Source organism: Mauremys reevesii, linkage group 4 (assembly GCF_016161935.1).
Source record: "Mauremys reevesii isolate NIE-2019 linkage group 4, ASM1616193v1, whole genome shotgun sequence".
In the NCBI taxonomy this organism is placed as follows: domain Eukaryota; kingdom Metazoa; phylum Chordata; order Testudines; family Geoemydidae; genus Mauremys; species Mauremys reevesii.
In genome coordinates, this window is record NC_052626.1 from 127039828 (window position 1) to 127174769 (window position 134942).

The 134942-nt window shown below is 48.5% G+C and overlaps 5 protein-coding genes, 3 long non-coding RNA genes and 1 pseudogene across 14 annotated transcripts; 4 read left to right on the plus strand and 5 right to left on the minus strand.

The window, feature by feature from the left end:
* Nucleotides 1-390: 390 nt before the first annotated feature.
* Nucleotides 391-3784, minus strand: LOC120404762. The gene is made up of 3 exons (XR_005598162.1): nt 3358-3784; nt 1650-2699; nt 391-957 (listed from the first exon to the last, which is right to left on the minus strand). It is a non-coding gene; the product is annotated as an uncharacterized LOC120404762 (long non-coding RNA).
* Nucleotides 3785-11061: 7277 nt separating this feature from the next.
* On the plus strand, nt 11062-17020 carry PIM1 (Pim-1 proto-oncogene, serine/threonine kinase). Its single transcript, XM_039538587.1, has 6 exons — nt 11062-11359; nt 11740-11846; nt 12074-12124; nt 12277-12643; nt 14697-14873; nt 15599-17020. Exons 1-6 carry the CDS (start codon nt 11278-11280, stop codon nt 15754-15756), a joined length of 942 nt encoding a protein of 313 aa, XP_039394521.1. The 5' UTR covers nt 11062-11277; the 3' UTR covers nt 15757-17020.
* A 3061-nt stretch (nt 17021-20081) lies between these two features.
* On the minus strand, nt 20082-20832 carry LOC120405419 (transmembrane protein 217-like). Its single transcript, XM_039539057.1, has one exon. It carries the CDS (start codon nt 20830-20832, stop codon nt 20239-20241), a length of 594 nt encoding a protein of 197 aa, XP_039394991.1. The 3' UTR covers nt 20082-20238.
* A 19157-nt stretch (nt 20833-39989) lies between these two features.
* On the plus strand, nt 39990-119709 carry LOC120403696 (TBC1 domain family member 22B-like). 7 transcript variants are annotated; one of them, XM_039535197.1, is made up of 11 exons: nt 39990-40309; nt 49169-49225; nt 50315-50616; nt 53127-53303; nt 53682-53752; nt 56017-56113; nt 58214-58320; nt 59807-59882; nt 62114-62241; nt 71309-71485; nt 72213-73633. In XM_039535197.1, the coding sequence occupies exons 1-11, from the start codon at nt 40254-40256 to the stop codon at nt 72246-72248; spliced, it is 1284 nt and encodes a 427-aa protein (XP_039391131.1). In that variant the 5' UTR covers nt 39990-40253; the 3' UTR covers nt 72249-73633. The 7 variants fall into 7 exon arrangements, 5 of the variants coding, with proteins under 5 accessions (XP_039391131.1, XP_039391133.1, XP_039391134.1 ...); XR_005597674.1 differs by lacking the exon at nt 72213-73633 and having other exon boundaries at nt 62119-62241; nt 71309-71439; XR_005597675.1 differs by lacking the exons at nt 71309-71485; nt 72213-73633 and adding an exon at nt 64057-64186 and having other exon boundaries at nt 62119-62241.
* LOC120403698 (transmembrane protein 217-like) lies at nt 63285-64073 on the minus strand. Its single transcript, XM_039535203.1, has one exon. The coding sequence runs from the start codon at nt 64041-64043 to the stop codon at nt 63465-63467; it is 579 nt and encodes a 192-aa protein (XP_039391137.1). The 5' UTR covers nt 64044-64073; the 3' UTR covers nt 63285-63464.
* LOC120403700 lies at nt 84979-88205 on the plus strand. The gene is made up of 3 exons (XR_005597678.1): nt 84979-85163; nt 86288-86349; nt 88091-88205. It is a non-coding gene; the product is annotated as an uncharacterized LOC120403700 (long non-coding RNA).
* Nucleotides 118896-119682, minus strand: LOC120403697 (transmembrane protein 217-like). The gene has a single exon (XM_039535202.1). The coding sequence runs from the start codon at nt 119637-119639 to the stop codon at nt 119058-119060; it is 582 nt and encodes a 193-aa protein (XP_039391136.1). The 5' UTR covers nt 119640-119682; the 3' UTR covers nt 118896-119057.
* A 6371-nt stretch (nt 119710-126080) lies between the features above and the next one.
* On the plus strand, nt 126081-129422 carry LOC120403699. The gene is made up of 2 exons (XR_005597677.1): nt 126081-127271; nt 127997-129422. It is a non-coding gene; the product is annotated as an uncharacterized LOC120403699 (long non-coding RNA).
* Nucleotides 129423-132637: 3215 nt separating this feature from the next.
* On the minus strand, nt 132638-133242 carry LOC120402998 (annotated as a pseudogene).
* Nucleotides 133243-134942: the final 1700 nt, after the last annotated feature.

Genomic DNA, 134942 nt, shown 5'->3' on the forward strand with positions numbered 1-134942 from the left:
TTTCACTCCTGCAATATTTTTATACTCCTCCCTGGTCATCTGTCCAATCTTCCACTTCTTGTAAACTTCTTTTTTGTGTTTAAGACCAGCAAGGATTTCACCGTTAAGCCAAGCTGGTTGCCTGCCATATTTACTATTCTTTCTACACATCGGGATGGTTTGTTCCTGCAACCTCAACAAGGATTCTTTAAAATACAGCCAACTCTGCTGGACTCCTTTGCTGTAGTGTGCTCTGCCTGGCATTGGTTTTTTTGCACCCTCGGTATGAACCTTGTAACGAGTGCTCTGTGTGTGTTGTAACATAACATTGCAAATGCACCTATTGCTATTATCTGTGAATGATGTCAGCCCCCGCCAGCATATGTTGTGAATTAATAAAGATGAATTAAGTTTCCATAAATAGACTTTTATTCCAAACCCATGTGAACAGACATATTTGTAACTGAATGGAACTTTATAAATACAGGGGAAAGAACCTTGGAAGGGGAAAGAACAGTCATTCTCATTTCAAACACACGTACACCAACTGTGTCCCCCACAGGTCAGTGTATGTGCGGCTGTGATTTACTCTCCTCCGGGGTGGAGTGGTAGGGGTAGTGCAGCAGCCCTGGAAGCCAGGTGGAATGTGGGTGTGTGGGGGGGGGGGGTGTCCCAAAATGCAGTTTTCTATGGGCTGCAGAGGGAGTCCTGTTGAACTTGAAGGTCAACAAGAGTCTCCAACATGCTTGCATCTCCCACTGCACATCTCTCTCCTTTTCCTGTGCTTTTCTCCTCTGCGCTCGATCCCTGTCCATTCGGTCTGCGAGGATGATCCTCTAATCCCTGTGCTCGGTATCCGAAGCACCAGAGGATTGTAGGATCTCTTGGATCATGTCATGTTGTGTCCTTTTCCTTCTCCTTATCTGGCTGAGCTGCTCCACTGGTGTGAGTGGAGAGATCCTCAAGGCCACATTCCAGCTGCAAAAAATACGAGGCATAGAGGTACTATTGTGAGTGTAGTCACAAGACAAATGGGAACTTGATATACTGAACTCACTCCCCTTGATCCACACAAGTTACAAGTGCTACATTCTCTCTTCAACTTGGGATTCAGAGAGTGCGGCAGCAGTGCCAGCTAGGGTGAGTACGGCCTGGCAGGGAGAGGGCAAGTTGGGACAATAAGTGGGGCGGGGGGAGCTCACAAGCATGAGTATATGTGGCGAGGACGACTGAACTGAATACTAGCACTGTTTTCCACAGGCAATGGCGATTTTAGCTGATATCTCACTCCTGAGGGTAACCGAGGTTGAAAGAGAACAGGTCTTACGGGGTTCGTATGCTGCTAGCCTGTGTGCTGCAATGGTACCTGCTGAAGTATTTGCTGACTGGTATGGGAAAGTGTCCTATCACGGCAGAAAGAAGAAATAAGGCAGGCCTACCCAGAAACCTTTGGCAGAGGATTGCAGACTACCTTCAGGAAAGTTTCCTCAAGGTTTCTATGGAGGATTCATGGGACATCCCAATGCCCCCTCTGCATAACTGTACAGGGGAATGAGAAGCAGATAGCGACTCTACCTCTGTTGGTTATTTCGTTACCTCTTATAGCATGATTAATAAAAAGTAAATGAACAGCTGTGTCCCTGCAATATCAAAGCAAACTGCATATTTACCAGAGGTTCCTTCCCCTGCATCAGGCTCACCATGCTGGACTGTAGGGACTGGCTCGACTGCTCTGGAGTCAAAAACAGGTCCTGGCTTGCTGCATCACTGGATTCCCCAGTCACCTGTCCCCCATATTCCTCCTCCTTCTCCTCCAATACCTGCTCCTCACTGTTCACTCTGGGACCTGTGACTCCAGCTCCCCCAAAGTATCCAAGGGACCTATGGGGGTGAGGGTGGGGTCTCCACCAGATGGTATGCAGCCCTTTGTAAAAGCAGCGTGTCTGCGGCTCCACGCTATAGCGACTGTTAGCCTCCCTTGCCTACTGGTATGTCTGCCGCAGCTCCTTGGCTTTCACACGGCACTGCTGTGGGTCCCTCTTGTAGCCTTTCTCCCTCATGCCCCAAGTGATCTGCTCGTAGATATCAATGTTTCTACGGCTGGATTTGAGCCGTGCCCACACAGCCTCTTCTCTCCACAGACTCAGGAGATCCACCACCTCCTGTGTACGCCAGGCGGGAGTGAGTCTACAGTACAGAACTGGCGTGGTCAGCTGGGCAGTTGCTAGGTGAGCTCTTCATGCCAAGCAAACAGGACATGGAACTTCAAAAATTCACGGGGTTTTAAAAGGGGAGGGGTGTGTACCTGCATACCTGGCCGCTGGGCAGCAGAGTTCAAAACGGCGACCAGAGTGGTCACGGTAGGGCATTGTGGGACACCTCCTGGAGGCCACTAAAGCTGACGTAAGTAACGCAGTGTCAGCCTTAACTACGTCGCCCTAAGCGCTACGCCTCTCACGGAGGTGCAGTTATTAAGTCAGGGTAGTTGTAGTGGGCAACTTACATCGCCGGGAGCAACACTGCAGCATCGACCTAACTGTAGCATAGACCAGTCCTCAGTAGTGAGCCCAGCAATATTCCTTCTGGTGTCCAGAACATTGCATGGTGTGCAAGCCCCTGAGACAGCGGATTCCAGTTATTTGTGTGCAGTGAATTGAAACTAGAAAGCCCAGCTCTGCTACCAACCATTTTCACCTATTTGCTAATTATAATGACAAAATCTGGAGATTGAAGGATATAAAGAGCAGGGGGGGGAGGGAGAGCGGGAGAGAGAGGAAACAAAAATATAAACTGAGAAAGGGACACTGCAGCTCCAAAGGCCCATCACAACAATCAAGAGATAAAGCGGCAATTAGACCTGATTATCATGCAAGGCAGCCCTGGTTCGACTGGAATGCAGCTGAAGAGACTGCAAGCTGGAGGGATTGTTTGCAGGGCTGGGGACTGATCCTTTGATGTCTGCATGGTGCTTGGCTCAGCCAGTCACCAGACCACAAAATGAAAAACGTTGCAAATGCGCTGTGCAATCCTGTGCCGACAAACCATGCTGCAGACAGAATGGGGCGCGAGCTGACTGCCAGGTCCGGGGAAAGCCTGCCGACACGCCCAGCTCTCCTGCTTGCTTGGGTTTTTTTTTTTTCCCCAGACTGTCTAAGATTTACTCTCCCAGTCTGCTCTGCGAGAAATGTGAGCGCCTCTCAGACAGCGGGACCAAATTCAGCCCTGGTGTCGCTGCGTACAAACGCTGCCTTCTTCTCTGGAGCGACAGCCGCTTTCCCCAGGGCTGAATTTGGCCTAGAGATGGAGAGAGAGCCCGGAAGAACCAGACAGACACAAGCGGACCACCCTTAATTTAGGGCATTCCTGTTGGCTACCCACTGATTCGAAGCCCAGGGAAGACTCCTCCATCCGCTGCCATTGCAGGGCCTGCTTGAAATGAGCAGTAAATTGCCCTGGTTGAAGGCCTAGGTGTCCCGGAGAGGTGCTAAACTGCAAGAACAGATGCTGATGGTGTTGAGAGGCTGACATCCTCTGCAGCTTTTATCCTGATTGCAGATTGGGGGGCAGGAGGGGGCAGTTTGGAATCAATCAGAAAACTAGGTTACCCTACCAGCCAAGCACACACCAGACAGTGAGCCGGAGTGTTTGTTTGGTTGTTTATTTATTTATTCATTTATTTATTTCACATCTGACACGTCCTAATCGCCTCAAGCAGGGAAGCCGGGAAGCCTGGACTGGAATCAGGGCCAGGTTAAATACAAACATGCAAACCTTGGTTTTGGCGGAACGAGGCTTTTCACACACAATTTAGTCCATTTTGGGAGATGGATCTACTCCTTCATGGAACGCACTGATGAGAGAAAGATAGGCCTGAACCACCACCAACAAACTGACACCAAGTAATTGTATGCACCCCCATACTATCTCGGTCCAGCATGGCTAGCTTAGGCCATTGGTGATGGGAGATGGAGCCTTTCGCCTCTAGATCGCCAGTTTAAGTCCAGCACAAGTCAGTATGGATAGAAAGCTGCCACCATGTGAAATAAGTCAGTGTGGGACTCAGTCCACTTCCAAAGTCTTGTCTACACTGGGGAGGATCCCCCAGATTCAGTCACTGGGGGACCATTAGGGTAGCTGCAATGGGACAATCCCTTAGCATAGACAGGCAAAGCTGTTGTGAAACATCATTTACACCAGTGCATGGGCCAGACCCTCTATGCTGTAAATTGCTCTGGTTCCACTGACATCAGTAGAGCTAGACTGATTTAGACCATCTGAGGATTTGGCCCTAGGAGTCCATGTTACAAGAAACACTGCTGCATTTGGCCCTGATTAGCAGCGTCAACAGAGGGGCTTGCGTGTACATCCTCCTCCGCCTTTCTTTAGAGGAAGTCCCTGCAGGTGAGACTCAAGGCACCTTGGCAGGAAAGCTTGCCTAGTTGCTCCGTCCACTCTGTTTGTAAACAGAGAACCTCCATTTCCAGGGCCGTCGGTTTGGGACCTTTCGTTATCACTGTAAGGAATTCAGTAATTGGTTAGGGGCAGACTGTGAGCGCTTGCTCCCAGGAGTAGTCCCATTGCTTGGCGCAAGACCACTTGTGGGCGTGAGCAGTAAGAGACACAGGGCTCTGGGAGGGTTTTTTTGCAGCCTTGCATCACTCAAGAAAAAGCTGAACAGATTTTCCTCAAACTTTCCAGCAACAAATATTTCACCTTTGGCCAGAGACCAAGCCTAGAAAATTTCAGCTGCACAAGAGGATGTTTCAGAAAGTTCTGAGTAAGCCGAAAACAGAAAATTGAAACTCTTTTGCAGCCTTGAATGCTTGGCGAACAGTGCTTGGCGAACAGTATAAGGTGGGAAGCGTGTGTTTATCACGCTGCTCACTGTCATGCCTCTTAGCTTGATCCTGTCTGAGTATGTGCCACATCTTGTATTTATATCTTCCTGGAATAGGGGGGGTGTCTCCTTTGCTATGATGCCTACAAAAACTCCACAACGGTTAGCACTCAGAGATCATGGTCTGTCATGCTGACCAGTAATACCTCATTGTTTCCGTGGGTTCCCCTGTCTGTCTCCATCAGTCGTCACTTGTCTTCTACTTAGTTTGTAGACTTTGGGGGCAGGGATGGTCTTTTTGTTCTGGGTTTGTACAGCACCTAGCACGGTGGGGTTCTGGTCCCTGACTGGCACTATGACAACACAAATAATTATAATAATCTGCGCTGCAGCTACAGGTGTGGCCCTTTTGTTATGCCTATAATTGCTTGTTAGTCCACTTGTAGAAGTGGTATGAACATTTGTTTCCCTTTTGTATATGGTAACATACTTCTCTTGAAAGAAGAGATGCTCAGTGCTAGGAAGATATTTAATCTCAACTTTAAAATACTCTTAAAGCTGCTCTGCCACGTACTGTCTGTCTCTTAGGACAACGACAGGGTCTCAGACTGAAACTCTGTTTTCAACTATCGGAATCTGTGTACTTTTTAAAAATCAGTTGGGGAGTTTTGTTTTGACTCAGCGAGGAGCCTGAGCAGCTGTGTGTTTTTTTAAATAATAAAAGAAAACAAGGCTCACCAGAATTTCCAGTAAAACCCATTAGATTTAAGCAATTCATTCCTCAAGTATGTGTGGGTGCTGGGAGCTCCCTGGCCTTCTCAGGAAAAAGAGACCAGATGGGCTTCATCTGTAATAATTTAGCTCCCAGTGGCTGAAGCTCTTTGCTCTAAATGCTAATAGAGTGAGTAATCAGAACCCTACATCCAGTAAATTATTTATCTTATCTCTGGAACTCAGCAAAGCATCTCAGCCAGCGACTTCTGTGGAAAGAGGCTGATGATCAAGAACTCCCAGCTGGAATCTCCACTTTTACTAGAAAAGGGAAAAGTCTGTGTGTGGATCAGGAAGCAATGACGTAATTACAATAATACCCAAAGCCAATCAAAGCTGACTTCTTCAAGGCGGCAAAAGGGGTCTGGCTTGTGTTGATGATGCCAGCATTGACAGGCACTATGGGTGGGATCCATGAAGGGACTTGTGCATTGCAACACTGAGCATCATGGGGCCTAGAAAATGCAGGAATGCTGTGATCCACATAGCCGAGTTTGGTGTCTAGATTCCCTGTACAATGAATGGGGAGAGAGAGGTGCCTTAAGAATGCAGTGCACTAAAGCCAGCACACTAGGCGGGGACTTGCCTAAGGAAAATGGCCACAAGAGGCAGAACTGTACCCAGGGTCTCCCATGTGGGTGATGGAACCCCTGGGCTAGAGTTTTTTTCCTTGCTCTTCCCCACCTCCCCCAATTACTATTTTAGCATTTACCTGGGGAACTTTTATCCTGAAAAACGTAGGTACTAAGAGAGTTTAGGCACCTACAGCATTCGGGGGGAGTTTTATGAATCACAGTGGAGCCAAAACTGAGACTTAGGAACCTAAATCTGGGGTTTAGGCACCTAAATCCTTTCATGGATCCCACCCTATTACCAAATAGTCCTTCAGTACTGCAAGTGAAGTACTTTTGGATTTAGACCAGTAAGAGAGCCATTATATTCCCACAGAACCGGAGCAGCACCTGACGAAACTGCTCCCACTGTATTTCATCCCTTGCCTACAAAACCAGGGACTTATCTTTTAACTTCACTGTCATAATCTATCCATGGTACTTGTATCTCCCCCCCACCCCATTGCTGCAGTGGCTGAGTGCCTTCTAATCAGGTAAGTATTTATCCTCACAACAGCCTAGTGAGGGAGGGGAATGCCAGGATCCCTACTTTACAGATGGGGAAGCAAGGCCCAGCTCCTCAAAGGTATATCAGCACCTAACTCCCATTGAGGATCTAGGTGTACATAACTTGCTTAAGGTCACAGAGGAAGTCTACAGGAAAGCAGCAACTTGACCTAAGTGCAAGGCCGGTGCCCTAACTGCTGACCATCCTTCCTCTCTGTACGGGGAGGCACTATCCCTACCAGACACTGTCCTACAGCCACTGCACTGTTTGACACTCTCCCCTTGGAAAGCTTTGAAGAAAACACTGGTGTTGCTGGCTTCTTCCTCACCTGGTATCACTCCTCCTACCTCTTTATCCCTGGTGGCCGCTCTGCTGACAGTAGATTATTCCTCCGTGGAGATGCTCAAAGCTCTGTTCTCATTTCTATCTACCACCTGCGCTTGTTTCAGTCAATTCTTTTTATGGGGCTACCATCCCTGGCTCTAACACCTTTCAATTTTACAGTGACTCCTCTATCAACGTCCTCTCCATCCTGATTTCCTTCCACTGGAAATGGGGAAATTCTAAACGATGGGTCTCCAGGACAAATGTAACTTGAACTCCTTGCATTTATCTAGTATTTTTGAGCTCTGTATACAGTGGCCAAATTATGGTCGATGGGGCAGCTGTAGCATTTTGGAATTTCTTGAGTATTTTATGTAAAAACTTCAACCAACAGGTTGTATCATCATCTTTTTTGTTTAAAAAAAAATGAGAGAGAGAGAGAGACAACAGTAAGAGGATACTGAAGAATAAGAGGTTATCAAGTTAAATGCATTGTGTGAAATGGCTATGGTTTCAAATCAGCCAAACAGAATTCCCCAGGTGAAATTCACCATGCGACTGAGAAAAATGAGACATTTCAACCAAAAGCAAATTCTGTCATGAAGTCCTGTCCTTTGAGAGATGCTCTAACCCAATTTACACCTGGCTGCTTACCCCCCTACTAGGGCCATTCTAATGCTAAGAATAGCTGGACCAGAGGGTGCTTTCATAGATTCAGTGGCAATCTCAAAACAGGAGGTTTGTATCATTATCCCTGTTTTACAGCTGGGAAACTGAGGCACAGAGCGGGAATATGATTTGCCCAGTCACGTGGTAGAGTCAAGAATTGAACACTGGTCTCTTGAGGCTAGTTCAATACTCCGTTAGGCAACATTGATCCCCCTGGTTAAGCCACAGCTATACTTTTTGTTATACCAATAATATAAAAACTAGCCATCACTGCTGTGCCATCTGCAGGATGGACTATCATTTTAAACGTAAAAAAGTGATTAATTATCACTTCAAAGGTAAAAACAGCATAACAAAGCAAACTCTATGGATTTGAATAAGGTTGAATTCCTATAAAGACAAACTCTAAAAACTGAGAACTTTGAGTCTGGTTCTGCAATCACCTTCCAGGAGCATCAGATGTGCATCTGACAAGACTCGGCTCCATCCTCGTGCCCAGGCCACCTGACCAGTGGCTTGGCACGAGCAGCTCTAAGGCTGATAACAACCTTGCAGAACCTGTGTGTGTATAAATGTGTAAATAAATATGAAATTGAATGGAATGTTATAGTTTGCAACTGACTGCTTACTATGATTCTTTCTGTATTCACAATAAACCTGGCATTTTTTCTTATCCCCTTTAATAAGATCCTGCTAGTTTTTATTTTATTGGTATAACATTTTGGTGGAGAATTGTGAAAGAGGAAATATTGGCATATGTCTTGGTTATTGTAAATTGGTATAACATTTTCCCCTATCCACGTCTCTGGTACTAGGGTTCCAGGGGAAAGGGCAGGCAGGCACCGAGCCACTAGACTGGCCCATCCCATCCAAAGATTGTCTCTGCAAAAGAGAAATTCCCAGATAGCTGGTTAAGATGGCTTCCTAGCTGTTTCAGAGCAATACAGAGCTTGGGTTGCCAACCCTCCAGGATTGTTCTGGAGTCTCCAGGAAATAAAGATTATGTCATATGATGAAATCTCCAGAAATTCATCCAACCACAATTGGCGACCCTATACAGAGGAGCCAGAATAGTGGGTCAAAATCTGGACCATAATGCTTTGGGTGCTACTACTCTGAAATAATTATATTGTATAAGAACATAAGAATGGCCCTACTGGGTCAGACCAAAGGTCCATCTAGCCCAATATTGTGTCTTCCAACAGTGGCCAGTGCCAGGTGACCAAAAGGGAATGAACAGAATAGGTAATCATCAAGTGATCCATCCCCTGTCGCTCATTCCCAGCTTCTGGCAAACAGAGGCTAGGGACACCATCTCTACCCATCCTGGCTAATAGCCATTGATGGGCCTATCCTTCATGAATTTATCTAGTTCTTTTTTGAACCCTGTTATGGTCTTGGCCTTCACAACATCCTCTGGCAAGGAGTTCCACAGGTTGACTGTGCATTGTGTGAAGAAATACTTCCTTTTATTTGTTTTAAATCTGCTGCCTCTTAATTTCATTTGGTGACCCTAGTTCTTGTGTTATGAAACGTAGTAAACAACACTTCCTTATCTACTTTCTCTACACCAGTCATGATTTTATAGACCTCAATCATATCTCCCCTTGCCCATCTCTTTATAAGTTTAGAAGAATAGAAGAACTGAAAGTGTGGACAATAACTTAATACAAGGAGCCTGCATCTCCACTGCCTTGCTTATGCCGTCATTTAAACCTAAACACAATGAGCATACAGAAAGTGAATAGAGAATTCTGGTTTAATAGTGTTTTTACACCCACTTTGCACAGTTGTCAGTAACTACACAAAGTGTAAGGCAAGAAAACATGTTTAATGTCGTATTTATTTTTTACCATTTGTGCTTTGTTCACCTTTTTGCACTTATCTCACATGATGGAATTTAGTCAGTTTCACTTGTGTTTATAGTCAGTTTCACTTTCGGGTTGCTGCAGCCTTTGACATGCAAGCATTGCTGGGAAATGTTTGTTTGTTTTAAATATAGCTACTCCTACCTGAATTTGTCTAAAATACAAATATTGTGAAGAGATTTCTGTTGGTTTTAGGTTTTATAAAAGCTTGTTTATCCAAAATAAAAATGTTGGGGCCAAATTTGAATTGACAGTATTTAAAGGTTGTATTTGTATTGCTCTAGCTCAATATACACATAAAAGCACACAACACAACTCTCCTTCAGAGCTGCCTGAGACAGACAATTTAAGTGAAGGAGTGACATTTTTAAAAAAGCACGTTTATTGGAACATGCTGCAAAAATTCTTTACTTACAAGAGTGTGAGGTGTTATACACTGCCTTAAAGCAGTCAAAGGAACTGGGTGCCATGTTATTTACCACACACGGGTCCTATTTTTACATACACACACACAAGATAAAGGGTATGAGTCTGAGTTCATTTACGCCAGTGTAAATCAAGAGAGTAACTCCACTGAAATAATTAGAACCGTGCCAGCATCAAATTGGTGTGAGGGCAGAATCAGACCCCACAGAGTTAGTTTACAATCTACATCAGATGAGATCTGAAAATTCCAGTGGTTTTCTGGTCAGGGTGGACATTAAAGATCCCATAGCCCAAGTGATAGGAAAAGGGGCGTTACCAGAAATCCCCTCCTTTGTCTTTCCTGCGAATGCACCACCCTCCGCTCCAGAGTTGAGTGCATGGGTGTGGTTGGATTATGATGTGTATTATGGAAGTGTCTAGGGGGGGCATTGTGCTAGGAGCTGTACAGAAACCTACTGGAGGTCTCTGCCCTGATGATCTTACAATCTGAACAGAGAGACAGGCAGAGGGTGGGAGAGGAAACAAAGATCCAAGTGCTCTGGGTTCATCCAGGATGGAAGATGCTTGTAACCACACTGATCCCAGGGGGCCCAGTCGGGGGTGGGGGTGTTAGTTTATTTTGGCTTGTATTTTCTGCTGTTTTGTTTTTTTGGAGGGGGGTATTTAATCCCTCCCCCCTTCCCATTTACCCCTCCCAAACTTTCCACCTGACCCTGCCTCCCCCTGCTCCTTCCACCTGCTGTCTTCCCTCGCTTTTCCTCAGGCTTCTCCTCCTTCTTCCCCCCCCTCCATCCCCCTCAGTCTCTGCCCCTCCCCCCGCTCCTTTATTCTCCCCTTTCCCCCGACCCCTCCCCCCTCTTGGCGCCTTTTCCGTCCCGCCACGTCTTTAGTCTCCCCGTTCTCTTCTGACGGGAGGGGGAGGACGGGCCCCGCGGCTGATTGGCTGCGACCGCGATTGGGGGCGGGGCGACCCCGCGCCGAAGCCCCGCCCCCGGCTGTCCCCGGCCCGCCCCTGCCCCGGCTCCCTCCCTCCCCTTACTACTGGCGGCTGGAGCTAGGGGAGCCGGCGCCACACGGGAGCTCGGCACCGAGCGGAGCAGCCTCGTCGGCTCTGCTCCCATTCGCGCCCCCCCCTTTCCCCCGGCCTCCGCCCCTCCCGCACCAGCCCAGACCCCACCCCCTTGGTTCCGACCGGCGGGGCTGCGAGCCGAGCCACTGGCGCCCGGTTCGGTTCGGGCGGTGCCGGTCCCGGTCCCGGCCCTGGAGCAAGGGGACGGGGCGGGGATGCTGCTCTCCAAGATCAACTCGCTGGCCCACCTGTGCTCCGGGTCCGGCGGGGAGCTGCACCCGGCCAAGCTACAGCCAGGTGAGGTTCGGTTCGGCTCGGCTCGACAGCAGGGGGTGGTTCTGGAGTGGGTTGCCCCGGAGCGGTCCGGGTGCGGTTCGGGAGGAGCCCTGTCCTGCTGGGCAGTGGGGAGGTTCGGTTCGAGAGGGGTAGGTTCAGAGCGGAGTCTGATCCGGTTCGGGGAGGGATGTGGGTCCGGTCCGGTTTGGGGGGTTCGGTCTGAGGAGGGATGGGGGGGGGTCTGATCCAGTTTGGTCCGGGGAGGGATGCGAGTCTGGTCCAGTCCGGGGAGGGAGGTCGTTCTGAGGAAGGATGTGGGGCTGCTCCGGTTTGGAGGGTTGGCCGGGTCTTTTGAGGACACAGCTGGTCTGATCCCGGTGTTTGTGCCTCTCTGTCTGCAGGGAAGGACAAGGAGCCCCTGGAGAAGCTGTACCAGGTGGGCCCACTGCTGGGCAGTGGTGGCTTTGGTTCTGTCTACTCAGGCACCCGCCTGTCGGACGGCGCCCCGGTGAGTAGAGCCTGGACAGTGACCCCCCAACCCCTGCAGCCCGCTCCCCATGCACGCTGCTCTATAGATCTCCACCTTTGCGTCCCTTACCCAGTTACATCTCCTTTGCTTTGCCCTGGCATAACCACCATCTTGCATCCCTTTCATTGGTCCCTTGCTGGCCTCCCCTCTTTCTGGGGTTCCCTGACCTGATTCTGATTGCCTGTCTGGTTCTGTTTGTGTTCTAGGTAGCCATCAAGCACGTGGCCCGGGACCGGATTTCTGACTGGGGAGAGCTGGTAAGTGTCTAGGACAGGAATATCTGCTGTGGCTCTGCATTGCATGGTCATGGCTCTGTAGTTAAGGTTGCAGCCGGTGTCGCAGGTAGCTCTTGACTTTGCGGGTCGATTTGCCTGCCTCTGATGGAGATCTCCTTTCTCTCTCTGTGCAGCCTGGCGGGAGCAGAGTGCCCATGGAGATCCTGCTCCTGAAGAAAGTGGGCTCAGGCTTCCGGGGGATCATTCGGCTCTTGGACTGGTTTGAGAGACCAGACAGCTTCGTCTTGGTTTTGGAGCGACCGGATCCTGTGCAGGACCTGTTTGACTTCATCACAGAGCGGGGTGCTCTCCCTGAGGAGCTGGCCCGCAGCTTTTTCCGCCAGGTTCTGGAGGCGGTTCGGCACTGTCATAGCTGTGGGGTATTGCACCGGGATATCAAGGACGAGAACATCCTGATTGATCTGAACAGCGGGGAACTGAAACTGATAGATTTTGGGTCTGGGGCATTACTCAAGGACACAGTGTACACTGATTTTGATGGTGAGTGTCTATTTCCATCCCCTTCTATTTTATCTGCGTAGAGAGGGAAGCCAGGGAAATTCCTCTCTGAAATGGGTTGTTCCCTGCCTGTAAACGTTCAGTAACTTCCCAGCCAGGGAATGTTTTGTTCCCTCCTCCCCCTGCCATTGTCATTTGCTAAATATACCGTTGTGTGATCTGCAGCTTTGATACTTTTGGGGGTTTCCTCCCTGCCTTGTATCCAAAAAGCATTTTCACAAATGTGTTTGCCCTTTTGTTGGGTGTTAACCGCAGGCACTGGTGGTAGCTGCCCATGTCACACAGCGGGGGGGGGACATGGCAGAAATTGGGTGTGAACTCACAAGCATCAATCTTTGGAGTCCCTGTTACCAATGAGAGAAGAAAGTTGGACTCTGGTTCCAATGGGTTGGTTTTCTCTAGGTCCATCATATTTGTAGCATTTCAGCGGGGATCTGGCTGGTATTCCACCCTCCCGGGGTGGTGCAAACAGGATCTGCCTCACCTCATAGATGGGGAAAGATTGAGTTAAACCTGTCTGCAGCCATGGCTGCTTAGATGCTGGATCCTAACCTAATCTAGCAGCTAGAATGCAGGGGGAGGGGATGTTTCCCCCCCCACACATCAAGGATAAAGAAGAGGGCTCTTGTACAGTTTCTTTCTGTGAGGATGGTTGGACATCAGTGTGGGGAGTGGATCAAGAAGAGAAGCTGCTGTCTCCGCCATCTCGCTAAATTATTCATTTCATTGGAAAGTTGCGTTTTGTCACGGGATGAATGTTGTGAAATAGGATCTGCGGGAGATCTGCTTACAGCTGGCTCCCTTTCTCTGCTGTCCAAAGGCACCTGAGTCAAATCTTTGGGGAGGGGGAGCTCCAGACCCAGGGAGGAGGGTTTGACCTTGGAGCGGGGGTGCAGGGATCAGCGTGGGGGACAAATGACCAGAGCTGCCTTGTGCTTCTGGCGGCAGGCATTCTTTCTGACCGGGAAAGGCATATTCAGGGTAGGCCGTTGACTTTCAAAAAAAAAATCACTGTTTGTTGTTGAGGGTTTGTTTTGCTTCTGCCGGGCTGCATTTTTTGTTTTCAATTTAACGGCTGATGACAAGGGACGGATTTGCCCCTCCCAGCCACCTTCTCTTCTGCACAATTCCTCAAGCTAGTGGTGCCCCCTGGTGGACATCAAGTTTTTTTTTACAACCCAAAGTTTGTAAACAACAGTCACGTGGCCAGGAACCAGACTGAGCTCTGACCTCAGTCTCCTCTTCCTGCCAGAAGGGAAGAGATCAAATACAACAAAGGCAAAGGGCGTAAGCATCTGCAGAGGCCAGAAGCAAGGTGGAATCTGAGTTCCAAACATAATTATCACACGCACAATTGTACTAACTCCCTTGATGTTGTACAACAAACCTTTGTCCACAGCTTTGGAGTAGGCTGGCTTTATACCTGGCTGACTCAACAGTAGTCAGTGCCAAAAAAGGAATAAACTCGTCAAGGTATCTACCCTTCTTTGGGTTAAGCAAGGAAACCCTTTTATGTAGAAAGGATTATAAGGTTGTCAGGGCTCCTTGTAGTGCAGTAGACAAGGCCTCAGCCCCTCCCCAAATGCTCCGTCTGCACTGGGTCACCATGGACTGAAGCATCTGCAAGCTGCCTCTCTCTTTGCCTCAGTGAGAAATGGTTACATTGACAGAGAGAAAGTCAGGATAACAGTGGCCTTAAGAAACCTGTTATTTATTGTGGCTTGTATTGCAGCTGGAAAACATGTTTATTTGCACTCCATTTGGTTCTGCTTCACTTGTAGTCTGTGCCCTAGCGCAACACTGCAATTGCTAAAACTACTGGGGGTTTAAATCCCAATCAAACTGGGCTGAAAGTTCAACAATATTAAGATATTGCAACCTAAATTTTGGGCTGAAGTTCCTAACTTGGTCTCTTAAAAACCATCCTGATAACACCTGAAAAAAATAATTAATAACTGGTTGCTCTGATTTCCTCTGCTTAGAGTAAAAGATGAAATATTTCTTCTAACCAATGATCCTCTAATCTTCTCTACAGGGACCAGAGTGTACAGCCCCCCAGAATGGATCCGCTATCACCGGTATCACGGCAGGTCAGCAGCAGTCTGGTCTTTGGGGGTCCTGCTGTATGACATGGTCTGTGGGGATATCCCCTTTGAACATGATGAGGAGATTATTAGGGGCCAGGTCTACTTCCGACAGAGGGTCTCTCCAGGTGAGTACTCTACTTTGTTGTGTTAAAGTTGCTTAGCCTGAATGTCACACTGACAAAGTGATAATATGATGCCATAGAAGTGCATCACCATCATTTCATGCAACCAGTGAGACGTGCAAGGCATGATTCTGTGATCTAGTGGTCCCTTCTTGTCTTAAACTCAATGAGATGTTTAATGCTATTGAATCCCAGCAAAGTGCTGGGGACCCCGCTCTCTTCTCTGCCTTAGACAGCTGCTTCAGAGCTCACCGTGGTAGTTCACTTCAGCACTTCACTCTCCTGCCACTTGCTGGGGTCTTTAATGTGGCTACTGCAGCTGGCTGCTGAAGCAGTCTTACAGAAGGTGGAAATGACAAAATATATTGAACCAATCGAGTAGCTCTCAGGTTTAATCATCTCACTGGGGAAGGGAAAGTTGATTTTTGCTCTTAGCCTGGGTATGAGTGGCAGGGAAGGATGGGCTGCTCATGGACTTGCATTGCAAATTTGGTCCCTTGTGTATTTTCGGAGTCTCCTTCCAAAGATGGGAGCTGGTTCACCCACGTACTAGGGTGAGGGGAGTAACTAAGGAACCACACCTAGCCACAGCCATGGTAATCTGTCCTGTGAAGCAAGAAAGGCACATCCCAAAGCAGACTTGCAGATGCTAAAATAGGGAGGCTTGTAGGCTTCACAGACCTTACTCGGCAGCGCATTCTCACTAACTGCTTGTTTTCTCTCCCCAGAGTGCCAGCACCTTATTAAATGGTGTCTTGCCTTGAGGCCCTCCGACAGGCCATCCTTTGAAGATCTTCTAAATCATTCTTGGATGCAAGATGTCCTCTTGCCACAGAAAACAGCAGAGATCCACCTGCACAGTCTAATTCAGGAGTCGGGCAAATAGCAGCTCCTCTCATCCATTGGGTGTAAAAAGAAAACTCTCACCAGTGACTGTCTGCCTGTTACATGGGAACATTCATATCTCATTCCAGAGCTCAGCTAACTGGAGAATCTTCTGAGAGGCTGGAGGTTACCATCCATCCCAGGTGGACTGGTCTTGAACTCGTTCGGTCCTGCCTTACTTGATGTCTTGCCAGTAGACGTTTTTGATGTCTTATGGGCACATCTGTGAGTGTCCCTGACCTGCTGAGTCCTGGAATATGAACTGAGCGAGGACCAGAGAATTGGCAAGAACGTTTTGCTTGGGGAAACTGGCTGTGGAGGGGGAGGGAAGGTACTGATTTGAATAGCTGTCTTATTCACTGTGTCACCATGTTCTGAGTGCCTTCAGTTGCGATCTGGGCTGTGCTGGGGGAAATACTTGAATCTTCCTACACCTCTGCTTCTCCAAGATTCACGTGGGTTTATTTTATATTCCCCTTCTTAAGGAACAGGTCAGAAGCAGCCACGGGTGAAACCAATGCACCCTGGCTAGTTGTTTCCGAGGTATGCTGTTAGCGGGACCTTTCCTGCCTCAGCTCTTTGCTTTGAGCCTCAGGAGCCAGGGCGTCCTCACAGATGCACAAACAATGCAACCCAATAGAGCTGTAAATGTGTACAGAATTATACAGGAGCGAAGCTTGGTGTACAGAGGATTGTAGTTTATAATGGTAACGTTTTTACTCTTTTGTTTTAACTTATTTTCAGGGGTTTGGGTTATTATTTGTTTGTTTGTTAAGGAAAATGTCCTAACCTGTAGGATAACTTATTTATTTATTTATGAATCGTGGGTTCAGAGCCCATGCCTGGCTTCCATAGCTGCTGAGCTGGTTTCCAGTTGGGGTCCCCTCCCCCCCGACTGCACTCCCTTCTTAGAATGCTCTGTTAATGTCTCACCACTGTGTGGAGTGGCCGACTGCTTCCCAGCTGTCTGTAAATAGTTCCGGCTGCCGGTGTTCCTCTTCCATGCGTGTGTTCAGTTGTTTTAAAGGCATTTCCACGGGTATTTGTCTGGGCTGGGGAGGGACGTCACGTGCGCATGTGTATATAGCACTGGTTTTGCCGAGCTGTCGGGGAAGGTACCCTGGACTCCAACACTGTCAAGCCTGTATATGTAATCAGTGTGTAGTCTGCTGCTTTTGTTAATAGTTAATCTTGTACAGGGGAAGTCAGAAATCCTATTTTTTTTATACATGCAGTTTTAAATAAAAATGAATCACTTGACTTAACCTGAGACCTCTTCTCTTTCGGGTGGAGTAAAACTGCCAGTTTCACAGGGCAGAGAAGCGGCGCTGTCGAAACTCAGGACCCTTCCTAACGTGATCCAAACACCCAGAGCACCACTAACGCGCGCGGTTCTCAGAGCAGGAGATGAGTAAGCCACAGCCTGCACTACAGCTAGAGATAGCAGCCCAAACCACAAAGCTTGCATTCACATGTCCTCAAAGCTGTGTCACTCACATGCAGCGTTTTGGTTCAGCCCGTTAAAGGCGTCAGCTGTTAGTGCTGGAGCTGAACTTGTGCGCTGTCCATGTCCAGTGTCCTGGTCCTGGCCATCTCTGGCAGCCCTCTTCACTGAACTGTGAGATCAAAGGTGTATGGCCGAGGCACGAAATATCTACATACTGTTTCCATTCGTGCCTAGTGGTGTGTGAATAAAGCAGGTAAACATCAGCACTATATTGATGCAGTATGTTACCCATGCACGTGGTACATTGGATGCTGACCATCAGTGTCAGGGCACAGTGTGTTTCAGTAACACAGATCCTGTGTGGCGGGCTCTGGAGGCAGTAATGCTTCACATCCGTGAAGGGATTGTTAAAAGTTGCCTATTACGGATGTCTGATTTGTTAAGTACTATTACCATCAGCAGCCAGGCTGTGATTGGCCCAGAGCTATGGGGGCTGTTGGCGTCCAAGTTAGGAGAACTCGGTCGTTTTTCACACTTTTCAGCACAAACATGCTGGGCTTCCCCTCGTTAAACTAAAGCGCCCACATGTTGCATGCGACTGCTGTTCGATTCAGCACTGCACAAGTTACTGTTCATACCGAGAGGCAAACTTTTTAAAACTCTGCTTTACCCTGGTGGAGCCAGGATCTGTTTTTTAACTGTTATGTTTCAGGGTGTCTGCCTGCGGGATGAATGGAACAGCTTGCTCCACCTGGCTGTAATATTCATGGCGTTGTCTAAAACCTAGGCTGTTGGTTCAAGTGTGGGGCTGTGTAATGTTAAAAGATGGAGCAATGACTGCAAGCATTGTTTGCACAGTGCATTTCTTTTTAAAACCCTGTTGGTTGTAGCCTCCCGGGGAAATATTTTACTCTCTCGGTGCACTACCCATTTACTGCTGCTAATCTCCAGCAAGGTGCCTGCCACCAAGTGAGCACTGGAGTTGCCTAGAGATTTCTAGGGATGGGTCTGTAGTACTAGCATGAGCAGCAGGATATAGGAGTTCTATTCCTGCACCGCAACTTCCTTGCTGTGTACCCTGGGCCAAGTAATTTGCTGCTGTATGCCTCAGTTTCCCCATCTGTAAAGCGCCCCTCTGTACAGTCCTTGCAGGTCCCTTTGAGGAAAGGCGTTAGTGAGTTAATTTTCCTTTATACGTGGGCTGAACAAGAAAGCTCAGCTCCACGTCCCCAAAGGCTGGGGGCTACTTAGCTCTGTGGTTTTCATTCAACCGCAGGCTCTTGTGCTAGACCAAAACAAACTTTATAGCTCCTTATTTTGAGAAAGTCCATCGCACACGTTTATAGCAGCAAATGAGTCTCGCAGTGAGTGAAATTTAGCCGGGCGCAGTTACAGTATCACAGCAAAGTGCTCCCCACAGAGTGCAGGCTCTCCCTCCTTCCCGTAAACACTGCTCAACTGCTACTCCACTTCTTAGAAACCTCACCACAGAAAGGCCAAGTAAGATCAGAGTGTCAAGCCCCGCAGGGACCGATGCCGTGATAGTCACTATGCTTCCTGCTGCAGCTTATGTCTATTTCCCGGCCAGGCCAGCTCAGTAGGAGGGAAATGCTGTCAGGGAGACATAACATCCAAATGGCACAAAGTACCAAGGAGAGAACCGAGCCTAATTCGGCCCTTTGTCAGGTAGGCATAACTCTCACTGAGGTTGGGCGTTAAATCCATCTAAGAGCCTGGTTCAGAAAAACATTTAAACATGTGCTGAAGCCCTGGGAAGTCCATTGCACCTAAATGGGTATGTTTACACTGTAGCTGGGAGCACCCTAGAAAATAGCAGTGTGGACGTCTTGGTACTGGCGGAGGCTAGTGTTAGCCACACGATCTTAGACTCCGGGGGTAGAATGGGCTTGAGCTTAGGTGGATAGCTGGAGCCTCTGCCAGCACCAGGTAATAATTCCGAAGTCCTGCCCCAGCATGCACTGGGCTGGATTTTCTGGAAGCCAGTCTCTTCAGTTGTTCCAAAATCTTGGCAGCTAGGTGGGGAACGTCCCCAACACAGTGTCAAGAGCCCTGATGGGCAACAGAGATGCAACAAACCCTATTGGCACTATTCTCCCCTTTGGCAGCCCCAGAGGTTCCTGTGCTTTATTAGAGAGGCTATTCTGCAAAGCAAGGTGCACCCGCAGTCTGGGCTTGCACCTGTGTTCCCTAACCTCACTCTCCCTGGCTATTGCCCACAATGTGCAATTGCGCTGCTAAGCTCCAGTTCCTACACTGTCCCATAGGAGGTGCTGCTCAAAAGCGAGGGCTTCCTGGGAAGTGATGTAAATAGCTTTGTGGCAGCCTATGTCCTATATAGAGGAGCTGCTGTAGTTACGTCAGTAGGGTGGTGCTGTATTTGTTTACTCTTACATGGCAACCATGCAACTATTTAGTTAGGCTGGATGCCAAAGATCTGCGGCATGGTCTACTTGAATGCATCCTCTCAGCAGCATCTGCTACAGGGCTCTTACGATACCCTGATCATAACTTACAGCTGTCCCAAGCACCTAAATCCATTTTGAAAATGAGAGCTAGGCTCCTAAATCAGTTAGGTGTTGCAACGCTGAGCCCCACAATGCCTAAGTATCTTTCAAAATCTGGTCTTATGTCAGGCTTTTCATCCCTTGAGCTTCAAGGCCCTTACATATAGACTATACAGCAATATCTTTCTCTCCATTTTACAGATGAGAAAACTGAGGTAGGGAGAGATGACATGACTTGCTCAAGGTCATTTGGTGACTCGGTAGCAGAGCTGTGGATAGACCCAGTTCTGCTGACTCCCATGCCCTGTGGCTTCCTGATGCAAAATAAAAATCATGGGCTTTTGGGGTATTTATTCAGGACTTGAACTCACAGCCTGGAAAATGCAGCAACAGCAAGAGAAACACTGAATTACACAACAGAGGAAGGAGATTACATGGGTAATGGTCTTTCATCTCCATCAGTAGGAAATATATGAAAATGGGGCCCAACGTACTGCTCCGATACCTCCCCTCACACGCCTTGCCTAGCAGTGGAGCCCAACCTAAACCTGGGCGGTTCTGACACGTTCCTAGAGATCCGCCTCATCCTGAGCGACATCCTTCCTTGCCCTTTGCTTTCAATAATCATCAGGGCATACGTGACAACGAAGGTGAGCCAGAAGCAATCCATGGGGATCCTGGTGGCCAGCCCAAACCACTCCAGGGGGCTGAGAGAAAACAAGGCTTCTTTGGAGACCTGGTAAGCCACGGCCACGATGAGGCAGTTAGCCAGATCATAGAAGGTGAACCATGCGACATAGGCGAACATGCCCATGTAGAGCCGCTTGTGGACTGAGTAGATGAGGAAGACGCACACCGGGTAGGTCATGACGGCCAGCGTGATGGCTGTATAGTAGCAATACGGTAGCATCTTCCCCACTTTGGTCAAGTTGAAGGGCTTGATTTGTGCCATGTCCGTCATTGCTCGTTCCAAGTGGCCAACCTCGAAGATCAGATAGATGTTGGTCACTAATATCATGTAGACAGCAGCTACAGTGGCCCCAGCCTTGGGGGACATGCCACAGAACCGACCCCCCCCACCCCCCGGGCACAAGATGATCGTCATGTTTTCTCCACAGGCAACGTCGCAGGCCAAGGAAACCGAAGGAGTGTTGCAGAGTAGAAAGGCAAGCTAGGAGAGACGTCGGCGGGGCTTGTGTTAGGGATGAAGCGCAGCGAACTCAAGCCTGTGCTGGAAAAGAAAAGGATCAGGCTAAAACATCGTGTGCGGGGGACGTCGTCATGTGGAACACCTAAGGAGGAGAGTTGATCAGCGTGCGCACACACACACACACACACACTAACCCCCCCTCTCTCTCACACACACACACACACACACACACACACACACACACACACACACACACTAACCCGATCTCACACACACACTACCTGCATCCCACACTCACACACATACTCTATAACCCCATCTCACCAAGATTCCTACTAAACCAAAACTTGGTTATGTCCCCCATGATCCTATGTGCGCTTCACCATGTTCCACATCCCCCAACCCTCGAGTGCAGAGAAGGGCTCCCAGCCCCCTTAATCAATGACAGGCCATGCTCCAGAGCTCCTGAACTGAGAGACCTGCCAGCTTTAAAGGGAGGCCACTCTAGTCCCCTTTTAGAAACAGTGAAGGGGACAGGTGGTTGATTGCTTGAGTTCCTGTGGAACTGATTTTAATGGTGGTGAGATTAAATTTAATTGCGTTTACTGAATAATTAATGACATTAGGGTGCCTAAACCCTTGGATCGGCCTCCTCATTATTTTAATCTCAATAACATAGTCTAGCAGTCTCACAGCTGTTGGCGTCCTCAGTGCAACCTGGTGGATAGAGCACTTAGGAGATTTGGGTTCTATTCCCACCTCTACCACTGGCTTGCTGGGAGATCGTGGACAAGTCACATCCCTCTCTGTGCCTCAGTTTCCCCACATGTAAAATGGGGATAATGATACTGTGCTTTCTCAAGCGCTTTGAGAACTAAAGATGAAAAGTGCTAGATTACAGTGAGGTCTTTAGTATTATTTCATTAAAATCACCAAATATATGTTGAATCAAGTATTTGCTGCAATGTAACCACTCAGCTATAGATTGTAGGCCCCTTGAGCCAGCTCTATACTGGCCCAGAACTTTATTTTAAACAAAGCATTGCAAAATAAAATAAATTAAGAGAAAAGGTGCAATGCCAAGCCTGCAGGCTGACTCCTCAGGGTGGGTGAGTGCCCACAGCTCTCCTGGAAATCCGCAGACCACGTTTTCCAAAGAGCTCAGGGCCAGATTCACAAGAGCCCAACAGGACCTGCAATCTGGGCCAGGTTGACCAAATTAGCTCAGTGCTCAGCAGCTCCCATTGTGGTGCTCTGGCCAGATTTCTAGGCTATGGCTGCCAGCAATTCCCACTGAACTCAAAGGGTCAAAGCCTGGAGCAAACTCCCATCAGTGTCAAGAGACGTTTGTTTGAATGGCGACATCTGGAAGTAGCCCTTTATATTTCATCTCCATCTTTCATGCCCACCAACAGGAGGCATTTCCAGCCTCTCCTCAGTGAGCAGGTCAGGGCTAACTTACCTCCTTCTGACAGAGAAAAGGGAGGAGACCTGGTGGATGGATCGGCTGTGATAGCTTTGCACCGTCTGGAAGTGATGCCTACCTACAATGCCACTGACCTTAGCCGCTAATGGCTGAGAGACCATGTGCTGTTCCCATTGGGACCCTGCTTTGCTAAAGGAATAACTCCTCCAACTACTCAGCTCACCAGGAACCTATAAAGCAAAGAGAACATAGGAATTGCCAGATGGAATCAGAACCAAGATCCATCTAGTCCAGGAGCCTTTCTCCAACAGTGGCCGGTGCCAGATGCTTCAGAGGAAGATGCAACCAAACAAAAACCAGAAGGTAGCAGTGGGCTAATCTAACAGTTAGAAACTATGGCCAAACAGAAGGCACCTGGCCCAGATATTGGCAGAAACCAAACTATCCACCTGCTTAGAGCCAGCAAAAGGTGGCTGCTTCCCCCTGCTGGAGACCAGCACCCAGGACAAGGGCCTGGGAGAGAACTTGTGTCCATGGCTAAGAAATCAGTAGTGCTTCCTTGGCCTGTTGGGCAATGAAGAGATTTCTGACCCCACATGGGGCAGGGATGCATTACTGCCAGCCCTGGATCTTACACTTTAGGATGGGGTGTGACTCTGTTTGGCTTCCTCCCTTAAAAGAATCCAAAAAGAATTCAGGCCCCCATCACGCAAACTCTTAAACAGATGCAAAGTTATGTACCTGCTCAAGTATTTTCAAGATCAGGGCCTTAGATTGTAGGTTCACTAGGGCAAGAACGGCAGTATTGTCAACTCTCATTGTTTTATCGTGATACTTGTGATATTTGGTGTTTTTCTTAAAGCCCCAGCTCCTAGAGGCAAGTGATTTGGTGAGAATGTCAACTTCTGTTTTAAAATTTTTTTTTCTAGCCCTCATGGTTGTGGAGAAAATCGAGAAAACATTACCCAAGTGCCCTCTAAAGGCAAGACAAAGAACCCATGTTTATTAATTAAAAAAAACAAACTTGATTTTTAAGCCAATCTCATAATTGTTGGGGCCTGACCCCTGACTTTTGAACACTTGGGGCTGGGCATGCTAGAACTTTCTACGTGTTCTGTGCAGCACATCATACCATAATAAACAATCCATATTTAAAATAACCTGAAAGCATGTAAAAATTCAGATGCATTTTTTTAAAAATCGCAATTACTCTGTACCACTGCATATGTTTCCATCTGGGAGAGTGGAACTAGCCTTGTCAGTTTCACTTTCTGCCTCTGTGTCTTAAGGGGAAGCTGCAAGTTTTGGGTGGTCAAGCCTGCAGAGGAATTGTTAACAGCCACATACAAGTGGCTTTTATTGCAACTTTAAAAAAGAATTTCTATCAAAGTCGGGTTTGATCAATTCCCATCCCCCCCTCCTCTACACTTTAAAAAATAAATACATTTGGGGGCTATCCTAGGTTGGTGTATGTGGATTCCAAAGAGACCCAAATAAATAGAAATCTATTAATTAATTTATGTTATTGCAACCCTTCTGCCAAAGAGCGCCATCTCCTGTGATCTCCAGACCAGCGGGTACATTAATGAGAGTGCCTTCAGGCCCCAACTCAGATCAGGGTTGTGTGAGTCTGTTTGCGTGGACTCTATTATTATTATTTGTGTTGTGTATGTGGGGCTAGGTGCTGTACATATATATGCACAATAGACAATATCTCCCCCAGAGAGCTGACAATCTCAATAGATGGGGCAGCAAAGAGTGGGAAAGAGAAAAGGTCCAATTAGCCCCAGGTCACCTGTGAGGAACTGAGGCCCAGACAAACTTGCCCAAAGTCACTGTTTGACACCTCAGGGAGCCTTTTAGGGGGCTGCTATCACAGGAGAGATGAGCTCCTTGCAGCACCGACACCACTCCTGCACTGATCCAACATAAGACAGCCTGATAATGCTTTATTCTAGCCCAGTCAAAGGCTTCCTGGGGCATTCATGGACAATGTATGTACCAGTACATGTGAGAGTGTTGCGCTAGACAGCTTCCCAGCAGGGGGCGTCAGAGGATGCCAGTGTGGTGAGGTTAATATCTGGGAACTCTACTGGCAGGAAGTGCTTGATGAGGGAGACCAGTACATGTAGGGGGGATGAATAAAGCCTCAGTGTTACACAGTCTTGGCTCGCTCTCATTTTATGCTGGAGCCCTCAGCAGAAAACAGCCTTTGGAACTGTGTTTGTACAGCACCTAGCACAGGGGGCCCCTGCTTCCTGGGCACGTCCCCTACCACAGTACCAATAATAATTAATAATCACGAGCCGACGTGCGCTCACTCACACCCGCGCTCCCTTAGCTCCCGGACTGTGTCTCGTCAGCTTCGTCTCAGAAGCCTTCTCAATGCAAACCCTGGGCCAGCGTGTAACTCTTGACTTTGCTGGCGTCGCGCTGTGCCAGAGTCGTCTCGCCTTACACCACGTGTGGGCCAGAGCCCCTCTTCGCTTGGAGGTTTATACCGGCGCCACTGAAAGCACAGTCGGGTCTAGCATACCCGTCCGTGCCACACTGGGTGAACAGCACCCGTTCCCCTAAATACTCCCTACGTTGGCCCTTACAAACCCCACCCCCAGCTGTAAATACCTGACCCCAATGGGAGCTCCCTAACCGCTCACACGCTTTTTATTCTGTCCCATCACTCCCTACCATGGCTACCCCCAGAACCAGCGTTACCATAAACTTTGTAGTATTCCCTCCCCACTCTGTGCTTACTAGTGACGGACCTGGGCTGGAGACGAACGCCCTCATGGTTCTGTGAGGCTTTCAAGCTGAGGTCTGGAGCCATCTCTAGGACTTCTGGTTCTTTTAATGGGGGCTTCCTCCCGTCCCTCTTGCTCTGCTTCGGCCCGTGGCCAGCTTCCCCCCATCCTACTCTGTCAATGAGACTCAGCTGTGGAGGGCCTGAAGGGGGGGATTTAGTCTCAGTAGGGCCTTGCCTTCTCTGATGAGGCTGCTGACCAGGCGCCCTGAGTTGCTGCCAGTTGTGGTGCTTGTGTGAGGTGAATACCAGGCTGCTGGGAGTTGGGCTGAGCTCCACCAAACTCATGTCACACAGGAATGGGGAGCTGGGCTCAGAAAGCTGGATCCTGGCTCCCTTTGCTGATTGGTGCCTTTCCTCAGCTTGCTGACTATTTATTGAGTGAATACCCAGTCCCCGCAGGCAGCAGGTGGCATTTCATCCCCTTCCTCAGTCTGTGTATTGCCCTATATTTGTCCTGGTTGGCTCATGCCTTCCTCTATGTGCGTCATTGGCACATGCTAGCGGGACTCCATAGCTATCATTTTAGAGTGACATTCGCCCGAGGCCTTGGCACTACTTAAGTCCTCAAAATAGGCCTTAAGGGCAGGACTTTCCGACACGTTTGCACACTGGGGATTGGGCACTGCTGAAATCTGACCCTTACTTAGGTATCTGAATGAGCTCATTGGAAAACCATGTCCAAGCTGCAGGTGCTGAGTCCTTGACTATCTGTCCTTGCATTCATTTGCCGATCTAGCCCCATGCGGGCCCTCTGCCCTGGGGTGCATTTCACCTTTCATGGGAAAACCAGGATCTGGGCAGAATAAAACCTTAAAGTCAAACTTTTCCTCTCCTGCCCCGCTGCAAGATGGCAAGTAAAGGGTTAAAACCTGAGCACCACCTTCCTTTGGGGGGCACTAATTGGGATGCTGGCTTAGCCCATCAGGGAGGAGGGGAATGTCTTGTAACTAGGGCTGATTTCATCTGAGTCGTTCCCAAACAATTTCCCCAAGGAACAAAGCCTGTGGGGCCAATCTGTGGAGAAGCCAGAGGTAAAATTCCCAGGGAGAGGGAATTTTCTCTCTATCCTGAGGCCTGGATGGAACAGATGGATTGCGAAGGACCCAATCTAGTGACCTCTGATATGAAAAGGAATCTTTCCACAGACTTCAGTGGGAGTTGGGGCAGACCCTGAGCACTTAGACTAGAATTTCAAGCATGTCCACTAATTCAGGGTGGCTCAGTTCCTCAGGCCACACTAAGTAGGCCTGATTTGCAGAGATGCTGAGCATTCACGGCCCCCCTTGGCTTCTGCTGCACTTACGCTTCATGCTTCTGAAAATCAGGCACCAGGGTGTCCCAAACCTGGAGGTGCCCCAAGTCGGTGGCCACTTTAGAAAACATTGACCTTTGGACTCCCCGTGCCAGAGTTTCCCACTCTGCAAACGGGGACTAGTGATATTGATCTGCCCTCCTGCTGACTGTGAAGTTGTGAGGTTTAGTGCGTTCATGGTTTGCAAAGGGTTATGAGCGCCTCTGTGTTGTCTCTCGGTGATTTGTGTTATGGTGCATTGTGAGTTTGCTAACCAGATGGAGGAGAAAGCTGAGCTCCAGCTGCAAAAGCTGGTTGCAGATTTTGATCCGCCTAATCTTTGGGGGAGGGGGGGAATGCGTTTTGATCTTAAGTCTTTTCCAGCCCATTATAAAGAGAGGGGCCATTTATGAGAGTGAGATGCCAACTGCCAGACGTTGAGGATTGGAGGCCGGGGGCAGTGACTCAGGCTGACCTCTATGTAAGACATCACAATGATGATTGCTGCTAGTGCCTGTGAGCCCCGTCACGGATCAGGACCTGTCCCATGAGGAACATGGCACGTTAGAAATAAGGCATGCATTTGTTAAAATGCGGGTGATTAACCCTTGGCACAAACGGCCAAGGGATGGGGTGGATTTTCCATCTCTTGATGTTGTCCAATCAGACCTAGGTGCCTTCTGGAAGACATGCTTTAGCCAAACACAAGTTGGGCTCAGTACAAGAGTAACTGCAATTCTCTGGGCAGTGATTCCCAACTAGGGATCTGCAGCCCCCTGGGTAGCCGTGAGCAGGTTATAAGGGGATCTGCCCCAGGCAGCGGGAGTCGGGGGAGGGAGCGCTACCTCCGCCCCTTTACTCACCTCAGCGGGCCACCCAGCCTGTGGGTCAGCACCAGCAACGAGTTTCACACCGAGTAAGTAAAACAAAAATAATATTCCAGTTTTTTATTTTTGTACCTCTGTGGCACAGGTGGGCCGGGGAGTTTTTAGAGCATGTTGTGGGGGCCTCAGAAAGAAAAGAGTTGAGAACTCATGATATAGAGGTCAGACTAGGTCAGGGGTTCTCAAACTGGGGGTTGGGACCCCTCAGGAGGTTGCGAGGTTATTACATGGGGGGTTGCAAGCTATCAGCCTCCACCCCAAACCCTGCTTTGCCGCCAGCATTTATAATGGTGTTACATATATATAAAAAGTCTTTTTAATTTATAAGGGGGGGGGGTCAGACTCAGAGACTTGCTGTCTGAAAGGGGTCACCGGTACGAAAGTTTGAGATCCAGTGGACTGGGTAATCTAATGGTCCCCTCTGACTTTAAAGGCTATGGAAGTCTGAAACTCTGAACCTTTCTGTTCTAATAGGACTCAGGAGACAGCACGCAGGCCCCCCACTTTGCCCCTGCCTTGGAGGGGCTGATCTCGCTGCAGCTGGGAGCTACAAAATTAACCTTCAGTTTTCACTTGGCTTTAAGTTCCTTCCCCTGTTTGGCTGGGCACAGGAGGGAGAACTGATTCTTGTCCCTTCACTTTCAGTCTTGTTCAGAATCGAAAGTTGGCCTTTGTCTTTGGCCCACTTCCAGCTGGGAGGCTCCTGCTGGCCCCAAGGGGGTGGCTGGTTCAGGAGAAAAGAGAAGCTCTGTAAGGTGTATAATGCAGAGTGGTGTAGGTGGCCTGGCTTCTTACCAGCTGTAGAATTGTACTGCCCTCTGGTGTTAGCATGTCCCATTTAGGCACAGAAACAAAGAGACAGATTTTCATGAGCTCAGTGCTTGGCTCTTCAGAAAATCTGACCCCAGTCGTGTCTGCTGAGCCCTAGAAAATCTGGTCCTAGGAATCCCTGTCTAACTTTAAAAAAGACACTTCCTCGCCTCACTTGAATGTTAAAGAGAAACACTGGGGGCCATTCTCCTTCACCTTACACCTTGTGTAAATCATTCCGGCTCACGCACAGTGGGCAAACAATGCAAGCAAAGAAGCCTGCCAGCAGTTTATACTGACTTTCTGCTCACATAGTCCTGGTGTAAGTGACCATGCATGGTGCAGGGAAATGGAGAATCAGACCCATTCTCTTCTTGAATTTTTACACAAATAATAGTATTTTGCCCACTTAGAACACCTTCCTTCTTGGGTCCTCACAGCACTTTTGAGAGTATTGAAGGAATCCTCTAGACTCCTCTGGGCACAGGTCTGTACTATTATCCCCACTTTACAGATGGGGAAACTGAGGCACAAGGCGGGGAAGTGACTTGCCCACAGTCAGACGGACAAGTTGACACTTGAGTTTTAACCTTGACTAAATTGATTGCTAATTATCTCACGGCAATTAATATATGTCTGCACAGGCTAGTTTGAATGCTCCCCAAATACATGTTCCAGAATTGCAAATGTTTGTTTACCCGCAGAGTTTGTTATCAGCCTGTAACAAAAGTTTAGGGCAGTGATACTCAGACCTCAGTAGTTCAGGAGCCAAATTAGTGATCAACATTACCCAAAAGAGCCACAGTCATGTGAATGATGGGGAAATATATATATTATTCTCACAGCAAATAAGTTAATAACTTAGTGCAAGTGCATAGAGGTCCTGGATTTCAGTCTCTTCCCTAGCAGCCTAAATTTGGCTTCCAGGACATCTTTCCTACCCTTCCCTATGTCATTGGTACCTACATGTACCACAACCACCGGCTCCTCCCCAGCACTACACATAAGTCTGCCTAGATGCCTCGAGAGATCCGCAACCTTCGCACCAGGCAGGCAAGTCACCATACGGTTCTCCCGGTCATCACAAACCCAGCTATCTATGTTTCTAATAATCGAATCTCCCATTACTAACACCTGCCTTTTCCTAGAAACTGGAGTTCCCTCCCCTGGAGAGGCAACCTCCATAGAAAAACACAAAGCAAATCCCCAGGAGAAAGGGAAAAGGCCAGGTCCGCCACCATGTACCTCCAAAGTCCGTACATGGTCTCTGAGGGCCAGGAGCTCCTTGCACCGACTGCACACATATGCCACCCGCCCACAGGGCAGGTAATCATACATGCAACACTCAGCGCAATAAACTGGATAGCCCCCACTCTGCTGCTGGGCTTCTGCCTGCATTGTCTCCTAGTTAATGGAAGGGCTGTTTACAGAAAGGGGTTTTGAAATGTGGTTCGGTTTAAGGGGGACCACAAGGAAGGGGTTTAGGGCTGGCAAGAAACTCCCCTCCCTTCCCACTCCCCCTCTGAACTCCCTTGCGAAACTCCCTGTTAGCAGCCCCTGGTCGCTTGTGCGCGGCTTAATAAAGCCCTGGCCTGAGTGAATGCCCCGCCCACTGATTAAGGCTCAGCCAATTACCAGAGGCTTCGAGCTTTCAAACCTGCCTCCAACTGCCAGCCAGAGCACATGGTCCCTCAAACAACCAAACAAACAAACAGACTGACAAACACAAGCTCAGCACACAGCAAGTAACCCCCAAACACAAACAAACACACACTACAGACAGTCACTTACCCCACAGATGCTGTATTAGCTCCTCCTTCACCTAGAATCATAGAATCATAGAATTCAAGATCAGAAGGGACCATTATGATCATCTAGTCTGACCTCCTGCAAGATGCAGGCCACATAAGCCGATCCACCCACTCCTGAAATAATTCTCTCCCTTGACTCTGCTGTTGAATGTTCCAAATCATGATTTAAAGACTTCAAGTAGCAGATAATTCACCAGCAAGCGACCCCTGCCCCATGCTTCAGAGGAAGGCGAAAAACCTCCAGGGCCACTGCCAATCTACCCTGGAGGAAAATTCCTTCCCAACCCCAAATATGACGATCAGCTGAACCCCGAGCATGTGGGCAAGACTCTCCAGCCAGACCCTCTGGAGAAGGCTAACAATATCCTATCATTGACCCTTTGTACTAATTACCAGTAAGGAAATAACCAGTCTTACCTGCTCCTCTTAGGATCCTTTTCAACCTCAGGTCCACATCCCGTATTTTAGCGCCCGGTAGACAGCACACCCTTCTGTTCTCTGGATCGGCCCTGGTCACAGGCCTGTCCAACCTTCTCAGTATGGAATCCCCAATCAGATAGACCTGCCTTTGCCTGGGGACAGTGCGGTCCTCTAACCTATCCTCCGTCCCCCCTGGTTGCAAGCTCCTTCCATTCCTATCATCCCTTGTGGTTCCCCTTAAGCCATCCTGCATCCTCCCTGGGCCCAAACTTGGTGCTGCCTCCATCGACTCCTCCCCTCTTTCTATCGGACTAGCCGCTCTTCTCTTTTTCCTTGCCCTCCCACCGTCAGCTACCACCTGCTGTACCCCTTCCTCATTCTCCAAACCTTCAAACCTGTACCTTAGCTCTATTTCTCCCTCACTGGCTCTCCTTTTCCCCTTCCTGCTTCTCACGGTCACATGCTTCCACTGCCAATATTCCTCATCTGGCAGTCCCCCCTCACTGGCCTTAGCCCCTGCTTCCCCCTGTACTCCTGGGCATTCCCCTTCAGCCACTGCTTGCCATTGCTCCATCAGCTGCTCGAACCCCCTTCTATGCTCTACCAGGGTTTCTACCTGCAGCTCTAGACCCTGGATCTTTTCCTCCAGCAGCTCTATTAGGTGGCACTTCATGCATACATGGTACTGTTCTGGGTCCCCTGCTAGGACCATGTATGCTATCATCCTCAGTGTATCCTCTGCTGCTTGGCTCATGGCTGCTGCTATCTCGGCCTCGCTCGGCGTTCCTACCTGGGGAACACAGGAAACACGGTGCCGCCCCCTTCCGCCTCCCCCTGTAAACTCCCACTCAAACACCCCTGTTAGCAGCCCTGTTGGCCGGCTCCTGGGCCGCTGCGATCAGCTGTGCCGCTGCCTGGCTGGGCGGCCGCTTTTATAGGCCCCCTCCACCGCCCAGCTCCACCCCCTAATCAGGGCTCAGCAATCTGCCCCGACAGAGAGACACAAGCACCACAAAGACAGACGCAAACACAAATACCTGGCTCCTCCAATGGGAACTCCCACTCAAACTCCCCTGTTGGCCGGCTCCTGGGCCGCTGCGATCAGCTGTGCCGCTGCCTGGCTGGAGAACTCCCTTGCGAAACTCCCTGTTAGCAGCCCCTGTTCGCAAAGCTCTAATGCCTCTATGGTGGCATTCTCAGAAATGCTCCCAATTCCACGCGCAGGGCCAGGTAAGCAGGTGGAGCTTCAGAGTCTCAATGTGTGGATGAGACGATGGTGTAGAGAGGAGGGGTTCACGTTCATTAGTAACTGGGGAAACTTCTGGGATGGGAGGAGCCTATACAGGAGAGATGGGCTCCACCTAAACCAAAGTGGAACCAGACTGCTGGCACTAAACATTAAAAAGGTTGTAGAGCAGTTTTTAAACTAGGAGATGGGGGAAAGCCGACTGCTGCAGAGGAGCGTGTGGATCGGACACAGACTTCTCTTAGGGGAGAGTCTGATGATAGAGAATCTCCAGGTTATAGTCAGGAGCAGAGGACTGAAGAGTATAATGTAAGGGCTGGATCAGATGATAAACAGTCACATAAAAAAGAATCTGGCACATCAGAAAAAGGCAGGCTAATAAACAGGGACAAGATTTTAAAGTGCTTGTACACAAATGCCAGAAGTCTAAATAATAAGATGAGTGAACTAGAGTGCCTTGTGATAAAGGAGGATATAGATATAATAGGCATCACAGAAACCTGGTGGACTGAGAGCAATCAATGGGACACAATCATTCCGGGGCACAAAATATATCCGAAGGACAGAACAGGTCGTGCAGGGGGAGGAGTGGCACTATATGTGAAAGAAAGTGTAGATTCAAATGAAGTAAAAAGCTTAAGCGAATCCACATGTTCCATAGAATCTCTATGGATAGAATTTTCATGCTCTAGTAAAAATATAACATTAGGGATCTATTATCGACCACCTGACCAGGACAGTAACAGTGATGATGAAATGCTAAGGGAAATTAGAGAGGCTATCAAAATTAAGAACCCAATAATAGTGGGGGATTTCAATTATCCCCATATTGACTGGGAACATTTCACTTCAGGACGAAATGCAGAGATAAAATTTCTCGATACTTTAAATGACTGCTTCATGGAGCAGCTGGTACGGGAACCCACAAGGGGAGAGGCAACTCTGGATTTAATCCTGAGTGGAGCGCAGGAGCTGGTCCAAGAGGTAACTATAGCAGGACTGCTTGGAAATAGTGTCCATAATACAATAACATTCAACATCCCTGTGGTGGGAAGAACATCTCAACTGCCCAACACTGTGGCATTTAATTTCAAGAGGGGGAACTATACAAAATTGAGGGGGTTAGTTAGGCAAAAGTTAAAAGGTACAGTGACTAAAGTGAAATCCCTGCAAGTTGCATGGGCTCTTTTTAAAGACACCATAATAGAGGCCCAACTTCAATGTATACCCCAAATTAAGAAAAACAGTAAAAGAACTAAAAAAGAGCCACCGTGGCTTAACAACCATGTAAAAGAAGCAGTGAGAGATAAAAAGACTTCCTTTAAAAGGTGGAAGTCAAATCCTAGTGAGGCAAATAGAAAGGAACACAAACACTGCCAACTTAAGTGCAAGAGTGTAATAAGAAAAGCCAAAGAGGAGTTTGAAGAACGACTAGCCAAAAACTCTAAAGGTAATAACAAAATGTTTTGTAAGTACATCAGAAGCAGGAAGCCTGCTAAACAACCAGTGGGGCCCCTTGACGATCAAAATACAAAAGGAGCGCTTAAAGACCATAAAGCCATTGCGGAGAAACTAAATGGATTCTTTGCTTCAGTCTTCACGGCTGAGGATGTTAGGGAGATTCCCAAACCTGAGCTGGCTTTTGTAGGTGACAAATCTGAGGAACTGTCACAGATTGAAGTGTCACTAGAGGAGGTTTTGGAACTAATTGATAAACTCAACATTAACAAGTCACCGGGACCAGATGGCATTCACCCAAGAGTTCTGAAAGAACTCAAATGTGAAGTTGCGGAACTATTAACTAAGGTTTGTAACCTGTCCTTTAAATTGGCTTCGGTACCCAATGACTGGAAGTTAGCTAATGTAACGCCAATATTTAAAAAGGGTTCTAGGGGTGATCCCGGCAATTACAGACCGGTAAGTCTAACGTCGGTACCGGGCAAATTAGTTGAAACAATAGTTAAGAATAAAATTGTCAGACACATAGAAAAACATAAACTGTTGAGCAATAGTCAACATGGTTTCTGTAAAGGGAAATCGTGTCTTACTAATCTATTAGAGTTCTTTGAAGGGGTCAACAAATATGTGGACAAGGGGGATCCGGTGGACATAGTGTACTTAGATTTCCAAAAAGCCTTTGACAAGGTCCCTCACCAAAGGCTCTTACGTAAATTAAGCTGTCATGGGATAAAAGGGAAGGTCCTTTCATGGATTGAGAACTGGTTAAAAGACAGGGAACAAAGGGTAGGAATTAATGGTAAATTCTCAGAATGGAGAGGGGTAAATAGTGGTGTTCCCCAGGGGTCAGTCCTCGGACCAATCCTATTCAATTTATTCATAAATGATCTGGAGAAAGGGGTAAACAGTGAGGTGGCAAAGTTTGCAGATGATACTTGTGACGTTATTGATATAAATTGGGACCATATAGAACATGGTTTGCAACCAAGGTCCTGTAGTGGCACCAAATCTTAGGTAAAGGGGGTCATATAGGGTGTCTAAGACCAGGTTATGGGTTGCTGGTTATGATTATGCTGTCTGTGTGCATGTATCATTTTTAGGTGAAGTTATGTATATTGGCTCTATACTGTCTGTATTTCAAGTTGGTGATGTGCTTCTGGGTGATATCCCAGACAAGTTGGTGTTAGCTCTGCTTAGCCTGCTTGATGGCCCATTAAGGACCATCAGCTACACAATTGACCCATGGAGAGAAGGCAAACACGCCTTATGACTCAGCAAAGTATGCAGGGACTGGCCCATGTGACTCCAGACTCCATTTTGCTGTAATTTTCCACAGTAAGGACAAAGAGGTTCTTACACCTGGAAAAGCCTATATAAGGCTGATGCATCATCTCCATCTTGTCTTCAATCCTGCTTCTTACCTCTGGAGGGACTTTGCTACAAACTGAAGCTCTGCACAAAGGACTGAATGACCCATCCCAGCGGCGGATGTTCCAGAGACTTGATTTGACCCTGCAGTTTACTCCATCACTGCTGCAAGCCTGAACTAAGAACTTTGCCATTACTGTATGTAATTGATTCCATTTAACCAATTCTAGCTCTCATCTCTACCTTTTTCCCTTTGTAAATAAACCTTTAGATTTTAGATTCTAAAGGATTGGCAACAACGTGATTTGTGGGTAAGATCTGATGTGTATATTGACCTGGGTCTGGGGCTTGGTCCTTTGGGATCGAGAGAACCGTTTTCTTTTATTGGGGTGTTGGTTTTCATAACCATTCATCCCCAGGACGAGTGCACTGGTGGTGATACTGGGAGACTGGAGTGCCTAAGGAAATTGCTTGTGTTACTTGTGATTAGCCAGTGGGGTGAAACCAAAGTACTTTTTGTCTGGCTGGTTTGGTTTGCCTTAGAGGTGGAAAAACCCCAGCCTAGGGCTGTGACTGCCCTGTTTGAGCGATTTGTCCTGAATTGGCACTCTCATTTGGGTCCCACCAGAACCGCCTCATCACAATACTAAACTGCTCAAGATAGTTAAGACCAAAACAGATTGTGAAGAACTTCAAAAAGATCTCACAAAACTAAGTGATTGGGCAACAAAATGGCAAATGAAATTTAATGTGGATAAATGTAAAGTAATGCACATTGGAAAAAATAACCCCAACTATACATACAACATGATGGGGGCTAATTTAGCTACAACGAGTCAGGAAAGAGATCTTGGAGTCATCGTGGACAGTTCTCTGAAGATGTCCACGCAGTGTGCAGAGACGGTCAAAAAAGCAAACAGGATGTTAGGAATAATTAAAAAGGGGATAGAAAATAAGACTGAGAATATATTATTGCCCTTATATAAAGCCCACATCTCGAATACTGTGTACAGATGTGGTCTCCTCACCTCAAAAAAGATATTCTAGCACTAGAAAAGGTTCAGAAAAGGGCAACTAAAATGATTAGGGGTTTGGAGAGGGTCCCATACGAGGAAAGATTAAAGAGGCTAGGACTCTTCAGCTTGGAAAAGAGAAGACTAAGGGGGGATATGACAGAGGTATATAAAATCATGAGTGATGTTGAGAAAGTGGATAAGGAAAAGTTATTTACTTCTTCCCATAATACAGGAACTAGGGGTCACCAAATGAAATTAATAGGCAGCAGATTTAAAACAAATAAAAGGAAGTTCTTCTTCACGCAGCGCACAGTCAACTTGTGGAACTCCTTACCTGAGGAGGTTGTGAAGGCTAGGACTATAAAGATATTTAAAAGGGGACTGGATAAATTCATGGTGGCTAAGTCCATAAATGGCTATTAGCTAGGATGGGTAAGAATGGTGTCCCTAGCCTCTGTTCGTCAGAGGATGGAGATGGATGGCAGGACAGAGATCACTTGATCATTGCCTGTTAGGTTCACTCCCTCTGGGGCACCTGGCATTGGCCACTGTCGGTAGACAGATACTGGGCTAGATGGACCTTTGGTCTGACCCGGTACGGCCATTCTTATGTTCTTATGTTCTTATTAATAACTCAATTGGTTAATAACATAGTAAAAGCATCCTGACTGGTTAATAACTTAGATTGGCTAATAATTCAATCACACAGTGTTTTAACATCATGTGCTGCAAAGAGCCGCAGGAGACCCATTAAAGAATCACCCGTGGCTCGCAAGCCTCAGTCTGAGTCTCACTGGTTTAGGGAGGGTCCAGACTGGCCTTCGCAAAGGTCTTAGCTACCTTGATTGACTCAAAGGAACAAACTCGAGGCCAGCGCACAGATGACGGTTATGACAGAGAGACCAGGAGGCCCAGCGTCCAGCTCTTTGCTTTAGCAGCCAAACCACCCCTTCTCATTTACTTACAAAACGAGGTAGGAGAAATAAAGTAGGACCTGATTTTCAGAGGCTCTGAGCTCCTGCAAGGTGATCATGTCATTAAACATTGTATGACAGGGTCCATTTTCAAAGTGTTGGGGACTTTAACCCCGACAGCGAAATTCGTTGTCTGTTCAGCTAGAGAGACAGTCAACACCAGCAAGGTCCGTTCAAAAGCCTTTTATTGACAAGTGCACGCATCAACAAAAGGCCGCTCGTCTCCAGTGAGAACCAGGCCCTTTTTACAGCTTAGCATTAGCCTATATAGACAGTTTTATTACGTCATACATCACTCACTTGAGCAAAACCCACCCCCCTTTGTTTAACAACTTAAAACTAGACACTTTTAATATACACACATGCCTAGACTTTATGTCTACAACTTTAGATTATTAATTATCTCTTAACAACACCCAAAAGTTAGAAATACAGGGGAGTTTTTAAACAAACCTATAACTCAACCAAAAGTTAGAATCTGAACCGTGGGATGCTAGAGTTCCTTATCAGCTCTTCAAACACTGTCCTTAGCACAGCTAATGGTATACCAGCCATGCAATCCCTGGTTTATCTCAGGCTTGTCTCACGTTTTCCAGGGCTCTGTTAAACAATGCTGCATTTCAATACTTTTCCACTCTGGGATTATCCAAACCTTTGCTAGCCTGATTTCAGTCAGGTTAGCATAACTGTTTTATCTGCTATATTTTCATTCAGGCCTAACAAAAGGAGCTCAGCTTCCATTTAGACACCCAAAAGCAGAGGCCATGGTTCTCAATAGGAGCTGCCAGGCGCTGAGCACATCTGCAAACCTAGCCCCCTCCTTAGATGTCTACAGGGAAGCTGAGCTCTCAGGAAACTTTGGCACCAATTGTGGCCAGGGACAGCATTAAGGGTGCCTGGGAAATGTTCACTTTGACATGCCCCGGCGTTGGGTGCCTGGCTTTGCAGCGTTTGTGTTCTCTTCATGGACACAGAGATTGTAATGCAATGTTTAAGGTGTTGGGTTTTGTTGTTGTTATTCTGAGAGAGGGAGAGAGGAAAAGAAAATTGAGACAGAAAAGAAATCCCATAATGTGGAACTACTTGCTGGACAATGGTAAAGTGTAGTGTCCTGGACAAAGGTCCTGATCCGAAGTCATCAGAGAAGAAGGATGGTCCAGTCTAGGAACTGGCCTCTCTGCTCAAGTCCCTGTTAGCGGGCATGGCTGGCAATTGTTGCATCCCCGCTGGAGGCAGCCAGAGCCACGTAGGAACTGCCAGGATAAAGTCAGCACCCCAGCAAGTTCCTTGGGGCCGGCAAGCTTTTGCTGCAGGATCCCATGCACAGCCTCTAACGTCACTCCTCCCATAGAGCAGAAAGCCTTCTTCCCTTCCCTCAACAGCAGATTCAGCACAAGTGGAGTAAACTCCCTGGCTGATCAGCTCCTTGGAGAAGCAGCCACAAAGCCCACACCCACCTAAAAACTAAACGCCAGCAGCTCTATAGTTGGTACTCGCACCCCCGCTCCGCAGGATGGGGTGGGGAGATCAACACGTCACTCGTATCACACATTCACATTCAGAAGATTTTTCCCCCTTTAGAAAAAAAAGGGGAGTGCATGGAGCATTGGGTGTTGGGGGAGGTATGGCTCTGCTTGTTTTTTAACCTTGGCAATAGCAGCAATGGAAAGTTCCTTCCTGCTTTTGGTGGATAACTCTTTGGAGATCTCAACTGTGTAGTGTGAAGTGTCTCTTCCTTCCCTACTCCTCAGTGGAAAGGTGTGGGATCTTCAACAAAGATGTCCCAAGTGTTTCTCCCATGTTTGAGTTCCATAGATTTTACAAGGCCAACAGCCCTCCAATCTCCAAGAGAGTTTCTGTGTTTAAAAAAACCCTGAATGTCTAATGTAAAACAAAAACAAGTAGGGGGAAAACCTTCACTGAGGCACAGACACATCCATCCTAGGTGTTCCAGAGACTCAGATGAAAAAACAGGGCATATGATATATGTCTACACTGTAATATAAACCCAGGGTAAGTAGAACTTGAGTTAGCAGATGCTGGGTTTGTTAACCTAGGGCTGGAGCATCTACATTCATTGCTAACCCCAGTTTAGGAAGTGCTGAACCCTAGGTCCCAACCTGGGGCTCCAGCATCTACACTGCATTATGTGGACCCAACTCCAACCACCCATATCCCAGACTTCCTAGCGCCATCCCAAAATGTGGCCACTCTAGCCATTTGTTCATGAAGCATTGTGGGAAAATTTGGCTGTTCACCAAACTTGATGGTTCAGAGGACACAGAAAGTCATCCCCTGGGATTGTGGGATACTTTTGGTGGACTCCCAGTCCAGTGGGACTGCATCCACAATGAAAAGCAATAGGGCTTGAACCCCTGTGTCCTGACTTGACGCAGGCTCAGACCCTGCACATATGGAGGGCCCTGGGACCCTGGGTTTGAGCCCTGGGTCAGTGCGATTTCTGTGTAGATGAAAGGGGGGTTAGGCTTGAAAGGGCACCACTGCTCTCTGTGAATTCCTTTCTTACCATCCTACAGAATTCTATAGCAGGGTTATAATTATTTATTGTATTTGATAGGATGGTTCAAAAACACGATAGAATTTCTATTAAATTCTATAACATTTTCACAAAAAGAGAGAAATGTCTTTTTTATCTAATTGCCATGCATACCCATCTACCTGACCTATTTTTCGATTTACCTATCTGTATGTACTGTGCTCATCACCAGGATAACCAAGTGCCTTACAAGCTTTCAAATTTGTATGACCATTTTCCTTGTGTAATGCCATTTGCATGAGCAAAATAAGATTTTTTTTTTAAGGTTGGGCATTTCCACCATGATTCCAAGAGGCACATGTTCATCTTGGGAGTTGTGTTTTTGATGCAATCCAGGATTCGGCCCCAAACCACTCAGGTACTAGAACTGTTTGAAACATCTAAGACTTTTTTATGCTAATGGAGAAAGTGCTTCTCCCCCTTTCCCTCTCAGCTGAAAGTGTCAGAAATGTTTCCTGACCAATTTAACTTAAAACAAATAAAAACAAACTCTGTCAGTGGCAGAGGCCAGAGGCGGGACGTTTCAGGACTCCGCAATGCAAAGTTACAAGCAACTGAAAAGGGGGGTGATATGGAAACACTGGTTAGACTTGAATTGTAGGGGGCCCAGCAGGTGCCCCCGACCTTTGACACCCACTCCCTCCCAGTGCAAATAGTTTAATCCTTCATCACCCCGTCCTTCCCAGTGCAGATGGCTTAACCCTCTCCATCTGTCCTCCCCCAGTGAAGATGGTTTAACCCACTCCTTAGTTTAATCCCACTCCACACCGCCTCCCTGCTGACCGTGGTTTAACCTTCTCCTCCCCAGTGCAGATGGTGTAACTGCCTCCAAGCGCAAATAGTTAAACCCACTCTACCCCTCCTGCCCAAGGCGGAAGATTTACCCTATTCTCCCACTCCTCTCCCAAGCAGAGTGGTTTCTCCCTTTCCCAACCAGTGGAGATGATTTAACCTAACCCTCCCCCCTCCTCGGTGGAGATGGTTCACTCCACTCCATCCCTCCAGTGGAAATGGTTTATTCCTCCCTGCACGCAGATGGTCTCTCCCGCCTCTTGTGGTCCCGCCTCTCTGCCCGACCCTGCATTCCCTCGCTTCACGACCCGGTAGGATCCCGGCTCAGGATTGGCCGAGCCAGAGGCTGTGGAGCCAGGAAGCCAATGGCCGGGGTTTGCCTTCCCGGATCCAAAATGGCGGCGCCGGAGTCTGGCAGCGGGGCCTCCGGAGGGAGCAGGTGAAGCGGCCTCGGCCCGCGGCTCCGGGACCTGCCGCCCCTGCTCGTCCCCCCGGAGCCGGCCGGGGCCCAGCCCCAGCCATGGCCGCTGAGAGCAGCAAGCAGTTCTGGAAGCGGAGCGCTAAGCTGCCGGGGAGGTGAGTGCGGCTGGGGGCACCGGACCCCGGGCTGGGTCCCGGCTAATCGGTGACCCCCCAGGTTCGGTCCCGGCTAATCGGTGACACCCCGTGGGCTCGGTGACACCCTCCAGGCTCGGTCCTTGCTTGACACCCTCCAGGCTCGGTCCTTGCTAAGCGGTGACACCCCCCCCCAGGCTTGGTCCCAGCACCAATTAATCGGTGACACCCTCAGCCCAGCTGGGGTGGGGTGCAGAGCAGTGGGCTACACACACTCCTTCCCCCTGCCTTCCGATCGATTATTGATACCGACTAAGTGGTGACCTCCCAGCCTGGGCAGGGGGCACCCCCCTTTTCCATCCATTCCTTGGGAGAGTGGAGGGAAGGCCGTTAATTAGTGTTCTGTGGGTGCCAACCCCTCTCTTCCTCCCCCAGCTCATACATGTGTGGAGTTGGGCAGTTTGCCCAAGGAGGGAGAAGGACGTGGATCCCTCTTATGTTCCTCCTGCTTGATCCCGACTAATTGATGAACTGATGTTCATCTCCAGCCTGGGCCTAAGAGGAGGGGACCTGCCTGGGAATGGGATTTACTTCCCACATCGATTTGTGGGTACCTGTAATCTGTATCCCTGCCCCCATGCAACTCCTGCAAGGGAATGGGAGCCAGTGACAAAACAGGGAGTGTAGGAGCTGGTTAACTAAACTTCTGTCCACCTGCTCCCCCCCCCCCCAAGTCTCCATTCAGTGGGGTGTCGGAGAAAAACTCAGTTCTTGCTTTTTGTTTGGGTGCAGCAAAATCAAATACTTTATTATTTCTCCAGTAATTACAATGGAGGGAGAGAGTGCCATAGGACACAGGGTCACCCAGTCCTGGACAGGTCTCTCAACTGGTAAACAATTACAGCAAGCCTTTATACCTTTGTTACAGACAATTTCTAGCAATAATACAGATGGTAAAAAGCAACAAATACATTTTGTTTATACATAAGCTTTTCTGCTATCTTATTTGTCTTACTCCTAAGAAAAAGCAAGACTGCATATTCGGTTATCTGAATTGCAAGGTCTTAATAACTTTTCACACAGTTCACTTTGTCTCACATTATTTTGCTTCTACAAATCTCACGTCATTAGGGTCACAGCTAGCCTAACTCATGCTAAGTAACTGACATTTATTAAGATCCCTTCAAATCCTTGTTAATTATTTCCTGGCCTCCACACTCCCCCCTTTTGTACTTTTAGTACAACAAATATTTTAAATTTTAATTTGCATTAAACTATGGATTTTAGATTTTACAGCAGATATGTTAATTTTAGGGGTTTTTATGGGATGTAATGACAATGCATGATTAGCATGAACATGAAAGGTATTATTACTATTATTAATTTTTTTATAAAAACAATAACAATAACATAATTTTAAACTAACTAATAATACTACAAACAATAACATTTTTATAGAAATAAAATAATGGGGTTGTTGTACAGTTTTGGTTATAAAGCACAATACATTATACGTAGTATATAAAGTAGACATTTTAGAAGCTGTATGAAAGGCATTTTGTTTAGCATGATATATATTTTGAAGCATATGAATTTGCCCTTGCAATTTAGAGATTTTTTGAACTTTTTGTAACAATGAAAGCAAATTTTGAAACCGATTAGGCATTATTTTAATTTAATTAAAATATACCTGAAATTTAAGAGCTATGTGCAATATTTTATTTGCAGGCCAGTAAATGATATGATTGCCTGCAGCAGTGGTAAAATTAATATGTATATTTTGCAATGTGATGGCTTTAACGTATACATAGCTATTATTAGCTTGGAAAAGTGGGTGTTTTGTTAGGGTAGTTTTTTGACTTATTTTTTTAGCAAATATAGTTATAAACAGTGACAATTTTTTTTGGCTTTAGTTTATAGATATATTGAGCTGTGGTGGTTTTAATGGCTAAAATGTTTATTGACTTTTTATTTTTATTTAAAATGTTAGGTGTTATTTTAGGGGTACTGTTTATAAATTAGGTAGGTTACCAGGTGGTTTAATTTTTTAGATGTTTTGGTAAATAATTACAGTTTTACATGCATTTTTTTTTATGGATTTAGCAGGATTTGGTATGTGGGAGCTTATACCTATTACAACCAAGGAAAGGGGGGGATGGTTGCTGCAGTTACTGCAACCGAGATTGGTGTGTACCCAGTTTCCCTTCTGTAGCACATTCCTACTGTCAACACTGTGTAATTTGCCAACAGCACAACATTGGTAAAGCTGTTAAAGCTAAGCGGGCAGCCCACCTTCCTCCTTGGGGACCTTTTGTAAATATTTAGATTGATTTTATTCAAATGTCTATATGTTGTGGCTATGAATATGTATTAGTTTTAGTTGATGTATTTACCAATTGGGTTAAAGCTTTTCCCTGCAGGAAAGCAGATGCCAGGACTGTTGTGAAACTTTTGCTTAAAGATTTTGTACCACGTTTTGGCATCCCTGTAAGTATCAATAGTGATTGTGGAACTCATTTTACTGGACAGATTGTAAAGGAGTTATGTACAGCTTTGTTCCAGCACAACCTTCACTGCCCTCACCACCCACAGTCTGCTGGGACAGTGGACCGCCAGAACAGGAGTTTAAAAAAATAAACTGGCCAAGATTTGTGCTGAAATAAACTTAAAGTGGCCAGATGCCCTTCCTTTGGCACTAATGAGTATGAGAGCCTTTCCCAATCGAAAGACTGGACTCACCCCTCATAAAATATTGACAGGACACCCAATGCGACTACCAGCTGCACCCCCACTAACCCTAGCTCAGATGGACATTCATTTGATGGATAACATAATGCTTAAGTATTGTCAGGCACTAATGAAATGTGTTAAGTCTTTTTATACACAGGTGAAAGAAGCATTACCAAAGAATCCTGTGCAACCTTGCCACTCGTTGGAACCAGGAGACTGGGTCTACATAAAGATCCATCGACGAAAGACTGCTTTGGCTCCATGCTGGAAAGGCCCTTATTAAGTCCTGTTGACTACCAACACTGCTGTGAAGTGCTAAAGACTGCCTAACTGGACCCATGATTCTCGCTGTAAAAAGACCCCTCCACCTCAGGAGGATTCTCCTACTAATAATTAGCCTATTCTTTCTTCTAGTTCTACTGTGCTTCTGGACAGCAGGAGAAAAGGACAAGGTGAAGTGCTGGTTAACCTCTCCCTTGTCCACTAACAGACCAGTTGTGCCTTTGAACTTTTCTAGAAGAAGCAAAACCATTACAGGGTGAAGTGCTGGTAACCTCTCCCCTGTAGGATGCTAAACCACAACTGTTTTGGGAAAGAAGAAGAAATACTCACTCCACTAACATTGCCAAAGTCCAGGAATTCCTGACTAAAAAGGACATTAAGAACTGACCCTGGTGAAGAAACAAAGAATTATACACTGACAGGAAGAAATTTGTGGGACCCATGCTTGGGAATGTGGTATTAATTGGATTTTGGGGTTTATTCTACAGGCTGCGCCCTGTGTTTTGGATAAATCCTTCAGTATGTATTGCCCTCCCTAATTGGATTTTAAATGACATTGCCTTTATCCAGTTTTCAGATCACTTTTATATACCCAGATTGCTCACAAGGGGCTGCCATTAGATTAGCACAACAGTGAGCCTGGGTTATTTCCTCTGGAAAAAGAGGGAATTGACCAGATCCCTGCGGGCTGGGGCCAATAGTGCAGCAGTCATTTAAAATATTTTTCAAAGCCGAGAACATGATAAAAAATTGGGCCAACTAAAAAAGGCCACTAGCCTTATTTTTGAAGCTCAGCTATCTTAAGTACAGGCTGGAGTTGGTGAGTTATATGTCACTTCCACCATTAGTTCTATGACCCAGAAGTTATTGACAGAGATGGTATTGAATATCACTGAGGCTGGGAAGGCATTGCAGTGGGATCTAGTGTGTTTAGAAATTCAGGATTTCCTGAATGACCAGCTGATGGCCATTCGGAGTAATCTTGAGCACCAGACTTGGCCCACTGCCCTTACAGACACGTCAGGAGTACCATCTGATCTGTGGTCATGGAAACATACTTGGACACTTTCTGGATGAAAGTGTGGACATTCACAGTGCTCCTTCCAAGCATATGGACCGGTTAGGGTGGGTGTGGGCTCCCACATACCGAATCCTGCCGGGTCCATGGGGAGGATGCATATGGGACTAAATTATTCACCAAGACATCTGAAAAATTAAACCACTTGGTATACCTACCTGATTTATAGTCAGTGCCCCGATCCCTTAGTTGTTAAATGAACAAGGTTCCACTCTTTCGTCCATGCGTTCATTCCTGGGTTAGGGTAACTAAGCTCAAAAAAGCAGTTGTATATATTTCTGCAAAGCTTAATTGCTTTTTGTCCTCAAAGTATGAGAAAACTCAGCCAAAAGTTTGTTGAGTATTCTCAAAGGGGGCAGAACTGTTGGAAAGCTTAAAGAACTTACTAGAACAACGGACGTGTATGTACCTATGTCAGCTATCTTCTTCTTAGCTTGTTTGGCTCCCCAAGTTTTTTGTGTATGCAGCTGCTTTCCCATGTATGTTTCCAAAGTATTTAGTACAAAGGGTCAACAAATGTATCTTGGTTCCCCTTCAGAATGACAAATGTATCCTCAACAGATGTGTCTTGTTTCCCCCTTAGAATGATATATGTATCCGATGTACCCTATTATCCCCTACAGATACAGTTACAGGTTCTATAGGTCAGCCAAATGATGTAGACGGACGTAAGCTAAGTTGTTTGTTACTGGTTATAAAAAGGGGCCTGTTTGGCCGTGTAAGGTATGTCTCTCTTCTGGCACTAGCCGATGAGAGCACCCGCTCAGCTGACCGATCAATAAAGGGAGTGGTACTCGTCTTCCTGTCGTCCGTGCCTCCTTGGTGTAATTAGGTAAGCTCCGGGGGGAAACAAGCCCTTTTGGCTAACAATGGGAACAAAGCATATGTCTCCTGACCCAGTGCCCTATTCACTGCACCTCTCTGTTGACTCAGAGCCTTTCACTAGTGGAGCAGAGAACAAGCAAATGGAACTAACTAGATACAAAAAGTTGAATTGATAACACTAGTTTCACTAGCTAAGCCTTTGCATTAAAAAAGTAAATGGCATCAAAAGGAAATGAAATCTGAACATTCCATGAAAACATTCGAGCTCCTCCAAGGAAGGGGACTTCTTAATGACCGGATCCTCCTCCCTTTTGAAGCCAATGGGAACAGAATCATACACTAAGGACTGAGTATTATTACTTTTCAGTAGTCCCATATTGTTCTTGTTCTGTATATTTTTATATTTCTGGCTGGCGCACGCAAATTATTGATGTGAATGGTTCTTGAAGCTGTTTTTTACATAGACTTTCCTATCCACCGCTACAAAAACTCCAACCACTATAAAGTTAGAGCTAACTGTAGTCATTTTCAGCAGTTCTATAAGTAGCCCAGTTAGGGGAAGTCAGCAGTGTCCTCAGCTGGTCCTTATCGGTGTTATGGCCTGGTTTACTGGCTGGGGACGGCCATCTAAGGAAACAAGGTTTTTTAAGTGGAAGCTCATGAAATTGCCAGCATACCCTAGAAATCAATCCCATTGTTGCTTTCTCCTTGGGAGTGTTTGTGTTTCTTCCTCACTCTGCTGTTTACATCATCCCATAATAGAAGGACAAAAGGGTCAGCCAGTGAAACAAACGGCAGAACAAACCAAAGGAAATGCTGCTTTTGTGTCATCCTGTGGAACTCACTGCTGCAGGAAACCAACGTCAGATACTGCAGCTAGCGTCCCAAAGGGGGCTGGGAAATACTTGACCAATGACATTTTTAGCTGTTCATATGAAAATAACCCAGGCTTGTGGGCTACGTTTTCAGAAGTGACTAGTGATCTGGGTTATCTCTGGTTTTGGGTGTCTGCCTTGAGACAGCTTAAAGGGACTTGCTTAGAAAATCAGACACTCCTTCCCCCCTTAAGATATCACCCATTGGGTGCATGCACTCAAAAGTTTAGGTCTGTACTTCTGAGCATTAGCTGCTTGCAACCACAGCCAGCCTGAGGCGGGATTCTAGTTTTGAGGGACCAGTGGTGTGTTCCCAAAGGAGACTCCAAGATTCCTGTGTCAGTCTTTTCCCAGTGCCCTTCCTGTGTGTAAATGAGGACCCTCTCCCAGAAGGAGCATGTGGATTCTTTGGTGTCACACATGACACTGATCAGCATCCAGAGGAGTGAACTTTGTAAAACTCACATTAAGTTTTAAAACAACTTGTCTGGCTTCTCCTGGCCTCCGAAAGAAGCTGACATGAGTCACTTGCCAGCAGCATTGATCTCATTTTGCCCTGGTTAATCTGCTCGTTATGCCCACCAACACAGCCACCTCTGTTTAATGGCTGTCCTGACAGCTCTACCTTAATTAGCCAGCAGACTCCTTCCCTGCCTAATCACTATTGGGGAAATACAGCTAGTCTTTTTCAAGCTTCAGGCTGAGAGATGGGAGTTGCTGATGCAGCCAGGAAAGCCCATGCTGGGTTTTGTCACCCATTGCTTTTCCTGGGTTTAGGGCCCATTGTCGCCCTGTGCCTGTACTGCAGCTCTTCTGTTTCGCCTTCCTGCCACGTTGTACCTGTGCTGCCGCCTTCCCCCTCCCCATAGCCAGATAGTTCCCAGCACTCAGCGCATTCTCCAGCTACAGCCAGACTGCATTCTCCCCCCTGTACTGCATGGCCCGCTCTCTGTGCCGCTGGCTCTACCTGGAGTCATTGGCTCCATCCGGAGCTGGTGAAAGCGATTGCAATTCCATTGACTCAGGTGGAGCTCGGTCTGCTTACACCAGCTGAGAATGGGCCCTGCTCTTAAATAAGGTACGTGACATATGCGCAGAGGAATGGGGTTTGGTTATATAGAGATCTATCCTCCAGGAATGCTGTTGCTTCTCAGAGCGTTGGTGTGGAAGCAGACAGAGCAATAGGCCTGGATGTTGGAAGGAGAGTGGTCTGGGGACACATATAACTAGCCTGAATCTTGGCTAACATTGGACAGAAGACAGATATGTCTTGCCAGCAAGGATGAACAGACTATAAGGTGGATAGAAAGCTGGCTAGATCATAGGGTTCAATGGATAGTGATCAATGGCTCTGTATCTAGTTGGCAGCTGATATCAAGCGGAGTGCCCCAAGGGTCAGTCCCGGGGCCAGTTTTGTTCAATATCTTCATTAATGATCTGGAGGATGGCGTGGATTGCACCCTCAGCAAGTTTGCAGATGACACTAAACTGGGAGGAGTGGTTGATAGGCTGGAGGGTAGGGATAGGATACAGAGGGACCTAGACAAATTAGAGGATTGGGCCAAAAGAAATCTGATGGGGTTCAACAAGGACAAGTGCAGAGACCTGCACTTAGGATGGAAGAATCCCATGCACTGCTACAGACTAGGGACTGAATGACTAGGCAGCAGTTCTGCAGAAAAGGACCTAGGGGTTGCAGTGGATGAGAAGCTGGATATGAGTCAACAGTGTGCCCTTGTTGCCAAGAAGGCTAACGGCATTTTGGGCTGTATAAGTAGGGGCACAGCCAGCATATTGAGGGACGTGATCATTCCCCTCTACTCAGCACTGGTGAGGCCTCATCTGCAGTACTGTGTCCAGTTTTGGGCCCCACACTACAAGAAGGAAGTGGAAAAATTGGAAAGAGTCCAGCAGAGGGCAACAAAGACGATCAGGGGGCTGGAGCACATGACTTATGAGGAGAGGCTGAGGGAACTGGGATTGTTTAGTCTGCAGAAGAGAAGAATGAGGGGGGATTTGATAGTTGCTTTCAACAACCTGAAAGGGAGTTCCAAAGAGGATGGATCTAGACTGTTCTCAGTGGTAGCAGATGACAGAACAAGGAGTAATGGTCTCAAGTTGCAGTGGGGGAGGTTTAGGTTGGATATTATGAAAAACTCTTTCACTAGGAGGGTGGTGAAGCACTGGAATGGGTTACCTAGGGAGGTGGTGGAATCTCCTTCCTTAGAGGTTTTTAAGGTCAGGCTTGACAAAGCCCTGGCTGGGATGATTTAGTTGGGGATTGGTCCTGCTTTGAGCAGGGGGCTGGACTAGATGACCTCCTGAGGTCCCTTCCAGCCCTGATATTCTATGAATCCCCTACAGCTCTGTGTAAATTGCCTTGGGGATCTTTAAATTGCCTGTGAAACTAGCGATATCCTCATTTTTAACATCTGTGAAGGCTAGGCCTCATTGCATAGAGGTTCAGTGCTTCATAGCATCCTTGCCCCCCTTTGAATGAGGGGAGTGTTAGTCTGTTCCACGGGTAGAGAGCCCAAGACATGATGGTGAAGTTACTTGCCCAAGCATCCTTCACCAAGCTGGGAGTTGAGCTCCAATCATGCCTCTCAGTGCAGTGACTCAATGACTGTGAGCCCAGCACCTGGTGGGGAGCTCAGACCCACATCTTTCTCTCCAAGACACGAACATGCTACTGGCTGTAATACTTTGCCCTTTGCTTCATCCAAGGATTTCAAGGATAACAAATTATGCCTCTGATGCCCCATTGATGTAGGTGACTGTTGGCCTGAATTTACAGGTGAGGGAAACTAAGATTCATACTCGCGCAATGAATCAGTGACACAGCTGGGCATAGAACCCAGATGTCCAGTATCCCGCTCCCTCCTGCTCAGCTGAGCCACAGTGCGGCTGATCATTTACAGTGTCTTTTCTGCTCTCAGAAAGAATAAACCTTCAGCTGACTGGTTCTTTGAGCAAAGGCTTTGAACCCTTTTGAAGTTGCTTACGGCTCCCAAGAACAGCTGAGGAATGTGACCCTGTCCGAGGCTGAGGCAATTATTCGCAAATCTGTGGCTTTTGTTTCCCCTGCAGTATTCAACCTGTCTACGGAGCCCAGCATCCTCCTCTGGATCCCCGGCTCACCAAAAAGTAAGTGTCGCATCTCCCGCCCCCCGGCTCTGTTTCCATTGGAGGGCTTGCTTTGCTGGGATGTTCTCTGTCCCTTTTTGGACAGGGGCTCTCCAGAGTGCCCGTATTCCCTTAAAGCCTTGCACCTGTAGGGCATCTCTTTGACTCTGGCCCACGTTCTCAGTTGATGGCTGTTTGATGGCTTGTGTGACATGAGCCTGTGACCTCGCCTTTGTAGCAAGGAGTCCGCATCATAGAACTACTGTCATAGCCACCGCCTAGCAGAGAGACCAAGGATTTCTTGGGCGATGGTGACTGAGCTCTCCCTTTGCTCTTAGAGGGGATCCCTCCTGGGCAGTGGAGAGGACCTGGCAGCATGTGTGTGGGAACCACATCTCTGCTGCTTCCCCTGCTGTCTCTGCCCTGTGAATGGGCAGCACTTCAGTCCCAGCACTGTCAAGTTAGCACATTTCCCCAGCACTGAAAGGGAGACTTTATCTCCTGGCTTTGACTCCTTATCACGGTGGACTTTGACTCTTGGAGCTTGAAGGTAGTGGGAGCGCTCTCCCTGTGTCTGAAATCATCAGCAGGCCAGTCTGGCCGGCATGTGAGCACAGAGCTGCTCCTGTACCTCTCCCTGGGTTGAAAGTATCCATTATTTTTCCTGTTCTTTGTATGCGTCTGGGGCAGTTGCAAACCTAGGAGCGGCCTTATGCAGCCTGGAGCTGAATCAGTTCCTCTCCTTTGCCCTGCTGGGCAGAGTAGATAGACTTGAGCACCTTCCAGATAGGAACGGTTAGCTGGAACATTGGCCTTCCCTGTGTTGAGACTGTACCAGCTCTGTTCTGCCTTCCAGCGTTTTACTTGCCATGGGGGTTGCGTGGAGGGATTTCTTGCGTTCCTTAGCTCATGCCTAGGAAGGAGATGTACCGTGGGATGAAGAGGCATTGGGGGGTATACCAGAAGGCAAAGGGAAGGAAGTATTTGGAAGGGGAAGGGATTGTACCATGGGAGGAAGAGAAGAGGGTACGTGGAATGGTCTTGTGTGAGGAGTAAGGAGCTTGGGGTTGGCTCTTTCTGTGGCACTTACCCGCTTTCCCTGGCTCCCAGCTTCATTAAGGAACGTTCCAAGGGCAATGCGCTGCCCCTGAAGAATAAGAAGGCCTCTAGCTTTCACGAGTTTGCACGCAACACCAGTGACGCCTGGGACATCGGCGATGATGAAGACGAAGACTTCTCCTCTTTCCAAACCCTGAACTCTAAAGTGGCCAAGGCAACAGCAGCCCAGGTGCTGGAGAACCACAGCAAGCTGCGCGTGAAACCCGAGCGGGCCCAGTCTGCTCTCAGCGAGATGCCAACCAACTGCAAGGTCATCAAGTCCAGCAGCGAGGCCCAGCTGTCCAGACCACCTGGTAAGAGAGGCAGTGACCAATCTGTTGCTCATATGCTATCCTAGCTGTCTGGCTTTGAAGCTAGTACCCATGTGCTGTATTGGTTGACTGCGGAATTCAGCCTCCGGGTACTAATTTCAAAGCCTTGGTTTGCCCAGATGATCCTCCATTCTATTCCAGTGCCTCAAATCCAGGCCATCTGATTCAGCTGCGTCAGAGATGCTCTGCCTGTGGCTCTTCAGGACCCCACATGCTGCTCTTGGACTCTCTGGGCCAAATTCAGACCTTTCCTAAGCGAATAGCGCTCTGGTGGAGCTGCGCCCACTTGGGACAGGTCGGAATGTGATCCTTTGAGTCTGATGGGATGCTTTGCCTTGATTCTGGCCTGAGTGCCCAGCCAGAGTGCTCTACCTGGTGTGCCAGATTAATTCCTCTGGCTTAGGTGTCTTGCCAGGTCAGTGCTGCATCTTGGTCTGATCCCAGGCATGTGATTGCTTTATCATCAGAGGCTGTAGGGTGATGGGACACTAGATGGGAAGGGCTCTGAGTTATTACAGAGAGTTCTTTCCCAGGTGTCTGGTTGGTGGGTCTTGCCCACATGCTCAGGGTCTAACTGATTGTCGGATTTGGGGTCAGGAAGAAATGGTGGAGTCTCTGTAACTTGAAGTCTTTAAACCATGATTTGAGGACTTCTGTAACTCAGCCAGAGGTTAGGAGTTGATTCCAGAAGTGGCTGTGGCCTGTGATTTGCGGGAGGCCAGACTAGGTGATCATGATGGTCCCTTCTGGCCTTAAAGTCTGTGAGGTCATGTAAATGTGTCCTTCCATGCTGCCAGTGGACCTAGAAATGCCCAGCTAAATACTCACCATGTGAAAAGGAGCCAGCAGATGAGTCCAGCCACCAGGTGGCATCATAGGCCACGTAATGTCTCCATTTCTGTTCAAGCTCTGACTGCTTGGTAGGCTAAAGGAGGCAAGGTGGGGTAGCCTTCAATGTCCGCTTCCCTGGGACTCCCAAGCCCCCTCACTCGCTGAGGTGTGGAGGAGTGCTGGTCGATGAGCGGGCAGGCATGCTGAATGCGAAAGGGAGGAAGGAAGGCAGGCAAGGATGAACATTGGGAGTGAGAGGAAAGGGTCGATCAGGAGGAAGTGATGGAAGAACAGCTGCAGGGAGCTGGCCTTGTTCCATCCTGGCTACTGGGTTTGAAGCCAGGCCCTCCTGGCATCCCATTCCTCCGCTGTGACTTCCTCAGGCTGGATCAGTGGTTCATGCTATGAAAGTGCGAGAGCCGCTGCTGCAAAGCAGGGATGCCTGGCTCCCCAACAGTGGGAGTGTGGATATGGCACAGGGTGGGGGAAAGCCAGTGAGATGGTCATTGGAATGATGGGAGACTTAGCAGTTGTGTGGGGGAGGGGGCAAACAATGTAATTAGTTTGAAGAGAGAGTTGGACAAATGTGTGAGTGGGATTGTAGGGCTGGGTTGCTCGTGATGGCAGAGTGCAGGGCTTGGCAGCCCAGGGGTCTTCTTTTGTTTTATGTTCCCAAAAATCTCATGCTTCAGGGCGTCTGTCGCGTGCAGGGGTCAGGAAGGGACGTTTTCCCCCAATGTATTCTGTTTTGGGAGTTTTTTTTGTCTCCTTCCTGTGAAATATCAGATTTGGCCAGGGCTGAAGATGGGACACAAGATGGGCAGGGCTAGGACTCTGGGGTGGCACTAAGCATTCTCTTTCTTAGGTGCTTGGCTGGCTGGTTCTTACTTGCATGCTCAGGGTCTAACTGATCACCATATGGGGGGCGAGAAGGAATTTTCCAGCAAGTCAGATCAGCAGCGACCATGGGAGGGTTTTCACCTTCCTCTGTGGCTTTATGAGGGCGGGTCACTTGCCAGTATTATCTGGGTATCTCTCACATATTCAATTCCCTGCCATTGCGGGGGCTTTGGGCACTGGTGCACCTCTGTCCCTCCTATTCTCTGCCTGTGGAATAGAACAGTCCAGTCTCCTGTGGGCTGCGCCACTTTGGTCTAGTTTCAGTAGTGGGGTTTAGTGTGTGGGAGCTGAGGGCGGAGAGGTGGTGTGTCCCATACAGGAGGTCACACTGGGTGATGTGGTGGGCCCTACTGGCCTAAAACTCTCCGATTCTAAGGGTGGAGATCTCGGCAGGTGCCTGGGTGCACTCAGAATGTGATCTGGTCTCTTTTCTCGACCAATAAACTTTTTTCCAAGCATTTTCCAGTGACTAGAGAGCAGCTTGACCCTGGGGGGACTCTCCTTTGTCTGGGGGCTCCTGAGATGCTTCTGTTCCATCTGAGGCTCCCAAAGCACTTGTACAACTGTGAGGGAATGAATTCTGAGGGAGGGATTTATCCCCATTACGCAGGTGGGAAAACTGAGGCAGAGATCAGTAGAAGAATGAGGAGTAGAACCTAGATCTCCTGAGCCCCACTCCTGTGCTTTAACTGCTACTGCACACTGCCATGCCCCCGCCCTCCTGCTCACAGCCTGTCCGAACTCTCTGAACCCTCTTCCAGAGGATGTCTGCGTGCGGAACGCCCTGCACAAACAGCAGTCCCTCCCACTCAGACCCATCATTCCACTCGTCGCCCGCATCTCCGACCAGAACGCGTCGGGGGCTCCCCCAATGACAGTGGAGAAAACACGTCTGGAGAAGTTCCAGCAGCTCCTCTCCAGCCACAACACGGACCTGGGTGAGTGCGGGGCTAGTTGGGTGGGTCATGAGGGCACTTCTGTGCCAGTCAGATGTGGGACAGTGCCACTGGGCTGATGGATGGGATTGCTGAGGGGGCTGGGCTCTGTTGAGGCTGGTTCTGCTGGGCTGGGCTTTATACCCTTATTAGCTGCAGTCTCCTGTTGATGTTATCAGTGAGTATGATCAGGTCTCCACTTGTTCTGCACTTGTGTCCCAGGCATCAGAGACATGGAGCCTTCCTGGGGGCTCGGCGTATCCAGAGCCTGCAGGAGCAGACTGGGGTTTCCTCTCCTTTTAGGTGTAGTTCTGCCTAGCTGGGGACCTCACTTGGGACGCACCTAGGATCTAATCCATTGACACCACTGTCCGTTTGCAGATGAGCTGAGGAAATGCAGCTGGCCTGGCGTGCCCAGAGAGGTCCGGCTCGTGACATGGCGACTCCTGTCGGTGAGTGCTGACCGCTGCGGCCCGGGGTTCCTGGGGAAAGGCTGAGCAGCCTCGCGCGGAGCTGGGTGCAGCAACACCTGGCATGACATGGTCAAATCCGCCCCGGCGCCGCAATCGGCGGAAGCCCGAGGGTGAGCGCAGCCCAGGGGTCCTCGCAGGGATGTGTACGTGGAGAAGGGCGTGCAAATGAACGTGAATGCTCCTGTGTCCCTTGAACTAGGTCCGATCGGCTCTCAGTGCATGGCCCCGGAGCAGTTCCATGTATGACCATCTAGACACGGGACTGCTCAGTTCCCTGGTGGGACATGGCCTTGAGTATGGAGCCGTTCCTTAGTTATAAAATGCCCTTTCCTGTGCAGGCCACGCTATATGCTACCCAGCAAAGAATCCAAACTCTTCTTTGCAGGACACCTTAAAGGCGTATGGCAGACTGGAACGGAGAGCCCTGCCCTGAGGCGCCTGCAGTCTCACCTGGGCAAATAGAATTCCAGTGCAGAGCTCCTCAGTGCAGGAGGCTCAGTGGAATAAATGGGCTTTAGGGAGGGGCTCACTTACCGGCTGGAGAATGGGAGGCTGTTGGGAGGAGAAAGCACAAGAACGTGAGGAGGAGACAGAGGCACCTAAGGAGCGAGGGGTCTAGGGTCAGATGACAAGGGGCCTGAACTCCCAGATGGGTGGAGGGCAGGGACCTCAGCGAGGTGATGTGGTCGTACTTGGCTCCAGCCAGAGAAACCAGCAGCAGGGTCTGAGAGCGTCACTAGCATGCCATTGAGGTGTACACTGGTGCATGTGAATGCAGACGGTGCGCAGAACGGGGACCCCACCAACCACATTGAGTGGCCTTGGGACAATCTCGTAAGGGGAATCTGTAAAGACTTTTATTTTTTCGCCTGTCTCATTCGCTGCTCCTTTGTGATCTAAAATGGCCTAATTTTTCCAGCAGAGAGAGAACTCCCTGCTCGGCTTCTTCCCTTTTTTAATGGACTCTCTAGCACAGAATAGCTGTTTATCACACTCAGCATCACAGTACGTGATCACCTTCCAGCAGTGCCTTAAGCTGCACGGCTAACATCTGTCATGCTTAAAAATCCCTCCCCGCAGTTGCACAGGTTTCGGAGTCGGGTGGGATGTCTCAGTGCTGCCAGTTCTCCAATCCACTGAGGAGTCCTGCAGCAAACCTGGGGAGAGCTGATACTCTAACCTTCAAACCCCCACGCTTTCTGAGGCCGCTGATGGACGCCCTGAAATGGGCATGCCCAGGCAGCAGGGAGCAGCACAGTCATTAGCAAAAGCCACATTAAAATACAAGGATGGCTCCTACCCCATTTGCTTGTTTGGCCTCTGTGTTAAAACCAACGAGTTCTCCCTCAGCGCAGCTCTCCTCTTGCGTATGCTACACATTCATTTTCTCCGCATCAGCCCCTTTCCTCACAAGACCTCGCAGGCTCTAGCTAACACACTGGTGCTATCCAGCGCCTTCATGTACCACATGATCTGAATGCCCATCTCAATGTAGTCTTGCCTCCTGCTTGGAGTGGAGCCCTGCCTGCCGCTTCACATACCCGTTTGGTATCTTCCTGTAGCTTTAAAGAACAGTTGACAAATAGTCACACCCAGCGCTGTCTTCAGCTCTTCATGTAGAAACAAGCAATCAGATCTCATGCAGTGGGGTGTTGGCAGGTTGCCCTGGGGTCAGGGGCGGCTCTAGACCCCAGCGCGCCAAGCAGGCGCGTGGGGCGGCCGTTTCCCGGGGGGGCGGCATTTGGCTCCGGTGGAGCTCCCGCCGGCGTGCCTGCGGCAGGTCCACCGGAGCCCGGGACGAGCGGACCTGCCGCAGGCATGACTGCGGCGGGTCCCCTCTTCCCGCGGCTCCGGTTGAGCTCCCGCAGGCATGACTGCGGCAGGTCCGCTCGTCCCGGGCTCCGGTGGACCTGCCGCAGGCATGCCGGCAGGAGCTCAACCGGAGCCGCGGGAAGAGGGGACCCGCCGCGGGACTGGGGAAGGGCGGCGAGGCGCTCCGCGCTGCTTGGGGCAGCCTCCTTTCTAGAGCCGCCCCTGCCTGGGGTCAGGCAGGAAGGATATCAGATGTCATGTGCTGGGAACTTTGAAGCCCTAGAGATCTCCCCTCCTCCAACCTTTGCATGCAGGCTGGAAGCGCTTCCTGGACAAACTGCTGCTAGGCAGGATTGCAGGGGACTGTCAGTGGCTAGAGCAGGAGGGAGAGGGGAAGGGGACCTGCTGTGACAGGCTGCCTTCTGCTGCAGGGCTATCCCGGCGAACAAGGAGCGGAGGAAGCTGACCTTACAGCGCAAGCGGGAGGAGTATTTCGGCTTCATCGAGCACCTGCCTTCAGAGAACTAGGTCAGTTGCTCAGTAGCTGTTAACTCCAGGTGAGCTCGAGTGGCCTGTCCTTATCTTTCTGGTGGCTGCATGTGGTGGGCAACATTTAGCGTCCTGCTCAAGCGGAAAAGAGGCCGCCCAAGAAATACCTGGCGACGCGACCTTCAGGTTGATAGCAAAAAAATGGGCTATACCTGGAACCAGCTAGAGCGAATGGCCCAGGATAGAAGACTATGGAGATCTGTGGTTGGCGGCCCATACCCCGGTTGGGGTGACGGGCATGAATGAATGAATGAATGAATCGGTTCTAACAGCAAAACCAGCCCATATCAGGAGCACTTTCTCCACTAGCTGTCAGATCTATTAGCAGGGCAACCACCACTGAACTCGGAGAGCTGGCATGCTGGTAATGTTTCTGCTGCCTTTAAACTCTGGCTTGGCAATCAGTGTAGTAGGAAGGAGCCCAAGGAGAAACTGCTGCAAGCAGCCTCTGGAGGAACCAAGCCCAGATCAGATATGCAATCAAGGGAGCCCCTTCGCTGCCTTTGCAAAGGAACGCAAGGTTTGAGTGGCTGGTGGCATTTTCCTCATGCCTATCTGAATCCCAGGCTTTAGATCTATGCTGTGTGCTTCTCTTCGGGCACCTCTCATCTTGGATTAGGGCATAAGCCCCCTGCCTTCACAGAGGGAGTTGCTGTGTGACCATCTTGCCATCCCCACGGCCTTCAGGGATGGATTAGGACTATAAATGGGGCCAACTCCCCTGCCCCCCGAAAATACCCCCTTGGACAGGCTTTTCCTCCCAGCCTGGTCTCCTTGATCTTCCCCACCCAGCTTCCAGATAGACTGTTTCACTGATCCAAGGAGATGGCTGGTTCTCTTGGACCTGCGGGCCTGACTTTAGGGACTCTGCTTTAATACACCACCAGCACTCTCAAAGGAAGTGGTAAGTAAGCTTAGCTGGATCAGGTTTTTATTAGTAAATATCGAGAAACGTCAATTTCAGTGCACACAAACCCACAAAAAATATTTCCATTAATAATAATCAAAATGTACAACTAGGCAAGGGGCTTGAGAACTTAAGAGTCAAAAATCCAGGGAATTAGGCTTTGGAATTAGGTTTGTTCCAAATGGGCTAGGAAATGAGCAGTCAAAACACATGTGATTTGTTGATTTAAGGATATTTATTTTGTATATTCTGACATGTGATGCTGACGCTTCAGGTTTTAATGGTTATAAAGCTTTCACTTTTGGAATCTCAATGCCTATTGTCATTAAATAATTATTGTTTGGCGCCACCCCCCCCACCCCCCCAATTTCCCACAGCGGTGACAGTTTATGATGAAAATGCTTACAAATAAACCTCAGTTTTCTCAAAAATAAAAATCGAATTCTGCTGAGCCTACTTGTAAGCAAGGAAGTGACTCACTGGTTGTGGTGACCGTGATGTGGTGCCTGGGGGTGGTAAGTTGTGCATTGTAGGCCTCTGCTACCCACCTAGCAGCCTGCTAGATGATTGGATACACAGTTCTAGCCAGTAGCACCAGAGCTGGTGAGGAAGCCCACAGCCATTGGAGCGTCTGTACTGGCTTATCTACAGAACAGGACTGCAGCTCTGGGCGGAGCTGCCCTGTCAAGGTGTTAAACAAGCACTGTTAAATTGCAAGCGCTGTTTGTGCAGCGCTTGGCACAACGGGGTCTTGATCTGTGCTTGGGGCTTATAGGCACTACCGCCCTGCAAAGAATAATTGTGTTACAGGTGATCCCAAGGCAGCGTGGTGTTCCGTGTGCTGGGGGACTGGGCTTTCCAGATTTCCCAGGCTGATTTTTCGTTGTGCTGCACAGTTTTGTTACAGATCTTGTTCTAGAAGCCAGAGCTGCCATGAACCAGTTCTACCCACCCCTTTCCCCCTTGATCCCAGCTGCAGAAGAGTGACTCAAAGCAGGGACACAGAAATGTGTTTGCAGCAAGGATGGTGGCACTATGGGGAACTCAGCCCGGCATCCCTCCACATTAAAGGATCCTGACTAAGATACTAGGTGCTCACGTGGCCTCTCTCCTCCTCTCACCACACCCTTGGAGACACGTCCTCTGGATTCTCTCCCCGTTTTGTTTTATAGAAGAGGATGTGGAGAACTTTGACGTGACGACCCTGTCTCAGGATGTGTTGCGGAGCATCGAAGCCGACAGCTTCTGGTGTATGAGCAAACTACTGGATGGCATACAGGTAAGTGCACCGGGAACTGGGCCTGAGCAGATTTCTCTCTGCTCCCCCCCCCCCTTAGATAGCAGTCCCAGTGTCCGCCATCTGTTCCACCTTCAGGCCACACCCCCAACTTGAGTGACATTCCTAGTGATCTCCCTGTACCTAACCCCTCTGGTTACAGGCTGAATCCTGCCTAGTTTTAGAGGCTGGGGACTCAAAGCCAGGAACTTCCGAGTTCTAATCCTGGCTCAGCTACTGACTACTCAGTAGCCTTGTCCAAGTCACTAAACTTTGTCTAGTCCCCTCTTGTTCCTCACAGGGCTGTTGTGCTGAGTTTATTCTTGACCCCCTTCTAGCCTGGCTTCTGAAACGGCTTGTTCAACGGTTGGCTGCTATCCTACTTCCCCACACGCCAACTCCCACATCCAACACCCCTCCTCTCTGATGGGAACTGTCCCCATGCGTATGCTCTCCGATCTCTCATGCCTCTTGTCCCCCAGTAAACATGCTGCATCTTGTTCCCCAGACGTGTGCGGTTCCTCATGTCTCTGCCTCTCATTGCCCCGTAGAGCTGCAGACTTCTACCCCTCCCTCCTTGGCTTGTGGTCCCACAGAGGCCTGCGGACCTCCTTGATCAGGGTCCCAGAAAGACACATGGACTTACAAGTGGCAGTAACAGATGTCCTCTGTCTCCTTTATTAAAAACACTCCCCTCTTTTATCAGGGGCGACCTTCCTAACAAAGTGAGAATTAAGTACTCTCTCTTTCTCTGCCTATTTATGTCCCCATTAAAAAGGAATTTTGCTCTGTAAGCTCAAGATTGCTTTCCTTGCAGCCTGACACAAATTAACTTATTTCGAGATTTCTCAAGTGTGCTCTCTTGTGATCTGAGCCCCCTGTATGTAGCCAGAAACAAAACACACAATGAGACACATCAAAGTCGAACACCTTCCACTTAAAATAGAGTAATTACCACTTAGCACCAGTTGAGGGATCGCAAAGCACCTTACAAAATTGCCCCTGCTTTACAGATGGGGAAACTGAGGCACGGAGGGGTTGAGGGACTCACCCAAAGTCACCGCATGAGTTGGGAATAGAATCCAGGCAGGAAAGCCTGGTTCTATGGAAGTCTACAGCACGAGGCCCAGTAGGGTCAGGATTTCATCTCAGGTCTCCTGATTCTCAGTCTGTATATCTAACTACTAGTCCGCCCTGCTCACTAAGCAAAACCCTAATGCTCATGTTTTCCAGGGATTCTGGCTTACACTGGGCCTAGTCTGGCAGCAAGCTTCCCCAACAGGGAAATGAATTCAAGAGCAGAGGATCTCACCACCCCAAACTCACTGTCTCCTGGACAGTTCACATCCAGGGACTCTTAGCAAAAGTGTGACAGCTGATCTGAGTGATCCCAAGAGCAGGCAGAAGGAGAGCAGGTCTCTTAGTTCCAAGCCCCAGGATGCTTTCACTACAGTAGCTGCTGCCTTTGACTCTCACTGTCTTCCTGCAGGATAACTACACCTTTGCACAGCCAGGGATCCAGAAGAAGGTCAAAGCACTGGAGGAGCTAGTCAGCCGGATCGATGGTAGGTGGTGAGGAGATCCAAATGGGAGCAAGGCAGGAGGGGGAGGTCATGCTGTACACACCTCTTGTTTCTCACCCCCTGCAGTTTGATGATAAGAACATAAGAGTGGCCAGACTGGGTCAGACCAAAGGTCCATCTAGCCCAGTGTCCTATCTTCCAGCAGTGGCCAATGCCAGGTGCCCTAGAGAGAATGAACAGAACAGGGAATCATCAAGTGATCTAGGCCCTGTCACCCATTCCCAGCTTCTGGCAAACAGAGGCTTGGGGCACCATCCTTCCCCATGCTGGCTAATAGCCATTGATGGACCTATCCTCCATGAATTTATCTAGTTCTTTTTTGAACCCCGTTATAGTCTTGACCTTCACAACATCGTCTAACAGAGTTCATTGGTTGACTCTGCACTGTGTGAAGAAATACTTTATTTTGTTTTAAACCTGCTGCCTATTAATTTCATTTGGTGTTCTTGTGTTCTGAGAAGGAGTAAATAACACGTCCTTATTTACTTTCTCCACTCCTGTCATGATTTTATAGACCTCTATCATATCCCCCCTTAGTAATCTCTTTTCCAAGCTGAAAGTCCCAGTTTTACTAATCTCTTCTCATATAGAAGCTGGTCCATACCCCTAATCATTTTTATTGCCCTTTTCCGTACCTTTTCCAATTCCAATATATCTTTTTTGAGATGGGGCGACCACATCTGCACACAGTACTCAAGGTGTGGGCATACCATGGATTGATATAGAGGCAATATGTTATTTTCTGTCTTATTATCTACCCCTTTCCTAATGATTCCTGACACTCTGTTCACTTTGACTGCCGCTGCACATTGAATGGATGTTTTCAGAGAACTAGCCACAATGACTCCAAGATCTTTCTTGACTGGTAACAGCTAATTTAGACCCCATCATTTTATACGTATAGTTGGGATTATGTTTTCCGATGTGCATTGAATTTAATCTGCTTTTGTTGTCCAGCCACCCAGTTTTGTGAGATCCCTTTGTAACTCTTCACAGTCTGCTTTGGACTTAACTAGCTTAAGTAGTTTTGTATCATCTGCAAATTTTGCTACCTCAGTTTACAGCTTTTTCCAGATCGTTTAGGAATATGTTGAATAGGACTGAGCCCAGTACCAGACCCGTTGGGGACACCACTATTTACCTCTCTTCATTCTGAAAACTGACCATTTATTCCTGCCCTTTGTTTCCTATATTTTAACCAGTTACTGATCCATGAGAGAACCTTCCCTCTTATCCCATGACTCCTTACTTTGCTTAAGAGCCTTTGGTGAGGGACCTTGTCAGAGGCTTTCTGAAAATCTAAGTAAACTATATCCACTGGATCGCCCTTCTCCAACATTCTTGTTGATCCCCTCAGAGAATTCGAGTAGATTGGTGAGGTGTGATTTCCCTTTACAAAAGCCATGTTGACTCTTCCCCAGCAAATAGTGTTCATCTATGTGTCTGATAATTCTGTTCTTAACTATAGTTTCAACCAGTTTTCCTGGTACTGAAGTTAGGCTTACCGGCCTGTAATTGCTGGGATCACCACTGGAGCCTTTTTTAAAAATTAGTGTCACCTTAGCTATCCTCCAGTCATCTGGTACGGTAGTTGATTTAAATGATTAAATTCCTCTCCCATTCCCCCACGAGGTTCCCATAAACCAGTGGTTGTGCCAGAGGGTATCCGAATCAGAACAGAGGCTACAAACCATGGGAAGGGGCTGGAAGTGGGGCTTGGTTTGGAGAGGGGAAGTGGGGCGGAGTTAGTTGGGAGGGGTATGGCTTGATGAGGAAGGGGGCTGGGTTGGCTGGAAGGCATGCGGGAGGCGACATGGTTTTGGTGGGGTGGATTAGGTGGCAGAAGGGACTCAGGTGGAAGGCACACAGCTGGGGCCATGGCTTGGCAGGGGAGAGGGCTCGGCTGGAAGGCATGTGGGCGAGAGCATGGTTTGGCACGAGTCAGACTCATTTGGCCAGAGAGCACATGGTAGGAGGGACTTGGTTGAAATGCATGTTGGGAGGGGGAGGGGGGCACATCGTTTAACAGAACAGGGGACTTTAATGCACATGGTAGGAGGAGGCTTGGTTTAATGGCGATAGGGGATTGGGTTGAAATGAACTTGGACAGGGGAGGGGATTGGTCCTGAGAGTGCTTTGAGGGGCAGGGCATTAGCACACAGAGCCTTGGGCCCCATGGGGATCCAGATGTGTAATGGAATGTGCTGTTTCAGAGCAGGTACACAATCACTTTAGGAAGTATGAGGTCGAATACCTGCAGTTTGCCTTTCGCTGGATGAACAATCTGCTGATGAGGGAGCTCCCCCTGCGCTGCACCATCCGCCTGTGGGACACCTACCAGGTACGTAGGACTAAAACTTCCCAGCCTCCCTGGTTTTTGCCCTAGGGCAGGCCTCCAGCACAGCCTCACCAGTGGTGGGTGTGGGGCAGCTGCAGTGCTAGGAAGGCTCTGGCGCTCAGAGATGAGCAGCAGCAAAGTGACCTGCTCCCTCCTCTTGTCTGCCTCGTGCAGCCCAGCCCTGAGTGCCTGCCACAGGCCTGCTGTGGGGAGAGCTTGGAGCAAAGGCAGGCTAATCTGGGCCTGCCGGTGCTATCCTCACACTGACTCTGCTGCAAGGACTGACCCAGAGTTTTGTGTCCTTTATTAGAGAGGCTATTCTGCAAAGCAAGGTGCACCTGCAGTCTGGGCTTGCACCTGTGTTCCCTAACCTCACTCTCCCTGGCTATTGCCCACAATGTGCAATTGCGCTGCTAAGCTCCAGTTCCTACACTGTCCCACAGGAGGTGCTGCTCAAAAGCGAGGGCTTCCTGGGAAGTGATGTAAATAGCTTTGTGGCAGCCTATGTCCTATATAGAGGAGCTGCTGTAGTTAGGTCAGTAGGGTGGTGGTGTATTTGTTTACTCTTACATGGCAACCATGCAACTATTTAGTTAGGCTGGATGCCAAAGATCTGCGGATGGTCTACTTGAATGCATCCTCTCAGCAGCATCTGCTACAGGGCTCTTACGATACCCTGATCATAACTTACAGCTGTCCCAAGCACCTAAATCCATTTTGAAAATGAGAGCTAGGCTCCTAAATCAGTTAGGTGTTGCAACACTGAGCCCCACAATGCCTAAGTATCTTTCAAAATCTGGTCTTATGTCAGGCTTTTCATCCCTCGAGCTTCAAGGGCCTTACATATAGACTATACAGCAATATCTTTCTCTCCATTTTACAGATGAGAAAACTGAGGTAGGGGGAGATGACATGACTTGCTCAAGGTCATTTGGTGACTCGGTAGCAGAGCTGTGGATAGACCCAGTTCTGCTGACTCCCATGCCCTGTGGCTTCCTGATGCAAAATAAAACCCAGCGAAAAAAAACCTAAAACACAAATATAAATCATGGGCTTTTGGGGTATTTATTCAGGACTTGAACTCACAGCCTGGAAAATGCAGCAACAGCAAGAGAAACACTGAATTACACAACAGAGGAAGGAGATTACACGGGTAATGGTCTTTCATCTCCATCAGTAGGAAATATATGAAAATGGGGCCCAACGTACTGCTCCGATACCTCCCCTCACACGCCTTGCCTAGCAGTGGAGCCCAACCTAAACCTGGGCGGTTCTGACACGTTCCTAGAGATCCGCCTCTTCCTGAGCGACATCCTTCCTTGCCCTTTGCTTTCAATAATCGTCAGGGCATACGTGACAACGAAGGCGAGCCAGAAGCAATCCATGGGGATCCTGGTGGCCAGCCCAAACCACTCCAGGGGGCTGAGGGAAAACCAGGCTTCTTTGGAGACCTGGTAAGCCACAGCCACGATGAGGCAGTTAGCCAGATCATAGAAGATGATCCATGCGACATAGGCGAACATGCCTATGTAGAGCCGCTTGTGGACTGAGTAGATGAGGAAGACGCACACCGGGTAGCTCATGACAGCCAGCGTGATGGCTGTATAGTAGCAATACAGTAGCATCTTCCCCACTTTGGTCAAGTTGAAGGACTTGATTTGTGCCATGTCCGTCATTGCTTGTTCCAAGTGGCCAACCTCGAAGATCAGGTACATGTTGGTCATTAGGATCATGTAGACAGCAGCTACAGTGGCCCCAACCTTGGGGGACATGCCACAGAACCCCCCCGGGCACAAGATGATCATGTTTTCTCCACAGGCAACGTTGCTGGCCAAGGAAACCGAAGGAGTGTTGCAGAGTAGAAAGACAAGCTAGGAGAGACGTCGGCGGGGCTTGTGTTAGGGATGAAGCGCAGCGAACTCAAGCCTGTGCTGGAAAAGAAAAGAATCAGGCTAAAACATCGGGTGCGGGGGACGTCGTCATGTGGAACACCTAAGGAGGAGAGTTGATCAGCGTGCACACACACACACACACACACACACACACACACACACACTAACCCCATCTCTCTCTCTCTCTCACTCACACACACACAGTACCTGCATCCCACACTCTCACACACACTCTGTAACCCCATCTCACCAAGATTCCTACTAAACCAAAACTTGGCTATGTCCCCCATGATCCTATGTGCTCTTCACCATGTTCCACCTCCCCCAACCCTCGAGTGCAGAGAAGGGCTCCCAGCCCCCTTAATCAATGACAGGCCATGTTCCAGAGCTCCTGAACTGAGAGACCTGCCAGCTTTAAAGGGAGGCCACTCTAGTCCCCTTTCAGAAACAGTGAAGAGGACAGGTGGTTGATTGCTCGAGTTCCTGTGGAACTGATTTTAATGGTGGTGAGATTAAATTTAATTGCGTTTACCGAATAATTAATGACATTAGGGTGCCTAAACCCTTGGATCGGCCTCCTCATTATTTTAATCTCAATAACATAGTCTAGCAGTCTCACAGCTGTTGGCGTCCTCAGTGCAACCTGGTGGATAGAGCACTTAGGAGATTTGGGTTCTATTCCCACCTCTACCACTGGCTTGCTGGGAGATCGTGGGCAAGTCACATCCCTCTCTGTGCCTCAGTTTCCCCACCTGTAAAATGGGGATAATGATACTGTGCTTTCTCAAGCGCTTTGAGAACTAAAGATGAAAAGTGCTAGATTACAGTGAGGTCTTTAGTATTATTTCATTAAAATCACAAAATATATGTTGAATCAAGTATTTGCTGCAATGTAACCACTCAGCTATAGATTGCAGGCCCCTTGAGACAGCTCTATACTGGCCCAGAACTTTATTTTAAACAAAGCATTGCAAAATAAAATAAATTAAGAGAAAAGGTGCAATGCCAAGCCTGCAGGCTGACTCCTCAGGGTGGGTGAGTGCCCACAGCTCTCCTGGAAATCCGCAGACCACGTTTTCCAAAGAGCTCAAGGCCAGATTCACAAGAGCCCAACAGGACCTGCAATCTGGGCCAGGTTGACCCAATTAGCTCAGTGCTCAGCAGCTCCCATTGTGGTGCTCTGGCCAGATTTCTAGGCTATGGCTGCCAGCAATTCCCACTGAACTCAAAGGGTCAAAGCCTGGAGCTTTAGTCAAGCAAACTCCCATCAGTGTCAAGAGAAGTTTGTTTGAATGGTGACATCTGGAAGTAGCCCTTCATATTTCATCTCCATCTTTCATGCCCACCAACAGGAGGCATTTCCAGCCTCTCCTCAGTGAGCAGGTCAGGGCTAACTTACCTCCTTCTGAGAGAGAAAAGGGAGGAGACCTGGTGGATGGATCGGCTGTGATAGCACCCCACACAGCCAGTTTGGCCTTTTTTATGGGTCGCCCCAGCCTCCCTCAATATGGCTTCTCCCTCTCCTCAACTCCCTGGGAGGGGCATCTCCACTCCCTATTGGTTGCTGGGCAGACTCTGAGTTTGCTTCGGCTCCTCCTCCCTGAGCTGCCAGTGGTCAGAGCTCCAGGAATCTATGTAATCTCTTGCGGGGTTACACTGTGAAGCAAAGAGAACATAGGAATTGCCAGATGGAATCAGAACCAAGGTCCATCTAGTCCAGGAGCCTTTCTCCAACAGTGGCCGGTGCCAGATGCTTCAGAGGAAGATGCAACCAAACAAAAACCAGAAGGTAGCAGTGGGCTAATCTAACAGTTAGAAACTATGGCCAAACAGAAGGCATCTGGCCCAGATATTGGCAGAAACCAAACTATCCACCTGCCTAGAGCCAGCAAAAGGTGGCTGCTTTCCCCTGCTGGAGACCAGCACCCAAGACAAGGGCCTGGGAGAGGACTTGTGTCCATGGCTAAGAAATCAGTAGTGCTTCCTTGGCCTGTTGGGCAATGAAGAGATTTCCGACCCCACATGGGGCAGGGATGCATTACTGCCAGCCCTGGATCTTACACTTTAGGATGGGGTGTGACTCTGTTTGGCTTCCTCCCTTAAAAGAATCCAAAAAGAATTCAGGCCCCCATCACGCAAACTCTTAAACAGATGCAAAGTTATGTACCTGCTCAAGTATTTTCAGGATCAGGGCCTTAGATTGTAGGTTCACTAGGGCAAGAACGGCAGTATTGTCAACTCTCATCATTTTATCGTGATACTTGCGTATTTGGTGTTTTTTTTTAAAGCCCCAGCTCCTAGAGGCAAGTGATTTGGTGAAAATGTCAACTTCTGTTTTAAAATTTTTTTTTCTAGCCCTCATGGTTGTGGAGAAAATCCAGAAAACATTACCCAAGTGCCCTCTAAAGGCAAGACAAAGAACCCATGTTTATTAATTAAAAAAAACAAACTTGATTTTTAAGCCAATCTCATAATTGTTGGGGCCTGACCCCTGACTTTTGAACACTTGGGGCTGGGCATTCTAGAACTTTCTACGTGTTCTGTGCAGCACATCAAACCATAATAAACAATCCATATTTAAAATAACCTGAAAGCATGAAAAATTCACATGCATTTTTTAAAAAATTGCAATTACTCTGTACCACTGCATATGTTTCCATCTGGGAGAGTGGAACTAGCCTTGTCAGTTTCACTTTCTGCCTCTGTGTCTTAAGGGGAAGCTGCAAGTTTTGGGTGGTCAAGCCTGCAGAGGAATTGTTAACAGCCACATACAAGTGGCTTTTATTGCAACTTTAAAAAACAATTTCTATCAAAGTCGGGTTTGATCAATTCCCATCCCCCCCTCCTCTACACTTTAAATACATTTGGGGGCTATCCTAGGTTGGTGTATGTGGATTCCAAAGAGACCCAAATCAATAGAAATCTATTAATTAATTTATGTTATTGCAACCCCTCTGCCAAAGAGCGCCATCCCCTGTGATCTCCAGACCAGAGGGTACATTAATGAGAGTGCCTTCAGGCCCCAACTCAGATCAGGGTTGTGTGAGTCTGTTTGCGTGGACTCTATTATTATTATTATTTGTGTTGTGTATGTGGGGCTAGGTGCTGTACATATATATGCACAATAGACAATCTCTCCCCCAGAGAGCTGACAATCTCAATAGATGGGGCAGCAAAGAGTGGGAGAGAGAAAAGGTCCAATTAGCCCCAGGTCACCTGTGAGGAACTGAGGCCCAGACAAACTTGCCCAAAGTCACTGTTTGACACCTCAGGGAGCCTTTTAGGGGGCTGCTATCACAGGAGAGATGAGCTCCTTGCAGCACTGACACCACTCCTGCACTGATCCAACATAAGACAGCCTGATAATGCTTTATTCTAGCCCAGTCAAAGGCTTCCTGGGGCATTCATGGACAACGTAAGTACCAGTACATCTGAGAGTGTTGCGCTAGACAGCTTCCCAGCAGGGGGCGTCAGAGGATGCCAGTGTGGAGAGGTTAATATCTGGGAACTCTACTGGCAGGAAGTGCTTGATGAGGAAGACCAGTACTTGGAGGGGCGGGGGGCGGGGGGGATGAATAAAGCCTCAGTGTTACATGGTCTTGGCTCTCTCTCATTTTATGCTGGAGCCCTCAGCAGTAAACAGCCTTTGGAACTGTGTTTGTACAGCACCTAGCACAGGGGGCCCCTGCTTCCTGGGCACGTCCCCTCCCACAGTACCAATAATAACTAATCATCACGAGCCGACGTGCGCTCACTCGCACCCGCGCTCCCTTAGCTCCCGGACCGTGTCTCGTCAGCTTCGTCTCAGAAGCCTTCTCAATGCAAACCCTGGGCCAGCGTGTAACTCTTGACTTTGCTGGCGTCGCGCTGTGCCAGAGCCGTCTCGCCTTACACCACGTGTGGGCCAGAGCCCCTCTTCGCTTGGAGGTTTATACTGGCACCACTGAAAGCACAGTCGGGTCTAGCATACCCGTCCGTGCCACACTGGGTGAACAGCACCTGTTCCCCTAAATACTCCCTACGTTGGCCCTTACAAACCCCACCCCCAGCCGTAAATACCTGACCCCAATGGGAGCTCCCTAACCACTCGCACGCTTTTTATTCCGTCCCATCACTCCCTACCATGGCTACCCCCAGAACCAGCGTTACCATAAACTTTGTAGTATTCCCTCCCCACTCTGTGCTTACTAGTGACGGACCTGGGCTGGAGACGAACGCCCTCATGGTTCTGTGAGGCTTTCAAGCTGAGGTCTGGAGCCATCTCTAGGACTTCTGGTTCTTTTAATGGGGGCTTCCTCCCGTCCCTCTTGCTCTGCTTCGGCCCGTGGCCAGCTTCCCCCCATCCTACTCTGTCAATGAGACTCAGCTGTGGAGGGCCTGAAGGGGGGGATTTAGTCTCAATAGGGCCTTGCCTTCTCTGCTGAGGCTGCTGACCAGGCGGCCTGAGTTGCTGCCAGTTGTGGTGCTTGTGTGAGGTGAATACCAGGCTGCTGGGAGTTGGGCTGAGCCCCACCAAACTCATGTCACACAGGAATGGGGAGCTGGGCTCAGAAAGCTGGATCCTGGCTCCCTTTGCTGCTTGGTGCCTTTCCTCAGCTTGCTGACTATTTATTGAGTGAATACCCAGTCCCCGCAGACAGCAGGTGGCATTTCATCCCCTTCCTCAGTCTGTGTATTGTCCTATATTTGTCCTGGTTGGCTCATGCCTTCCTCTATGTGCGTCATTGGCACATGCTAGCGGGACTCCATAGCTATCATTTTAGAGTGACATTTGCCCGAGGCCTTGGCACTACTTAAGTCCTCAAAATAGGCCTTAAGGGCAGGACTTTCTGACAAGTTTGCACACTGGGGATTGGGCACTGCTGAAATCTGACCCTTACTTAGGTCTGAATGAGCTCACTGGAAAACCATGTCCCAGCTGCAGGTGCTGAGTCCTTGACTATCTGTCCTTGCATTCATTTGCCGATCTAGCCCCATGCGGGCCCTTTGCCCTGGGGTGCATTTCACCTTTCATGGGAAAACCCAGGATTTGGGCAGAATAAAACCTTCAAGTCAAACTTTTCCTCTCCTGCCCCGCTGCAAGATGGCAAGTAAAGGGTTAAAACCTCAGCACCACCTTCCTTTGGGGGGCACTAATTGGGATGCTGGCTTAGCCCATCAGGGAGGAGGGGAATGTCTTGTAACTAGGGCTGATTTCATCTGAGTCGTTCCCAAACAATTTCCCCAAGGAACAAAGCCTCTATTCTGAGGCCTGGATGGAACAGATGGATTGTGAAGGACCCAATCTAGTGACCTCTGATATGAAAAGGAATCTTTCCACAGACTTCAGTGGGAGTTGGGGCAGACCCTGAGCACTTAGACTAGATTTTCAAGCATGTCCACTAATTCAGGGTGGCTCAGTTCCTTGGGCCACACTAAGTAGGCCTGATTTGCAGAGATGCTGAGCATTCACGGCCCCCCTTGGCTTCTGCTGCACTTACGCTTCATGCTTCTGAAAATCAGGCACCAGGGTGTCCCAAACCTGGAGGTGCCCCAAGTCGGTGACCACTTTAGAAAACATTGACCTTTGGACTCCCCGTGCCAGAGTTTTCCCCTCTGCAAACGGGGACTAGTTATATTGATCTGCCCTCCTGCTGATTGTGAAGTTGTGAGGTTTAGTGCGTTCATGGTTTGCAAAGGGTTATGAGCGCCTCTGTGTTGTCTCTCGGTGATTTGTGTTATGGTGCATTGTGAGTTTGCTAACCAGATGGAAGAGAAAGCTGAGCTCCAGCTGCAAAAGCTGGTTGCAGATTTTGATCCGCCTAATCTTTTTGGGGGGAATGCGTTTTGATCTTAAGTCTTTTCCAGCCCATTATAAAGAGAGGGGCCATTTATGAGAGTGAGATGCCAACTGCCAGACGTTGGGGATTTGGAGGCGGGGGGCAGTGACTCAGGCTGACCTCTATGTAAGACATCACAATGATGATTGCTGCTAGTGCCTGTGAGCCCCGTCACGGATCAGGACCTGTCCCATTAGGAACATGGCACGTTAGAAATAAGGCATGCATTTGTTAAAATGCGGGTGATTAACCCTTGGCACAAACGGCCAAACAGCCTGTGGGTCAGCACCAGCAACGAGTTTCACACCGAGTAAGTAAAACAAAAATAATATTCCAGTTTTTTATTTTTGTACCTCTGTGGCACAGGTGGGCCGGGGAGTTTTTAGAGCATGTTGTGGGGGCCTCAGAAAGAAAAAAGTTGAGAACTCCCAGCCACCTTCTCTTCTGCACAATTCCTCAAGCTAGTGGTGCCCCCTGGTAGACATCAAGTTATTTTTTACAACCCAAAGTTTGTAAACAACAGTCACGTGGCCAGGAACCAGACTGAGCTCTGACCTCAGTCTCCTCTTCCTGCCAGAAGGGAAGAGATCAAATACAACAAAGGCAAAGGGCGTAAGCATCTGCAGAGGCCAGAAGCAAGGTGGAATCTGAGTTCCAAACATAATTATCACACGCACAATTGTACTAACTCCCTTGATGTTGTACAGCAAACCTTTGTCCACAGCTTTGGAGTAGGCTGGCTTTATACCTGGCTGACTCAACAGTAGTCAGTGCCAAAAAAGGAATAAACTCGTCAAGGTATCTACCCTTCTTTGGGTTAAGCAAGGAAACCCTTTTATGTAGAAAGGATTATAAGGTTGTCAGGGCTCCTTGTAGTGCAGTAGACAAGGCCTCAGCCCCTCCCCAAATGCTCTGTCTGCACTGGGTCACCATGGACTGAAGCATCTGCAAGCTGCCTCTCTCTTTGCCTCAGTGAGAAATGGTTACATTGACAGAGAGAAAGTCAGGATAACAGTGGCCTTAAGAAACCTGTTACTTATTGTGGCTTGTATTGCAGCTGGAAAACATGTTTATTTGCACTCCATTTGGTTCTGCTTCACTTGTAGTCTGTGCCCTAGCGCAACACTGCAATTGCTAAAACTACTGGGGGTTTAAATCCCAATCAAACTGGGCTGAAAGTTCAACAATATTAAGATATTGCAACCTAAATTTTGGGCTGAAGTTCCTAACTTGGTCTCTTAAAAACCATCCTGATAACACCTGAAAAAATAATTAATAACTGGTTGCTCTAATTTCTTCTGCTTAGAGTAAAAGATGAAATATTTCTCCTAACCAGTGATCCTCTAATCTTCTCTACAGGGACCAGAGTGTACAGCCCCCCAGAATGGATCCGCTATCACCGGTATCACGGCAGGTCAGCAGCAGTCTGGTCTCTGGGGGTCCTGCTGTATGACATGGTCTGTGGGGATATCCCCTTTGAACATGATGAGGAGATTATTAGGGGCCAGGTCTACTTCCGACAGAGGGTCTCTCCAGGTGAGTACTCTACTTTGTTGTGTTAAAGTTGCTTAGCCTGAATGTCACACTGACAAAGTGATAATATGATGCCATAGAAGTGCATCACCATCATTTCATGCAACCAGTGAGACGTGCAAGGCATGATTCTGTGATCTGGTGGTCCCTTCTTGTCTTAAACTCAATGAGATGTTTAATGCTATTGAATCCCAGCAAAGTGCTGGGGACCCCCCGCTCTCTTCTCTGCCTTAGACAGCTGCTTCAGAGCTCACTGTGGTAGTTCACTTCAGCACTTCACTCTCCTGCCACTTGCTGGGGTCTTTAATGTGGCTACTGCAGCTGGCTGCTGAAGCAGTCTTACAGAAGGTGGAAATGACAAACTATATTGAACCAATCGAGTAGCTCTCAGGTTTAATCATCTCACTGGGGAAGGGAAAGTTGATTTTTGCTCTTAGCCTGGGTATGAGTGGCAGGGGAGGATGGGCTGCTCATGGACTTGCATTGCAAATTTGGTCCCTTGTGTATTTTCGGAGTCTCCTTCCAAAGATGGGAGCTGGTTCACCCACATACTAGGGTGAGGGGAGTAACTAAGGAACCACACCTAGCCACAGCCATGGTAATCTGTCCTGTGAAGCAAGAAAGGCACATCCCAAAGCAGACTTGCAGATGCTAAAATAGGGAGGTTTGTAGGCTTCACAGACATTACTCGGCAGCGCATTCTCACTAACTGCTTGTTTTCTCTCCCCAGAGTGCCAGCACCTCATTAAATGGTGTCTTGCCTTGAGGCCCTCCGACAGGCCATCCTTTGAAGATCTTCTAAATCATTCTTGGATGCAAGATGTCCTCTTGCCACAGAAAACAGCAGAGATCCACCTGCACAGTCTAATTCAGGAGTCGGGCAAATAGCAGCTCCTCTCATCCATTGGGTGTAAAAAGAAAACTCTCACCAGTGACTGTCTGCCTGTTACATGGGAACATTCATATCTCATTCCAGAGCTCAGCTAACTGGAGAATCTTCTGAGAGGCTGGAGGTTACCATCCATCCCAGGTGGACTGGTCTTGAACTCGTTTGGTCCTGCCTTACTTGATGTCTTGCCAGTAGACGTTTTTGATGTCTTATGGGCACATCTGTGAGTGTCCCTGACCTGCTGAGTCCTGGAATATGAACTGAGCGAGGACCAGAGAATTAGTAAGAACGTTTTTTTTTTTTTTTATTTTATTTTGTTTTGCTTGGGGAAACTGGCTGTGGAGGGGGAGGGAAGGTACTGATTTGAATAGCTGTCTTATTCACTGTGTCACCATGTTCTGAGTGCTGGGGGAAATACTTGAATCTTCCTACACCTCTGCTTCTTCAAGATTCACCTGGGTTTATTTTATATTCCCCTTCTTAAGGAACAGGTCAGAAGCAGCCACGGGTGAAACCAATGCACCCTGGCTAGTTGTTTCCGAGGTATGCTGTTAGCGGGACCTTTCCTTCCTCAGCTCTTTGCCTTGAGCCTCAGAAGCCAGGGCGTCCTCACAGAGGCACAAACAATGCAACCCAATAGAGCTGTAAATGTGTACAGAATTATCCAGGAGCGAAGCTTGGTGTACAGAGGATTGTAGTTTATAATGGTAACGGTTTTACTCTTTTTGTTTTAACTTATTTTCAGGGGTTTGGGTTATTATTTGTTTGTTTGTTAAGGAAAATGTCCTAACCTGTAGGATAACTTATTTATTTATTTATGAATCGTGGGTTCAGAGCCCATGCCTGGCTTCCATAGCTGCTGAGCTGGTTTCCAGTTGGGGTCCCCTCCCCCCCGACTGCACTCCCTTCTTAGAATGCTCTGTTAATGTCTCACCACTGTGTGGAGTGGCCGACTGCTTCCCAGCTGTCTGTAAATAGATCCGGCTGCCGGTGTTCCTCTTCCATGCGTGTGTTCAGTTGTTTTAAAGGCATTTCCACCGGTATTTGTCTGGGCTGGGGAGGGACATCACATGCGCTTGTGTATATAGCACTGGTTTTGCCGAGCTGTTGGGGAAGGTACCCTGGACTCCAACACTGTCAAGCCTGTATATGTAATCAGTGTGTAGTCTGCTGCTTTTGTTAATAGTTAATCTTGTACAGGGGAAGTCAGAAATCCTATTTTTTTTATACATGCAGTTTTAAATAAAAATGAATCACTTGACATAACCTGAGACCTCTTCTCTTTCGGGTGGAGTAAAACTGCCAGTTTCACAGGGCAAAGAAGCGGCTCTGTCGAAACTCAGGACCCTTCCTAACGTGATCCGAACGCCCAGAGCACCACTAACACGCGCGGTTCTCAGAGCAGGAGATGAGTAAGCCACAGCCTGCACTACAGCTAGAGATAGCAGCCCAAACCACAAAAGCTTGCATTCACATGTCCTCAAAGCTGTGTCACTCAGGCCTGGTCTACACTAGGCGTTTAAATCGGTTTTAGGAGCGTAAAACCGATTTAACGCCAAAACCGTCCACACTAGGAGGCACCTTATATCGATTTTAATGGCTCTTTAAACCGGTTTCTGTACTCCTCCCTAACGAGAGGAGTAACGCTAGTATCGGTATTAACATATCGGATTAGGGTTAGTGTGGACGCTGATCGACGGTATTGGCCTCCGGGAGCTATCCCACAGTGCACCAGTGACCGCTCTGGACCGCAATCTGAACTCGGATGCAGTGGTCAGGTAAACAGGAAAAGCCCCGCGAACTTTTGAATATTTCCTGTTTGCCCAGCGTGGAGCTCCGATCAGCACGGGTGGCGATGCAGTCCAAAATCAAAATAAAAAAAGAGCTCCCGCATGGACCATGCGGATGTGATCGCTGTAAGGGCAGGCAAATCTGTTCTATCAGCGCTCCGTTACAGAAGATGAAATTCAGAATCCTTTTTTAAAAATCTCCAGACAGACGCCATAGCAGGGACTCAGCGCACTGCAGCGTGACAAGCGTAACGGAAAGCCAAAGAATCAAATGGACGCTCATGGACTGGAGGACTGAAGCTATCCCACAGTTCCTGCAGCCTCCGAAAATTATTTGCATTCTTGGCTGAGCTCCAAATGCTTCTAGGGTCAAACACAGTGTCCGCGGGTCAGGGCATAGCTTGGCAATCTACTCACCCACCACCACCCACCCCCAGAAGCGAAAGGTAAAACAATCCTCTGACTCTTTTACATGTCACCCTATCTTTACTGAATGCTGCAGATAGACGCGATAGTGCAGCACTCAACACCAACATCCTTGCTCCCCCCCCCCCCGCCATGGGCGGCTGATGGTACAATATGATGGAAATCCATCCTCATCATCAGCATCAGCTGATCGTACAAAAAGCTGGAAATCCATCCTCATGATCAGCCTCAGCTGATGGTACAAAAGGACTGGCAACCGTCCTCGTCATCAGCCTATTGGCCCTAATTTTTCTGGTGGATGGATGGTGCAATATGGCTGGTCACCATCCTCATCATAGCACCAGTGGTCTGAGCTCCCTCAGCCCACACCCTTCATGTGTAAAGAAAAGATTCAGTTGCCCCTGGACTAGCAGTGGGATGCTGGGCTTCTCTCCTACACACTGCTTAATGTCCTGTCTGGACTATCATAGCAGCTGGAGGCTGCCTTCCACTCATTTCTCACTAACAAGTCAGTGTGTCTTATTCCTGCATTCTTTATTAATTCATCACACAAGTGGGGGGACAATGCTACGGTAGCCAAGAAAGGCTGGGGGAAGAACGGAATCAACAGGTGGGGTTGTTACAGGAGCACCCCCTGTGAATAGCATACAGATAATAATTTCTGCAGGCTCTGACACAGAGCAGCTGTGCTCTCTGGTTCTATGATACGGTGGTTCTCTAGCACACTTGCCTATATTAGGCAGCACTGATTCTATTTTTAGAAACCAAAAAGGAGGGATTGACTCAGGGAGTCATTCCCAATTTTTGCTTTAGCCCCTGGCCAATCGGCCAGGGGCACTTATGACAGCAGCTAATGGTACAAAACGATGGAAGGTGCAATACGGCTAGTAACCAATCTTGGCTTTTGCGCCCCTGGCTGATTGGCCAGGGGCACTAGCAGCAAATGGTACAAAAGGACTGGTAGCCATGATCATCCGCAGTTCCAATTTATGGAAGGGTTTGGATGGTGCAATATGGCTAGTAACCATCTCTGCTGTCATGCAAAAGCAAAAGCATGCTTCTGTGTAGCGCTGCTGAATCGCCTCTGTGAGCGGCATCTAGTACACATACGGTGAGAGTCACAAACGGCAAAACAAGCTCCATGATTGCCATGCTATGGCATCTGCCAGGGCAATCCAGGGGAAAAAGGCGCGAAATGCTTGTCTGCCGTTGCTTTCCCAGACGAAGGAGTGACTGACGACATTTACCCAGAACCACCCGCGACAATGATTTTTGCCCCATCAGGCACTGGGATCTCAACCCGGAAGTTCCAAGGGCGGGAGGCTGCGGGAACTATGGGATAGCTAGGGAATAGCTACCCACAGTGCAACGCTCCAGAAATCGACGCTAGCCACGGACCATGGACGCACACCACCGATTTAATGTGCTTAGTATGGCCGCGCTCCACCCGATTTTATAAATTCTGTTTTACAAAACCGGTTTATGCAAATTCGGAATAATCCCGTAGTGTAGACGTACCTTCACATGCAGCGTTTTGGTTCAGCCCGTTAAAGGCGTCAGCTGTCAGTGTTGGAGCTGAACTTGTGCGCTGTCCAGTGTCCTGGTCCTGGCCATCTCTGGCAGCCCTCTTCACTGAACTGTGAGATCAAAGGTGTATGGCCGAGGCACGAAATATCTACATACTGTTTCCATTCGTGCCTAGTGGTGTGTGAATAAAGCAGGTAAACATCAGCGCTATATTGACGATGCAATATGTTACCCATGCATGTGGTACATTGGATGCTGACCATCAGTGTCAGGGCACAGTGTGTTTCAGTAACACAGATCCTGTGTGGCGGGCTCTGGAGGCAGTAATCTTCACATCCGTGAAGGGATTGTTAAAAGTTGCCTATTACGGATGTCTGATTTGTTAAGTACTATTACCATCAGCAGCCAGGCTGTGATTGGCCCAGAGCCACGGGGGCTGTTGGCGTCCAGGTTAGGAGAACTCGGTCATTTTTCACACTCTTCAGCACAAACATGCTGGGCTTCCCCTCGTTAAACTAAAGCGCCCACATGTTGCATGCGACTGCTGTTCGATTCAGCACTGCACAAGTTACTGTTCATACCGAGAGGCAAACTTAAAAACTCTGCTTTACCCTGGTGGAGCCAGGATCTGTTCTTTAACTGTTATGTTTCAGGGTGTCTGCCTGCGGGTTGAATGGAACAGCGTGCTCCACCTGGCTGTAATATTCATGGCGTTGTCTAAAACCTAGGCTGTTGGTTCAAGTGTGGGGCTGTGTAATGTTAAAAGATGGAGCAATGACTGCAAGCATTGTTTGCACAGTGCATTTCTTTTTAAAACCCTGTTGGTTGTAGCCTCCCGGGGAAATATTTTACCCTCTCGGTGCACTACCCATTTGCTGCTGCTAATCTCCAGCAAGGTGCCTGCCACCAAGTGAGCACTGGAGTTGCCTAGAGACTTCTAGGGATGGGTCTGGAGTACTAGCATGAGCAGCAGGATATAGGAGTTCTATTCCTGCACTGCAACTTCCTTGTTGTGTACCCTGGGCCAAGTCATTTGCTGCTCTATGCCTCAGTTTCCCCATCCATAAAGAGCCCCTCTGTACAGCCCTTGCAGGTCCCTTTGAGGAAAGGCGTTAGTGAGTTAATTTTGCTTTGTAGGTGGGTTGAACAAGAAAGCTCAGCTCCACGTCCCCAAACGCTGGGGGCTACTTAGCTCTGTCGCCTCCTGCTCAGAGCCGCATGGTAAGGGGGCGGGGCTGTGAGCTCAGGTCCTGATGGAGCCAGGCTGCTGCAGTGCTGTCCAGGGGCCAGGAAAGCTCCTGGACGCGGCGCGCTCTGAGGCTCTGGGAGAGGGGGGAGGTGGGAGTAAGCAGCATGTTAAGCCCCTCTGAGCTGGACACCCTCCTGACAGGCCCCCCCAGCCCTGAGCCCAGCTCCCCACCCAGCCCTGGGCAACAGCAGCGCCACCCCCAGGCAGCGCCAGCCCATTGGCACCAACCATCACCATCACCCAGCGACAGCCCATTATGTAATTGCAAATGTATATATACTGTCAAGGTTCCTTCCCCACTCTGAACTTTAGGGTACAGATGTGGGGACCTGCATGAACACCTCTAAGCTTAACTACCAGCTTAGATCTGGTTTTGCTTCCACCACTCCTAAATACTAACTCCCTTCCCTAGACAGTCTTGAGAGACTTCTTCACCAAGTCCCTGGTGAACACCGATCCAACCCCTTGGATCTTAACACAAGGAGAATTTAACCATCCCTCCTCCTTTCCCCAACCAATTCCTGGTGAGTCCAGATCCAATCCCCTTGGATCTTAAAACAAGGAAAAATCAATCAGGTTCTTAAAAAGAAGGCTTTTAATTAAAGAAAGAAAGGTAAAACTCATCTCTGTAAAATCAGGATGGAAAATAACTTTACAGGGTAATCAGATTCATAGAGCCCAGAGGAACCCCCTATAGCCTTAGGTTCAAAATTACAGCAAACAGAGGTAAATCCTCTTAGCAAAAAGGAACATTTACAAGTTGAGAAAACAAAGTTAAACCTAACACGCCTTGCCTGGCTGTTACTTACAAGTTTGAACTATGAGAGACTTGTTCAGAAAGATTTGGAGAACATGGATTGATGTCCGGTCACTCTTAGTCCAAAGAGCGAACACCACCAAAACAAAGGGCACAAACAAAAGCCTCCTCTTCCCCCCCCCTCCACAAGATTTGAAAGAGTCTTGTCCCCTTATTGGTCCTTTGGGTCAGGTGTCAGCCAGGTTACCTGAGCTTCTTAACCCTTTACAGGTAAAAGGATTTTAGTGTCTCTGCCCAGGAGGGATTTTATAGTATTGTACACAGGAGGGCAGTTCCCTTCCCTTTATAGTTATGACACACACATTAAAGCATTTAATGTTTTAAAATCATGTATTTCGTGTATACCTCTACCCCGATATAACACTACCCAATATAACACGAATTCGGATGTAACGCGGTAAAGCAGTGCTCTGCGGGGGGTGGGGCTGCGCACTCCAGTGGATCAAAGCAAGTTCGATATAATGCGGTTTCTCCTAGAATGCGGTAAGACTTTTTGGCTCCACAGGACAGCGTTATATCGAGGTAGAGGTGTATTTTCAAATTATTAAAAATTAATTTTCGAATGTATTTCACTGGTTATTTTTTACATTTCCAAATACATGACACTATAGTATTGCAACTTTTTTTTTATGGAAGGGGCCCCTGAAATTGCTTTGCCCCAGCCCCCCGAATCCTCTGGGCGGCCCTGGGCTCGGCTCACAAGCCACTTTCAGCCATACACTCAGGCAGGGCCACACCCAGCTGTAGAAAGACACAGACCCTGAGATCAGCTCTGGGAAGACTCAGCTGAAGGGGCTTGTCCCAGTACTCTGGTGCCCACCTCCTTTGGAGTACAGACCCAAAGGTTTTATGAAATTTGCCTCCTCCCTTGATGTGGAGAGAGGCATGCACAACTCTTTGCCCCTCCCCCCAGTTACTAATACTGGGTTATGGTACAAACAAGAAATAAGATTCTTAACTACAAGAGGTAGATTTTAAGTGGTTCTAAGAGATAGCAAACAGAACAAAGCAGATTACCTTAGTAAATAAACACAACATACAAACTAAGCTTTCCACACTAGATAGATAGGATCTACACTAGCAAATTCTCAGGCTGGCAGATTCTTAAGATTCTTTGTTGTGCAGCTTGGATTTCCCAGGTTTTCTTACACAGGTTAGGAATCTCTCTCCAGCTTGGGACCATCACTTCTCGTAGTTCAATCTTTGTCCCTCAGGTGTTTCCAGGTGTCTTATTGCAGGGAGCGTGAGGTCCCCCCAATGTCATTGTTCCCCTTTTAGCTCCTCTTCCCACTTGCTGGAAAACTCTTTTGCTGTGACCTGGGTCCAACAGTTCCCACTGTGTAGCGTTATCTCGAAGAGGTTTCTATGCTGTTTGCTGATAGAAACGATGCCAAACGGTTCTACGAAGTCGTCAGATCCTTGTACGGCCCTCGGCCCTCAGGGAGCTCCCCTCTACTGGACTCAGATGGTGCAACTCTCATTACTGAGAAGACTCTGATTCTACAGCGTTGGGCTGTGGCGCATCATGTCGAAGTTTGGGTGCCCTGACAGATTCATCCTGATGGTATGTCAGTTTCACGACGGCATGATGGCTCATGCTCTGGACGACGGAGAAGCTTCAGAGGCCTTTCCCGTCACAAATGGCATCAAGCAAGGGTGCGTGCTGGCACCAACCCTGTTCAGCATAATGTTTTCAGCCATGCTGTCGGATGCCTTTCAGAACAGTTCCTTGGGAGTCAGCCTGAGATACAGGACTGATGGGAAACTGTTCAACCTGCGAAGACTCCAGGCTGTCACCAAGATAAAGGAGACTGTGTTACGAGACCTCCTTTTTGCTGACGACTGTGCCCTGAATGCTGGATCAGAGCAGGAAATGCAAGCCAGCATGGACAAATTCACAGCAGCATGCGACAACTTCGGCCTCCTCATCAACACAAAGAAAACCGAAGTGATGTACCAGCCAGCTCTGAAAGCCCAACACCAAGAGCCTACCATCACAGTGAAGGAACAAAAGCTGCAAGCAGTGGACCAATTTACATATCTTGGCAGCACCCTCTCCCATGCAGTGACAATTGACATCGAGGTCAACTGCAGAATCGCCAAGGCAAGCTCCGCATTCGGCGGACTGCTGACTAACGTGTGGGACCACCGTGGAATAAGCCTTGCTACAAAGCTTAAAGTCTACCGAGCAGTAGTGCTAACTACCCTGATTTATGCCAGTGAGACTTGGACTGTATACAGGAGGCACGCTAGGCAACTGAATCACTTTCACACGACTTGCCTCCGCAGACTTTTGAGGATCCGGTGGCAGGACAGGGTGCCAGACACAGAAGTCCTCTCCAGAGCAGGACTGCCGTCACTTCACACCCTGCTTATGAAAGCCCAGACACGCTGGGCAGGCCATGTTGCAAGGATGCCAGACCATCGCATCCCCAAACAGCTCTTCTATGGTGAGCCTGTCTCAAGGAAAGCAATCGCACGGGGGACAAAAGAAGTGATACAAAGACACGCTGAAAGCCTCTCTTAAGTCCCTGGATATCGACACCACCTCCTGGGAAACCCTGGCACAAGACCGATCGACATGGCGTACGCTGATCCACCAAGGCTGCCAGATATCTGAAGCCAGAAGGACAACTATAGCACAAGAGAAGCGAGCACTCCGTAAAGCCAGAGCTGCAAATGCTGCAACGGTGGTGTCCACACATGTCTGCCCGACATGTGGCAGAACATTCCGTGCCTGTATTGGCCTTACCAGCCACTTGCGGACACACTGTGGACAGCCCACAACCCGTTAGATGTCAAGGTCCTCTTCGAAAACGATGGACGAACATCATCATCATCATCATCATCCTGCTGTTTGTGTGCATTTCCTCAATAAGCCATTGTTTGGCATTTTTACTGTTGTATCTGATAGGCTGTTTTGAACCTCACAACGTGTTTCAGGAACACATACATAGCTGAACTTCATAACTGCACATACAGCGATAGCACATACAATCCAATGAGACATTAATGTCTAGCAGATAAAGACTTTTACAATACCTTACAATATGTACTTTGTACAAAACATATCCTAATGACATGACAGTGGCAAATATTGGGGTGTCAGGGTGTCCCACCCAGATGTTCCTCCCACTCTGTCAAGCCCCTACTAACACTGTCTGGCTGCTTAGCTGCCATGTTGCAGTTCCTCTTTGGACACCTACCCCGTGAGATCTGCTCCCTCTCTGGTCCGGTTTCATACAGAGCTGCCCTGCCCTCCCCAGATAGTCACTCCTGTTGCCAGATGAATGGCCTTCTGCCATTTGGCATATCAAAGCCTGAGCAGCACTGGGGGGAAGCTTTCTGACATCTCTCCCACTGGCAGCTCCTTTCCACGCTAACCTTCCTGTTTGTGTCTAATCTCTGCGGGGCGAAGGACGAGGCCAAGAAACTCAAGTTCTTGGATTCCATCAGCACCCTTGGCAGCCTGTCTGCTTTTATGAACAAAGCCCTGCTAGTGGGAAAGATAAAGGTGAGTAAAACACACACTGGGGCTATGTTACCTGGCGGGTTTAGTGACTGGCCTGGAGATCTTTGCAGATTTGTCTAACTTCAGCTGCCAATCATTGGATCGGGTTAGACCTTTGTCTGTCAGACTGAAGAGCCCATTATCAAGTATTTGCTTCCCCTGTAGGTACTTACAGACTGTCATCAAGTCACCCTGTAACTGTCTCTTCGTTAAGCTGAACTGATTGAGCTCCTTGAGTCTCTTAGGCTACGTCTACACTACGGGACTATTCCGAATTTGCATAAACCAGTTTTGTAAAACAGATTTTATAAAATCGAGTGCGCGCGGCCACACTAAACACATTAAATCGGTGGTGTGCGTCCATGGTCCGAGGATAGCGTCGATTTCTGGAGCATTGCACTGTGGGTAGCTATCCCGTAGCTATCCCATAGTTCCCGCAGCCTCCCCCGCCCCTTGGCATTTCCGGGTTGAGATCCCAGTGCCTGATGGGGCAATAATCATTGTCGCAGGTGGTTCTGGGTAAATGTCGTCAGTCACTCCTTCCTCTGGGAAAGCAATGGCAGACAAGCATTTTGCGGCTTTTTTCCCTGGATTGCCCTGGCAGATGCCATAGCATGGCAATCATGGAGCCTGTTTTGCTTTTTGTGACTGTCACCGTATGTGTACTAGATGCCGCTGACAGAGGCGATTCAGCAGCGCTACACAGCAGCATGCTTTTGCTTTTGCATGATAGCAGAGATGGTTATCAGCCATACTGTACCATCTACCATACCATAAATTGGTAATAAGATGGGCATGGCTACCAGTCCTTTTGCACTGTTCCATTTGCTGCTGTCATAAGTGCCCCTGGCTGCTCTTAGCCAGGGGCGCAAAATTGGGAATGACTCCCTGAGTCAATCCCTCCTTTTTGGTATCTAAAAATAGAATCAGTCCTGCCTAGAATATGGGCAAGTGTACTAGATAACCGCTGTATCAGAGAACCAGAGAGCACAGCTGCTCTGTGTCAGATCCTGCAGAAAGTATGAGCTGTATGCTATTCACAGGGGGTGCTCCTGCAACAGCCCCACCTGTTGATTCCGTTCTTCCCTCAGCCTTCCTGGGCTACCGTAGCATTGTCCCCCCACTTGTGTGATGAAGTAATAAAGAATGCAGGAATAGACACAGTGACTTGTTAGTGAGATATGAGTGGAAGGCAGCCTCCAGCTGCTATGATAGTCCAGACAGGACAGTAAGGAGTGTGTAGGAGAGGAGCCCAGCATCTCTCTGCTAGTTCAGGGGCACTTGAATCTTTTCTTTACACATGAAGGGTGGGGGCTGATGGAGCTCAGCCCCCTGTTGCTATGACGACGATGGTTATCAGCCATACTGTACCATCTACCAGGAAAAATTAGGACCAGGCGACCTTGATCGACCGGTCCCAAGCAAGTTGGTATGGTTACCAGTCCTTTTGCACTGCCCCATGTGCCAATAGGCTGATGATGAGGACTGGTACCAGTCGTATTGTACCATCAGCCAGCCATAGCGTGGGGGGAGCAAAGAAGTTGGTGTTGAGTGCTGCACCATCGCGTCTATCTGCAGCATTCAGTAAAGATAGGGTGACATGTAAAAGAGTCAGAGGATTGTTTTCCCTTTCGCTTCTGGGTGTGTGTGTGGGGGGGTGAGTAGATTGCCAAGCTATGCCCTGACCCACCGCGGACACTGTGTTTGACCCTAGAAGCATTTGGAGCTCAGCCAAGAATGCAAATACTTTTCGGAGGCTGCAGGAACTGTGGGATAGCTTCAGTCCTCCAGTCCATGAGCGTCTATTTGATTCTTTGGCTTTCCGTTACGCTTGTCACGCTGCAGTGCGCTGAGTCCCTGCTATGGCGTCTGTCTGGAGATTTTTAAAAAAGGATTCTGAATTTCATCTTCTGTAATGGAGCTCTGATAGAACGGATTTGCCTGCCCTTACAGCGATCACATCCGCATGGTCCGTGCTGGAGCTCTTTTTTTATTTTGATTTCGGACTGCATCGCCACCCGTGCTGATCGGAGCTCCACGCTGGGCAAACAGGAAATATTCAAAAGTTCGCGGGGGCTTTTCCTGTCTACCTGACCACTGCATCCGAGTTCAGATTGCGGTCCAGAGCGGTCACTGGTGCACTGTGGGATAGCTCCCGGAGGCCAATGCCGTCGATCAGCCTCCACACTAACCCTAATCCGATATGTTAATACCGATACTAGCGTTACTCCTCTCGTTAGGGAGGAGTACAGAAACCGGTTTAAAGAGCCATTAAAATCGATATAAGGTGCCTCCTAGTGTGGACGGTTGTGGCGTTAAATCGGTTTTACGCTCCTAAAACCGGTTTAAACGCCTAGTGTAGACCAGGCCTCACTATCAGGCATGTTTCCCAGTCCTTCAGTCACTCTTGGGGCTGTTCTCTGACCCCCCCTCCAATTTATCAACATTCTCCTTGAATTGTGGGCACCGGACCTGGACACAAGATCCCAGCAGCGGTCGCACCAGTGCCAAATACAGAGGGAAAATAACCTCTCTAACAACTGGAGATTGCCCTGTTTGTACATCCCGGGATGGCATTAGCTCTTTTGGCCCCAACTTCGCACTGGGTGCTCATGGGCAGCTGATTACCATGACTGCCAAGTCTTTTCCAGAGTCACCGCTTCCCAGGTTAGAGCCCCCCATGCTGTGGGTGTGGCCTGCCATCTTTGTTCCTAAACATATAACTGTATTGAAATGTAGATTGTTCCCTTGCACCCAGCTTCCCAAGTCACCGGGTCGCTCTGTGTACGCCAGTCTCCCTGCCCAGAGCCCCAGCACTCCGCAGTCAGTGCCCACTAGGGAACTAGCAACAAATCTGCTCCATAGATTTGGAAAGTCTTTGCTCTCCAGCGCTGCAGAAAGCTTTCCAGAGCTAACCTCCCTTCCCTGAACGTGGGACAGCGTGGGCTGGTGGGTGGTCCAGTGGGCTGGGCTCAGCACACCGGGGTTCTACTCCCAGTTCTGCAGTAAGACCTCGGGCAAGTCACTCCCCCCTCTGTGCCTCAATTTCCCTCCCATGTCTTGTCTCGTCTAGTTAGCTCGTGAGCTCTCTGGGGCAGGGACTGGCTCTCACTGTGTGTGTGCAGCACCGGGCACAAGGGGGCCTGATCTCAGGTGGAGTCCTTGGGTGCTAATGCTGATGGAGCCTTTGCAGAGCACTGGCGCGTGACACTGGGGCACTGAGCACAGGCCCCTCACTGCGCTCCCCAGCTGGAGCCCTGCACACCATCAAGCCTGCAGTAGGACGACCTGGCTGCCGAGCCCACGTGTTGCAGGCCCTGCGCTTTGCTCCCCAGTCGGAGCCTTGCAGGAGCTTGGAGCCTAGCTGGCATTTCCCCACATTGTCTCCTCAGGAGCTGATTGATCACGAGTCCGTCGACTCCCTGACCGGCGTGATGCGTCAGCAAGCAATGCTCGCCATCATGAAGCTGAGGTACCCAGCCTGCCCTGCCCAGCCCCAGCCAGTGCCACGTGCAGCCAGCCACGCCAGCCACTTGGCATGGCCAGTTTTCCAGGGCATTCCCCCCTCTGCTCCTCCCCCATCTTCTGATTCCCCCAGGAAATGTGGCACCAGATGATGGTGCTGGTGCATGTGGACTGGCACCAGTGGGTAGGTGGTGGAGGATCCTTCGGTGCCTGGTGACTTCTCCACGTGGCCTTATGAAGATATGGGGGAGGGAGCGTGGGAGGCAGGACCGGTCCCCTCTGGGGGGAGAGGGGCTGTTAGGTGCTGCTGGAGCGGAGCGACTGGAGTCGCTATCAGCTGTGCCAGCTGTGTCACACTGGCAGCTCAGCGACTCCCAGTGGCTGAGAGGCTGAGCCCTGGCACTTGGCACTGCCTGTGCCATGGGGGGCTCTCTCTCAGTGCTGCTAACACCCTGCTCTGAGCTTCCCAGAAGCCTGCCCATCAGGCCTCTGGAAGGTGATGGATGCTGCGGGCTGGAGCTGGGCTCTCGCTGTTGGCTCAATTAGTTCCCCAGGAATGGGAAGGGGAGGCGGGGCAGGAGCTGGAGCAGCTCTCCCCACTGGGCACTGGCTTCCTGACAACGGGGCAGGCGATGGCATTGGCCATGATCCCGTCTCTGCGGGGGTGAGAAGGGGAGGGCTTTGCGTCAGCAGTGGGCGTAGCTGTTCCTCACTGGCTGCCGCCTGCCACGAGGGGCGCGGCTCTGTCCTGCAGGGGCAGCTCAAGTAGTCACCTGGCACCTCATTGCATGTGCTGGGGCCATGCTCTGGCAGTGGGGGTGAAGAGGTTAATGCTGTCTGGGCTGTCCCCACCTTCCTGCCCCCCTGCACACAGCTGTGTGCCCTGTCCAGCAGGCTGAGAGCAATGGGCAGGGGCAGGGCTTAGATCCCTGCTTCGGTTCTGCCCTTAGTTCGACCCCCCCCCCCCGCCCAGTGTAGACCAGGCCTTAGTATAGACTCATAACTATGTACCATCTGTTGCCAGCAAGGGGCATACTGCCCTCTATAAACAGCCTCCTCTCCCAATTTTACAACAATTGAATTTGAATAGATTGTATAGTATAGCTAATATGATATTTTTTGCACATACAGCTACCATTGGAAATACTGTTGAAACAGATGGTAGCAGTCGGCATTCACTACACTCAGATTCTGTAAGTTATTGAAACATACCGAATATAAATCTGTTTTGAAGTGAGCACCTTCAATTTAACCTTAAGAATACTGTACAACACAAAAGACAAGAATGTTCACTGTAAGGGGATTCTACTTATTTTTACATTTCCAAAAAGCAATCATCACACATATCTGAGTGAATGAAGATGAATAAGACAACATAGTGACTGAGAAAACAAAAAGATTGTTGCCCTCTTTAATATTTAACTATATAGTGTAATAGCCACATCCCTCCATTCCTTCATCCAGGCAAAAGGCTGAGAAAATAGATGTGCTTTGCATCATGCCCTGAGTCAATAGACTCTGGCTCTGTTAGTAAATATCCAAACTGAGGGTCCTCTAGTAGGAATTCCTCAGCTCCAGAGATTCCAGATGTAGAGATTTTTTTTAACCAGTGTCTAAGTTGTCTTCATCTGCCATTGTATATATATGGACAGATGAAGAGAGAATTAACACTAATTCTGTAGTAAAAAAATTGAATTATACCTACACACAACCCTTTATTATTCCTTTAGTGAGTCTTAAAAGTAACAGGATGGCACATACTTCCTCTGTTACCACATGTTGGAGTTCACGATATTCTGCTTATTTATTTAAATATACTATTTCTTCCCCCCCAAAATCCTGGTTTCTATTTAAAAATAGGACTAAACTATATTTTAATATAAAGTCCAATTATAACACCTCATGCAATAACTGTCAAAATGCCATAACCTGCAAATTTTCCACTTCTGTCCCTCAGTTTATTCTGGAAGAGCCATCATATTTTGATAAGAATAGACAAAGCAGCACTGTTGTCAACAGCCTCAACAAAGAAGAAAATACAGATTAAAGTGTTGGTGAAATCAACCCTTCTCCTCCAATTGTCCTGGTGATCCTAATCATTCCAGAGTGCCTATATGATTCTGGTAGTGTCAGTCTCGTACCCACACAGACCTTCAGGGGGTCCTTACTCTGCCCCATTCTTGCAGTGCTTGGCTCATGACAGGAACCTCCTTTAAAAAAAAAGGAGGAAAAAGACATTTGTGACAGTGAGCCTTATACTTTAACTCTAGTACTTAATAAAGCAGCAGCGCCAACATAAATTACTATGGAAGATGTGACAGCTTCTAAATGTTATGTAGGTCACAGGAGATATTGGCTAAGAAGGTACCCCTACAGCCATCCAAGATTCACGAGTCCAACATATGCCTACCACAACGGATGGTGTACCTCATCCAGTTTCACTCATAATGTCGTCCCCGTTCCCTGGCACATAAATCAGTGCCATAGCTAGTCATTTGAAGGGCATCAGCATCTCTTGTGTTCCTGAAAAAAACACTTATTTCTTCAATTTGCTAGGTTCTCCACCTCAGGCTATGACAACTGAATATCATTCCTCCTAAATAAAACTTTCAGACTAAAGAATTGCATTGTTTGATGATCTTCCAAACATGGTTCAAAACACAATGGGGGGGCGGGGGACAGATGATACATGGTTTCCTGGAGGCTTGGATGTAGAAATGCTAGGAATTGATCTGTGATAAGTGTAGGGTGGTATTGGTTTTGCAGTCTTTCAGCTAGGCAGACTGGACTTTTTTTTTTGGCAACACCTAAAGCACTGGATGAAGCGCTACCAGTTAAATTTTTGTTTCAAAGTACAGAAATGTCATATAGTTCATATAAATTAACTTAAATTCATGTGAAATGTATTTTTAAAATGTTTCCCTCTTCAAACAGAATACGTCTTTGGCAGCTCAAGGACAATCCATTGGTGTGTCAGTCTTATGAAGGGTTAAAGTGCTCCAGCACCATCAGCTACCACACAAAAAATCCAGGCAGAAGTCTTTGAAGGAGAAGAGGTTAGAGTCTACTATACCCAAATACCCTAATGGATTTTTGGGGGCGGGGATAATTGATTCCCTTTTCATTGTGAAAACTAGTTTGTTCAGGTTTATCTCCTTAGTGTTGTTCTACACAAATATCGTTACAGAACTGAATTTCTCTTAGAATAGAGAGTAGCATTAGCAGTATGGAGTTTACAAAGCAGTATTTGTATTTTTCTAGTAAACTTTTCAAAGCTATCAATTAAAATGTTTGTCTCATATGTTTGTCTATACAATAATACATAAGTAAACTGACAACATATACTGTTATTAAAAATTTTATGAAACAAATTTGAGCACTGCACCTCATTTGCACAAAGCGCTTATTTAGAGTCACCCAAACCCATACCATGACTTAGTGGCAGTTAGTAATCGAAAACAATCCTTTTACCATCAAGAAGCCTTTTCTGTGGCAAGGACAAAACTATGTGATTAGATAGTAGAAGGAGAACCAAGGGAGGACAGCATCACTGAAGACAAGATTTCAGAAAAAAGAAAATGGTTGCCAGTAGTTTGAGAAGCAAATTAAATTTGGTTTTTTTTTTGTTTTTTTAAAGACAGGAGAGACTAAAGAACGCTTGTGTTTGAGGGGAAAGAGTCAGAAGAGAAGGGTAAGGGGGGGGATGTGAGAGATAGGAGATGAGGTAGGGTCTCTGGGGCAAATAGAGGGGTTACAGGAGAGAAGATGAGAAAAAGTTATCTTTTCCATAACTGGTGTTCTTCAAGATGTTGCTTATGTCTAGTCCACAATAGGTGTGCGTGCTTGCCACATTTCCCCTAGCAATACCCGTAGGGGAGCGCCTCAGCGACCCCTGGAGTGGTGCCTCTATGGTGCGGTGTAAGGGGTGCTGTGCGCTTCCCCCCACCCTCAGTTCCTTCTTGCCAGACAACTCTGAAAGAGGGGAAGGAGGGCGGGACATGAGCAACACATCTCGAACACCAGTTACGGAAAAGGTAACTGTCTTTTCTTCTTCGAGTGATTGCTCATGTGTATTACACAATACGTGATTCCAAGCTGTATCTGTTGGAGATAGGTAGGAGTTCACAAGTTCCCAGGATGGAAGACAGCTCTGACAAACCTGGCATCATCTCTAATGCAAGGTGAACGTGTGAACTGAAGACCACGTGGCAGCCCTACAAATGTCCTGAATGGGGACATAGGCCAAAAAGGCAGCCAGTGAGGCCTGTGCCAGAGTTGAGTGCGCCTTCACAATTTGTGGCAGAGGGATTTCCGCCAGGTCATAACAGGTACAGATGCATGAGGTGATCCAGTTGAAGAGCCACTGAGTGGAGATCAGCCGACCTTTCGCGCTCTCGGCCGAGGCAACGAACAGTTGCGAGGACTTTCTGAACAGCTTAGTCCGTTCCAGGTAGAAAGCCAGAGCCCATCTCTCATCCAGCGTGTGGAAGCAGCGCTCCTCACTGGATGAATGGGGCTTGGGGCAGAGGACCGGCAGAAAAATGTCCTGACCAATGTGATAGGTGGAGACCACCTTTGGGAGGAACGAGGGGTGTGGGTGGAGCTGGACCTTATCCTTATGAAACACCATGTATGGGGGCTCAGAGGTCAGGGCCCTGAGCTCCAAGACCCACCTAGCTGAAGTGATCACGACCAGGAGCACATGACTAACAGCTCCAACAGGGACCCCATGAGATGGGCCAACATCAAGTTTAGGTCCCACTGCGCCTAACATATGGGAGGAGACGATCCTTAAGGAATCCACCAGTCACAGCATGGGAGAATACCGTGTGGCCCTGTACCAGTGGATGGAAGGCCAATATGGCCACCAGGTACACCTTGACTGATGAGGGTGCCAGGCCCTGGGATTTAAGGTGAAGGAGGTAGTCCAGGATAAGCTGGATTGGGGCGGCCACCAGGGAAATGCCCTACTCATCCGCCCATCTGGAAAACCGAGACCACTTTGCCAAATAGGCTTGGTACGTGGAGGGCTGCCTGCTTTCTAAAAGGATGCGCTGAACCCTTTCTGAGCACATCCTTTCCTCCCTACCTAACCACTGAGCAGCCACACCATGAGGTGGAGTGCCACTAGGTTGGGGGTGGAGGCGGCGGCCCTGATCTTGGGAGAGCAGGTCCAGGCAGGACAGCAACAGCCACGGCAGGGCAACCGCCAGGCCTATGAGGGTCCTGTACCAATGCTGTCTGGTCCATGACGGGGAAATCAGAAGGATCTGGGCCTTGTCCGTCTATCTTTTCCAAGACCTTGCTGATCAGCGGGAATAGGGGAAAGGCATAGAGAAACTGGCCTGACCAGGACAGGAGGAAGGCATTGGAGATAGTGCTCTGTCCCAGCCCCCACCGGCGCAGAACCAGAGACAGCGACGGTTCTGCCAAGTTGCAAACAGGTCCACCTGGGGAGTTCCCCACACTTGGAAAAGTCTGTGCACCACCTCTGGGTGGAGAGACCACTCGTGCTGAGAAGAGAAGTCCCTACTCAAGTGATTCACCGGCGCGTTCTGGGGACCCAGCCGATGGAAGGCCTGTAGGCAGATGTCGTGAGCTATACAGAAGTCTCACAGCCTGAGGGCTTCGTGGCAGAGGATCTGGCCCCACCTTGCCTGTTGTGGTAGAACACTAAGGCCGTGTTCTCTGTGAGGACCCTGACCACTCGGCCCTCCAGGTGCGAGTGGAAGGCTGTGCGAGCGGAAGGCTATGCATGCCAGTTGTACTGCCCTGAGCACCTTTACGTTTATGTGGAGGGTCAGATCCCAAGTGGACCACAGACTTTAGGTCTGAATGTCCCCACATGGGCCCCCCCATCCCAGGTCTGACACATCTGACACCAGCTCCAGGGCCTGTCCCTGAACGGGACCCCTTGGAGCATGTTTCTCAGGAAGGACTACCACCCTAGGAAGGTGCTCACTGGTTCAGGTATCGTGAGGACTTTGTCCATCCTGTCCCTGGCCTGGGAGAACTCCGAGGCCAACCAGAGCTGGAGGGGCCTCATCCTGAGTCTGACGTGACGGACCACATACGTGCACGCCGACATATGACCCAAGAACTGGAGGCACGCTTTGGCTGTTGTCACCAGAAACCTTGCAACCGTGTCAATGAGCACCTTCAGGGTGTTGAACCTGTCTGGTGGGAGGGAAGCTCTGGCCAACAAGGCATTCAGGGCCACGCCACTAAACTCTATGCCTTGAACTGGGACTAGTGTGCATTTGATGTTTACCAATAGGCCCAAAATGGTGCACATGGACAGGAGCACCACATGATCCCCCAGCTGCAACCGGGAGGTGCTCTTGACCAACCAATCGTCCAGATAGGGGACGATCTGGACCCCCCAGCACCTGAGGTAGGCCGCCACCACAGACATACATTTCATGAATACCCTGGGGGCAGTGGACAGGCCAAATGGGAGGACCGTAAATCGGTAGCGCTCCTACCCGAGGTCAGCCATGGCCACTCCGGGAGGAAAGCACACAACCGACTGGAGAAGGGAAGCTTTATTGGGGGTGGATCCCTGATGAGAACTGTCTGGGTGCCCCCAGGCGTCCCATCAAAACCGCCTTTTCCCCACATGCTTGCCCTTGGAGGACCCAAGCTGGGAGGCAGGGCGAGACTTCTTAGAAGCGATCTTATATTTTGGGTTGGTGGCCTGAGCGGGAGTCTGCTGCGGCTTGAACTTAGTTTTAGCTGAAATCTGGAGACCCAGAGTCGGGAGAGTCGTGTGGGAGTCTGTCAGGCCATGCAGCTTTGTATCCATTTGTTCTGCAAACGGAGCTTTGCTGTCAAACGGGAGGTCCTCGCTGGACAGTCCAGAGGGCTAGAGCCACGACACCCTTCTCATGGACACTGCTGAGGCCATGGACCACGAGGCTGTGACCGCTGCATCCAAAGCTGCCTGCAAGGTTGCCCTGGCAGCCACTCTACCCTCCTCCACCAGTGCTTTGAACTCCTTTCTGTCATGCTCCTAGAGGGAGTCCTCAAACTTGGACAGGGGACCCCACAGATTGAACTCATACCGGCACAGGAGAGCCTAGTGGTTCACCACCCATAACTGGAAGCTCAAGGATAAATAAATTTTCCTTCCAAAAGAGTACAGCCGCCACGAATCTTTATTTTTCGAGGTAGGGGCTGGTTGGCCCTGTCGCTGTAGTTGACCGACTCAACCACCAGGGAGTTAGGAGCAGGGTGGGTGTATAACTATTCATACCCCTTGGTGGGTACAAAATACTTGCATTCCGCTCTTGGAGATGAGGGGCAAATGAGTCCGGTGTTTGCCACAAGGAATTTGAAATTTTTGCCACCCGTTCATGGAGAGGCAAGTCCACCCTGCCCAGTGCCAAGGAGGACAGCACAACAAACAGGGAACCCAAGGGCTCCTCCATCTCCTCTGCTTGGAGGTAGATGCTTGATGCCACCCTTTTTAAAAGTTCTTGGTGGGGCCTAAAGTGCTCCTGGGGGACGAAGGGAGGAGGGGCTGTAATCACCTCATCTGGGGAGGGCAAGGAGGCTACGCAGTACTTTGGGTGTCCACCGGCACCGGAAGGTCCACCTCCTGGTCAGTCTCGGGCACGGTGCCGAAGATGTACGTCCCACCGACTCACTCCTTCCTCAGAGGTCTGGAGAGGGAGGCCGATGGATCTTCTGAGGCTCCGGCCATTGAGCAAGCCCCCACCAGTGGCCGCGTCAGAGGCCACGGTGCCCACTGGTACCACTGGGCCACCCATGGGTCCCAGTGCCACTGCATCTGCTGTGGCACCAGCAGGCCTCATCCATCAGTGGACAACTACGAAGGGAGGCCGGGTTGACATATGACCTGCCGCTGTCCACAGACCGGGAAGCGTGGCGGTGCCAGGAGCCGTGCCAACCACAGGACCGCAATCCCAACATGGAGGACCAGTACCATCCTTAACAGCTGCTCCGCGATCAGCTCCGGTGGGTGGACCTGCGACAGCAAGATGCCAGCCATCAACGCCCAGGGCTGTGGAGGCAGTGCCGTGGCAGCATCCTGGATCAGGAGGCCAAACAGGAACGATGTTGATGTCCATGCCATGACCAGCTACGATAACCCCTCTGAGACAAGGACCTTTGGTGACGTCTGCCTTGGTCCCGTCGGTGTTCGCTTCTTGAGGTGGAGTGGTACCAAGATTCTTGGTCAGATGGAACTCAGCCAGACAGCCTGGTGGGCATCGAGGGCGATCCACGTGGACTTTGCCCTGAACCATCACTGGGCACCGAACGGCATCAGGAACATTCCCTCAACTGAGACCGGTACCGAGCTGGGGGTGACTGCGGAGATTCCAGCGGTGGCTTGCCTCTGGAGCACGGGGCTGACATCTGCGGTGCTCCTGGTACTGGCATGGACATAACATCCTGGGCCCCTGCAGGGCCTCCAGCGTGAAGGGCATCTGGACATCAGGGGAGGCCTTCTCCGACTGGGCCGGGCTACTCTGCTCAATTTGAGTCGGAGACCTAGTGGCTGGTGGGGATTGAGGACTGCCCTATATGGGTCTAGCCTCTGTCCCGGGTTTACTCTGGTGCAATGGCGAAGAAGACTTCTTTCTAGCCTTCTTGGTGTGCCCTGCGGACAGGGAGCAGTGCCGACTAGTCGATGGTGCCAAAGGGTCACCACACACCGACACTATGGTGCCCGGTGCCAACTTGGAGCGACGCGCGGAGCTAGGGTCAGGACCAACTCCATCAGAATAGCCCGGAGCCTAATGTCCCTTTCTCTCTTGGTCCAAGGCTTAAACGACTTGCAAATCTTGCAGTGATTGCTGAGATGGGTTTCCCCCAAACAGCACAGTCTGTGTGCGGATCACTCAAGGGCACAGAATGCCTACAAGTATCGCGTGACTTAAAACCTGGGGCACGGGGCATGCCCTGGCCTGGGTGCTCTAACTAAACTAAAACTAACTAACTACAGGTACCATACACTAAATGAACAAGCAGTTTTGGGGATGAGCTACAGCAAAGCTGGAGCATAGCACTTCCAAAGCACCTTCACTGGTGGCAAGAAGAAACTGAGGGTGGGGGGAGCGCGGAGCACCCTTTATACCATGCCATCGAGGGGTCACTGAGGCCCTCCCCTACGGATACTGCTAGGGGAAAAACTTCCAGGACTGGTGCATGTGGCGAGCACACACCCCTATTGTGTAATAAACATAAGCAATCACTCAAAGAAGAAACATGTCAGAGGAGAGGCCCTTAGTGTAGCCACACTGGGAGCAGCCCAAGGAACAAAAGTGTAAGCTGTTACAACAGGGGCTGTTCGGTCTCAATTGATCTATTTGCAGAGGCCACACTTCTGAGAGGGCAGAAGAGAACTGCATGGCTTTGCTTACCCTCCTCTTACTCTGGCCCATCATACACATATATTGAAGGATGGGCTGCACTGGTTCTAACTGTGCTGAGACTGCTCTGAACACTACAGAAGATCCACTGCGGAAGATCTAGAGATACCCAGGTTTTAACCTCTATATTTGAAAGAGAGATTCTGACCAAGTAATAAGAGAGGCACTTACTTCCTGTTATATGTGTATCTCAGTGGAAAACAAGGAGAAAAATGGAAAGAGAAAATGACAGGAAATTTGGTAATTGTAGTAAAATAATAAAAAACATGCAAAATAAAAAATTATACAGGTTAAAAAAAGGGTACTCCCTTGCTGCTCTGCACTGTCAGGGAGACAATGTTCTAGGGCAGGAATGCAATGGGATACTTTTCCAGCAATTTACAGCTATAACTACCTCCTACAATATAAGAAGGGAAAGATCTACCCATCTGTGGTGGAACAGACATCTCCAGAGAGAATCTGAATGATCTGATCTTTAAGACCCTAATTCAGCAAGGTACTTTAGCATGCTATTTAGTTCCACTGAAGTAAGGGCCTACGGTTTGATCCTGCAACCAAGGCTAAGAACACTTAATTGGACCAGAAAGCTTTCAAATAGTAGTTTTGGACCAGGAATCAGAAATACAGTATGATCCCAGGTATCTATGAGCTTAAAAGTCCTACCCCTACAGTTGTTATAATTAATTTGTATATGGCTCATGTTTATAGATTGACTTTTGGAAGGTTGCAGCCTGCCAAGAGGATGGGCTTGTCCTCATTGCTAGATAACTATGAGTTGAAGCTCTGAACCTGCATCTAGAATTCACAAAGAGACACAACTAAGGAAATTTTCTGTTGTTGGAGTAAATACCTTATACCAGAGAAAGACCACAGTTTTTAAATTATACTCAACATCACTATTGTCCTTCACAGTGTACACTACCAATTGTTGAACCTTTGGAACTCTCTCATAAAAGCAGCACTGTTGGACTGTAACTGGGTGATAGCGGCTAAGACCTAATACAGCTGATACAGAAAAAAATTGAAAAGGGGCATATTTATAAATTTTGACCATAAAAAGTTAAAATCTCAATCAGTACATATAGAGTGATTAAGGTGGAGCCCATTCAAAAAACAAAAGGGCAGTGGGACTCTCCAACTATACCTTTAAACCCCACTATCTCCTAATACAAGAGGCAGGGAGGGAACACAAGAAAAATACTTCTGGAAACTTAGCACAATCTGGGTATTATAAGTTTACTTATTTTCTATAACTTCCATTTCATGATTCAACATTTCTGGTGTAGGTAATATACATCAGTAAATTAGAACTATCACCTTTTGTGATTTGAATGTAACACAGAAATGGTTCAAACCTCATCAGATCTTCGTAATCCCTGTAAACACCCCCATCTTACTGCAAAACTCTTCAGCGGGTATCTGCATGCATTTCTCCTTGCTTGCTAGGGAACAGGAGGTCACTAGAGGAAACAAGCAGTGTTACTGCCACCAAGGACCATATCTGGAACCCAGACATGTGGAGCCAAAGTTTGTATTTTTGGTACCGAGATAACTGGTTCGGTAACAACCACAAAAATACAACAAAGGATATTCTCAAGATAGCAGATAAAGTTAGCAGTAGTGCATTAAAAATACTCTGAAACCAACATGTGAAATATATTCAGGAGTCCTCACTTGGAAGTAAGACAGTAGGAATATTCCATTCTTAAAAAAATAAATAAAAAAATAAAAAGTGTCCCTTTTTAAAGTGAGTGGGTTCCTGCATCATTTATGCACAAACAAGTAACACTGGTTGTCCTTTTTTACCCTGAAGATCGTTGTGGTTCTGTTTTCACCAGATGGATCAAGTAATTTATTTAGGGTGACCAGACGTCCCGATTTTATCGGGACTGTCCCCGATATTTGCTTGTTTGTCCCGCGTCTCGACCAATGTTAGGTCGGGACACTGGACAAACAAGCAAAGGCTCCGGAGCCCAGAAGGGCTCGCGCCTTCCCCCGCCCTGACTCTGCCCCCAACTTCCCCCATTTGCTCCCTCCCCAAATCCCTGCCTCTTGCCAAGCATGCCATGCCCAGGAGACGCAGGGGAGTACGGGGCCGGGGTGAGTGTGAGTCTGGCCGGGCCCCGAGCAGGCAGGACTCGGTACCTGAAGGGAGAGTAGGGGGGCGGCCCGCGGGGCCAGGCGGCAGCTGTTCTCCCCACCTGGGCAGCAGGACTCGGGAGCAGCCGCTGCTGCAGCTCCCACTGCCGCGGGGGGAGGAAGCGGCCAAGCACGTGGCGCTCAGCGGCTGTGGCTTTGGCGCCCGGGCCAGAACCCCCCGAGCCCAGGCCTGCTGCAGGGACCCAGCAGCGCGCACGCTGCGCCCAGCCCCTGGCCAGTCGTGTCTGGGCTGGCTGCCCGGCTGGTACAATCCCGCCGCGGAGGCATCGGCAGCCCAGCCCCATTCGTTCTCCTGCGGGACCCAAGCGGGATGGGGGGGCTGGGGCCTGCTGCCCCCACTCCGGGGCCGCCCGCGGGATTGCACCAGCTGGGCAGCCAGCCCAGACGCGACTGGCCAGGGGCTGGGTGCGCGCTGGGTCCCCGCAGCAGGCCCGGGCTCGGGGGGTTAATGGGTGCTAGAGCCGCAGCCGCCAAGCTTGGCCAGCGGCCGCTTCCTCCCCCCCGCGGCAGTGGGAGCTGCAGCAGCGGCTGCTCCCAAGTCCCGCTGCCCAAGTGGGGAGAACAACCGCCGCCTGGCCCTGCAGGCCGCCCCCTACTCTCCCTCCAGGTACCGCGCCCGAGTCCTGCCTGCTTGGGGCCAGGCCAGACTCACACTCACCCCAGCCCCGCGCTCCCCTGAGTCTCCCGGGCCTCCCTCCAGCGCTTGCGGAGGGAGGAGGAATCGGGGGTGGGGGATTTTTTTTTTTTTTTTTGTTCTGCCGCCATTTTTTCCCCCTCTGTCTCTGTCCCTGTCCCCCGCCCCACCCCCCCATGTCCCGATATTTGACCTGGGTGATCTGGTCACCCTACATTTATTGGAGTTTACCACTTGGAATCTCTCTGTGGAGATATTCTAGCATTACATTGTATGAAATGCAAGACAGGAAGAATTAAAAGAAATACCATTATACATTTGTTTTTTTATTTCTGTATGCAATGTAATGTTTAGGCACGTTGCTTGGGACTCTGTCTAAAATAAATCATTGGCCATTGTTTAGAGTATCCTTTTGGCTTTAAATACTGGTCAGGAAAACAAACAATGTAAAAATAAATGACTAACTTCCTATTACAGAAATAAAAATGGATTTGCATCTAAAAGTGCAAGAGGTGAAGTACTTTAACCCTTTCACCAATGTGGCAATATACAGTATATTGCTTCTGTTTGTTTGAGAAGGCTGTTGGAATTTCATACTGACATAGAAAATTATAAATTATGCAGAATTAGTTTCCATAATCACTATATATATATACAAACCAGCTGTGAAAAAAAATGGTTTAGAACTTACAAATGAAAGCCTCACACAGATCAATACAGTGAAAGTAACAATCAACATGCTCAGGTGCCAAATTTTGATTTGTACTTTTAAAATACTATATTTTTAAAATGCATGTACTGTAATTACATTAGCCAGCACAGGCATTTCACTTAGTTTACTTGTCTAACAGGATTATGGTGTTTTAAATATGTAGATTGTTCTAAAATGTTCAATTGTATAATGCTTGTATTAAAGTAAATCTCGGTGAATGGGTTCAAAGGTAGGTGAATCACTTTAAAAAACACAACAAGCCATGTGCACTTCAAATATTCTAGTGTTTCACCTGTAAGGTATTGTTTCAAGCAAACAAGACTAACAGAACATATGGCTTTACAGTAACATCAATTTGTCACCTAAGTTGTAATAATAAATACTTAAAATCTCTACCAATAGACTTAGCAAAGAATCCTGTGGCACCTTATAGACTAACAGACGTTTTGCAGCATGAGCTTTCGTGGGTGAATGCATCCGAAGAAGTGGGTATTCACCCACGAAAGCTCATGCTGCAAAACGTCTGTTAGTCTATAAGGTGCCACAGGATTCTTCGCTGCTTCTACAGAACCAGACTAACACGGCTACCCCTCTGATACTTGATACCAATAGACTTACATTTCTGATCTGATTTAAACAATACAGAAAACAATTACCAATTAAAAACCTGTTGTAAAATGCTGAACACCAAAAATTCTTATTTAAATCACTTTTGTAAGCTAAAACAACCAAAATAACATTTATAGGGCATTTCAGTTCTACATTTCTTCGCCAACCTGGAAGAAACATGAATTTTTTAATTTTATTTTTACAAGGTGAAAAAATGTATGAAAACTGCTAAATACTTTGGTCACACTAATTGTCAAATAGTTGTCTCAAATACATTAGATTTGTGTATTCACTTTTTTTATAAAACTATTCTTACAGCCATTTTAACTATAGTATCACTACTATCATTACCTGGGTGGCAAGATCTTATTTCACAGGCCACTCATTATTTAGAACAATACAATATAAACATATGCAAAAAGTATTGGTATTTCTCAATGTGCAATATTTTTTACACTTGTGAATTTCTGTACAATGTCTTAAAATCTAGAATATAAATGTTGCTGGTCCTGATCCCTTGCGAAATTAGTGCAGCAGTGACTGGCTTTGACAGGCTCTAGATGAAATCCTTGAGAAACACTAAAACCCCTGGATATCAGTTCGTGTTCTTCAGCCAACAGCAGCAGACATCACATATCATACAGGGCCATTAACAGCTGCCTCTCCTAAAAGGGTTTGTTGATCAGTCCTAAGAAGTCAAAAGGAGGATGGTAAGTGTATAAGAAACCAATGCACCCTTATAATAATCACTACTATCAAGTCTGGGGTTCAAAGCAAGAACATGAACTTCCAAAGACTTGTCAAAATATGCTAATTCAGAATTGGGGTCATGGAAAAGAGACAATGCAGCCATAACACTGAAACAAAACAAAACACACCCTGCTATGTCCTATTTTCATTTTCTTGTTAATCACAGAAGTAGATTGGCAGCTCTACTCTAGTCAAGGTTAAGACCAGCTTTCTGTTTAAAGGTTCCTTTTCTAACTGCTCTGAAATCTACATGGTTACTGGGATTGCCTTGAAATTTGGTATGTCTAAGTGGGGCTGTAGGGTTCTGTTAATGATCCAAATTTGGGGCCATCTGACCAAGGGGGCTCCCAAGATAGAACACCTGGAAGAAAACAGCTTTATTTGTGTCATAGGTTTATTCCCCACTTTGAACTTTAGGGGACCTGCATGGACTCCTCTAAACTAAATTCTAGTTTAGATCTGGTAAAAGCTGCCACCAGCCAAGTTTTTAGTGTCTGGCACACTCCCTGTTCCCCCAAACTTTCCCTGGGGAACACAGATCCAAACTCCTTGAATCTCAACACAAAGGGAAATAAACTATTCCCCTCCACCTTCTTCCCCCCTCCCTTAGCCGTTAGTAGAGATCAACACAGATTCAAACTCCTTGAATCAAAACAAAGAGGGATTCACTTTTCCCCCCTCCCCTTCCCCTGAAAATCCAAACAAGGGAAGAAATCAATCAAGTTCTAAAAAGAAAAGATTTTATTAAAGAAAGAAAAAAAAAAGTACACTATCTCTGGATTATCAGGATGAAAAAATACAGGGTCTAACTTATAAACCTGGAGAGGCTTCCCCCCGCCCCCTCCTTTCTCAGAATAATCAAAGTAACAGCAAACAGAAATAAAGATATTTCTTCAGCAAACACACAATTGCAAATGCAGAAATTAATTATAAGACTAATTCGCCTTTCTAATACTCACTATACTGAATAGAAGAAAATACTTCAGGAAACCTTGGAGAACTTGAAGAATATTTCTGGCCTCTCTTAAATCCAAAGAGAGAACGGCAATCCAAACAAAGGACACAAACAAAAACTTCCCTCCACAGAGATTTGAAATTATCCTGTCCCTTGATTGGTCCTCTGGTCAGGTGTTCATCAAGTTACTGAGCTTGTTAACCCTTTACAGGTAAAAGAGACCTTAACCCTTAACTAACTGTTTTATGACAAGCTCCCTCTGCCCTGCCCTCCCGCAGCTGATCCCATCCCCTGGGTGTGGGCTCTGAAGTTTCTGTTTTGCAGGGCCTGCTCTCTGGGCCAATCATGATGGAACACTTTGGCTACGGGACCGAGTCTCAGTACAAGTGAGTGCCCATCTCTCTTAGGGCTCCAGGGGTGCCCCCTACCCTGCTCCCCCACCCCACAGGCACACAGTACAATCAATGCTCCATTTGACAGCTGCTTCTCTGACCATCCCCAGGGCTCTTGGGCAGAGCAGCCTACCTGAGGGACAGGGGGCATCTTCCAAACAGGGCCCAGGCACTGCTCTCTCTGCATCTCCCCATCTGGGTGGGGAGGCACCCTCTGAGATTCCCCACGGGCCGGTGGGGGCCAGGCAAAGGCCGACTGTCATCAAACCCCACTCGCCCGGCTCCGCTGCACAACCTGGCACATGCCAGCAGGTCCCTGCACTGGGGAGCAAGGGTCCAAGCTCGGGGGGAGGGAGAAGGGTCCTTGGGAGCCTGGCAGATCTTATGCACCAGGTGTCTGTATGTCTGTCCTCTCTGCAGTGGGCCCCAGCTGAAGGGCTCCTCCTCTCCCGTGGGAAAAAGATGTAAAGGGGCCATGCTCTCTAAACCCCAGAGGGGTTACACACAGGACAGTGGATCCCGGGCGAATAGTCACACGCAGCTGGCATGGACTAGTTCCTGCTGGCTTAAAATGCCCAGTGGCCTACGTGCTAGAGACCCAAACCCTTAATCACTCGACAGGGAGCCCTTCCACGAGGCCAGCTCTGAGCACATAGTGCTGGGGCTGCAAGAGAACTGCAGACAAAGAAGGGTGTCGGTGGCCTTCCTCATGTGCCCAGAGATTGGGTGATGAGAGACAGAAGGTGGGTGAGAGAATATCTTAGATTCACCCAAGACAAGCACTGGAGCTTTTTGTGTTAGCTTCTCTCTCACCCACAGTCACTGGGCCAACCAAAGACATTCCCTCCCCCACCTTGTCTCTCTCATGTGCTGGGCCTGACAGGGCTGTTGGTGGCATCAGGCATCTGTATTAGGCCTGAATGAACCAAAGTTATTCTACGCATGCCTAGAGGGCCCCAAGCTAAACTTTAATCGACCTCAGCTAGTTATCAGTGCAACACTGATACCAGGAGGCAATTATAAGGCCTGCTTGCACCTGGCTGAAGAGGAGGAAGGGAAGGCAGGATAACGAATCAAAGGGAGGAAAACAAAATAACCGGTCAAGAGAAAGTCACTAACGAGATGATTTGTTTACTGCCAAGTATGACTTAACTGCTTAACATAATTGCTATTGCAAAGTGTATTTGCTACATGGGAATAGACGGGAGGGGGAAGAAGGGGGGAGGAGTGTGGGGGGTAATGGGGAATGCTTAGCTGAAATCATGTATAAGAAGAGAAAAACGGCTTGTATCGGTGTGCAGGATTTGAGATTGCTATGTCTCTCTTGCACCTTATTTGGGCTCAAATAAACTTGGTTTGCTTCTCCACCCTTGTGTGTTAATTAGTGCGAAGCACACCGGGCAACGAACCCCTGTTGCTGTCCTCGGGCCTCTGTGCCGGCAACAAGGCTACACCAACGCTGCGGAAAGACATGGCGGAGGCTGTCTTTGCCCAGCCACGCCTGCCAGAGCCACGCAGGAAGCGGTTTATGCCAGGCAGCGCAGGGTGGAGAAGTAGCTGACTGACCCCTTGGCCAACAGCACAGAGGCTGCGGCCTGTTCCATGCAGGCGATTGGGAGCCGCGTCTCACCCAGCAGGGAAGGCAATGTGGCCGTATCCTGGGCCAGGGAGTGGAGCTGCTGCTGTGATCAGTTCTGGGCAGCACTCACCGGGCAAGCAGGCAGACGCCTTTGTGGTGTGTGTCGGACCTCATGAGCAGGTCCCAGCCGCCCTGCTTCAGGATGAAGGTGACCTGGTCCTTGAAGCCAGCACATCGAAGCAAAGCTTTCATGGCCTTCACCGTGAACCTGTGTGCAGAGCGAGCCTCTTGTTACTGAGTGAGCCCAGGCCAGGCCCTGCCGCGTGCCTGCGGGCGACGGTGCAGAACCCAGGCTGGGTGTCGGGCTGGCGGTACCTGACGGGGCTGAGCGTGTCCTCCTGGTTATGTTCCTTCTCGTGCGAGCCTTAGGCAGGTGGGGGGCTGTGACGGTGCGGTTCTGGCGGGACCCAACTGAGAGTGCCAAATCAGGACCAATTGCTCAAACAGGGCAGTCACAGCCCTAGGCTGGGGTTTTTCCACCTCTAAGGCAAACCAAACCAGCCAGACAAAGAGGACTTCGGTCTTACCCCACTGGCTAACCACAAGTCACACAAGCAATTTCCTTAGACACTCCAGTCTCCCAGTATCACCACCAGTGCACTCGTTCTGGGGATGAATGGTTATGAAAACCAACACCCCAATAAAAGAAAAAGGTTCTTTCGATCCCAAAGGACCAAGCCCCAGACCCAGGTCAATATACACATCAGATCTTACCCACAAATCGCGCTGTTGCCAATCCTTTAGAATCTAAAATCTAAAGGTTTATTTACAAAGGGAAAAAGGTAGAGATGAGAGGTAGAATTGGTTAAATGGAATCAATTACATACAGTAATGGCAAAGTTCTTAGTTCAGGCTTGCAGCAGTGATGGAGTAAACTGCAGGTTCAAATCAAGTCTCTGGAGTACATCCCCCCCTGGGATGGGTCATTCAGTCCTTTGTTCAGAGCTTCAGTTTGTAGCAAAGTCCCTCCAGAGGTAAGAAGCAGGATTGAAGACAAGATGGAGATGATGCATCAGCCTTATATAGGCTTTTCCAGGTGTAAGAACCTCTTTGTCCTTACTGTGGAAAATTACAGCAAAATGGAGTCTGGAGTCACATGGGCCAGTCCCTGCATACTTCGCTGAGTTACAAGGCGTGTTTGCCTTCTCTCCATGGATCAATTGTGTAGCTGATGGTCCTTAATGGGCCATCAAGCAGGTTAAGCAGAGCTAACACCAACTTGTCTGGGATATCACCCAGAAGCACATCACCAACTTGAAATACAGACAGTATAGAGCCAATATACATAACTTCAACTAAAAATGATACATGCACACAGACAGCATAATCATAATCAGCAACCCATAACCTGGTCTTAGACACCTTATATGACCCCCTTTACCTAAGATTTGGTGCCACTACGAGACCTTGGTTACAACCCATGTTCTATATGGTCCCAATTTATATCAATAACGTCACACCTCCAACGCAAAATTGATGCAGGAAGGGATGTCACAAACATCACTGACTGCATCCCGAGAGCCCCCTTTCCTTGGGTCGGTCTCACTACAGCTAGTGTTGGGCTAGAGGCCGTACCAGCGTATAACAGAAATGGTTTATCAAGTCATGTTCAACAACATGATTGAATCTCTTTACAAACTTAAGGTAAAACCTGGTCTGAACAACAGTGGATTGGATCTGCTTTTGCAGCAGGGTTCCTGTATGTTTCATGTGATCTTGCCAAGAGCTAAGGAACAGAGCTACTTTATCCATACAAATTTTGGCAAATGTTTGGAGCCCAATTAACATCAAGTTAAGATAGATAGTAATGTTTATAGTACAGGAATCTTGGCATTTAGCCATAAAATCAATTTGGTAGTGTGTCTTAGTTTCCCTTTTTATACAGCATGTTAGGTCTGGAGTGTCTTTTCTTCTATGAAAAGTTCCAAGATTGTCTACAGGCATTAACAGTGAAACATTAGTATAACACGGCCTTTTAACATAAAGTTTGTCTTCATGCATTACTCTCAACATGTTTAAGGGATTTTCCACAAGATTAGGCACATTGCACATTTTTACCTTTCTTGGTAATAGCAACACATTAGTAACAAACATTACCATTAGCAATAACAACAAATTTATTGCAAGCGTCCATCTACAATCATGTTTGTCACACCACACCTTTGGCTCAATACCATTGGGGTTTGGGCATTTTAGGGTTAACCTGTGGCTTCCCTTTGCAAAGTTCAGTTTTTTCTTTCCTCCTTGTCCTGCAGGATTAAACCCTGATTTCTCTTGCTTAACAGAATTCACTGGCTGATGGGGTGGGCTCTGTTTGCTAACAGCTATTAGCAAGTCTTTCTTCTCCCTGCCAGCCAGGTAATTTGCATTAACACAAACACTAGCTTTTAACTCCTTAGCTGCTATGGATTCCAAGGCTGGACTTTGTCTTACAGAGATACCACACAAATTCAAAGGGTCTGAGGGGGAGAGCTGGCTTGCTCTCCCCTGCATCTTTAAGAGTTCAGCCATAAAACTGTTCTGCTCTGGAACACCAGTAACCCAATCTGTCCTCAGACCCTGAAGCACAGACTGCTTACTCACAGATTCAGCATGGAGACATTCCTGTTCCAACACCATTGTCTTCCCAACACGCTGGCCACACTGTATCATGTCATTCAACGCCTAAAATAGCACACAATTTTTCACACTGAAAAAAAACCCACAGTAATCTAGCTAATAACAACAATCAAAATAAATTAAACTAATAATGAAATATATGTGTAGACTGTATATGAGATTATTACATGAAAAATGAAAATGAGCTTACTTTGGGATTTTACAAGGCACTTATATCATTTAAACACATTTGGTACCCTGAGTAATGATAACACTTCTTGCAAATCACATAACTAGGGAACCCACGGTCACCTTCCCTCACCCCATTGCAAAGGCACAGGGGTTATTGCTGGCTGCCCTAGGGCTGCAGAAAACCTTATGGGCAAAACATATGGAAAGAAGGGGATCAATTTGTACAGAGGGTTGAAGGGGGACTCCCATAGTGCATTAATTAACACTTAATAAATACATCAAAATTAAATATATTACAAAGATAAGAAGCTGTAATGACAAACTTTACTTCATGAGAAGCATCAGGGAAAGAAACCCAGAAGGAGTAATGGTAGAGGGAGACCAAAGGGGCTGGTAGAGGGAGCAGACAGAGAACAGGGGTAGAGACAGAGTTGCTGCAGGGTTGCCCCAGTTTTCTGCATCTCCTCCGGAAACACTGATCTCTATCACTATAGGAGGGAACAATAAATGGAATGCCCAGAAGAATGAATGACTTGAGGACAGTTTCCTGAAGGGACCCTTACCCATCTTTTCTAGCTTCAACATTTATATTTCTACTTAGGGTGCTTTGGCCCACAGAAATAAAAATCCGCACATCTTTCATGTGGTTTTGGACCAGTGGAAAAAACTAGGTACAATTCAAGTGACTTTTAAAATTGCCTATGAAACCGAGTTAACAAAATAAATGAGCTTATGAATAACTATAGTTTCAAGTGAAAAACTATAAATGGACTTCTTTGCAAAGAAATTGTAAGTTTTCTTACAGGAAAAGCCACAAACTGTCTGGAAAGAAAGAGAAGACTGAATTACTTGCGTAAGTGAAATTGAATACCCAGAGAATTGCTGGGCCTGCAATGATGATGACAGGGGCTTGCTCACCTGTGGCTCCCCCTCCCTGGGCTGTTGAGTAACAGCCAGGGAGGTCTGCATCTGCAAGCAGGCACCCTGCTACAGATGGAGCTCCCATTAGCCCTGGTGGTTGAGAGCATTCCAGCCAATGGACTTGGGAGGAGGGGGAAGGCAAAGGGGGAGATTGTAGGGAGCAGAGGGGGAGGGGAGCTGTCACTGGAGGCAGAAGCAGGGGCTCTCTGGTGAGGGGTGATGGGGGCACAGGGGCCAGTGGTGGTCTTTTGGGGGGGGGCAGAGGGTTGTGTGGGGTGAGGAGGAGTGGTGGACAGAACCAGCTGCAGCCCAGGTCTGCTCTGTGGGGGTTGCTATAGCCCCCCAAGGAAACCCCCTCTGAACTTTGTATTTAACATCAGCCCCGGAGTGCACATTGCTGCTCCCCCACCCCCAGGGCTGCGTCTGTCTGACAGTGACAGGCTCCTCCTGCTTTCTGCCTGCGGCTCCCTGCTGTGGAGGCGTAGCCAGGCAGCTCTGGCAACGCCCTCCACAGCTGCCATTGGCTGCTGTTCCCGGCCAATGGGCTGGCAGCAGGGTCAGGGCTGGTGGGGGAGGGGGATGGAGGCAACGTGTGGAGCTGCGCTGCCTGGTCCCAGACTCTCTGTAGCGCGCGGGGACGCTGGGCGGGGAGGAGGGGCCGAGATCCGTTGGTGGGAGTCACCCCTGAGGTGAGGGGGTGCACGTTGGTAACCTACGGTGTCGGGCCCCCGAAAGCCTTTTTAAACACCCCCACGTCTCTCTAGCTTGGGCCCCTGAATCGCTAGCAATTTAAACATTAAAGCCAACTCTTCTAAGACAAATAACCCCATTTAAAAAAACAAAACTATTTTTTTTCCAGAATAAAAACGAAACTGTTTTTAAAAACCATTTTTTGGCCTCTCCATTTGCGGGGAGAGTAGGGTGACCAGACAGCAAGCATGAAAAATCAGGGTGGGGGGGGGGGTAACAGGAGCCTATATATGAAAAAGACCCCTAAATCAGGACTGCCCCTATAAAACTGGGACATCAGGTCACCCTACTCTCCCCTAACATTCACCTTTGTGATCTGGCGAGGAGGAATTAAGTTCTCTGCATAACTGGGCTGCTTTTGGCTAATTTTTTTTTCTTTTAGTTAAAACATTTTTCTTTGGGGGCCTTCACCATACACAACAATCCTTAATGTTACTCTACCAATTCCCAAGGGTGGGAGATTGTTTGTTTGTTTTTTAAACATGTTTCTTTCATGCTTAATATTTGGGGGCTGTTTTTGAAATAAAATGGGTGTATCACAACCATAGTAAGCACCCTAGAAATACCCAGAGCTTTTACATGTTTGATTTTCTTTAACGCAAACGCTTGTTCTAAAGTATTGTGGAGGTCTGTGAACCCTGGAAACATTTCAGTTTTGGGTTAGACCCATGTTTATTTTTGTAAATTATTATTTTAATGACTTTGAGTTGCTAGAAAGAGTGACCCATAGCATTCGACCAACCCCTGGGTTATATTTCAAGTGTCCATAGCTTTCAACCAACTCCTGGGGTCATATTTAAACTGTCCAATAGTTTTCAACCAACTCCTGGGGTCATATTTAAACTATCCAATAGAATTGAACCAACTCCTGGGTTATAGTTAAACTGTCTAATAGCTTCTGCTATCTCCTGAGGTTTTATTTCAGTTGCATATTAATCAAAGCTCACCATCCTCACTCACTCACCTCTCTTACTGTGGGCATACACCCATCAAATTTAATTACTGATCACTTATACCATTAACTCCGATGGCAACAAGGGTGGTTTATCTCAGTCACTTTGGCTATGACCTGGGGTTGTGGTTAAAACCATTCAGTTCAACAGAGTGGGTCAGCTCTATTGTACTCAAACATATCTGAACCAGCAGTGTTTTTTTTAAATGGTAAACAGATTTTTAGGGAGGTTCCCCCCCCCCCCCGCCCCGATTCTACAACATATATTTCAGCTTTTTGTTCTAAATGGGTATATTTTACACAAAGACAACAGATCACACTGTAATAAGATTGGTGCCATTATTTAGTAAGGACAGAATGGCCAAAGTGACATTATGTAATATATATTTTCAAAGTTAAAAACAGGGAGCACACCTCCTCTTGCAGTCCAGCAGAAATTCAGTTCAAGATTGTCCTCTTTCAACAGAAACTGTCTCCAAAAAACTGAGATTTTTACACCAGCCTAACTCTTTGTTTCAAACAGATTTCAAAAGTCTGTAGTTAGCAGGTAGATTCGATCATCACAACTCTGAATTAATAGATACTTAAGGACTTTAGGCCCTCCTCCCCTAACATTCCCTTTTGTGATCTGGGCAGGGGGAATTAAGTTGTCTGCACAACTGGGCTGCTTTTGGCTAATTTTTTTTCTTGTAGTTAAAATACATTTTTCTTTGGGGCCTTCTTACAGTATTAAACATTAAATCACCATACACAACAATCCTTAACATTACTGTACCCATTCCCAAGTGTGGGGCCCCTTGCAGATATCAATGAATGTCTGGGGCTTGTTTGTTTTTTAAGCATCTTTCTTTCATGCTTAAAATTTGGGGGTTGTTTTTGAAATAAAATGGGTGTATCACAACCATAGTAAGCACCCTACAAATACCCAGAGCTTTTACATGTTTGATTTTCTTTTGTGCAAACGCTTGTTCTAAAGTATTGTGGAGGTTTGTGAACCCTTGAAACATTTCAGTTTTTGATTAGACCCTTGTTTATTTTGTAAATATATTATTTTAATGACTTTGAGTTGCTAGAAAGAGAGACCCATAGCGTTCAACCAACTCATGGGTTATATTTAAACCAGTGGTTCTCAAACTTTTGTACTGGTGACCCCTTTTCACATAGCAAGCCTCTGAGTGTGACCCCCCCCCCTTATAAATTAAAAACACTTTTTTATATATTTAACACTATTATAAATGCTGGAGGCGAAGCAGGGTTTGGGATGGAGGCTGGCAGCTCACGACCCCTGAAAGGTCCCGATCCCCAGTTTGAGAGCCCCTGATTTAAACTGTCCAATAGTTTAACTAACTCCTGGGGGTTAAACTGTCCAATAGAATTCTACCAACTCCTGGGGTTATAGTTAAACTGTCTACTAGAGTACAACCAACTTAAACTGTCCAATAGCATCTGTGAACTTCAGAGGTTTTATTTCATTTCATATTAATCAAAGCTCACCATCCTCACCCAGTTCAACAGGGTGGGTCAGCTCTATTGTACTCAAACACGTCTAAACTATCCCTGTTTTTTTAAATTGTAAACAGATTTTTAGGGTCTCCCCCCCATGATTCTACAACATACATTTCAGCTTTTTGAGCTAGAGCTAGGCTCTCACAAACTATTTTTTTTAATTTAAAAGACAGACAGCTCCTTGAAAACAAACCAAGATGGTCTTTACAACTTTTAGCTCACTTAAGGGCCACTAAGACATTCTAACAGAAACACAGATAGTCACAAAGCCCTTTTCAATAGATTTTTTTTTTATTATTTACAGCTACCAAGTTTTATATTTGTCATAAACATACAGCTAAGGGTAGCATAAAATCCCTCCTTTACCTGTAAGGGGTTAAGAAGCTCAAATAACCTGGTTGTCACCTGACCAAAAGGACCAATAAGGGAAGATCATCCTTTCAAATCTGTGGGGGAAGGTTCTTTGTGTGTTTTTCTTTGTTGTTCTCTCCGGGACAAAGAGAGACTAGGGCAGAAAAAGAAACCCTCTCATAAAACCCTACCTGAAATAAGCATCTAGATTACAAAAATTAAGAAATGTGTTAGATTATCTTTTGTTTTAGCTTGTGAATTTTCCCTAGGCTAAGGTGGTTTATTCCTGTTTTTTGTAACTGAAGTTTTGCCTAGAGGGGAATCCTCTGTTTTTTAAATCTTATTACCCTGTAAAATTACCTTCCATCCTGATTTTACAGAGGTGCTTCTTTAACTTTTTTTTCTTTATTATAAAGTTCTGCTTTTAAGAACCTATTGGTTTTTAGTGTCCTAAAAAGCTAAGGGTCTGGTCTGTGTTCACCTTGTTTATCTATTTGGTTGGTATATTATTCTCAAGCCTCCCCAGGAAAGGGGGTGTAGGGGTTTGGGGGGATATTTTGGGGAAACAGGAACTCCAAATGGTCCTTTTCCTGAATCTTTGTCTAACTCACTTGGTGGTGGCAACAATACTGTCCAAGAATAAAGAAGAATTTGTGACTTGGGGAAGTTTTTAAACTTAAGCTGGTAGCAATAAGCTGAGGGGGTCTTACATGTGGGTCCCCATATCTGTATCCCAGAGTTCAGAGTGAGGAGGGAACCCTGACAATATTGCATGTTTATCCTCTCACCATTCCCTAACTTAATCCTTTTAAATTTCTTACAAATAGTCTTTTTCTTAAGCAGGGTTCTGTAACTTTTTCTGTTGACTAGACAGTCAATATAGCACTGCAAGCAGGCAATGTCCAGTTTGGTCATGTTCTTTAAAACGTGGTCAGGGTCTCCACTGAATTGCACAACAACATCTATCCCTTGCACTAAATGTTCGAGTTAAGCACAGACAGTGAATAGCATAACCTATGGCAATAACACCAGCATCTTTAGCTTTCTCAAAGAAGTAGTTAGGAATAGAACAATTTCATAATGCTCTTTTCACTGCATCAGAGGAGAGCTGGCTGTAACAGACAGTTGTGCTGGAGATGTGATTTAGCTTGCCTACTATGTGTGTTCTGGCTGGACTACAATATTGTTGTCTAATGTCTTTATTAATGACCTGGATGTAGGTAGAGAGAGCAGACTGGTCACGTTTGCAGATAACAAGAAGCTAGGAGGAGTTGCCAACTCTTTAGAGGACAGAGCTAAAATTCAGAGGTATCATGGTAAATTGGAGGACTGGTGTTCTTAAGGGAACAGCGGGGAAAGTCCTTGGAGAATTATGGAGCTTGACCCAGAGCCCACTGGAGTCAGAGGACAGACCCATCAACATCATGCCTTATTAGATTGGACTCCTACAGAGGACCTTGCTGAGTCACTATTCCTGGCCTGGGTTTTCCCTGCCAGGGAGTGCTGCATCACAAGGCTGCTCAGTGCAGTTAGGAGGCAGCTAGAGTCACGTTGAATCTGTGATGACCAGACTATGAGTTTGATCAGCCAGGTAATCCTTTCCACTGCTGCCAGCTGCCCATGCACCTCTTAGGACACGGTTCAGGGGAGCAGGACCTGAGAGAAACAAATTGGGACAAATTGCTAAGGAGAAGTACCAAAAAAATAGCCCAAGCACATAGGGAGAAAATCAGCAAGTCTAAGGCAAAAATGAGTTCTAACTGGCAAGGGACATAAGACAATCAGAAGCAGCTCTATAAATGCATTAGGAGCAAGAGAAAGATAAAGGAAAGTGTGGGGCCACTACTCAGCAGGGAAGGAGAGCAAAGAATGGATGACACAGACAAAGCCAAGGTGTTTAATGCCTTTTTTGCTTCAGTTTTCACTAACAAGGTTAATGACGACTAGATGCTTAACGCAATATTAACAACAAGGGGGCAGGAATACAGGCTAGACTAGGGAGAGAACAGGTAAAAGATGATTTAGGTCAGTTAGATGTATTCAAGTTGGCAGAGCCTCATGATATTCACCCTAGATGGAGCTAGGCAAAGCAATCTCTGAATCTTTAGGAGGGCTGAGGTTCCAGAGGACTGGAGAAGGGCAGACACAGAACCTATCTGCAGAAAGGGGAACAAGGAGGCCCCAAGGAATTATAGACCTGTCAGCCTAACACTGGTACCCAGAAAGTTACTGAACAAGTTATTAAACAGTTTGTAAGAACCTACAGGAGATAATAGGGTGATAAGGAATAGCACCATGGATTTGTCCAGAACAAACCATGCCAAATAAATCTAATTTCCTTCTTTGACAGGGTTGCTTGCCTAGTGGATGGAGGGAGGCAGTATGATAGCAAGTTTACAGATGACACTAAACTGGGAGGAGTGGTTGATACGCTGGAGGGTAGGGATAGGATACAGAGGGACCTAGACCAATTAGAGGATTGGGCCAAAAGAAATATGATGAGGTTCAACAAGGACAAGTGCAGAGTCCTGCACTTAGGACGGAAGAAACCCATGCACTGTTACAGACTAGGGACCGAATGGCTGGGCAGCAGTTCTGCAGAAAAGGACCTGGGGTTACAGTGGACGAAAAGCTGAATGAGTCAACAGTGTGCCCTTGTTGCCAAGAAGGCTAATGGCATTTTGGGTTGTATAAGTAGGGGCATTTCCAGCAGATCGAGGGATGTGATCAATCCCCTCTACTCAGCACTGGTGAGGCCTCATTTGGAGTACTGTGTCCAGTTTTGGGCCCCACACTACAAGAAGGATGTGGATAAATTGGAGAGAGTCCAGTGGAGGGCAACAAAAATGATCAGGGGGCTGGAGCACATGACTTATGAGGAGAGGCTGAGGGAACTGGGATTGTTTAGTCTGCAGAAGAGAAGAATGAGGGGGGATTTGATAGCTGCTTTCAACTACCTGAAAGGGGGTTCCAAAGAGGATGGATCTAGACTGTTCTCAGTGGTAGAAGATGACAGAACAAGGAGTAATGGTCTCAAGTTGCAGAGGGGGAGGTTTAGGTTGGACATTAGGAAAAACTTTTTCATTAGTTGACTCATTCCCACTCAGTTTGGGGCAGTTCCGCACGGCCAGTTTGGGGCTTACCTTGGCATACAGAGCAGCCTCCATGCCCTGCGTGGTATGGGGTCCCAGTGCTACAGAGCTCTGTGCCAGGAGCTGGCCTTGTGGGGGTTTCGCAGCTCATCTCTCCAAGGCCTGTGTGGTAGCAGCCGCAGCAGAGAATCCCAGGCCTGATTCCCGCCACGCTGGGTCTCCTGAATGGCCTCTGCCCTGGGGGGACTCCATTCCTCACCCTACTAGCAGACACGACAGGGTGAGAGGGCAGCTGATCAGGGGTTTGGGGATCTACATTTAACATCCCTTTGCAGCTCTCACCCGAGGTCACATTTCTGGCATTGGAGATTGAACCCAGTCCCATAAAGCAGGAGGCATTAGATGATGGTGAATCTGATCAAAGACAAAGCGGTGGTAATACCTGGGGCTGCCAAGCTGCAGGGCTGGGTGACAGAGATCTTAGAGAAAACCCTTGCCCCCTCACTCCCACCCCAGCAGGGGAGCAGCCCCGATGTACAGCAGGGTGTGGCACAGCGATCCCTAGCTTCCCCACCTCTTTGCTGCCCAGCCCAGCAAAGATCCAGTCAGAGCCCGGTTCCCAGCGGCCACCCCACTTCCCCACCCAGCGTGCAGGCTCAGCTTAGGGATTTGGGGGGGCGCCATACCTGGAAGGAGGAATGATGTCAGGTCATGAGTGATGTACCTGCTCTCCAGCTCATTGCTGAAAGGGTCAAAGGGACCAGCAGTGAATCGGTCTGGTCTTTGCTGCGGGAGAGAGAAGAGGTTCCTAGTCTGCATGGGATCCAGGGCCTGCCTGTTCTGCTTGCTCTGACTGCCTCTCCTGCCACCAACAGACAGCCAGAGCCACCGGGTGTAACCTGGGCAGGCACTGGGCTCCCATCATCAACCCAGCCCTGAAATGCCCTGTGCTTCAACATGCGTGGCCCCCCTGCAAAGGAGCCAGCACATGGGGCTGCAACACCAGGGGGCATCTCATGCTCTGTCCAGTCCCCTGCAATCCTAGGCTTTAACAAGCCACCGTGCACCGACCATCCCCTTTGATGGGTGGAAAACATCCTCCAACCCTGCAGCGTGATGGATCAGGGTGGGCAATTCAGTCAGTCTCCACCTGATGCTTCTGCCACCGCCCCTAATGCCCCAATTAGCTCTAGAGGTTGCAGCTGCTGCCAGCAGGAGGGGCCATTCCCCCCTGCTGGGGTTTTCCCATCTCTCCATCTCATGGCAGCTCAGAGCAGTACAAGGTCTATGGAGTCTTCTCCTCCCAGTGACACCTTGGTCTTGCAACCCAACCCCCAGAGGGGCCAGGCCCCACCACAATGCAGGGCCATGGCCCCGGCCATTTTTGCAACCCCCTCCACCCACCCAGGAGGTGCCACTCACCGGCATGGAAGGGCTGAGGCACACACAGCTCCTGCTGCTGCTGCGGGCTCTTCCGCCAACTCTTTCCTGGCTCCAGGAGGCACTTGGCTCCCGGCCCTGCTGGGAACTGACATGCCAGTCACCCAGGGCCTTATCACCAGCCCATTCCCAGGTTTGGCATGGCAGTACATTTCCTTCCCAGTTGCCGTCCCCTGGCATTAAACAAGGGAGTCCACGCTGGGCATGTGCACCTGGCAGCACACGGCCCCTGAGAACAGACAGGCCAGGCTGCAGGGCAAGGGCTCCCAGAGACAAACGGCAGGAGGGCAATGCTGGGAACTCCCAGGCCGCCTTCAGCTAGAGCATGAGGGCGCCCCGGCATCCTGGAGAGCATGAAGCTAGCTTCAGCTCAGTCTTTGTCCCCCTCAGTTCTCTGCACTAGATGGGTCGGACTCCTGGAGGGACGAAAGTGTCGATCAGGAGTTCCTGGCTTATCCAGTGTCGGTTTCCAGCTCTCGTAGAAAACTGGTGACTTCCCTTACACAGGAGCTGGCGTTTTTCAGGCTGTGCTGAGCCTGTAGACATTCCACTGTAGGGGCATGTGCACCCAGGGCATGCGAGTCACAGACGTTTGCCAGCAGTACCACGGAGCGGAGCCTGCGCCCCCACCTCTCCCCTGCGCACAGGCACAGGCATCAAAAGGGCACATCCGCCACCTCCCTCTCCAGTCCTTCACACCTGCGTGCTTCCAGGTGAACATCCCTATTTCTACTGAGACCTCAGGGGGCAAGGTTTATAGGAACTGGCTGGGGTTGGTTCCCCCCGCCCCTCGTGTTTCACCCCTACAGCTCGCTGGGGATCCAAACTGCCATTCACCGGTTTGAGCCTCCAACTAGCCAGGGCCTGTTCTCTCCCCCAAGGCAGTTGCTGGCCCTGAACCCCTGCAGGAAGCCATGACACACAGGCTCTCGGAGCTCGAGAGAAGGGCTATCGCCGGCTGAATGATCCCTGCCTGTATGGTGGGGATTGAGGCCACTTTGCCAGCAGGTGCCCCCAAGTCCTGTGCGGTGGTGAGTCTGGGGAGATGGGCAGGTTCAGCCTCATTAGAGGGGATGCGGCTGAACAGAAAGGCAGAATTGGGTCCCAAAGCAGAGCCCCTCTACTACCTGCCTGTGTCCTAACCACCAGGATAGTGGCCAATCCCACCTTCAGGTCAGGTTCCAGCATCAGGCCCTGTCGATACCCACAGCTGTTGCACCCAGCGTGCGCTGATAGACTCTGGAATATTCAGTACGTTTACAGACACTAGAAACTGTCTAACACCAGGCACGGGGGCTGGGAGACGGGGGATGTGTAGGGTACAGAGCATAGCTCCCCCTAACGCTGAGCAGAGGGGCTGGGAGACGGGGGATGTGTAGGGTACAGAGCACAGCCCCCCCTAACGCTGGGCAGGAGGCTGGGAGATGCACAGGATACAGGGCACAGCGCCCCTAATGCTGAGCAGGGAGGCTGGGGACGTGTAAGGTACAGAGCACAAAACCCCTAACGCTGGGCAGGGGGGCTGGGAGATGCGTAGGATACAGAGCACAGCGTCCTCTAACACCTGGCAGGGGGGCTGAGAGATGGGGGGGTGTAGGGTACAGAGCACAGCACCCCCTAATGCCTGGCAGGGGGCCTGGAAGCTGGGGGAATATGTAGGATACAGAGCACAGTGCCCCCTAACACCAGGACACGAGGCCTCGTCCAGGTCAGGGCAGAAATGATCACACCCTTCGAATGGGGGATCTGCCACGGGCACTGGCAGGAGCACTGCTTTACATTAAGGTTCTTTTGGTGATAGGCTAACCTTACCCCTGTCCTGCATTTTGAGTGTGAACATCTGTAGATGGAAACCCAGATGGCAGAGATCATGATGGCACATCCCCACGTCCTCGGCGAAGGTGTCAAAGCGCCTGTCACCCTCCAAGCAGCGGTCACTTTCCCCTGCCCCTCGCTGGCCAGGACATGCTCCTGAGTCCCCAGGGGAAAGGGCGAGTCCCCAGGGATGGCTACAGGGCTGGTTGATAAACAAGGTGAACACAGACCAGACCCTTAGCTTTTTAGGACACTAAAAACCAATAGGTTCTTAAAAGCAGAACTTTATTATAAAGAAAAAAAAGGAATCGCTGTGCCAGACTCTGTGCCAGACCCTGTGCATCGGGGCTGCTCCCCTGCTGGGGCGGGAGTGGTGGGCAAGGGTTTTCCTCTAAGATCTCTGTCATCCAGCCTGCAGCTTGGCAGCCCCAGGTATTACCACCGCTCTGTCTTTGATCAGATTCACCATCCCCTTGTAACGCCTCCTGCTTTATGAGGCCAGACTCGGAGGAGAAAGAGGCCCTGGATTACATTGATGCCTTTCTCACGAGCAATGAACAGGTACTAAGAGCCCTCCTCTGACCTGTCAGCTAGTGCCCTGTCCATATGCACCATCCGCCCTTCTCTGGAAGATGCATGGATTCTAAGGCCAGATGGGACCACTGTGACCTCCTGTATAACACAGGCCAGAGACCTGCCCCCAAATCATTCCTGTTTAAACTAAAGTATCTTAAAAATGTCCTGCCTTGAGTTACAATAGGTCACCCACCATGCCACTTGCTCAGTTGTTCCAATGGTCTATTACTATCTCTGTTCAAAACATACATTTCCAGTATGAATTTGTCTACTTTCAATTTCCAGCCCCTTTGAGGTGCCACCTGATGTACCGGGATACCACTGAGCCCGCCTGTTCTGCCAGCCTGGGCCCCCTTTACCTTGTCTTGCTGGGCTTGGGTAGGGCCACCCAGAGGGGGGGACAAGTGGGGCAATTTGCCCCAGGCCCCGGTCACGCAGAGGCCCCCACGAGAATGTCGGAGGCTCCCTCCGGCCTCTGCCTTCCCCTATCCCCCGGAGCCTCAGCGCGCAGCCTCCAGGAGTAGCCCTGGACAGAGCTAAAGCAGCATGGCTCAGGTGGGGCCTGAGCTCCTCCCACTTGGAGCCACATGGTAAGGGGCCAGGGCTGAGCTCCTCCCACTCAGAGCTGCATGGTATGGAGGTATGGCCTGAGCACCTCCTGCTCAGAGCCGCTTGTGCTAGACCAAAACAAACTTTATAGCTCCTTATTTCGAGAAAGTCCATCGCACACGTTTATAGCAGCAAATGAGTCTCGCAGTGAGTGAAATTTAGCCGGGCGCAGTTACAGTATCACAGCAAAGTGCTCCCCACAGAGTGCAGGCTCTCCCTCCTTCCCGTAAACACTGCTCAACTGCTACTCCACTTCTTAGAAACCTCACCACAGAAAGGCCAAGTAAGATCAGAGTGACAAGCCCCGCAGGGACCGATGCCGTGATAGTCACTATGCTTCCTGCTGCAGCTTATGTCTATTTCCCGGCCAGGCCAGCTCAGTAGGAGGGAAATGCTGTCAGGGAGACATAATATCCAAATGGCACAAAGTACCAAGGAGAGAACAGAGCCTAATTCGGCCCTTTGTCAGGTAGGCATAACTCTCACTGAGGTTGGGAGTTAAATCCATCTAAGAGCCTGGTTCAGAAAAACATTTAAACATGTGCTGAAGCCCTGGGAAGTCCATGGCACCTAAATGGGTATGTTTACACTGCAGCTGGGAGCACCCTAGAAAATAGCAGTGTGGACGTCTTGGTACTGGCAAAGGCTAGTGTTAGCCACACGATCTTAGACACCGGGGGTAGAATGGGCTTGAGCTTAGGTGGATAGCTGGAGCCTCTGCCAGCACCAGGTAATAATTCCGAAGTCCTGCCCCAGCATGCACTGGGCTGGATTTTCTGGAAGCCAGTCTCTTCAGTTGTTCCAAAATCTTGGCAGCTAAGTGGGGAACGTCCCCAACACAGTGTCAAGAGCCCTGATGGGCAACAGAGATGCAACAAACCCTATTGGCACTATTCTCCCCTTTGGCAGCCCCAGAGGTTCCTGTGCTTTATTAGAGAGATTATTCTGCAAAGCAAGGTGCACCCGCAGTCTGGGCTTGCACCTGTGTTCGCTAACCTCACTCTCCCTGGCTATTGCCCACAATGTGCAATTGCGCTGCTAAGCTCCAGTTCCTACACTGTCCCACAGGAGGTGCTGCTCAAAAGCGAGGGCTTCCTGGGAAGTGATGTAAATAGCTTTGTGGCAGCCTGCGTCCTATATAGAGGAGCTGCTGTAGTTACGTCAGTAGGGTGGTGGTGTATTTGTTTACTCTTACATGGCAACCATGCAACTATTTAGTTAGGCTGGATGCCAAAGATCTGCGGCATGGTCTACTTGAATGCATCCTCTCAGCAGCATCTGCTACAGGGCTCTTACGATACCCTAATCATAACTTACAACTGTCCCAAGCACCTAAATCCATTTTGAAAATGAGAGCTAGGCTCCTAAATCAGTTAGGTGTTGCAACACTGAGCCCCACAATGCCTAAGTATCTTTCAAAATCTGGTCTTATGTCAGGCTTTTCATCCCTTGAGCTTCAAAGGCCTTACATATAGACTATACAGCAATATCTTTCTCTCCATTTTACAGATGAGAAAACTGAGGTGGGGGAGATGACATGACTTGCTCAAGGTCATTTGGTGACTCGGTAGCAGAGCTGTGGATAGACCCAGTTCTGCTGACTCCCATGCCCTGTGGCTTCCTGATGCAAAATAAAACCCAAGGAAAAAAAACTAAAACACAAATATAAATCATGGGCTTTTGGGGTATTTATTCAGGACTTGAACTCATGGTCTGGAAAATGCAGCAACAGCAAGAGAAACACTGAATTACACAACAGAGGAAGGAGATTACACGGGTAATGGACTTTCATCTCCATCAGTAGGAAATATACGAAAATGGGGCCCAACGTACTGCTCCGATACCTCCCCTCACACGCCTTGCCTAGCAGTGGAGCCCAACCTAAACCTGGGCAGTTCTGACACGTTCCTAGAGATCCGCCTCATCCTGAGCGACATCCTTCCTTGCCCTTTGCTTTCAATAATCATCAGGGCATACGTGACAATGAAGGTGAGCCAGAAGCAATCCATGGGGATCCTGGTGGCCAGCCCAAACCACTCCAGGGGGCTGAGAGAAAACCAGGCTTCTTTGGAGACCTGGTAAGCCAGGGCCACGATGAGGCAGTTAGCCAGATCATAGAAGGTGATCCATGCGACATAGGCGAACATGCCCATGTAGAGCCGCTTGTGGACTGAGTAGATGAGGAAGACACACACCGGGTAGGTCATGACGGCCAGCATGATGGTTGTATAGTAGCAATACGGTAGCATCTTCCCCACTTTGGTCAAGTTGAAGGGCTTGATTTGTGCCATGTCCGTCATTGCTCGTTCCAAGTGGCCAACCTCGAAGATCAGGTACATGTTGGTCACTAGGATCATGTAGACAGCAGCTACAGTGGCCCCAACCTTGGGGGACATGCCACAGAACCCCCCCGGGCACAAGATGATCGTCATGTTTTCTCCACAGGCAACGTCGCTGGCCAAGGAAACCGAAGGAGTGTTGCAGAGTAGAAAGGCAAGCTAGGAGAGACGTCGGCGGGGCTTGTGTTAGGGATGAAGCGCAGCGAACTCAAGCCTGTGCTGGAAAAGAAAAGGATCAGGCTAAAACATCGGGTGCGGGGGACGTCGTCATGTGGAACACCTAAGGAGGAGAGTTGATCAGCGTGCACACACACACACACTAACCCGATCTCTCACACACAGTACCTGCATCCCACACTCACACACACACTCTGTAACCCCATCTCACCAAGATTCCTACTAAACCAAAACTTGGTTATGTCCCCCATGATCCTATGTGCGCTTCACCATGTTCCACATCCCCCAACCCTCGAGTGCAGAGAAGGGCTCCCAGCCCCCTTAATCAATGACAGGCCAAGCTCCAGAGCTCCTGAACTGAGAGATCTGCCAGCTTTAAAGGGAGGCCACCCTAGTCCCCTTTTAGAAACAGTGAAGGGAACAGGTGGTTGATTGCTTGAGTTCCTGTGGAACTGATTTTAATGGTGGTGAGATTAAATTTAATTGCGTTTACCGAATAATTAATGACATTAGGGTGCCTAAACCCTTGGATCGGCCTCCTCATTATTTTAATCTCAATAACATAGTCTAGCAGTCTCACAGCTGTTGGCGTCCTCAGTGCAACCTGGTGGATAGAGCACTTAGGAGATTTGGGTTCTATTCCCACCTCTACCACTGGCTTACTGGGAGATCTTGGGCAAGTCACATCCCTCTCTGTGCCTCAGTTTCCCCACCTGTAAAATGGGGATAATGATTCTGTGCTTTCTCAAGCGCTTTGAGAACTAAAGATGAAAAGTGCTAGATTACAGTGAGGTCTTTAGTATTATTTCATTAAAATCACCAAATATATGTTGAATCAAGTATTTGCTGCAATGTAACCACTCAGCTATAGATTGCAGGCCCCTTGAGACAGCTCTATACTGGCCCAGAACTTTATTTTAAACAAGGCATTGCAAAATAATATAAATTAAGAGAAAAGGTGCAATGCCAAGCCTGCAGGCTGACTCCTCAGGGTGGGTGAGTGCCCACAGCTCTCCTGGAAATCCGCAGACCACGTTTTCCAAAGAGCTCAGGGCCAGATTCACAAGAGCCCAACAGGACCTGCAATCTGGGCCAGGTTGACCCAATTAGCTCAGTGCTCAGCAGCTCCCATTGTGGTGCTCTGGCCAGATTTCTAGGCTATGGCTGCCAGCAATTCCCACTGAACTCAAAGGGTCAAAGCCTGGAGCTTTAGTCAAGCAAACTCCCATCAGTGTCAAGAGACGTTTGTTTGAATGGTGACATCTGGAAGTAGCCCTTCATATTTCATCTCCATCTTTCATGCCCACCAACAGGAGGCATTTCCACCCTCTCAAAGGTTAGACTCAGTGAGCAGGTCAGGGCTAACTTACCTCCTTCTGAGAAGGAAAAGGGAGGAGACCTGGTGGATGGATCGGCTGTGATAGCTTTGCACGGTCTGGAAGTGATGCCTACCTACAATGCCACTGACCTTAGCCGCTAATGGCTGAGAGACCATGTGCTCTTCCCATTGGGACCCTGCTTTGCTAATGGAATAACTCCTCCAACTACTCAGCTCACCAGGAACCTATAAAGCAAAGAGAACATAGGAATTGTCAGATGGAATCAGAACCAAGGTCCATCTAGTCCAGGAGCCTTTCTCCAACAGTGGCCAATGCTTCAGAGGAAGATGCAACCAAACAAAAAACAGAAGGTAGCAGTGGGCTAATCTAACAGTTAGAAACTATGGCCAAACAGAAGGCATCTGGCCCAGATATTGGCAGAAACCAAACTATCCACCTGCCTAGAGCCAGCAAAAGGTGGCTGCTTCCCCCTGCTGGAGACCAGCACCCAGGACAAGGGCCTGGGAGAGGACTTGTGTCCATGGCTAAGAAATCAGTAGTGCTTCCTTGGCCTGTTGGGCAATGAAGAGATTTCTGACCCCACATGGGGCAGGGATGTATTACTGCCAGCCCTGGATCTTACACTTTAGGATGGGGTGTGACTCTGTTTGGCTTCCTCCCTTAAAAGAATCCAAAAAGAATTCAGGCCGCCATCACGCAAACTTTTAAACAGATGCAAAGTTATGTACCTACTCAAGTATTTTCAGGATCAGGCCTTAGATTGTAGGTTCATTAGGGCAAGAACGGCAGTATTGTCAACTCTCATCATTTTATCGTGATACTTGCGTATTTGGTGTTTTTCTTAAAGCCCCAGCTCCTGGAGGCAATGAGAATGTCAACTTCTGTTTAAAAAAAAAAATTTCTAGCCCTCACAGTTGTGGAGAAAATCCAGAAAACATTACCCAAGTGCCCCCTAAAGGCAAGACAAAGAACCCATGTTTATTAATTAAAAAAAAACCCATCATTTTTAAGCCAATCTCATAATTGTTGGGGCCTGACCCCCTGACTTTTGAACACTTGGGGCTGGGCATGCTAGAACTTTCTACGTGTTCTGTGCAGCACATCATACCATAATAAACAATCCATATTTAAAATAACCTGAAAGCATGAAAAAATTCAGATGCATTTTTTTAAAAATCGCAATTACACTGCATATATTTCCATCTGGGAGAATGGAACTAGCCTTGTCAGTTTCACTTTCTGCCTCTGTGTCTTAAGGGGAAGCTGCAAGTTTTGGGTGGTCAAGCCTGCAGAGGAATTGTTAACAGCCACATACAAGTGGCTTTTATTGCAACTTTAAAAAAGAATTTCTATCAAAGTCAGGTTTGATCAATTCCCATCCCCCCCCCCTCTACACTTTAAAAAATAAATACACTTGGGGGCTATCCTAGGTTGGTGTATGTGGATTCCAAAGAGACCCAAATAAATAGAAATCTATTAATTAATTTATGTTATTGCAACCCTTCTGCCAAAGAGCGCCATCCCCTGTGATCTCCAGACCAGCGGGTACATTAATGAGAGTGCCTTCAGGCCCCAACCCAGATCAGGGTTGTGTGAGTCTGTTTGCGTGGACTCTATTATTATTATTTGTGTTGTGTATGTGGGGCTAGGTGCCGTACATATATATGCACAATAGACAATCTCTCCCCCAGAGAGCTGACAATCTCAATAGATGGGGCAGCAAAGAGTGGGAGAGAGAAAAGGTCCAATTAGCCCCAGGTCACCTGTGAGGAACTGAGGCCCAGACAAACTTGCCCAAAGTCACTGTTTGACACCTCAGGGAGCCTTTTAGGGGGCTGCTATCACAGGAGAGATGAGCTCCTTGTAGCACCGACACCACTCCTGCACTGATCCAACATAAGACAGCCTGATAATGCTTTATTCTAGCCCAGTCAAAGGCTTCCTGGGGCATTCATGGACAACATAAGTACCAGTACATCTGAGAGTGTTGTGCTAGACAGCTTCCCAGCAGGGGGCGTCAGAGGATGACAATGTGGAGAGGTTAATATCTGGAACCTCTACTGGCAGGAAGTGCTTGATGAGGGAGACCAGTACTGGGGAGGGGGGATGAATAAAGCCTCAGTGTTACACGGTCTTGGCTCGCTCTCATTTTATGCTGGAGCCCTCAGCAGTAAACAGCCTTTGGAACTGTGTTTGTACAGCACCTAGCACAGGGGGGCCCTGCTTCCTGGGCACGCCCCCTCCCACAGTACCAATAATAACAAATAATCACGAGCCGACATGCGCTCACTCACACCCGCGCTCCCTTAGCTCCCGGACTGTGTCTCTTCAGCTTCGTCTCAGAAGCCTTCTCAATGCAAACCCTGGGCCAGCGTGTAACTCTTGACTTTGCTGGCGTCGCGCTGTGCCAGAGCCGTTTTGCCTTACACCACGTGTGGGCCAGAGCCCCTCTTCGCTTGGAGGTTTATACCGGCGCCACTGAAAGCACAGTCGGGTCTAGCATACCCGTCCGTGCCACACTGGGTGAACAGCACCCGTTCCCCTAAATACTCCCTACGTTGGCCCTTACAAACCCCACCCCCAGCCGTAAATACCTGACCCCAATGGGAGCTCCCTAACCGCTCGCACGCTTTTTATTCCGTCCCATCACTCCCTACCATGGCTACCCCCAGAACCAGCGTTACCATAAACTTTGTAGTATTCCCTCCCCACTCTGTGCTTACTAGTGACGGACCTGGGCTGGAGACGAACGCCCTCATGGTTCTGTGAGGCTTTCAAGCTGAGGTCTGGAGCCATCTCTAGGACTTCTGGTTCTTTTAATGGGGGCTTCCTCCCGTCCCTCTTGCTCTGCTTCGGCCCGTGGCCAGCTTCCCCCCATCCTACTCTGTCAATGAGACTCAGCTGTGGAGGGCCTGAAGGGGGGGATTTAGTCTCAGTAGGGCCTTGCCTTCTCCGCTGAGGCTGCTGACCAGGCGGCCTGAGTTGCTGCCAGTTGTGGTGCTTGTGTGAGGTGAATACCAGGCTGCTGGGAGTTGGGCTGAGCCCCACCAAACTCATGTCACACAGGAATGGGGAGCTGGGCTCAGAAAGCTGGATCCTGGCTCCCTTTGCTGCTTGGTGCCTTTCCTCAGCTTGCTGACTATTTATTGAGTGAATACCCAGTCCCCGCAGGCAGCAGGTGGCATTTCATCCCCTTCCTCAGTCTGTGTATTGCCCTATATTTGTCCTGGTTGGCTCATGCCTTCCTCTATGTGCGTCATTGGCACATGCTAGCGGGACTCCATAGCTATCATTTTAGAGTGACATTCGCCCGAGGCCTTGGCACTACTTAAGTCCTCAAAATAGGCCTTAAGGGCAGGACTTTCCGACACGTTTGCAGACTGGGGATTGGGCACTGCTGAAATCTGACCCTTACTTAGGTATCTGAATGAGCTCATTGGAAAACCATGTCCCAGCTGCAGGTGCTGAGTCCTTGACTATCTGTCCTTGCATTCATTTGCCGATCTAGCCCCATGCGGGCCCTCTACCCTGGGGTGCATTTCACCTTTCATGGGAAAACCAGGATTTGGGCAGAATAAAACCTTAAAGTCAAACTTTTCCTCTCCTGCCCCGCTGCAAGATGGCAAGTAAAGGGTTAAAACCTGAGCACCACCTTCCTTTGGGGGGCACTAATTGGGATGCTGGCTTAGCCCATCAGGGAGGAGGGGAATGTCTTGTAACTAGGGCTGATTTCATCTGAGTTGTTCCCAAACAATTTCCCCAAGGAACAAAGCCTGTGGGGCCAATCTGTGGAGAAGCCAGAGGTAAAATTCCCAGGGAGAGGGAATTTTCTCTCTATTCTGAGGCCTGGATGGAACAGATGGATTGCGAAGGACCCAATCTAGTGACCACTGACATGAAAAGGAATCTTTCCACGGACTTCAGTGGGAGTTGGGGCAGACCCTGAGCACTTAGACTAGAATTTCAAGCATGTCCACTAATTCAGGGTGGCTCAGTTCCTCAGGCCACAGTAAGTAGGCCTGATTTGCAGAGATGCTGAGCATTCACAGCCCCCCTTAGCTTCTGCTGCACTTATGCTTCATGCTTCTGAAAATCAGGCACCAGGGTGTCCCAAACCTGGAGGTGCCCCAAGTCGGTGGCCACTTTAGAAAACATTGACCTTTGGACTCCCCGTGCCAGAGTTTCCCACTCTGCAAACAGGGACTAGTGATATTGATCTGCCCTCCTGCTGATTGTGAAGTTGTGAGGTTTAGTGCGTTCATGGTTTGCAAAGGGTTATGAGCGCCTCTGTGTTGTCTCTCGGTGATTTGTGTTATGGTGCATTGTGAGTTTGCTAACCAGATGGAAGAGAAAGCTGAGCTCCAGCTGCAAAAGCTGGTTGCAGATTTTGATCAGCCTAATCTTTTGCGGGGGAGGGGGGGAATGCGTTTTGATCTTAAGTCTTTTCCAGCCCATTATAAAGAGAGGGGTCATTTATGAGAGTGAGATGCCAACTGCCAGACGTTGGGGATTGGAGGCGGGGGGCAGTGACTCAGGCTGACCTCTATGTAAGACATCACAATGATGATTGCTGCTAGTGCCTGTGAGCCCCGTCACGGATCAGGACCTGTCCCATTAGGAACATGGCACGTTAGAAATAAGGCATGCATTTGTTAAAATGCGGGTGATTAACCCTTGGCACAAACGGCCAAGGGATGGGGTGGATTTTCCATCTCTTGATGTTGTCCAATCAGACCTAGGTGCCTTCTGGAAGACATGCTTTAGCCAAACACAAGTTGGGCTCAGTACAAGAGTAACTGCAATTCTCTGGGCAGTGATTCCCAACTAGGGGTCTGCAGCCCCCTGGTAGCCGTGAGCAGGTTATAAGGGGATCTGCCCCAGGCAGCAGGAGTCGGGGGAGGGAGCGCTACCTCCGCCCCTTTACTCACCTCAGCGGGCCACCCAGCCTGTGGGTCAGCACCAGCAACGAGTTTCACACCGAGTAAGTAAAACAAAAATAATATTCTAGTTTTTTATTTTTGTACCTCTGTGGCACAGGTGGGCAGGGGAGTTTTTAGAGCATGTTGTGGGGGCCTCAGAAAGAAAAAAGTTGAGAACTCCCAGCCACCTTCTCTTCTGCACAATTCCTCAAGCTAGTGGTGCCCCCTGGTGGACATCAAGTTATTTTTTACAACCCAAAGTTTGTAAACAACAGTCACGTGGACAGGAACCAGACTGAGCTCTGACCTCAGTCTCCTCTTCCTGCCAGAAGGGAAGAGATCAAATACAACAAAGGCAAAGGGCGTAAGCATCTGCAGAGGCCAGAAGCAAGGTGGAATCTGAGTTCCAAGCATAATTATCACACGCACAATTGTACTAACTCCCTTGATGTTGTACAACAAACCTTTGTCCACAGCTTTGGAGTAGGCTGGCTTTATACCTGGCTGACTCAACAGTAGTCAGTGCCAAAAAAGGAATAAACTCGTCAAGGTATCTACCCTTCTTTGGGTTAAGCAAGGAAACCCTTTTATGTAGAAAGGATTATAAGGTTGTCAGGGCTCCTTGTAGTGCAGTAGACAAGGCCTCAGCCCCTCCCCAAATGCTCTGTCTGCACTGGGTCACCATGGACTGAAGCATCTGCAAGCTGCCTCTCTCTTTGCCTCAGTGAGAAATGGTTACATTGACAGAGAGAAAGTCAGGATAACAGTGGCCTTAAGAAACCTGTTATTTATTGTGGCTTGTATTGCAGCTGGAAAACATGTTTATTTGCACTCCATTTGGTTCTGCTTCACTTGTAGTCTGTGCCCTAGCGCAACACTGCAATTGCTAAAACTACTGGGGGTTTAAATCCCAATCAAACTGGGCTGAAAGTTCAACAATATTAAGATATTGCAACCTAAATTTTGGGCTGAAGTTCCTAACTTGGTCTCTTAAAAACCATCCTGATAACACCTGAAAAAAATAATTAATAACTGGTTGCTCTGATTTCTTCTGCTTAGAGTAAAAGATGAAATATTTCTCCTAACCAATGATCCTCTAATCTTCTCTACAGGGACCAGAGTGTACAGCCCCCCAGAATGGATCCACTATCACCGGTATCACGGCAGGTCAGCAGCAGTCTGGTCTCTGGGGGTCCTGCTGTATGACATGGTCTGTGGGGATATCCCCTTTGAACATGATGAGGAGATTATTAGGGGCCAGGTCTACTTCCGACAGAGGGTCTCTCCAGGTGAGTACTCTACTTTGTTGTGTTAAAGTTGCTTAGCCTGAATGTCACACTGACAAAGTGATAATATGATGCCATAGAAGTGCATTACCATCATTTCATGCAACCAGTGAGACGTGCAAGGCATGATTCTGTGATCTAGTGGTCCCATCTTGTCTTAAACTCAATGAGATGTTTAATGCTATTGAATCCCAGCAAAGTGCTGGGGACCCCGCTCTCTTCTCTGCCTTAGACAGCTGCTTCAGAGCTCACCGTGGTAGTTCACTTCAGCACTTCACTCTCCTGCCACTTGCTGGGGTCTTTAATGTGGCTACTGCAGCTGGCTGCTGAAGCAGTCTTACAGAAGGTGGAAATGACAAAATATATTGAACCAATCGAGTAGCTCTCAGGTTTAATCATCTCACTGGGGAAGGGAAAGTTGATTTTTGCTCTTAGCCTGGGTATGAGTGGCAGGGGAGGATGGGCTGCTCATGGACTTGCATTGCAAATTTGGTCCCTTGTGTATTTTCGGAATCTCCTTCCAAAGATGGGAGCTGGTTCACCCACATACTAGGGTGAGGGGAGTAACTAAGGAACCACACCTAGCCACAGCCATGGTAATCTGTCCTGTGAAGCAAGAAAGGCACATCCCAAAGCAGACTTGCAGATGCTAAAATAGGGAGGCTTGTAGGCTTCACAGACATTACTCGGCAGCGCATTCTCACTAACTGCTTGTTTTCTCTCCCCAGAGTGCCAGCACCTCATTAAATGGTGTCTTGCCTTGAGGCCCTCCGACAGGCCATCCTTTGAAGATCTTCTAAATCATTCTTGGATGCAAGATGTCCTCTTGCCACAGAAAACAGCAGAGATCCACCTGCACAGTCTAATTCAGGAGTCTGGAAAATAGCAGCTCCTCTCATCCATTGGGTGTAAAAAGAAAACTCTCACCAGTGACTGTCTGCCTGTTACATGGGAACATTCATATCTCATTCCAGAGCTCAGCTAACTGGAGAATCTTCTGAGAGGCTGGAGGTTACCATCCATCCCAGGTGGACTGGTCTTGAACTCGTTTGGTCCTGCCTTACTTGATGTCTTGCCAGTAGACTTTTTTGATGTCTTATGGGCACATCTGTGAGTGTCCCTGACCTGCTGAGTCCTGGAATATGAACTGAGCGAGGACCAGAGAATTGGCAAGAACGTTTTGCTTGGGGAAACTGGCTGTGGAGGGGGAGGGAAGGTACTGATTTGAATAGCTGTCTTATTCACTGTGTCACCATGTTCTGAGTGCCTTCAGTTGCGATCTGGGCTGTGCTGGGGGAAATACTTGAATCTTCCTACACCTCTGCTTCTCCAAGATTCACCTGGGTTTATTTTATATTCCCCTTCTTAAGGAACAGGTCAGAAGCAGCCACGGGTGAAACCAATGCACCCTGGCTAGTTGTTTCTGAGGTATGCTGTTAGCGGGACCTTTCCTGCCTCAGCTCTTTGCCTTGAGCCTCAGAAGCCAGGGCGTCCTCACAGAGGCACAAACAATGCAACCCAATAGAGCTGTAAATGTGTACAGAATTATACAGGAGCGAAGCTTGGTGTACAGAGGATTGTAGTTTATAATGGTAACGGTTTTACTCTTTTGTTTTAACTTATTTTCAGGGGTTTGGGTTGTTATTTGTTTGTTTGTTCTTTAAGTAAAATGTCCTAACCTGTAGGATAACTTATTTATTTATTTATGAATCGTGGGTTCAGAGCCCATGCCTGGCTTCCATAGCTGCTGAGCTGGTTTCCAGTTGGGGTCCCCTCCCCCCCGACTGCACTCCCTTCTTAGAATGCTCTGTTAATGTCTCACCACTGTGTGGAGTGGCCGACCGCTTCCCAGCTGTCTGTAAATAGTTCCGGCTGCCGGTGTTCCTCTTCCATGTGTGTGTTCAGTTGTTTTAAAGGCATTTCCACCGGTATTTGTCTGGGCTGGGGCGGGACGTCACGTGCGCATGTGTATATAGCACTGGTTTTGCCGAGCTGTCGGGGAAGGTACCCTGGACTCCAACACTGTCAAGCCTGTATATGTAATCAGTGTGTAGTCTGCTGCTTTTGTTAATAGTTAATCTTGTACAGGGGAAGTCAGAAATCCTATTTTTTTTATACATGCAGTTTTAAATAAAAATGAATCACTTGACTTAACCTGAGACCTCTTCTCTTTCGGGTGGAGTAAAACTGCCAGTTTCACAGGGCAGAGAAGCGGCGCTGTCGAAACTCAGGACCCTTCCTAACGTGATCCGAACGCCCAGAGCACCACTAACGCGCGCGGTTCTCAGAGCAGGAGATGAGTAAGCCACAGCCTGCACTACAGCTAGAGATAGCAGCCCAAACCACAAAGCTTGCATTCACATGTCCTCAAAGCTGTGTCACTCACATGCAGCGTTTTGGTTCAGCCCGTTAAAGGCGTCAGCTGTCAGTGTTGGAGCTGAACTTGTGCGCTGTCCATGTCCAGTGTCCTGGTCCTGGCCATCTCTGGCAGCCCTCTTCACTGAACTGTGAGATCAAAGGTGTATGGCCGAGGCATGAAATATCTACATACTGTTTCCATTCGTGCCTAGTGGTGTGTGAATAAAGCAGGTAAACATCAGAGCTATATTGATGCAGTATGTTACCCATGCACGTGGTACATTGGATGCTGACCATCAGTGTCGGGGCACAGTGTGTTTCAGTAACACAGATCCTGTGTGGCGGGCTCTGGAGGCAGTAATGCTTCACATCCGTGAAGGGATTGTTAAAAGTTGCCTGATGTCTGATTTGTTAAGTACTATTACCATCAGCAGCCAGGCTGATTGGCCCAGAGCCACGGGGGCTGTTGGCGTCCAGGTTAGGAGAACTCGGTCGTTTTTCACACTCTTCAGCACAAACATGCTGGGCTTCCCCTCGTTAAACTAAAGCGCCCACATGTTGCATGCGACTGCTGTTCGATTCAGCACTGCACAAGTTACTGTTCATACCGAGAGGCAAACTTTAAAACTCTGCTTTACCCTGGTGGAGCCAGGATCTGTTCTTTAACTGTTATGTTTCAGGGTGTCTGCCTGCGGGTTGAATGGAACAGCTTGCTCCACCTGGCTGTAATATTCATGGCGTTGTCTAAAACCTAGGCTGTTGGTTCAAGTGTGGGGCTGTGTAATGTTAAAAGATGGAGCAATGACGGCAAGCATTGTTTGCACAGTGCATTTCTTTTTAAAACTCTGTTGGTTGTAGCCTCGTGGGGAAATATTTTACCCTCTCGGTGCACTACCCATTTGCTGCTGCTAATCTCCAGCAAGGTGCCTGCCACCAAGTGAGCACTGGAGTTGCCTAGAGATTTCTAGGGATGGGTCTGGAGTACTAGCATGAGCAGCAGGATATAGGAGTTCTATTCCTGCACCGCAACTTCCTTGCTGTGTACCCTGGGCCAAGTCATTTGCTGCTCTATGCCTCAGTTTCCCCATCCGTAAAGAGCCCCTCTGTACAGCCCTTGCAGGTCCCTTTGAGGAAAGGCGTTAGTGAGTTAATTTTTCTTTATAGGTGGGCTGAACAAGAAAGCTCAGCTCCACGTCCCCAAAGGCTGGGGGATACTTAACTCTGTGGTTTTCGTTCAACCGCAGGCTCTTGTGCTAGACCAAAACAAACTTTATAGCTCCTTATTTCGAGAAAGTCCATCGCACACGTTTATAGCAGCAAATGAGTCTCGCAGTGAGTGAAATTTAGCCGGGCGCAGTTACAGTATCACAGCAAAGTGCTCCCCACAGAGTGCAGGCTCTCCCTCCTTCCCGTAAACACTGCTCAACTGCTACTCCACTTCTTAGAAACCTCACCACAGAAAGGCCAAGTAAGATCAGAGTGTCAAGCCCCGCAGGGACCGATGCCGTGATAGTCACTATGCTTCCTGCTGCAGCTTATGTCTATTTCCCGGCCAGGCCAGCTCAGTAGGAGGGAAATGCTGTCAGGGAGACATAACATCCGAATGGCACAAAGTACCAAGGAGAGAACAGAGCCTAATTCGGCCCTTTGTCAGGTAGGCATAACTCTCACTGAGGTTGGGCGTTAAATCCATCTAAGAGCCTGGTTCAGAAAAGCATTTAAACATGTGCTGAAGCCCTGGGAAGTCCATGGCACCTAAATGGGTATGTTTACACTGCAGCTGGGAGCACCCTAGAAAATAGCAGTGTGGACGTCTTGGTACTGGCGGAGGCTAGTGTTAGCCACACAATCTTAGACTCCGGGGGTAGAATGGGCTTGAGCTTAGGTGGATAGCTGGAGCCTCTGCCAGCACCAGGTAATAATTCTGAAGTCCTGCCCCAGCATGCACTGGGATGGATTTTCTGGAAGCCAGTCTCTTCAGTTGTTCCAAAATCTTGGCAGCTAAGTGGGGAACGTCCCCAGCACAGTGTCAAGAGCCCTGATGGGCAACAGAGATGCAACAAACCCTATTGGCACTATTCTCCCCTTTGGCAGCCCCAGAGGTTCCTGTGCTTTATTAGAGAGATTATTCTGCAAAGCAAGGTGCACCCGCAGTCTGGGCTTGCACCTGTGTTCGCTAACCTCACTCTCCCTGGCTATTGCCCACAATGTGCAATTGCGCTGCTAAGCTCCAGTTCCTACACTGTCCCACAGGAGGTGCTGCTCAAAAGCGAGGGCTTCCTGGGAAGTGATGTAAATAGCTTTGTGGCAGCCTACGTCATATATACAGGAGCTGCTGTAGTTACGTCAGTAGGGTGGTGCTGTATTTGTTTACTCTTACATGGCAACCATGCAACTATTTAGTTAGGCTGGATGCCAAAGATCTGCGGCATGGTGTACTTGAATGCATCCTCTCAGCAGCATCTACTACAGGGCTCTTACGATACCCTGATCATAACTTACAGCTGTCCCAAGCACCTAAATCCATTTTGAAAATGAGAGCTGGGCACCTAAATCAGTTAGGTGTTGCAACACTGAGCTCCACAATGCCTAAGTATCTTTCAAAATCTGGTCTTATGTCAGGCTTTTCATCCCTCGAGCTTCAAGGGCCTTACATATAGATATACAGCAATATCTTTCTCTCCATTTTACACATGAGAAAACTGAGGTAGGGGGAGATGACATGACTTGCTCAAGGTCATTTGGTGACTCGGTAGCAGAGCTGTGGATAGACCCAGTTCTGCTGACTCCCATGCCCTGTGGCTTCCTGATGCAAAATAAAACCCAGGGAAAAAACCTAAAACACAAATATAAATCATGGGCTTTTGGGGTATTTATTCAACACTTGAACTCACGGTCTGGAAAATGCAGCAACAGCAAGAGAAACACTGAATTACACAACAGAGGAAGGAGATTACACGGGTAATGGACTTTCATCTCCATCAGTAGGAAATATACAAAAATGGGGCCCAACGTACTGCTCCGATACCTCCCCTCACACGCCTTGCCTAGCAGTGGAGCCCAACCTAAACCTGGGCGGTTCTGACACGTTCCTAGAGATCCGCCTCATCCTGAGCGACATCCTTCCTTGCCCTTTGCTTTCAATAATCATCAGGGCATACGTGACAACGAAGGTGAGCCAGAAGCAATCCATGGGGATCCTGGTGGCCAGCCCAAACCACTCCAGGGGGCTGAGGGAAAACCAGGCTTCTTTGGAGACCCGGTAAGCCACAGCCACGATGAGGCAGTTAGCCAGATCTTAGAAGGTGATCCATGCGACATAGGCAAACATGCCCATGTAGAGCCGCTTGTGGACTGAGTAGATGAGGAAGACGCACACCGGGTAGGTCATGATGGCCAGCGTGATGGCTGTATAGTAGCAATACGGTAGCATCTTCCCCACTTTGGTCAAGTTGAAGGGCTTGATTTGTGCCATGTCCGTCATTGCTTGTTCCAAGTGGCCAACCTCGAAGATCAGGTACATGTTGGTCACTAGGATCATGTAGACAGCAGCTACAGTGGCCCCAGCCTTGGGGGACATGCCACAGAACCCCCCCGGGCACAAGATGATCGTCATGTTTTCTCCACAGGCAACGTCGCTGGCCAAGGAAACTGAAGGAGTGTTGCAGAGTAGAAAGACAAGCTAGGAGAGACGTCGGCGGGGCTTGTGTTAGGGATGAAGCGCACACACACACACTAACCCCATCTCTCTATCTCTCACACACACACACACACAGTACCTGCATCCCACACTCACACACACACTCTGTAACCCCATCTCACCAAGATTCCTACTAAACCAAAACTTGGTTATGTCCCCCATGATCCTATGTGCTGTTCACCATGTTCCACCTCTCCCAACCCTCGAGTGCAGAGAAGGGCTCCCAGCCCCCTTAATCAATGACAGGCCAAGCTCCAGAGCTCCTGAACTGAGAGACCTGCCAGCTTTAAAGGGAGGCCACCCTAGTCCTGTTTCAGAAACAGTGAAGAGGACAGGTGGTTGATTGCTCGAGTTCCTGTGGAACTGATTTTAATGGTGGTGAGATTAAATTTAATTGCGTTTACCGAATAATTAATGACATTAGGGTGCCTAAACCCTTGGATCGGCCTCCTCATTATTTTAATCTCAATAACATAGTCTAGCAGTCTCACAGCTGTTGGCTTCCTCAGTGCAACCTGGTGGATAGAGCACTTAGGAGATTTGGGTTCTATTCCCACCTCTACCACTGGCTTACTGGGAGATCTTGGGCAAGTCACATCCCTCTCTGTGCCTCAGTTTCCCCACCTGTAAAATGGGGATAATGATTCTGTGCTTTCTCAAGCGCTTTGAGAACTAAAGATGAAAAGTGCTAGATTACAGTGAGGTCTTTAGTATTATTTCATTAAAATCACCAAATATATGTTGAATCAAGTATTTGCTGCAATGTAACCACTCAGCTATAGAGTGCAGGCCCCTTGAGACAGCTCTATACTGGCCCAGAACTTTATTTTAAACAAGGCATTGCAAAATAATATAAATTAAGAGAAAAGGTGCAATGCCAAGCCTGCGGGCTGACTCCTCAGGGTGGGTGAGTGCCCACAGCTCTCCTGGAAATCCGCAGACCACGTTTTCCAAAGAGCTCAGGGCCAGATTCACAAGAGCCCAACAGGACCTGCAATCTGGGCCAGGTTGACCCAATTAGCTCAGTGCTCAGCAGCTCCCATTGTGGTGCTCTGGCCAGATTTCTAGGCTATGGCTGTCAGCAATTCCCACTGAACTCAAAGGGTCAAAGCCTGGAGCTTTAGTCAAGCAAACTCCCATCAGTGTCAAGAGACGTTTGTTTGAATGGTGACATCTGGAAGTAGCCCTTCATATTACATCTCCATCTTTCATGCCCACCAACAGGAGGCATTTCCACCCTCTCAAAGGTTAGACTCAGTGAGCAGGTCAGGGCTAACTTACCTCCTTCTGAGAAGGAAAAGGGAGGAGACCTGGTGGATGGATCGGCTGTGATAGCTTTGCACGGTCTGGAAGTGATGCCTACCTACAATGCCACTGACCTTAGCCACTAATGGCTGAGAGACCATGTGCTCTTCCCATTGGGACCCTGCTTTGCTAATGGAATAACTCCTCCAACTACTCAGCTCACCAGGAACCTATAAAGCAAAGAGAACATAGGAATTGTCAGATGGAATCAGAACCAAGGTCCATCTAGTCCAGGAGCCTTTCTCCAACAGTGGCCGATGCTTCAGAGGAAGATGCAACCAAACAAAAAACAGAAGGTAGCAGTGGGCTAA

What these genes read in the sequence shown, in the direction of transcription:
- PIM1 (XM_039538587.1), top strand. Translation starts at nt 11,278, where the DNA reads ATGCTGCTCTCCAAGATCAACTCGCTGGCCCACCTGTGCTCCGGGTCC. An exon ending in CCCGGCCAAGCTACAGCCAG is followed by an intron (nt 11,360 to 11,739) that starts GTGAGGTTCGGT and finishes CTCTGTCTGCAG; the next exon opens with GGAAGGACAAGGAGCCCCTG. An exon ending in GCCTGTCGGACGGCGCCCCG is followed by an intron (nt 11,847 to 12,073) that starts GTGAGTAGAGCC and finishes TTTGTGTTCTAG; the next exon opens with GTAGCCATCAAGCACGTGGC.
- LOC120405419 (XM_039539057.1), bottom strand. Translation starts at nt 20,832, where the DNA reads ATGACGATCATCTTGTGCCCGGGGGGTGGGGGGGGTCGGTTCTGTGGC.
- LOC120403696 (XM_039535197.1), top strand. Translation starts at nt 40,254, where the DNA reads ATGGCCGCTGAGAGCAGCAAGCAGTTCTGGAAGCGGAGCGCTAAGCTG. An exon ending in AACTACTGGATGGCATACAG is followed by an intron (nt 58,321 to 59,806) that starts GTAAGTGCACCG and finishes GTCTTCCTGCAG; the next exon opens with GATAACTACACCTTTGCACA. An exon ending in GCTAGTCAGCCGGATCGATG is followed by an intron (nt 59,883 to 62,113) that starts GTAGGTGGTGAG and finishes GTGCTGTTTCAG; the next exon opens with AGCAGGTACACAATCACTTT.
- LOC120403698 (XM_039535203.1), bottom strand. Translation starts at nt 64,043, where the DNA reads ATGATCATCTTGTGCCCGGGGGGGTTCTGTGGCATGTCCCCCAAGGTT.
- LOC120403697 (XM_039535202.1), bottom strand. Translation starts at nt 119,639, where the DNA reads ATGACGATCATCTTGTGCCCGGGGGGGTTCTGTGGCATGTCCCCCAAG.